The sequence below is a fragment of the Oncorhynchus kisutch genome, linkage group LG4, assembly GCF_002021735.2.
Source record: "Oncorhynchus kisutch isolate 150728-3 linkage group LG4, Okis_V2, whole genome shotgun sequence".
Lineage (NCBI taxonomy): Eukaryota > Metazoa > Chordata > Actinopteri > Salmoniformes > Salmonidae > Oncorhynchus > Oncorhynchus kisutch.
Window position 1 is genome coordinate 40,279,842 of NC_034177.2, and position 144,179 is coordinate 40,424,020.

Sequence of the window (144,179 nt, forward strand, 5' to 3'; positions counted from 1 at the left end):
AGTCTGCCAGGAGCCGCCAGTCTGCCAGGAGCCGCCAGTCAGCCAGGATTTGCCAGTGCCGCCAGTCAGCCAGGATCTGCCAGTCAGCCATGCTTTTTTGGGGATTTGGTTCATTTGCATGGCAAAGAGGGACTTTGCAATTAATTTCAATTCATCTGACCACTCTTCATAACATTGTGGAGTATATGCAAATTGCCATCATACAAACTGAGGCATCAGAAAATTAATGTTTGTGTCATCCTCAAAACTTTTGGCCACGACTGTATTATTAACTAGCTACAGTACAGGCTAACTCAAATTAACTGCTAACGTAGCTAGCTAGCTGTTAGTCAGGTGTTAGTCATTGTCTCTGATTGGGAACCATATTTAGGTAGCCTGTTTGGTGTTGGGTTTTGTGGGTGATTGTCTCCTGTGTCAGTATTTGTACCACACGGGACTGTTTCGGGTTTTCACGTTTCTTGTTTTTGTAGTTTATTCATGTATAGTTTCTTTATTAAAGAGCCATGAATTATAACCACGCTGCATTTTGGTCCGTCTATCCTTCGATGGAAGAATCCCGTGACATCGGCTGTATCTGTGACCCTCTCCCGCTTCTGAACTGCCTGACACATAGAGAGCACAGCATGATCAGAGGTGAGAGGTCACTTGGTCGGGTCAACAGGAAGTAAGGAGATACTTTACATTGAAATACAGATGTAGATGTCCCAGAGTTAATGATCCAAGGTCAGTTTTGCATTTCACGTCCTGATGATTATGATGACTGACAGTGTTCGCATGATTAAGCTTTATTTAAAAAAAAAAATCTATCTCTCTCCATCTGTCTCGTCTGCAGGTATCTTTTGATGTGAGAGGATGACAACTCCCAACCCTCGGGCCAATTGGGGGCCCAATGCTTGGGTAGGAGACAGCGCTAGAGAGTTTAGTTGCACTGCATTTCATTCATCATTATGCTGTCTTCTCTGTTCTTATCTCTTTCCCTTTCTGTCTTTTACACTATTTCTCATACCTCTCTCCCCACCTCCCCTTTCTTCCTCTGTTTTTATGATGCACACCAGATGTGCATTGAAGTACAGATTGAACTTGTTTTTATAATATAATATTACAATTATAGTATTCATAATGTATGTATTTATATCACTTGGATAATGAACTTCTTTCAGTAAAGCTTTTCACATTCTCTACTGGAATTGGTTCATATTCTTTAATGGTTGAAATCAAGTCTCTCATTTGAAATACTACACCTATCATTTTTGCTCAGATCAGTGCAAATGAATTTAATTAGATATTGAGATGAACCTGTTTTAGAGAATTTACATGGTGCATAGGAAGTGTAGTGTACTGTTTTTTTTTTATTCTGGTTCTGTATATATGAATTACAAATCAGCCTTTAACTAGTTAAATCATGTGTTCTAGTCTATCAAATAAAATACAATTTTATTGGTCACATACACATATTTGGCAGATGTTATTTCAGTTGTAGTGAAATGCTTGTGTTCCTTGCTCCAACAGTGCAGTAGTATCTAACAATTTACAGCAATACGCACACATCTAAAAGTAAAAGAATGGAATTAAGAAATCTATAAATATTAGAACGAGCAATGTCGGAGTGGCATTGACTAAAATACAGTAGAATAGAATACAGTATATACATATAAAATGAGTAAAGCAGTATGTAAACATTATTAAAGTGACTAGTGTTCCATTATTAAAGTGATCAGTGATTCCATGTCTATGTACATAGGGCAGCAGCTTCTAAGGTGCAGGGTTAAGTAACCAGGTGGAAGCTATTTAACATTCTGATTGCCATGAGACAGAAGCAGTTTTTCAGTCTCTTGGTCCAAGCTTTCATGCACCTGTACTGACCTTGCCTTCTGGATGATAGCAGGGTAAACAGGTCGTGGCTTGGGTGATTGATGACCTTGATTATCTTTTTGGCCTTCCTGTGACATCGGGTGCTGTAGGTGTCCTGGAGGGCAGGCAGTGTGCCCAACGGTGATGCGTTGGGCAGACCGCACCACCCTCTGGAGAGCCCTATGTTTGCGGGCGGTGCAGTTGCCGTACCAGGTAGTGATACAGCCCGACAGGATAATCTCAATTGTGTATCTGTAAAGATTTGTGAGGGTCTTAGGTGCCAAGCTGAATTTCTTCAGCTTCCTGAGGTTGAAGAGGAGTTTTTTGCACCTTCTTCGCCACACTGTCTGTGTGGGTGGACCATTCAAGATTGTCAGCTATGTGTACACTGAGGAATTTAAAACTTTCCACCTTCTCCACTGCGGTCCCGTTGATGTGGATAGGCCCGTGCTCCCCCTGCTTTTTCCTGAAGTCCACAATCGGCTCCTTCATTCTGTTGACGTTGAGGGAGAGTTATTTTCCTGGCACCACTCCGCCAGGGCCCTCACCTCCTCCCTGTAGGCTGTAGTGTCATTGTTTGTAATCAGGCCTAATACTGTTGTGTCATCTGCTGAGTTGCAGAGTGAGAATGTGTAACCATTGATGTCCCAGAACCAGGATTGGTATACACTGTCGAAGTGTATAATAGTAATACATACGCAGACACAGCATCATTCAAAGACTGGAGTTTAATACTCCTGCTATTGGATATGACTTAAAAATAATGTCTCACAGACATTCATAATTGAACCGCACCTTTATTTTTTCAAGGTAGTGCATTATCAGTGAATATATTCAATGTATAGGCTACAGTGTGGTGACTCATGCTTGGTAATAACTACGCTCTATGTATGTGTACAGTGGCAGAGCCCCACCTGTTTAGCTAAGAAAAACAATTTTTTTGGGGCATTAATACGTGTCACTTATCAGTTTGCAAACAATGTAAAACAAAATAATCATTGAGTTAATAAAGCCGCATACAAATATGGTCTCTTTTTTGCTTTCCTGAGTAAGGCAGCTCCAAAAGGTCGGTGTTTCAGCCTAGCTCAGTGCTTTCTGTTGTGGTGGGCGTAGGAGTTGGTAATGTTATCTAGTTGCCCTGTGATTGGCTCTGTTCTGTCACTCATGGGGACACTAGGTCACTGCAAAATCTACAGGTAGAGCTGGAAAATTAAAGCCCCTTGGGTGCTGCTATAGAGTTATATTAGAAGTGCCCTATCAAGAAGGCTCAAGGTCATTGCCAACAGATAAAATGACGTCAATTCATGTTATATGTACCATAGCTTTGATTGGACTGATCATGTCAACATCATACTTTCAAAATCTTAGCTAGCAAGCTAACAGTCATCATCATGAATCAAGTTGACAATCTACTGGCAAATCCTTGTCATATGAAGATAAATTATGATGAGAAATTATAGATAAAACGTAATGGTGCTTATCGGCCATTGGACATAAACATTAAACAAGTTGGAAATCACAAATTCAACAATGAGTGGTTTGGAAGGAATCAGTGGGTAACTGCAAGCCTTGCAAAGCAATCACTAGCCTGCAATTCAGTGGAGTGGGTGTGTGGTCCAAGTATTGGTTTAAGGGTCTCTTTTCCAAACTTAAAAGAATGAACATTCAACATTGGCCATGTTGTCAATCCAGCATGACTTCTGCCGCGTTCAAAACAACTGGAAATTCTGAACTGGGAAATCTCAGACTTCATTGAGTTCAAGACAACATGGAATTCCAAGTCGGGAACTCGGGCCTCTTTCTAGTGCTCCGACATGAAGATCACTGACGTCATGATTCAACCGTGTTTTTTTCATCGTTCCCAGTTGTCTTGAAAGCACCATAAATCCAGAGAATGCCTGACTTTGATGACAAAGTTTGATGACAAACTTTCCCCACGAAGGACCGTCGCTCCACCTTCCTGTTCAAGTGAGCACAGCACAACAAGGTGAGTCCAAAAATGTATTGTATGCTGCTGCATAAATGATGTAATATGCCAGGGAGATATCTATACTGTAGCTAAGAAAGTAATAATTAGTGTATGTTGTGTAGTAAGCTGTTAGTAGCCCATGTGCCTCACCCTAATCATTTGGTCCCTTTCCCCCTCATAATTTGTAGCCTATAGTTTTAGAGAAACTTTATTATCGAATATTGTAAGCTTTCATTGTCTGCTTATATGACCCCTTTATTTATCCTACATTTCTGACTTGATGTACAAGGAGAACACTGTTAGAACGGCCCATGTTCTAAATTCTGTCGCTGTACATTTCAAAAGTGCTGACCAAATAGTTATATTGACTACGTCCGTCTTAGCTCGTTCAATAATGTCTTAATCAAAATTACGGATTGACTCTTATCCGCTTGTCCTCCCCTTATGCCATAGTTTGTACATCTCGATTGTCAGTAGAAACCACATTCGTTTAAGCAAGTCAGCCTTATCAGCTATGTTTTTTTAAGGCAATAATTGAGGTTGAATGACGGGTATCGCTGTGTAGCAGTGGTAAGGATTCACTTCATGGTGCTGAAAAGAAAGCTCTGCTGTTGGGATAGCTTTGTGAAAGCCCTAACAGGTTGTTGGCACCGTTTGTCACCGTTATAGTGCAATTAATGTATTGTTTAGTGTTGTGTTTTGCTGGCATGCATCCCAACATTTTTTTTTTTTTTTTTTGCTCCACCAAGATTTACATGCTAAAATCTCCACTGTATGTATATATGACTTGTGTCCTTGGCACAATAAAGTTCTATTATATTCTACACAATCCGTAGGCTTCAATGATGCCATTCAGACTGTCTTGAAGTCGATACAACCTGAAACATTTCCTCTTTATTCTCTAAATATTGCCACTTTTAAAGTACCATTATGCACCACCTATCGCCGTTTATTTATTTTTTCTCTTCACTTGGCCCTAATACTCTTCCGTATTTTGCTATTAGTCAGCGTTCAGCAGGGTTTTTTGTGGCTGTTCGAACGCTTGACAAAGTTCGGTAGCCGAAGTCTACGCCCCTTCGTTGGTGATCAACCTGATCTCAGAGCATTTTCTATTATTCTGTACGTATATCTGAGACAATCCATTTAGTATAATATGTTACGTTTGGTATAGGTACATAGGACCGATGGTTACTTAAAGTGAACGTCTAGCAACCCAAACGTTGTGATTTCGACAACGACACGGACAACTTTAGCATTTTAGCTAATTAGCAACTTTTCAACTACTTGAATTGTTATTCGTAACATATATGAAAAGGGTGAAAATGAATACATATGAGACGTAAAATATCATACTAAATGAAGTGTTTCAGATTTTCATACAGAATAATATGAAATGTTCTGAGACTAGGTTGCGGTGATTGGTCAACAGTAGGGATTCCTCGATGAAGTGGCAACAGCAGACGAGATCCCGGGGGTCGTCCCCGAAATTCTTTATTTTTTCCATTTTATGCATTTCCTGCAATTCTGCATAATGACATTACTTATTATCCCTATCTTGAGGGGTTTATGGAGGGGTATTTTGAAAACACATAATAAGTGGGCAGGGCCGGTGCTATGGGTGGGCCCTAGGGGCCCTGGCCCGTCCTACTGTACCTCCTTGCCTGGCCATATAAAATATTGAATTGTTGATCAATTATTTTACCGACACGCACCCCGACAGAAAGAAGCATCAATCTCAGATAAAGTATGGGAGCAAACGAAACAGCGTCCCTCTGTCTTCATAAGTGTAGATCAGGTATCTGATGCTGTCTGCCAAACTTTTTCTGGCCAGACAGCATCAGATACATGGGCTACATTTTGTAAGACAGAGGTGCAGTGTTTTAGCAGAGGAAGAGGCAAAGAGAGAGGGCTCAATCTCACAAAATCTGTCATGAATAAGCCCAATGAGATTCTATGGCCATAATATGATTGTCGCCTGTATCCCCGCCTTTGGGACTACTACTCGCATTGCTAGAGCAGAGACATGAGCATCTCGTCATTATATACAGATTTCTGGTTTCTGCAACTTGTGAATTAGAAAGGAAAGTTGGCGGGTGCACAGTGTTCGGATGCTGGCTTCCCCTAAACTAAATGTATGTTTGGCCAAAATTATAATATTACTACTGTCTAAATAAAGTCATTCAAAATACTTTACCAGAGAGCTTGACTTTACCAGAGAGCCACAGAGGATCGTTAGTTTATTTTTTTTAAAGCCTGGGTTTCACTGTTGGTTTGTGGGTGTTTGTTTCCGTGTGTGTGTTTGTCGCCACACGGTACAGTTTCGGGTTGTAGATTTCACGTTATCGTTTATTGTTTTTGTTCGAGTATTCATTTGTCGTTATTAAAAAATATCATGGACACTTACCACACTGCATCTTGGTCCGATCCTTACTCCTCTTCAGATGAAGAGGAGATCTGCCGTTACAGAAACACCCACCAACCAAGGACCAAACAGCGTGGTAACAGGCAGCAGCAGCAGCAGGAATGGCAGCGATACTTGGAGAAATGGACTTGGGAGGAGATTTTGGACGGCAAAGGACCCTGGGAACAGCCAGGGGAATATCGCCGCCCCAAAGCAGAGCTGGAGGCAGCGAAATCAGAGAGGCGGCATTATGAGGAGCTAGCACGGCAGAGCGGTTGGAAGTCCGAGAGGCAGCCCCAAAAAATGTATTGGGGGGGAGCACACGGGCAGTGTGGAGAAGCAAGGTAGGAGACCTGCGCAAACTTCCCGTGCTTACCGGAGAGCGAGAGGGACCGGGCAGGCACCGTGTTATGCAGTAGAGTGCACAGTCTCCGCAGTGCGTGTGCATTGCCCGGTGCGGTATATTCCAGCTCCTCGTATCGGCTGGGCTAGAGTGGGCATCGAGCCAGGTGCCATGAAGCCGGCTCTACTCATCAGGTCTCCAGTGCGTCTCCTTGGGCCGGCGTGCATGGCACCAGCCTTACGCATGGTGTCCGCGGTTCACCAGCACAGCCCAGTGCGGGCTATTCCACCTCGCCGCACTGGCCTGGCTACCGGGAGCATTCAACCAGGTAAGGTTGGGCAGGCTCGGTGCTCAAGAGCTCCAGTGCACCTGCATGGTCCGGTCTACCCAGTGCCACCTCCACGCACCAGACCTCCGGTGGCAGCCCCCCACACCAGGCTGTCTCTCCGTCTCATCCCTACAGGTGCTCCTGCCTGTCCAGCGCTGCCAGAGCCTTCCTCCTGCCCAGAGCCGCTAGAGTTTCCTGTCTGTTCTGAGCCGCTAGAGTCTCCCGTCTGTCCTGAGCCGCTAGAGTCTCCCATCTGTCCTGAGCCGCCAGAGTCTCCCGTCTGTCCTGAGCCGCCAGCGTCTCCCGTCTGTCCTGAGCCGCCAGCGTCTCCCGTCTGTCCTGAGCCGCCAGCGTCTCCCGTCTGTCCTGAGCCGTCAGAGTCTCCCATCTGTCCTGAGCCCCCAGAGTCTCCCGTCTGTCCTGAGCCGCCAGAGCCACCAGTCAGAAAGGAGCCGCCAGGGCCGCCAGTCAGCCAGGAGCCTCCAGAGCCATCAGCCAGCCAGGAGCCGCCAGAGCCGCCAGCCAGCCAGGAGCTGCCAGAGCCGCCAGTCAGCCAGGAGCGTCCAGAGCCATCAGCCAGCCAGGAGCCGCCAGAGCCGCCAGCCAGCCAGGAGCCGCCAGAGCCGCCAGCCAGGAGCTGCCAGAGCCGCCAGCCAGCCAGGAGCTGCCAGAGCCGTCAGTCAGCCAGGAGCTGCCAGAGCCGCCAGCCAGGAGCTGCCAGAGCCGCCACCCAGCCAGGAGCTGCCAGAGCCGCCAGCCAGCCAGGAGCTGCCAGAGCCGCCAGCCAGCCAGGAGCTGCCAGAGCCGTCAGAGCCTTCAGTCAGCCAGGAGCTGCCAGAGCCGTCAGTCAGCCAGGCGATGCTAGAATCACACTTCACTCCGGAGCTGCTGGAGTCTCCCCCCTTGTCTGGTGCTGCCGGAGTCTCCTGCCTGTCCGGCGCTGCCGGAGTCTCCCGTCCGTCCGGCGCTGCCGTAATCTCCCGTCCATTTGGGACACATGGCTAGTGTCCCCAGTCGGAGGTCGGCAGCGAGGGTCACCGCTCATAAGAGGCTACGGGGTCGGTTGAGGAGGCGGACAAAAACGGTGGTTAAGTGGGGTCCCAAATGGACCTTTATTTCCTTTGTTTTTCCTTTATTTAGTATGGTCAGGGCGTGAGTTGAGGTGGGCAGTCTGTTTGTTTTTCTATGTTTGGTTTCTGTTTCGGCCTAGTATGGTTCTCAATCAGAGGCAGGTGTCATTAGTTGTCTCTGATTGAGAATCATACTTAGGTAGCCTGGGTTTCACTGTTGGTTTGTGGGTGTTTGTTTCCGTGTGTGTGTTTGTCGCCACGCGGTACTGTTTTGGTTTGTAGATTTCACGTTATCGTTTATTGTTTTTGTTCGAGTGTTCATTTGTCATTATTAAAAAACATCATGGACACTTACCACGCTGCATCTTGGTCCGAGCCTTACGATCTGCCGTTACACCATGTGCTTGCGCAGGTGCCTGAGAGCTAGGACCGAGCCAAGGGTAACATAATGTGTGTTGTCTCTTCGTGTGCAGGTATGTCTTTTATTTTGTCCGAATTATGTTCTGTATCATTTTACTTTTGTATGTATGGTGTGCTGTTGTGCATTTAATGTGTGCACGCAGCACCTGTTATTTCCTTTTGGCGCTCTTTTGCCTAACCTTCGGCTAGCAAGGTGCCTGAGAGCTAGGACTGCGCCAAGGGTTAACATAACCTGTGTTGTCACTTCGTGTGCAGGGCAAATAAAAAATAATTCAACTAGCAGACCTCCAGTTGTGGCAGTGTCCTAATTAAAAGTACACAACGCAGAACGAACCATGTTACATCCACACCCTTCTGTTGTTGGGGTTGTTGTGTCTTTGGCTATGCCGGATTAAGTGGTATGACATGCTATTCTATAAAATAATTTATCTGTAATTAATATTATCTGATTGAGCTAATTATGTAAATGTAATTAACTAGAGAGTCGGGGCACCACAAAATAATATTTATAGAGCTGGTATCTTCCGAATAAACTCTTAAAGACCTAGTAATATTTTACATCAATAGCAGTCAATATTATTCGTCATCTTAATTCAGTCTCATCTGAAAGTTGTAAATTCTTGGTTATCTGCACGAACCCTGGCTAACAAGTTGAATCAGCAATACAAAATTGGGTTTAATTATTTAATAAATACCTAACTAATCACACAGAATTACACATACACATAATTAATCAACTTGATTACAAATTACGTCATAAAGGAAAACGTCCCTAGCGGGCTGAACAGATATGACAGCTGGTTACACAAAAGAAAAGGGGCTGGATTTGTGTGAAAGATCGGGAAGACTGAGGGACAAAGGGCGAAGCTGTGCTATCGTAAATACAGTATGTTATGCATTCTAAATTACCGCCCATTTGGAAAAGGAAAATGCAATAAATATTTACTCTGAGCTGCGCTTCGGTAGGTTGGTGGTAGATGGAAGGCCGTGTTGCCCAACCGAGTCCATTGTCCTTTGAAGAATGTCTCTGCTGGTAAATTGGAAAACGTTGTAGTAACGTCGTTTTGTGGTAGATGGGATACTCTGTCTGTTCCTTCCTAACCCTCATTTGTATCTGCTGTTACTAACTCAACGGCTAGGAGGTATCACTTCTGTAGTGAATAAGAGTTCAAAGTTCATACCATTCGCAACCAAAGCTCACGCTGATGTTGGCTTCGTTCTGTAGTTATTATCTGAACCAATCTGACATCAGACCGTCGTCCTCACATCCTCGGAGCAGGAGGTTACATTGTTGTCAAGGCTTTATATAGAAAAGGAGAGGAGGGTGTGTTTGAAAAGTTTTATAGCCCATGTCCCTTCACAGGGGCGGGCCACTGATTGAGCAGAGCCCTACCTTATGAAAACCCAAATCTCACATTTTAGAAGCTAAAATTACATTTCATCCAATCACGAATAATTTCATATTCAAACATTTAAATTGAACAACAGTTCCATGTGAATCCGATAACTCTGATGTGTAGACTTTCCACCGTAGAGTTTGTCATTTTATCATTGATGAGAATGTCTCAGATGACAACCAAACTGACATCATATTCATTAAGTACCACCGCATATGTTTAATTGGTCGGATTACCAGAATATAGTTCATTTCCCCCCCACCTTATGATGTTCCCAGAATCTCTATGTTAACCAAAGAGGTTTGCAAATGTAACATCAGTAGGGTAGAGAGAGAAAAAAGTGGAAAAGAGGTATTTATGACTGTCATAAACCTACCCCCAGGCCAATGTCATGACAGGGTTTTCCCACACAATTTCAACACAGAATACCTGCTTTTTAACATACTTAATTCAAAAAAGAAGACGAGTAGGAGGCCAGTACGTTGCAATAAACTTTAGTTAACTATTCATAGAATATATTTATGAAAGAATACATATCAGAGCAGTCAGCATTGCACATCGGGACACACAACTGCAATGTGTTTTGACTTCTAGTCTTCCTTCTTTTGTAAATATGTTATGTTAATAGTTCACCAAAGTTCTTTTGTAAATATGTTATGTTAATAGTTCACTAAAGTTTATTGAAGCATACTGGCCGCCTACTCTTCTTCTTTCTTGGATTACCTGTCATATAGGGGCTTACCTTCCCACTGCCCTTATCTCACCTAACATACTTAATTAAACATTTTTAGAAGGAAAACTATTTCACTCATATTTCATAGAAATGTGGAAACACTGGACTTTAAAGGTCGACTTTGGGCAAAAACACAAATAACAGCTTTAAACTGTGTAATTGATCAATGCACCATCATATCAGGCTCTTAATGCTTAAATAGAAAATGTATGAATAAGATACTTGGCTACAAAGTGCCATGTCTTACTGATCTCTACAGTTACTGGCAAGCTACAGTGGCTTGCTTAGCTAACAAACTAGCTACGTCGGTCGCGGTGCGCATGACCAGAATGACACATCAATGAGCATTCGAAGGCGCAACCCATTTATATTTGAAAATTGAGAAAGAGGACTTGGATTGTTTTTCGTGTGCAAAGTGGACCGTTAAAGCACATTTCCTGCAATTCTATACATTTTGCTATTGCTTATGACGTGTTCATATGCTATCTGGGGGGCCCCGGACCAGTTATAAATATTGGAGGGGGACATGCCCCACCATCCCCCATGGCAATTTCGCCTATGGTATGCAGACACCTTTAAAGGGAGACTCAGCAAAATGATGTTGCCACAAATAGCACGACAGATATTGAGATGCAAGACTTGGCTCTCACACGGTCACACACAGTCTATGCGCAAGCGCACAGATTTGATTCATTGCTGCTAAATCGTGGGAGCCACGAGACTAAAAACAGCGGAGAAGTTTACCCTCGTGCTTCACCACTCTTAGCTGTCGCGGAAATGTACCCACTATTTTGTTTACTTTGTCCATCTATGTCATATCGCTGAGTCTACCTTTAACTCCTTTGGGGAAGTTTGTAATGGACTATGATGGCGAGTGTCAAAGATACTATAAGAAAGGATAACGTTGGGTTTTTGAGCTAGTGCTCAATTGACTCCCATTCACTCCTTCAAAGAGTGCACTCCTTGACCCAGAATGCACCACGCGGACCATTGACTCACTGGACAACATCCAACTCTGACAGCAATTTAGCAAATGGTGGGAGTAAGCAAGCATCACAATGTGGCCGTCACCCATTGTTACACAACAGCTCCCCTGTTTATTAACATTTTGCTTTCTTGAACGCAACCCTTTCATGACCCTGCTGAGGTAATAGTTGTGATAGGCTCAAAAATTTGCAGGAGGTGGTACATGAGTTCGATTGACAGATGGAGGAAAAAGAAAGGGAAATGAGTGGACTTCCTAGGATTTTGGAAAATACCTTGAGAATTAGTCATGTCCAAATGAAGTGCAAAATGAATTAAAAAGCAAGGCTAAAATCACATTTTTCCATACCAGTAATATTAGTACCGCAAAGATCCTTGGAATTTGCTGACTGAAAAGCTCAGACAAAATCAAAAAGTGATCACAAGACACATTATGTGCTAACAATAAATAAATAAATAAATTCAAGTCAGACCAGCCCCTGCCCAGACAGAAACTATAATGCTTGTAGACATGCCAGACCACTGCATTCCTCGATAGCACTTCGCCTTTCTTCTGCCACCATTCTTATTGTAGACTCTTGGTGGTCTATAGAGTGCAGGTTTATAGAATGGAATATCTTACAACGAGAGCAATGCCTCTGAAGGATTGTTGACGTTTGAAAACTTGGGTGTTACATTTGACTAAAACATTTAATAAACACACAAGCTATAAACTTTGAGAAACTCAATCATCAAAAACATAGTCCAGTTTTGATATTTAAACACAGTATCTTTATTTAAGAACGAGAGTGAAGAGCAGAGAACACATTATGGGTACACATTTGTGTACACATGCAGTTGTGTAACCCTCAATCACTTTGATTGGAAAGATAAAATAACTAACACATGCTATTTTATAATAGCATCAGTTTTTGATCCTTCCAGTTACATGTCAAAGCCAGAGCTGCCAGAGCAGATATTCTTGTGTATCCTCTGTCCTGTTTAAATACTCCAAATTCGAATGATTAATGGCAGCGGCCATTAATAATGTACATATCAAAAAATGTACCATTAACAAAATGGAGTCATTTTGGCAACACTTGCTAAATCCTCACATACATTCTAAATACAATGCAAAAGCATCATAGTATCCTTGACAATCAGCTCAAGGCACAAGCCCTCTCAAACCTTTCTATGACAATCTATTTCTCCTCCAGCACAAAAATAGCCTGGTCAAGCAGACTGACCGATGTACTCACATTTAGTTTTTTTTCAATTGTCAAGTGAAACAAAATGTGAGCTATCACACAATCAGGCTGGTTTCACCAGGCTAGTAAAAGTATCTGTGCTAAAATGATCTGTTTTCCCTCCCAGTGCCCACATTCACATCTTATGAATTTGACACACATTACACAGGTTACTATGGCTGTTAAGACACTTGATAGGACTCTGTTCTGTGTTCCGTTTGAAAGACATGTCAGTCACAGGCCTTTATGCTTTCACTAGTCAATCATGCAGGCCGACACAGAAAAATATCCCTGTAAGTTATATTATAGCCCTCACAGAAAAATATCAATGTAACTTGGAATATGTTCCCACTCAAAACATATTTGTTAAAACCATTATTGGGCTGTATTCCATATATTCTACAAATAAATATGTACAAATCTTTTGTTCTTGCGCAATACTGTGTGGTTGTAGATAAGCTAACAGTCTTTTAAATGATCCAGTTTCTAGGCCAAAGCTGCTCTTTCAAACTCACTATGTAAACTAGAAAACAGCTCGTAAGGACATGGAAATGGTGCTACTTATTACTATACAACTATAAGCAGTAGGAAACTAGAAATTAGATATCACTTTCCCAAATAAGTTATTTACTTGTTCAACAGGAGATATCTCTATGAAATGTACTTTGGCAGTGAAGAGTTAAAGTTATGAGACTCACTTAAACTAAGCAGCAATTGGGGTTTTGGCATAAAGGACAAGAGCCTTTCTAGAGCGAACACTACCTTCTATTGGCCTACCAGAGCTACTTCCCGTAGAAAGCAGTTCACCAAAGGGCTGCATTGACCAAAGAACATAGTAGACTGACGTTATGGAATCAAAATGTAGAATAAGAATAACTTTAAACAAAAGACCTCTGACTCTGAGGTTGATGTCATTCTGATGATAGAAAGCCAAACATGACCACAAGGAGTTGGCAAGATGGCAGAAACAGACTGGCACCTAGGCTAGGTCCTCTTATGATGCTGGTTCCTTTGATTGCGATGTCTTTCCTATCTGTTGACCAAGGGTGGTCCTCTATCTGTCCCCTGTGTGGAGGTGACGTAGTGAGGGGCTTTGTCGTCCGTCAGGGGGGAGACCCAGGTGTTGCCATTGGTGGGGTCACAACAGGTAGAGCTGCAGGTGGGGTTACATGTGACTGTGAGTCGGTGCAGGTACTCCGCATGGACAGGCTTGTGGCACTGTAACACCTGGATAGCTTCGTCGATCTTGAACCACTTCCGTTTCCTACCTGAAATAGGTAGCGTAGAGAGAGAGAGAGAGAGGTCAGATGAGGGCTGTATTAAAGACCCAATGCAGCCATTTTTTATCATGACATCAAAACATTTCTGGTTAATGATCAAGCACCTTACTGTGATTGAAAACAAACAAAACAGCATTATTTTTCATTTGGGGGTAGATCAGCTTTAATATTGCAGATATAGAACACTACCACCCCTCCCCTATATGGAGTAAACTAATAGACAACAACACTTAGGCTTCTACTTCCAGCTTATACATACTATACACATTTTACAGACACAGGATATTTTACAATCGTTACATTTTCCTTGTTTTTAGTCCCATCCTTCAGCTAACCTCAACCCATCCCATCCCATCTATCTCTGAAGACCATCCAGTTTTGATTTCTATTAGCCATATATTTTTCAACTGTGCATTTTCACAAAAGTTCTGAAACTATATACATTTTACATACACAGTATATTTTACAACAGTTATCTTATTTTTAATCCCACCCTTCAGCTCCACTCAACCCGTCCCATCTATCTCTGAACACCATACAGTTTTGCTTTCTATTTGCCATATATTTTTTAAATGTGCTGTGATGTTTCACAAAAGTTTGGAACCTTGGAACTCAAAATTGAACTCAGGTGCATCCTGTTTCCATCGATCATCCTTGAGACATTTCTACAACTTGATTGAAGTCCACCTGTGGTAAATTCAATCATAGGACAATATTTGGAAAGGCACACACCTGTCTATGTAAGGTCTCACAGTTGTCAGAGCGAAAAACCAAGCCATGAGGTGGAAGGAATTGTACGTAGAGCTCAGAGATAGGATTGTGTCGGGGCACAGATCTGGGGAAGGGTACAAACATTGTTTTGCAGCATTGAAGGTCCCCAAGAACACATTATTCTTGAATGGAAGAAGTTTGGAATCACCAAGACTCTTCCTAGAGTTGGCCACCCAGCCAAACTGAGCAATTGGGGGAGAAGGGCCTTGGTCAGAGAGGTGAACAAGAACCTTCCAGAAGTACAACGATCCCTGCACCACTCTACCAATCATGCCTTTCTGGTAGAGTGGCCAGATGGAAGCCACTCCCCAGTAAAAGGCACATGACAAATAGTCAAGGGGTTTGAATACTTTCCGAATGCACTGTATATAACATTCTATTGTTTGCTAGAATTTTGTATAATAACATAAATTGAAAAACTAAGTTTTGAATCCAGTGTTGTTTTGTGTATCAGTTCATGAACCATATGTCATGGAATCGGTACATCGAAAATCTCCACCAATCAGGCCTTTATGGTAGAGTGGCCAGATGGAAGCCACACTTCAGTAAAAGGCACATGGACAGCCCGCTTGGAGTTTGCCAAAAAGCACCTAAAGGACTCTCAGACCATGAGAAATAAGATTCTCTGTCCTGATGAAACCAAGATTAAACTCTTTGGCCTGAATGCCAAGAGCCACATCTGGAAGAAACCTGGCACCACCCCTACGGTGAAGCATGGTGGCAGCAGCATCATGCTGTGGGGATGTTTTTCAGCTGTGGGGATGCTTGTTCAGCTCCAGAAAGCTCAGGACCTCAGACTGGGGTGAAGGTTCACCTTCCAACAGTACAATGACCCTAAGCACACAGCCAAGACAAAGCTGGAGTGGCTTCGGGACAAGACTCTGAATATCCTTGAGGGGCCCAGCCAAAGCCCGGACTTGAACCGCATCGAACATCTCTGGAGAGGCCTGAAAATAGCTGTGCAGCGACACTCCTCATCCAACCTGACAGAACTTGAGAGGATCTGCAGAGAAGTGGAGAAACTCCCCAAATACAGGTGTGCCAAAGCATGTAGCGTCATACCCAAGAAGACTCGAGGCAGTAATCACTGCCAAAGGTGCTTCAACAAAATACTGAGTAAAGGGTATGAATCATTATGTAAATGTGATAAAATATACATTTGCAAAAATGTCTAAAACCCAATTTTTTTACATTATGGGGTACTGTGTGTAGATTGATGAGGGGGAAAAAAACTATTTAAATAATTTTAGAATAAGGCTGTAATGTAACACAATGTGGAAAAAGGTAAGGGGTCTGAAAAATTTACGAAAGCACTGTATCTGCTTCTTTTTGGACTTCCCCATACGAACATTTATTTGAAAACAGTGACTAAACCTCTGTAGTCCTTTACACATTATCCCCACCCCTAAACACCAATCAGCTCTGAAAAAAATGTACATTAATGCTGCTGAATGTTGTGAACTTTAGTAGGCTGGAACATTTCTGTCATTCATCCTGTGGTGTTTATGAAGCCATCACCTCGGCTTCCAACCAAAGCCTCTGTATAATGCGTTCCCATAAAAACCATCTGTCCGGTTAACTATCAGTTTACGTTATTTATACAGCTCTTAAAAACCACTTTCTCCTGCCGTCCAATTGCTACACATATATTATCATTCAAGTATTTTGCAAAAGGCCCTCAAGTGCCCTCTGACATTAAAATGATATACTGAGGGGGAGTAGTGTGTGTGTGTGTGTGGGGGGGGGGGGGGGGGGGGGGTACACTGACCCCTGAGGTAGCGCTAGCCCTGGAAGAGCAGGTGAGTGTAACTTGTAAGACAAGCCCACAAATGTAGAGCCTGATCGGGCACAGTCACAGGCCTTGTATAGGGCAAGAGAGGACAGAGGGATGGCCCACAGCGCAGTGACTTGAAAACAACTGTGCACATCAAAGGCTGAAAGTGGCAATTTTAGGCCCTTTATAGACCTACTGTATACATGCCTACTGTAAGATCTTATGATCCATGCACCATACATGACACAGAACATCTTGGTGTCATTATACTCCTTATATATAGTGTGCTCTAACATATGGAGTATGTCTATATTCTGAAATACAACTTTTCACATTCTTTTATTTATCATAAAGAATATTAATATGTTAAATTAATTAATTGGAAAATGTGCATATGTTCGAGCACACGGGTCATAAGATCTTACAAACTTGCCACTTTCATCACTATTTTCTCTAAAATGTTTGTGATACAAATGTAAAAAGCATGTCAAATGTAAATCCTCTCAATTAAGTTTCTATGTGAGAATTGGCAGATCAATCTGACATACCAAAAATATTTCCTGCTCCCATTGGTGTGGAATTGCCCCACTGGCTACAGCCTCCTAAACAAATTATGGTGATAATTGTTCAATAACAGTGCTGTGTAGAATGTGTCTAGTTAGTGTGGTGTTTTCTCCTGTACAATATTCACTTGACAGTCATTTGCACAGATACCACATAGTTACTGAACATGGAAATTGTCTTCATGGAAATAACACACATATACAAGCAACTTTTTAAAACACACAATTTGGCCAGTTTCATCTCATTATAATTTGATACAATTTGATTGACCTTTTATAGATATACAAACTAAGTTTCAAAACATAAGTGAACATTAAATACTGTACAGTCGTGGCCAAAAGTTTTGAATGACACAAATATTAATTTTCACAAAGTCTGCTGCCTCAGTTTGTATAATGGCAATTTGCATATACTCCAGAATGTTATGAAGAGTGATCAGATGAATTGAAATTAATTGCAAAGTCCCTATTTTCCAATGCAAATGAACTGAATCCCCCAAAAACATTTCCACTGCATTTCAGCCCTGCCACAAAAGGACCAGCTGACATCATGTCAGTGATTCTCTCCTTAACACAGGTGTGAGTGTTGACGAGGACAAGGCTGAAGATCACTCTATCATGCTGATTGAGTTCGAATAACAGACTGGAAGCTTCAAAAGGAGGGTGGTGCTTGGAATCATTGTTCTTCCTCTGTCAATCATGGTTACCTGCAAGGAAACACGTCCCATCATCATTGCTTTGCACAAAAAGGGTTTCACAGGCAAGGATATTGATGCCAGTAAGATTGCACCCAAATCAACCATATATCGGATCATCAAGAACCTCAAGGAGAGCGGTTCAATTGTTGGCTTCAGGGCGCCTAAGAAAGTCCAGCAAGCACCAGGACTGTCTCCTAATGTTGATTCAGTAGCGGGATCAGGGCACCACAAGTACAGAGCTTGCTCAGGAATGGCAGCAGGCAGGTGTGAGTGCATCTGCATGCACAGTGATGCGAAGACTTTTGGAGGATGGCCTGGTGTCAAGGGCAGCAAAGAAGCCACCTCTCTCCTGGAAAAACATCAGGGACAGATTGATATTCTGTAAAAGGTACAGGGGTAAAGTCATTTTCTCTGATGAATCCCCTTTCCGATTGTATGGGGCATCCGGAAAAAAGCTTGTCCGGAGAAGACAAGGTGAGCGCTACCATCAGTCCTGTGTCATGCAAACAGTAAAGCATCCTGAGACCACAAGGTGAGCGCTACCATCAGTCCTGTGTCATGCAAACAGTAAAGCATCCTGAGACCATTCATGTGTGGGGTTGCTTCTCAGCCAAGGGAGTGGGCTCACTCACAATTTTGCCTAATAACACAGCCATGAATAAAGAATGGCACCAACACATCCTCAGAGAGCAACTTCTCCCAACCATCCAGGAACAGTTTGGTGATGAACAAGGCCTTTTCCAGCATGATGGAGCACCTTGCCATAAGGCAAAAGTGATAACTAAGTGGCTCGGGGAACAAAACCTCGATATTTTGGGTCCATGGCCAGGAAACTCCCCAGACCTTAATCCCATTGAGAACTTGTGGTCAATCCTCAAGAGGTGGGTGGACAAACAAAAACCCAGAAATTCTGACAAACTCCAAGCATTGATCATGCAAGAATGGGCTGCCATCAGTCAGGATGTGGCCCAGAAGTTAATTGACAGCATGCCAGGGTGGATTGCAGAGGTCTTGAAAAAGAAGGGTCAACACTGCAAACTCTTTGCATCAACTTCATGTAATTGTCAATAAAAGCCTTTGAAACTTATGAAATGCTTGTAATCATACTTTAGTATTCCATAGTAACATCTGACAAAAATATCTAAAGACACTGAAGCAGCAAACTTTGTGAAAATTTATATTTGTGTCATTCTCAGATTGTTTTTGGCCATGACTGTATTGTCAAACCATTCTTCAAATGTTATTTTGAAATCCAGCTAGACGCTGACATTAGTGAAGTTCAACAGGTGTTTGACAACTATTACTGTAGACATGTACAGACATGGACATGTCCCTCTGGGCCAGTATCTTAAGTGACAACAGAGACCCTGTCAGTCTGTCGGTCTTAATTCCCCTCTCAGGGTTTACTAGTGTTCTCCTACTAACTGAACTGAGTTCAGCCTCTATATGAAGCCCTATCGTCCTAACATGAAAGTGTTAAATTTCTCTAACCTATTTTACCAATCTAAAGAATTTGTTTTTTGATACAACATGAGCACTACTGTATGCAACTCCAATTTACACACTCCAAGCAGTATTCGTGCGTTTGTCTTTTCATGATATAAATGACGTACTGGAATTGACTTTAATACACTCTCTATTAAAATATTATATGATGATGATTTTCATTAAGTACCCTGGAGGTAAACTAAAAGTCCTCAAAAAAAAGGAGATCAATCACAGACTGGGAGAGAGAAAGACCAGGGTCCAGGGTGTGAGAGAAACAGGAGGGGGGGGGGGGGGGAGAAAGAAAGACGTAGTGTTGTAGGAAGAAAAGATTGTTTGTCTAAATTTCTCAAGAAAAGTTCCCAGTTTCCCACCAATTGTGTCAGAGAGGAAATGCTTAGACGAAAGACATGCACGAAGGTGTAAAGAAATGTGGGAAAATAGTGCTCCCTAACCAGATGTCATCATACAGTAGAAGCCTACCGATGTTGACAGAATCCTCCCAGTCCTCCAAGGTCTCTGTCACAGTCAGGACATAGACGTACGTCCTGTGTTTCCTGTCCTGGTTGTGCTAAAAGACAGACAAACAGACAGACTGCTTCAAATCATAATAATACCCTTTCAGTCTTGGAAGTGTTTCTGTAATAAATCAAACTTTTTCACCGGGAAACCCATTGTTTTGCCAGAATTTCTGGCAACCCCACCCCAGCCCAAATCTAATGACACAACCTTAAAATCCATTTTTACACCAACAAATAACCTGATTCATTTATTTTTCTCTCTCTTATCAAAAATAACCTAAATACATTTACTCAATAATCTGTACTTCTGTACTCTTTTTGTCTTTTATTATGTGGCGTCCCCACTTCAGTTTCCTCAAGGGTTCACAACCCCAACTTTGAAAACCACTTATGTAAGGTTTAAGGAATTGGATTTAATAATAATGTTGTAATGAGAGCAATGTTTTGATATGTGATACATGCATCATGATGTACAGTGCTATGACATGATGATTTGTGAGGCTTACTTCGAAAACCCCCAGTAGCCTGCCAAGCTTTCCCTTTACACCAGCCTGGAGTGACACAGACATACAGATAACAACAAAGGACAGTCAGCTAGTATATAAACACCAATACATTCCCACATTATCCACAAGACAGAAACACTTTTAAAAGTTACGTTACAAGACTAGCATGTAGTGGACAGAAAGCTGTACTATACTGTTAAATTAGCTTCAGCAAGACAATTCATTTCAGAAAACCGAATCAAATTCTCCTAAATGTAAGTGTAGCATATGGGGATGTGTGAAATTCCCTCCTCAGCCTGAATTGTCCCCACTTATGCTGCCGAATAGCTAGTTTTTCGGTGGCACGACTGGGTAAGACCTTTTAGGAGATGGTCACATGTGCTTACGAGGCTGAGGTCCTGAGGTCAAGGCTCGGTATGAGCTGAAGAGGGGGGAAGTGGTATTCACTAAGCAAGCAGTGTAACGTCCTTTAAAATGGTGCCGTGACCCATAATTTTCAGTTGCGCTCAGCTCAACTGAGGAGTGAGTTTCGGGGTTGAATGTAGCGGGGGGGGGGGGGGGGGGGGTCTGTGAAACTCACTCCACAGCCTGAAGTGTCCCCATTTGCGCTGCAGCATAGCTAGCTTTTCTGTGCGAGACTGGGTAAGATGCTTCAGGAGTGTGTGTTTGCGAGGCAGATATCCTGGGTTCAAGCCTTGGTAAGAGCTGAATCAGGGGAAAGTGGTACTCACTAAGCAAAAACAAATACATTTCTTTATGATAGAGTCATTTATCACAAATTAAAACAACAAAAAAATTATCCATATATCATGATATTCACAAGCAAGAAATTAGCTCGTTTTGGTAAAGCACATATCCCATCTGGAAAAGAATACCCATGTAAGAATGCTGTTCATTGCCTACAGCTCAGCATTCAACACAATAGCCCCCTCCATGCTCATCATTAAGCTTGAGACCCTGGGTTTCAACCCCGCCCTGTGCGATTGGATCCTGGAGTTCCTGACGGGCCGCCCCCAGGTAGTGAAGGTAGGAAACAACATCTCCACTTCACTGACTCTCAACACTGGGGCCCCACAAGGGTGCGTGCTCAGACCCCTCCGGTACTCCCTGTGCACCCATGACTGCGTGGCCATGCACACCTCCAACTCAATCATAAAGTTTGTAAATGACACAACAGTAGTGGGCCTGATTAGCAACAACAACGAGCCTACAGGGAGGAGGTGACGGCACTTGGATTGTGGTGTCAGGAAAACAACCTCTCACTCAACGTCAACAAAACAAAAGGAGATGATCGTGGACTTCAGGAAACAGCAGAGGGAGCACCCCCCTATCCACGTCGACAGGACAGTAGTGGAGAAGGTGGAAGGTTAAGTTCCTCGGCATACACATCATAGACAAACTGAAATGGTCCACCCACACAGACAGTGTGATGAAGAAGGCGCAACAGCGCCTCTTCAACCTCAAGAAGATGAAGAAATTTGGCTTGTCACCTAAAACCCTCACAATCTTATACAGATTTTTACAATTTAGAGCATCCTGCCGGGCTGTATCACCACCTGGTACGGCAACTGCACCAGCCACAACCGCAAGGCTCTCCAGAGGGTGGAGAGCACAACGCATCACTGGGGCAAACTACCTGCCCCCCAGGACACCTACAGCATCCGATGTCACAGGAAGGCCAAAAAGATCAAAGGACAACAACCACCTGAGTCACTGCCTGTTCAGACTTGAAATCATTGGACACTTTAATAAATAGATCACTAGTCACTTTAATAATGCCACTTTAATAATGTTTACATATCTTGCATTACTCATCATATATGTCTATACTGTATTCTACACCATCTTTTGCATCTTGCCTATGCCGCTCGGTCATTGTTCATCAATATATTTATATGTATATATTCTTATCCCATCCCTTTACTTGCATTTGTGTGTATTAGGTAGTTGTTGTGGAATTGTTAGATTACTTGTTAGATATTACTGCACTTGAACTAGAAGCACAAGCATTTTGCCACACTCGCAAAAACATCCGCTAACCATGTGTATTTGACCAATACAATTTGATTTGATATTTTTCCCAACCAATGACGACAGGTTTGACAGTACTCTACCCTCACCCCCTGCAAAAGCCGGATGGGAACATCGACTGACTGTGGGATATTTTCATGCCGAGACGGAATTCCAGCAGATCAACGTGACTAGCCAAAGGGAACAGCGTGTCTCTGCTCCCATAGAACTCAGTCTCAGCATTGTCCATGAAGAGGATTGCATGTTAACTCTCTGTTCGTGGTTTGGCCCGTCTCAAGAGAGGATCCCCAGGACTGAAGCGCACAGCAGTTTGGTCCGGAAAATAAAAACACGTCCAAGAACACAGGCTAATGATCATAGCTATAATGTTACCCTGGATCCAGATCTGTTTGTGATATCTTGCCAACTCTATTGCTGTCATTGTCATTCATCACGCCAAACAGAGATGTAGTGGAGAGGGTAGACGCACGTAAACGACATTTACCCACCTTTTGCGGAAAGATTCATTGAAAGTATAGAGCGCTTTACTTTACTCATCGCAAACGGCGATCAGCTTTTACCCACTTAAAAAAAAAAACACTAGATCGCTGATGCCAAACGATGATACGTGAGGGATGGAGTTGGCAAGACAACACAAACAGATTGGTGACCAGGCTAATATATAGGCTAAGGTCAACAGAATGTTTGTGAAAGAAAGCAGATTCAATTAAATGGCAGATAAGAAACATTATGGAGGTGGGTGACATTTAGCCGTGGAGCAAGTTCAAAACTCATCATACCGTTCATGAGAATATCAAACGGTCAACTAAGATATAACGGATTGTGATGTAAGCATGAGAAAAAATATTAAAAGATTCTTGTGACCTGGCCTCTGACTGTTTTGGGAGCCTGACAACAACTGGCAGCATTCCAGGACTGGAGCCCATGGCTCTGGTCACATGATCCTGCAGAAGAGCCATAATTCAGGTTTAGGTTCCTGTACCCCTCCAGGGTCCCACTGGCTGGGGCTAGGTTACCAGGACCACCGGCTCATATGACACAGGCCTCTACCAGCACACTTCAGCTCTATGATGGGATAATTCCAATATGTTTTGGGGGAATTGTAAAATATTTTGTAATGTAATCAAATTAAGTAAACTGCCCATGGTTGAAATACAAAGATAATACTTGAGGGTAAAAAACAAATCCACATTTTTGACAAACATGGGCTCAACAGGGTTCAAATCAAAATGAAATCAAAATGTATTTGTCACAAGCGCCGAATAAAACAGGTGTAGACCTTACAGTGAAATGCTTACTTACAAGAAAACAATGCAGTTAAGAAAAATAAGTGTTAAGTAAAAAATACAAATAACAAATAATTAAAAAGGCAGAAGTATAACAGTAGCGAGGCTATATAAAGGGGGGTAACGGTATAGAGTCAATGTGCGGGGGCACAGGTTAGTCGAGGTAATTGAGGTTATATGTACATGTAGTTTGAGTTAAAGTGACTATGCACAGATAATAACCAGAGAGTAGCAGCAGCGTAAAATAGGAAGGATGGACAATGCAAATAGTCTGGGTAGCCATTTGATTAGCTGTTCGGGAGTCTTATGGCTTGGGGGTAGAAGATGTTAAGAAGCCTTTTGGACCTAGACTTGGCGCTCCAGTACAGCTTGCCGTGCAGTAGCAGAGAGAACAGTCTATATCTAGGGTGGCTGGAGTCCTTGAAAATTTTTAGGGCCTTCCTCTGACACCGCCTGGTATAGAGGTCCTGGATGGCAGGAAGCTTGGCCCCAGTGATGTACTGGGCCGTACGCACTACCCTCTGTAGTGCCTTGAGGTGTTTAGCCACCAAGAGGGAACACATGATAAAACTGAATTGTGTTGCAATAATCATAAGATTGAAAAAAATCTGACACTCAAGCGCAAATTAAACCTCCATTAAACTTCCATTATGTCTTTCTTTGGAGTGGATGTGTTGAACTTGACAGAAGAGTGGATGGACAATTTGAGTTATTAGCTCCCAACAGCCTGTGTTGGTGCGCAACTCATTTAACTCTATTCAGGGTCATGTCTCTCTCAGGACGAGAAGGACGTGGGTAACTGGACACTGTCTCTAAATGTCACCGCTCCATTCCTCACAGCTGTCAACACGACACCCTGGGGCAGAGCATGGCAGAACACACATGGACTCCGTGAACAAGTCCTGTCATTCTTTTCACTTAACCACTAAACCATTAGCTCAACTGGCTGTCTGTGCAGTGTATAACATGCTCAATCTAGAACGTTTAGAACCAAGGTCTCCCCTTCAACCTGAGTCTACAAGGGCTATTCATTTATCTAGGAAACTGTTCCTCTAACTTGGTGCATTACAGATAGATGATTAGGATAATAACATTTCTATGGGTGGGCTCACCTCTTCATACACCTCTCTGACTGCTGCTCCACACGGCTCCTCCTCAGGCTCCATCCCTCCTCCTGGGACAATCCACTGGTCTGGGTGCCGACTGCTGCTCACCAGCAACACCTGCAAAGGCCAAAGGGTAAAGTAAGCCAATGATACTCAAATAGGTCACATCTGTCCCACAAGCCTCTAGTTTCTGGCCAGTGGAGTTACCTAACTACACTATCTCACAGTCCAAACAAGATGCATGAGGGATAAACTGGATGCGTGGGAGTCTAAACATATTCCCCCTTACTAGCAATGACTTTGCTGATAGCTACTTTGAGAAAACATTTACTTACTATAACTGATGTGTGGTTGCCCCACCTAGCTATCTTAAGATGAATGCACTAACTGTAAATCAAATCAAATGTATTGGTCACATACACGTGTTCATCAGATGTTATTGCGGGTGTAGCAAAATGCTTGTGCTTCTAGCTCCAACAGTGCAGTAGTATCTAACAAGTAAAATTTAACAGTTTCACAACATATACCCAAAATACATGTACATCTAAGTAAGGAATGGATTAAGAATATATACACTACTGTTCAAAAGTTTGGGGTCACTTAGAAATGTCCTTGTTTTTGAAAGAAACAATTTTTGTCCATTAAAATAACATCAAATTGATCATAAATTCAGTGTAGACATTGTTAATGTTGTAAATGACTATTGTAGCTGGAAAAGGCTGATTTTTAATGGAATATCTATAGTTGAAGTCGGAAGTTTACATACACCTTTAAAATAGTTTAAAATACATTTAAACTCAGTTTTTCACAATTTCTGACACCTAATTGTCTTAGGTCAGTTAGGATCACCACTTTATTTTAAGAATGTGAAATGTCAGAATAATAATAATAATAATAATAATAATAATAGTTAATAATGATTTATTTCAGCTATTATTTCTTTCATCACATTCCCAGTGGGTCAGAAGTTAACATACACTCAATTAGTATTTGGTAGCATTGCCTTTAAATTGTTTAACTTGGGTCAAACGTTGAGTAGCCTTCCACAAGCTTCCCACAATAAGTTGGGTGAATTTCGGTCCATTCCTCCTGACAGAGCTGGTGTAACTGAGTCAGGTTTGTAGGCCTCCTTGCTCGCACACGCTTTTTCAGTTCTGCCCACAATTTTTCTATGGGATTGAGGTCGGGGCTTTGCGATGGCCATTCCAATAACTTGACTTTGTAGTCCTTAAGCCATTTTGCCACAACTTTGGAAGTATGCTTGGGGTCATTGTCCATTTGGAAGACCCATTTGCGACCAAGCTTTAACTTCCTGACTGATGTCTTGAGATGCTCCTTCAATATATCCACATCATTTTCATCACATCGACTGTGTGAAGTGCACCAGTCCCTCCTGCAGCAAAGCACCCCCACAACATGATGATTGATTGCACCAGATATTATTTAGGGGCTTCATAGCAAAGGGGGTGAATACATATGCATGCACCACTTTTCAGTTTGAATTTTTTACATTTTAAACAAGTTTTTTTTTTTTTATCTCACTTCACCAATTTGGACTATTTTGTATATATCCATTACATGAAATCTAAATGTAAAAAAATTTGAATTACAGGTTGTAATGCAACAAAATAGGAAAAACGCCAAGGAGGATGAATACTTTTGCAAGGCACTGTATATTAACCAACACACTGATCAGCAGTACAGCCTTCATCTGGGTATCTGTCCATTGAAAAATACAGTATGTCGTATAGTATATCTGACACCAGCAGAAGTACCTTCCAGGGTGAGGGGGGTCCGTGATGGGCAAAGCTGCCAGCAGAAGGACCCCCCAGCTCAGCTCTGTGCCAATCACATGCCCACCCATGCCCAGGTCTATAAACATGGCATTTAATAACAGGTGGCTGAGAGTCAGATGGCAGCAGGGTACAGGTAAGGGGATCTACCCACAGTGTCTGGATCCCACATTAATATATTTCTGGTCAAACAGATGGAAATGGGTCTTAGAAAACATCTACCAGAAAGTCTTAAAAGGAATTAGAAATACACTGACTATACAAAACATTAAGGACATCTGCTCTTTCCATGACAGACTGACCAGGTGACTGCAGGTGAAAGCTATGATCTTTTACGGATGTCACTTGTTAAATCCACTTCAATCAGTGTAGGGGAGGAGACTGGTTAAAGGATTTTTAAGCCTTGAGACAATTGAAATTGGATTGTGTATGTGTACCATTCAGAGGGTGAATGGGCGAGACAAAATATTTGAACAGGGTATGGTAGTAGGTGCCAGGCGCACCGGTTTGTGTCAAGAACTGCAACGTTTTTCAGGCTCAACAGTTTCCCCTGTGTATCAAGAAGGGTCCACCACCCAAAGGACATCCAGCCAACTTGACACAACTTTGGGAAGCATTGGAGTCAACATGGGCCAGCATCCCTGTGGAACACTTTCGAGTCCATTCTAAGACGAATTGAGGCTGTTCTGAGGGCAAAAGGCAGTGGTGCAACTCAATATTAGGAAGGTGTTCCTAATGCTTGGAATACTCAGTCTACATCAAAACAGAATAATGTTGAAGACCCCTGCCAACTAACATCAGCCCTTATATTTAGTTCTGGAGAAATTGTTCTGCCTTCTGTAAGTTTAAGAAACATTGCCTTGAAATTCCATTCACAAAAACCCCCATATTTTTTTGATATTTTCGAATCACTCAGCCTCATGAGAGAGGATAATGAAAGTTCACGGAAGTAACAAGTAAAAGGTAGGCCTATCAACTAGTTTGTTTCAGTTCAGTAAATAAAAGTAGAGTATAGTTAAGTACAGTGCAATAGAGTTCAGTACACAGTAAAGCCCACTAGAGTTGAGCACCCTCAAAACAACACAAAAAAACGAAGGAGATTTTAACAAAATTCTGTTACTGAACTTAGCATCTGCACAGTTCTTCCAATAAAAGTGTTTTGGTAAAAATGTTAAATTGTTAAAAGTAGGCCTTGTACATAGTTGTATGATTTGTTAAACTTTAATATCAATGGTTTTTGTCTCAGCGCAATTCCGTTACTGTAGAATTGCCCTTATATAGAATAACCCGCAATCTCAGAATTTCTAGGCGTTATCGGGCGACCAAAATAGAACCAGTGAACATTGGAAAGATTAAACTGTGAATTGGTAAACTTTAAGATTACAACCCAAAGGAGCACAAGGAGTGACTGTTTATAGGCTGGGATTATTGAAGTAAATACTTCATCATGCAACAGGGTGTGTAACACTACCTTTGAGAATTGGCATAGAAAGAGGAGTCTCACCCACAGTAACTATGTTTAAATACACAGCCCAAGATGTTTGTAGAAACAATGGCAGCAGCACTCCTACACCCAACTCCAAAGCATACACTCTGTCAAGAATTCACATGAACGCAGCGCAGAACACACTCTCTCTCTCTCTCTCTCTGGTGCACTCACAACCAAACAGGTTTTTGCAAAAGCACTGGATCAGCAGTTGCCTTTCTGCATGAAAACCACAACAGTTTAGCAGAGCAGCTGAATAACTCTGACCAGTGACCAGTCCTGATCCAACATACCAGTGTGAGGGCCTTGTCAAGACGTTTCAGTGGTGAGAAAAACATAAACAAACTCACATTACTGCATCTACTTATGAGCCTGGCATCCACTGATTTTGCTATGTTTCATGCTGTTCCACTTGAACAGAAACAATGGTGAGTGAAGCGTTCAGTCTGGCTTAACCAGGCTATCTACTAATGGTACACCAGCTCAACTTGGCAGAGTGATTCAATTTAATTCATTGCATAGATTTTCATCATAGCCTTCGTAAATGCAAAAAATTGTGTCTGGGACAGTTTTTTTCTCCTGATAATCAAATGCAATGCACCATTATTTAACACCAAACTGTCACTGTGTCTGTTTTTTAAAGAAGCGAAAAATCCATTCTATGGGGGAAGCTACAAATCTAATGTACCCATCTCTGAATGAAAATGACTCCTCAGATGCATGTATGACCGATATTTCTTACAGAATGGAGATCTATGCCACTGACGGGGGATTTCCTGTGTTCACACCTCTTCATTGTATTACTGTGAGTAATATACGCACTCTGTCACCCTGCCAACTTGCAAACACGTCTCAGCTAAGGTTAAGTTCAGTTAAGTTCGGGGAAGGAATCTGAGGATCCTGTTGTCTGGATCCAACAACAACTCTAACTTCCTCCTCTTGTCTAGAGCCTGTTCCCAGAACTGTTCCTGTCCACCTGGTCTGCTGGGCCATATTCATGAGGGAACAACGTAGCAAAACCTTTTGTAGGGAAGACAAAAATTTGCATTTCTCATTGGACAACATTATTCCCTCCCTGTTTCAGTCAGTTTTCTTACATTTGGTGCCTAATGAATATGACCTCTGGCCTCATCTCTGGAGAGTTTACTGGGGAAGGGAATGTAAAGCAGGCATGCAGACTGGCTGGATAGCCTACCACAGAGTGTGAGAAACACAAATCAAAGACAATATAACCTACTAGAGACGAGTACCATAGCTTACGAGAGAAAGAATGGGTGAGAGAGTGAGTCTGTGTGTAATAGAGAGAGAGAGCCTAGGTGAGAGAGTGGAGAGGTGGGAAAGTGAATCTGGGGGGGGGGGTCATTCCATGTCATTTCAGCAAGCCATGAAATCCGTCATCTCAGATTGTTGTGAAAGTTAGAAACAGATAAGGTAAGCATTCCAGAAACATTATTTTGTGAAAATATAATTCGATCTCTGATAAATTAAGCTAATTGATTGCACCCAAATTGGCCATTTAATTTATTGGATTCATATAATATTCTTTAATGATAGTACCTAACATCCGATTTGGACAAAACACTTTTTTCTAACAATGAGTAAGACAGGACATAGGGTGTGGGTGGTAATACATCCTCGTCCTTACCCTGTAAAGAGAAATGTATCACTGAAGTTGTTGGGTTTATGTCCATCCTACATCCTGGTATTACCAGGTTCTGAACACTAGATGGTGCTGTTCTTGCAATTAGGTGATTGTTTTTGAAGAATCATGACAGCAATCCATTAATTTGCAGGTGAAGACCGTCGCTAAGAGGGCACGACAACACCTTTCCCCCATCAGGAGACTGAAAAGATTTGGCATGGGTCCCCAGACCTTCAAAAAGTTATACAGCTGCACCATCGAGAGCATCCTGACAGGTTGCATCACCGCCTGGTATGGAAACTGATCGGCATCTCACCGTATTTTCTTAACTCTTTCTTGAATTGCACTGTTGGTTAAGGGCTTGTAAGTAAGTATTTCACGGTAAGGTCTACATTTGTTTGATTTGATGCACACTTTTGAGTTGATGCACACTTATTCACACAATACACACACATCCTTATAATCACAAACACATACATTATAGAGACACTGAACCACTGGACACCTCCCGTTTCACACTGTGCATTTAAATACCGTATTCCCGACATTGCTCATTCTAAAATTTCTACTACTGTACATTGTATTTTAGTTACACTGTTTAACCACACCGCCTATTTATTTAAATTATGGGTTCTTGGTATACAGTGCCTTCAGAAGGTATTTTACGACCCTTGACTTTTTCCACATTAGTGTCGCCACGATACCAGATTTTCAAAAAAAGAAACAGCACAACAAAACTTTATGCAAAATGGTGGGTGCTACAGCTTGCAAAATAAACAATTGTGACTCTAGGTGAAATCATAATGCTTTTTGTTTATAACATAAGGACTGTTTTCCTTAAGAAATTCAAATCGGCTTCCTAGCCATGGTACTTCAGAGTGTCGCGATACTCATGACAACCCTACATTAAACAGGATGAAGAAGCCACAGCGCCATACTACTTGTCAAACATACAGAACTGATACAACAGTGCCTTTGGAAAGTATTCCGTCCCCTTGACTTTTTCACATTTTGTTACGTTAGACTTATTTTAAAGTTGCTTAAATTAAAAGAAAATCCTCAGCAATCTACACACAATAACCCTGAATTTTTGCAAATGTATATAAGAAACTAAAACAGAAACACCTTATTTACATAAGTATTTGGACCCTTTGCTATGAGACTCAAAATTGAACTCCGGTGCATCCTGTTTCCATTGATCATCCTTGAGATGTTTCTACAACTTGATTGGAGTCCACCTGTGGTAAATTCAATTGATTGGACATGATTTGCAAACAAAGCAATCAGGGGAGAAGGGCCTTGGTCAGGGAGGTGACCAAGAACCCGATGGTCACTCTGAAACAGCTCTGGAGTTCCACTGTGGAGATGGGAGAAACTTCCAGAAGGACAACCATCTCTGCAGTACTCCACCAATCATTCCTTTATGGTAGAGTGGCCATATGGAAGCCACTTCTCAGTAAAAGGCACATGACAGCCCGCTTGTAGATTGCCAAAAGGCACCTAAAGGACTCTGACCATGAACAACAAGATTCTTTGGTCTGATGAAATCAACATTGAACTCTTTGGCCTGAATGCCAAGTGTCACGTCTGGAGGAAACCTGGCACCATCCCTACGGTGAAGAATGGTGTTGGCAGCATCATGCTGCTGGGATGTTTTTCAGCGGCAGGGACTGGGAGACTAGTCAGGATCGAGGCAAAGATGAATGGCGCAAAGTACAGAGAGATTCTTGATGAAAACCTACTCCAGAGCACTCAGGACCTCCGACTGGGGCGAAGGTTCAACCTTCCAAAAGAACAACGACCCTAAGTACACAGCCAAGACATGGCAGGAGTGGCTTCGGGACAAATCTCTGAATGTCCTTGAGTGGCCCAGCCAGAGCCCGATCAAACATCTCTGGAGAGACCTGAAAATAGCTGTGCAGCGTCGCTCCCCATCCAACTTGACAGAGCTTGAGAGGATCTGCAGAGAAGAAGTGGAGAAACTCCCCAAATACAGTTGTGCCAAGCTTGTAGCGTCATACCCAAGAAGACTCAAGGCAGTAATCGCTGACAAAGTTGCTTCAACAAAGTACTGAGTAAAGTCTGAATACTTATGTAAATGTAATATTTCCGTTTTTGTATTTTTTATAAATGAGCAAAAAATTATAACCTGCTTCTGCTCTGTCATTATGGGGTATTGTGTGAAGATTGAGGGGGAAAAAACAATTTAATCAATTTTAGAAGGCTGTAACGTAACAATGTTGAAAAGGTCAAGGGGTCTGAATACTTTCCAAATGCACTTGTTGTTGGTTGTGGGATTGGCGTGGTGTGTGTGTGTGTGTGTGTGTGTGTGGGGGGGGGGGGGGGGGGGGGTGACCATTTCTTTGAATTCTTCATGTATAACTCATTGGTTGGGTCCAAATTGGCTGTTAAGTACAATATTTATTAAATATATGAATCCTCTAAATAGAAAATGGGCAATTTGGGTGATCTATTAGATAATTTTCTCAGATATCAAATTCTATTTCAACAAAATGTTGCAGGAATGCTAATCTTATCTGTTTTATCAACAGAAACGACTTAAGAACAATCTGAGATGGTGGGGGTCAATCCTCATTCTTGTGATTTTTGAGATAGGGGACAGCTATTGCCCCTGCCCAGCGTTTTTATAAATTGCACCTGATAGGGTGTTTAGCACATAGTGTAACACTCACCCCTCACCCCCCTGGCTCTCACAATCACATGCAGGCCTGAGAGATGGAGTCTTGTCACCAGGCAGAGCAGTCATTATCCAAGATGCCCCCTCTCTTACCACTTTAGTCCCATGTTAAGTCCGAAACAGTGTGTGTGTGTACTGCATACAGGAGACCTTAGACTTTGTGGTGCCTCAGCATAGTTAGTAATCACATTAATACATGTGGTGACCAGTAGCGTTGTGTGGGCAAAATCACTGAAGCTAAGCCAAGCCAGTAAAATAGCCATATTACAACCTGTTGCGTCATTTGCTCTGTAACCCATTTGTTCATAAACCACTGTGATATACAATGAGGCAGTGACAACAAAAAGACAACAGTCACACAGTAGCTGAATAAATTCAACTACACATATGTTTGTTTCATCACAAAGTCGGAGAGCAACATCTGTCCGGTGAAGTCCACAAAGCAAATATTGCATGTAAAAAACAGTTATATCACCTGCAGCGTGGTCAAGCAAGTTAATGTTTTGACAGTTTACTAAACAACTACTGATTTAGAACCATGGCATTACCCCAAGTCAGCACAAAGACAACAGGAGATCTGCCTCCGCTATTCCAGCACCATTTCAACTTAAACATTTAAACATCATCAAATCAACAAGGCTATAAATGCTTAGTTTAATATACTGAAAACCAACTTAAAGATACCAACAAATATTTAGTCCAATCAGTGTTGCTAAATATCATGTCCCTTGGCATCCATGAATACACGCCACTGGTGGTGACTGTTGTGTATTGGGGTTGTGCCGCATAGCATCATGGGTGTTGTATATTGTAGACAGAACTCGTTCTAGATCAGTGGTCACCAAACTTTTCTGAGTCAAGATCACTTTGAGTCAAAATGCAAGAAATGCCGAGATCAGCCACTCTGATTTTTTTTTGAACATGACTTAAAAAACATAAGCTTATTCAACATTAACTTATTAAAAACAGTACTGTAGCAATGGAGGTTTGTGCAGTAGGCTATAGGCCCAATACATTAACACCACATATTGGATTTGCTTGAATTGCCCTGCCAATGCATTGTTGTTCGGACCATTTAAAAATATATATATTCAGCTGCATTGCTGGTTGTATCGGGAGTGGTAGGAAGAATGAGCATTTTATGGCTTATAAAGGTGTTGACAGTGCTGAGTAAAAACATGAACTCACTCATGAAAACAGCAGCTCTTTGCTGTATTTGTTGACAGTCTCTCTAGACATGGTTTTAAATCTTTTGAAATCTCAACTTTGCTTTAGCTTTTTTTCACGCCTTCTAGGTTACTGCAGATACGGTATTCTGAGGCATCCGATTGGCCAGCGCTGGGCCTATAGTGCACTTTACTTGCTCTCCGGGCCCCCGGAAAGGAAGAGTTTGTACCTTCATACACATGAAATGGTTCAAAATGGGAACACTTCGCCTACCTGGCACGCAGGGCAGCTGAAATCAGGGTACCTACCTCCAACAGCGCGAGACTAATACATTAAAATAGGAACGCAAGGCTTTATCGTTGTTTTTTTTACAGAAATGTTTGGCAATCGACAAGGAATGCGATCGACCGGTGGGTGACTACTGTTCTAGATAAATGGTTGGACTAATTCCTGTCCGCCTTATGTATAATCATTAGTGAATTGTTATATAGACGTGGTCATGAAGTCCACGTGACCTAACAAAAGATGGGCGATGAATAAGTCTGAATCTACAGTGACTATTTTGTTCTTAAAAATGTGTCATTATGAAATGGTCACCTAAAGTCGTCAGGGCGTTGTGTCATGGTCCCCTGGAGGTTTTGTCCAGTTCCCTGTTGGTCCCGGGGGATGCCCCCGAGGACGTTTTTAGGACTTTCTTGGTCCCCTGAACATTCTTGGGATGTTGTCTTGGACCCCTGGAGGTTTTTGTCTATTGCCCGGTTTGTCCCGGGGACGTCCCCTGATGGTCACAAAGAACTATAATACAACGTCCCAAGACCGTTCAGTGGGAATGTAAAGGGAAATAAACAAAGGTTCCCCAGAGAATGTTCCCTTGGGACCATCATGCAACATTCTTAGAACGTTTTCAGTATGTCAGTGGGATAATGTCACACCAAAACCCTCAAGGGAGAAAATGGATAACGTTGCCGAATGTCCTCAAGATGTCCCATGTTTGCTGAGTAGGCTAATGTTAGCACAATGTATTGCTAAAAGAGGCAAGTGTGCATAGTTGAGCTAGCTAAGAGAACGTGAGTTAGCATCATAATGGATGGTAGAAAAGGATTTAAGACGGACATCGGAGCGGGAAAACAACTTGAGAATCACGTGGCTGTGGAAAATGGTTGAAGACAATATTGAAGTGAGTGACAATCAGGACTCTATTGACAAACGGAAAATGTCTGGAATTGTTATAAACAAACAGTTTGGTGAAAGTATTGAGCAGTGGAGATCATATACACAGTGGTTTGAATATTTAGTTCTTGCAAATTACATTGATGAGGATAAAAAAAATGTGTGTTATGGACCAAAGTAGGCTTGGGCGATATACCATTTATACGGGGTTATTTCAAATTGACGGTCTGATTTTCAATACCCAGCTGGGGCTGCAGGGTTGCGTGCTACGCCACTGCGTATAACTGGAAGCTAAGTATAACTAGTAATGCTGTAAAGAGGGCTTCGAACTCGACCAAAACAATGGAATTGTCTTGAAAATGTGTGGGGGGGGGGGGGGGGGGAGGGCCGTGAAGGAAAGATCCCAGGTCTCCTCATTGCCCCGCAGCAAAATTAGTCTACATTCAGGCTATTGTTTGTATGTGTATTTCATACTATTTTGAGGTAAAAATCAGAGTATAACGATTGTATGGATGTCAACCCCAACACACGTTCATGTCATCGTTAACAATAAACTGCATTACAGTTACAAATGACTGACTACCATCAATGACTTCTCTATGCCTGCTATGTTAACCAGCTTATACGAACTTGAGTTAGCATTTAGCAGTCACTTCTTCTAAACTTGAAAAGGGACAACTTCCACATGTTATGCAGTGAAAACAGCCAACTATATCAAAATCGGACTTAAGTAAGCACATTGTGGGCCTGTTACAATACATAAATCATGACTGATTTGACAAATATCGCCTTTGTTAGACCAGATTTGTTGAATGTGCGCCAATCTAGACAATGGGATGTCTGAGTTTCATTAACTCCTTTACTGCATAGACCCAGTCGGTATTAGATAGAATGTCGCGGCCCCACCCGCCGGTTGGGAAAACAACATGTGGTTACCTACAGTGTAGGTTACCCCACAAATACTTGGCTTTTTAAACGCAGTTTTATTTTTGTCTGCAAAACTACATTGAAGCAAATTAGAACATGTCTAAAGATTACTTTTCAACATTGCTTGCTTCCGAGTGTTCTCACTACTTAAGAAAACATAATATTGTAGGGCTTCCCTCATGCCTCTTTTCATGCTAGCTACCAGCCACCCGGACACATTGAATGCTGTTGAGCAAGAGAAAACAGAGGTGAGTGATAGACAAGGAAGTCAAACTGAATATAGCTGCTGCTAGCTCCTAAGCAACTTTGCAGTATTTTGTTTTGTTGTGTGCTATTTCTTACATTATTAGCCCAGAATGTTTTTTGTGTTATTACATACAGCTGGAAAGATCTTTTGGATATCAGAGCAGTGGTAACTCACCAACATTACAACCAGAAATACAACTTTCCGGAATTGGATCCTTTGTTCCTACCCCCCAAGGCAATTAAAAAAGTATCCCAGAGGCTGCTCCAAGATGCCGCCAGTGGAAAGTGCTATTCGGAGTGAACTTCTAATCCAACTTAGGAGGCGTGCACCCCATCCACTGCTTCCGAGTATATTACCTGCTAATGTTCAGTCCCTGGACAATAAAGTAGCTCAGGGCGAGGATCTCCATCCACAGAGACATCAGGGACTGTAACACCATGTTTCACACAATCATGGCTCTCCACATAACCAGCTGGGTACTCTGTACATTGTGCATTCCAGAATAAAGAACTCTCCAGGAAGAAGAAAGGCAGAGGTGTATGTTTCATGATTAACTACTCATGGTGTGATTGTGATAACTTACAGGAACTCAAGTCATTTTGTTCACCCGACCTAGAACACCTCACAATCAAATGCTGACCGTATTACCCCCCAAGACAATTATCTTCGGTTACACTCACAGCTGTGTATATCCCCCCTCAAGCCGATACCACGACGGCCCACAAGGAACTACACTAGACATTGTGCAAACTGGAAACCACATATCCTAAGGTTACATTTATTGTAGCTAGGGATTTTAACAAAGCAAATTGGAGGAAAACTCTATCGAAGTTCTATCAACACATTGCTTGTTGTACTCGCACTTCAAAAACTCTCAACCATTGTTACTCTCCCTCTGGGATGGCTACAAGGCTACCCTCCCAATGGCTACCCTCCCCTGCCCTCCCTTTGGCCAATCAGAACACAACTCCATTCTGCTCCGCCCTTCCTATAGGCAGAAACTCAAATAGGAAGTACCCATGCTAAGGTCTATTCAATGCTGGTCTGACCAATCAGAATCCATGCTTCAAGATTATTTTTATCAGGCGGACTGGGATATGTTCAAGGTTGCCTGGGAGAATAACAATGACATATAGATGGAGACTCAGTTCATCAGGAAGTGTATAGGGGGTGTTGTTCGCACTGTGATTATTAAAACCTACCCAGATCAAAAACCGTGGATAGTTGGCAGCATTCGTGCAAAACCATGGCAAGGTAACTGGGAATATGGTTGAATACAAACAGTGTAGTTATTCCCTCCGTTATGCAATCAAACAGGCAAAACGTCAGTATAGAGACAAAGTGGAGTCGCAATTCAACAGCTCACACACGAGACGTATGTGGCAAGGTCTACAGACAATCAAGGATTACAAAGGGAATATCGACGTCTTTCTCCTGGACAAGTTAAACACCTACTTCGCCCAATTTGGGGATAACAACGGCCCGCTCTCAAGAACTGTGGTCTCTCGTTCTCGGTTGCCGACGTTAGTAAGACATTTACGCGTGTTAACCCTTGCAAGGCTGCTGGCCCAGACAGCAGCCCTAGCCGCGTCCTCAGAGCATGCGCAGACCAACTGTTTACAGACACTCCAGCCCAGTCTGCTGTCCCCACTTGCTTCAAGATGTTCACCATTGTTCCTGTACCCACGAAAGCAAAGGTAACTGACCTAAATGACTATCGCCCCGTAGCACTCACTTCTGTCATCATGAAGTGCTTTGAAAGGCTAGTGAAGGATCATATCACCTCCAACTTACCTGACACCCTAGACCCAATTCAATTTGCATACCGCCCCAATAGATACAGAGATGATGCAATCGCCATCACACTGCACACTGCCCTATCCCATCTGGACAAGAGGAATACCTATGTAAGAATGCTGTTCATTGACTATAGCTCAGCCTTCAACATCATACTACCCTCCAAGCTCATCATTAAGCTCAGTGCCCTGGTTCTGAACCCCACCCTGTGTAACTGGGTCCTGGACTTCCTGAATGGCTGCAGCCAGGTGGTGAAGGTAGGAAACAACACCTCCACTATGCTGATCCTCAACACAGGGGCCCCACAAGGGTGCCTGCTCAGCCCCCACATGTACTCCCTGTTCACCCATGACTGCGTGGCCACGCACGCCTCCAACTCAATCATCAAGTTTTCAGACGACACAAAAGTGGTAGGCCTGATTGCCAACATTGACAAGACAGCCTACAGGAAGGAGGTGAGGGCCCTGGTGGAGCGGTGCCAGCAATATAAATTCAGAGGGATCTCGCCACTATCCACATCGATGGGACAGCAGTGGAGAAGGTGAAAAACGTCATGTTCCTCGGCGTACACATCACTGACAATCTGAAATTGTCCACCCACACAGAAAGTGTGGTGAAGGCGGAGCAACAGCGCCTCTTCAACCTCAGGAGGCTGAAGAAATTTGGCTTGGCCTCGAAGACCCTCAAACTTTTACAGATGCACCATTGAGAGCATCTGTCGGGCTGTATCATCACCTGGTACGGTAACTCCATTGCCCGCAACCACAGGGCTTTACAGAGGGTGGTGCGGTCTGCGCAACGCATCCCCGGGGGCACACCTACAGCACCCGATGTCACAGGCCAAAAAGATCATCGAGGACAGCCACGGCCTGTTCACTCCGCTATCATCCAGAAGGTGAAGTCAGTACAGGTGCATCAAAGCTGGGACCGAGAGACAGAACAACAGCTTCTATCTCAAGGACATCAGACTGTTATATAGCCATCACTAGCCAGCTCCCACCCGGTTACTCAACTCTTAGAGGCTGCTGCCCTATGTACGTAGACATGGAACACTAGTCACGTTGATAATGTTAAACACCGTTTTACTCATTTCATATATACTGTATTCTACTGTATTTTAGTCAATGCCACTCCGACATTGCTCGTACTAATATTTATATATTTCTTAATTCCTTTATTTAACTTTTCGATGTGTGAATTGTTGTGAAGGTAAATACTACTGCACTGTTGGAGCTAGGAACACAATAATTTCGCTACACATGCAATAACATCTGCTAAATATGTGTATGTGACCAATAAAAGGTTATTTGATTTTGATAGCTAGGTTTCCATCCAATTTGTGACAGATTTTCATGCGAATATTCAAACATTTGCATAAAGCAATATACACATTTTCCCACCAGAGATGTTTCCATCAAACTGAATTTTTGCTGATAAAAGGCTGTGCATGACAACATGGTGCACATAAAAAAAACTTTTGCAGTTAAATTTCCAATTACCGATGAAAAAAGACAGGTTAAATGGGATTCATTTTGATTGCATTTTCTAATCTGATGTTTTTTTCACGAGCCAGGTAATTCATCTGCATGAAATGGATGGAAACGTGATTATAGGTCCAAAAAGGTGGTAAACTATATGTCCAAATACAGTAGCCTAATTCTCACTCTGCATCCAATTGGGGGTAGTTGTTTTTGTAAATATTTGTTTATTAAAACTATGGCCCGAGAAAACACGGATTATCCATGTCAATGAAACTTTGATGTTGAAAAAACTATAAAACGTAAGCGGCATCAAAACATGCATTATTCCTCTCTCTGTATCACTGGAAATTACATGACTGCGATGACATACGGACCAGTGTTGTTATGGCCACTTTCTGGCTGAGTCAGAGAGAGACTGCTAGGATGTACATGAGCTCTCATAAGCATATCCTTTTATAGGTCAGATGTTTGTGCATTTATAGCTGATTCCCATTAAGCTGGACTTCCATGAATCAATAATTGCCTTTCTTACTGCCTGCATTTCTTCCTTTCTCTCTCTTGCGCACACACACACTGTTTATCAACAGACCTAACACACCCACCCACCCTGTAAAGTTCCCTCCCATGACATCCCATGATTAATGCCACGTACGAATTTGTCAGAGGTAGACAAAATATATTTACATGGAAAGTTTACTGAAGGTTTTCGTTATCCGAAAGATAATAAAGAACGTGGTAAAATAGGCAAATATGTTGTGATGCGTCAGTCATGTGAATATCTATACAATGTTAATGGTCGGAAAACTAAACACCTAGACCATCCATACCTCGTCCTCTTTTTCATTCTTGAAACATAAACATGCCGCTCTTCTCTTGAAACCTTCGCCATCATAAATCCTCGTCTGGTTGGGTTTAAACTTCATCATATATTCACAACCTTCGTGCTCCAAGGATATCCGAAAGGTGGAGTGCATAAGGATCCAACCAGATCAAGTCAAGTGCCTACTTGGTCAAGAGAGGAGCAAGAAACTACGCACAGAATCTCAAAATAAACCTTCAGGCAATCAAACTTCAACGTCGTTCATCTATTCATTCACAGCAATTAAGCACCCCATATCCCCGGTGTGTTGATGTTTCTGCATAACATCCTGTCTAGTTGCCGCTGTCAAACGGCATGTTCCCTACGCCAACTAGCACCATCTGTGGTCCGTGAGCACCGCATCTTGCTGACCTCACTACAACGCAGCGACCACATATCAGCGCCAGCCCCTGCGACGTTACATGCCACGATTAGACGTTCAATAACTTGCCGTTTCCCAAACTGAAACAGACATGAAACGCCCTCGGTTGTCATAATCCTAGCCTACTCAATCTAATTTCAAGTTGTTTACGGTGCTACTCTTACCTGCAAGTATACTATTTAAAACTTTACATTCTGGCATAAGTGAAAGCCAAGTCCCCATTTCGAGGTCCATAAGAAAACATCACCATTTATTTGAGTTAAAGATGCAAGTAGGCTACTGCACTCAATGCAATGTTCGACACCAATACATTTACCTTGTAGCCAGCTGTCAAACCTGCACCATTGTACCTAAAAATTATATCGATCTTCACCTTACTATGCTGTCCTATAATGGTGAATCAAGAAACTGAAGCACCTGGCCATCATGTTTTGGATGATGGTATATGTGAGCGAATTCATCTCTTTGTATCACCAGGTGGTGCCTGACTTTCACACCATCAATTGAAGGATAGACTAACTAAAAATCTAGGATCAGAGTGAAGATTAAGACTGTCTGGAAATAAGCAAGTGTTCCTATTTTTTCTCTACTCATCTGAGGGCAGTCATTGTTCACTGTTTAATCTGACCCGTTGAGTTCAATGTATTCAATGACAGAATTGAGGATATGCCAAAAATCCTAACCTATTGTCCTTACTTCAAAAACAAAGGCTTACAATATTTTCTTATTAATCAACAGATTTTATTTACAGAAAAAAAGAATACCGGTGGACTGTTTTCATACCATTCAGAGAGCAGGTAACCATTTTCCCCCTCAAAAGAAATAATTAATATACATGGAACTGAAAAGACTTTTCAAACCAAAAACAAATATTGACAAATATTGTTCAGTGATCTCCCCATTCCCTTACCCTCTACCTCCCCACAACCCCTTCAAACACAATTCCCCTCAGCACACACTACCGAACTGACAACTCCAATGTGTGCCCCCCCCCTCCCCCTATTATTTTCTGAAATAAATGCCATGGGGAGGAAGTCAACCGTTGTGTCTTATAACATTAGATTGTGACAAACAGGAAGAAAAAGAGCCATGTAGCCAGAAGTAGTAGAGACATGGTTTGATACGTTCCATTGATTCCATTCCAATGATACTGTGCTCCTATAGCTCCTCCCACCAGCCTCCACGGTAGTAGGCTGATGTCAGGAAAACATTCAAATAAGATAAGACATGAGAATAAAATATATCCCTAAGACTATAGAAAATTATGGAATTCCTGTCCCCGCCATCCCTACCGCTCTCCCACACAAAGGTTCCAAGCCTACTTTAGGGTCTCTACATCGACAGCGGTTGCAACAGTTAAACGTGATGATGGTAGGCTCAGATTTATTGTTTAGTCATTATATTGTTACTTGTATTTAAATGTTCAAGTCAGAGATGTGGTTTAGCAGGAGCTAGGTTGTTGTTTTGCAAGTAGGCCTTCTATAGAGGAATGAGTCCACCTATAGTCTGTCTCAAAGGGTGTGTCTACCTGGGACTAATCAGCTGCTTTCAATAAACAACCAGCATCACGAGCGACAACAAAGTTAAAAGAAAAGTAAAAAGTTAGGCAATCTTGGACAATAAATCTTACCCTCCCCCACGAAAACAGACATGGGATAGACACTTATTTCTTTATATTTTTTTTGTACGAAGCTCATTAAAGCGGATGTTGCTGGTTTCCTCCAAAATGAATGGAAAAAGAACCAGGTGGTGAGTCAGATCTGCCGATGCATCTGAACAGTCGTGAATTATGACAAAGACGACAAGTCAGGCTTTTCAATTTCTCTTATGAGCATTTATATCAAATTCACTGGTCTTTTTTTCACTTTTTATTTTATTTTATTACATCCCCCCCTCCAATATGGTGTCCTTTAAATGCACATGAATTAGGTAGAAGAAGAGGTCTTGGCAGAAGATGAGGAATGTGTGTTCACACTGACTTCCCGCTTGGTTTCTCTCCGCTTTTTTCACCTTTTCTACACTTCTATGTTGTTCTGAGCGTAAAGCCTGGTCCATGTCCGAGCTGCAACACAAAATAAGGGAGAGAGATGAGCTCAGAAAGCAAGTGTAGTGAGTCAGTTATTTATTGTTTTTTGCTAGAATCCTTGAGGCTTCAAGTTGTAACTTCATCACATTTGTACTTGCTTTGCAGGATAGGCCACAGGGTAAAAAAGCTACAATATACAAATTAAATGTTTATTTCAAAAGAAGTCATGAGTTCATAAGGTGTAGCATCTAAAGTTACCAGTAAGATAGAGCATCAGCACCAATATTAATCAGTGTTGGATTGGCTGAACGGTAGGCTGCATTGAGAAACTGAGCTACTGTGTCAAATTTGAACAAGGTTTTGTTCACTGGGCACCAAACACACAAGAACATGGACTGAAACAGGGAGAAACGACCTGGACTTGTCTAAAAAGAAAAGTTCATTTTCCCTTTCTGTTGTGTGCCATAACGAACATGACTGAGGCAAGTGGGTGTGGTGAGTGAGTAGAAGTGCATTTGAGGAGTTCACCGCTCAGAGCCGGGCTTCATCAAGACTCACCTGTCTCTATGGCTTGAGCTTCATTGGATTTCCACTGCTCCGCAACGTCATTCGCTAGAGGATCATCAGGGTTAGGAGCGCTTAGTAATGCCTGGATTGATAGCAGGACTGTGCGGATCTGTAAGGCTGGAGACCATTTATCTGTGGAAGGAGATTTTATAAGAAAACAAAAAAGTACAAATGAGGGGGAGAAAGTGAGTGATAAAGGGAGGAGAAAAAGGGGAGAAAGAAGTTTGAGCCATGTATCCATTTTGAGCGATGGGGGCATGTCGCAGCAATGGGATATGCGGCTTGAGTGAGAGGTCAAAAGTTGAATCTGAGAAGCCCTTGATCTTTTGGGCGAGATTAAAAAGGAAAATCCCTCATAGCACTCGCAGGCCAAACATGATTCTACTGCAGTGGGGATATGGCAGGAAACAATTCCCAGGCCTGTCCCACTAACGAGCCTGAACTCACTGATGTGTATGACAGAGAAGCTGCAGCGGTGTGACAGACAGTTAAAGACGTCTCATCTCCCCTGTATCCGTTAGGACTGAGCGATAAGGCCGAAATATCATATCACAATATTTTTCTAAATGTTTCCGCTATTTGATGTTTTTGAATAATACAAGTTAAAATTTTGCTTTGTCAGTAGTGCATGACCCTAGAGTGGCAACACATTCATTTCGAAATTGCTTAGAATGTGTCTTTCTCCATTCTGCACTCATTTGAGATCCTTTCCACACTGCCACGTAAGGGCTGCACAATTTGGGCAAAAAATAATGTTATTTTTAACCAAATACTGCAATTGTAGTTTAACTTTGAAATGATGGAAATAGAATAGTTATTATAATTTTATCCACCTCATTTTTTTAACACTTAAAATACGCACGCCAATAGCGGAAACTATGGACAACTTCCTCAGTGCTCCTGCATTATCATAATTCATATGCAACCGCCACAAGAAATTAGCTGATACATCGTGACAAAATACACCATATTACGGTCATGCTAATGTGACCTCACAAATGGTCTTGTGTTAACACTTGATTAATAGGCAGCGTGCAGAAGGATGTGTTGATCAGTGGATTGACAGGTGTAGGACTGTAGAACAATAAACAAACTTTCCTCTAGTGTGGATGCTTTTATAGTTATGTAGCATATAGTATTTCATTATAGTTACCTTTAGTTATTGGCTTGGTGGATGGCCCGGGCCTTAACTCTTGGCACAACACAACTAACGTTATCATCACAACAGAAATAGCCTACTAGTAAGTCTAGCTAACGTTAGCGAACTTAAATGAAATATAAAAACAACACATACTTATTTACTTGACATTTATACTCTAAAATTGACTCTTTCAAATAATTTACTCTGGCAGCTTCTGTAGGGAAGTAAAGTGGAACCCGAATCCCTCACTTCCTGTTGTTTGACTGTGCCCATAGCAACATTCGAAAATGAGGTAGATAGTATATAATAGCGGGCACTTTGAATACAGTGCTGTTTGACATGATAAAGATTGAAAAACCCAGGGCGGCGTTATTGTGATAGGGTAGGAACTCATTGGTCAGTGTTTCCTAGGGGACCCTATAATCTTTGGCTACATTAACGTTTTCTATTAGCTACTTCATGAAGCTAACACTCATGCTTAGCCTATTCCTCTTTTATTTAGAAGATACTTTTGCACCCCCCCCCCCCCCCCCAGGCTGTATTAGCTAGATGGCCCCAACTCAGTACATTTATTAGCTAGCCAGCTGACTAGCTATAAACATTAGCTGCTAAAAACGATTTGTTAGCCACAACTTGCTAAGAAAATACACACTAGCTGTTTGCAGACAGTAAGATACACAAACTAAGTGTAATTATATAACCCTTGTGTATTTATACTAAGAAGCAAAGCAGAAAAGCTGCATCATTGTCATCAACATGTCGCATGGTCTGCATTGACCATGCAGACTGAATACAAGTGGGTGAGCAACTACTGCCACCCTTCTGCGCTGCTTGAGTGGCAGGAGGCGGGGCTTGATCTGTGTGGAAAGCGGCATGGAGAGAGCAAGACAATGTGTAACTGCAGCCCGGGTCATTCCTGCATGAGTCTATTCCTGAGATTTTTCGCACCCGCCTCCCAGAGTCCTCCTTACTAGCTAGCAGGGTTGACACCGGTAGACAGCGTCCTTTGCTTCCGCCTGCCGAACACCTGCTCTCACCGTTGTTAACAGAACTGTGGGAAAACAGTGTCCGACAGGCGACCGCGAAGGACACTATAAACCATTCGCCAGCACAGCAGGCTGGGGCGATGCAGTATGCTAGCGACACCAGGTGCTAGCTAGTTAGCACACGGTGTAGCCCCCACCTGCTATGCTGGCGGTAGGCCTGCTGTGTACCGGCCTAGCTTGCTAAACTAGCACAGTTTCCTTTGCTCTCGCCTGCCGAACACCTGCCCTTGCGTTGTTAACAGAATTACGGGAAAACACTGCCCGACAGGCGGGTACGAAGGACACTGTCTACCGGTGTACAGCTAGCTAGATACCGTTTTCGCCCCCCACACACCTGTGGGGTTTATTGGCTGCTGGCACCAATGTTATTGTGCATTAACGTCACATACTGTACTGGGGCACCCCTACCTCCTGCCTGTCCTAGCTTAAATATGTTACAAAGATGGGTTCCTGCATGCAGGAATGCCCCGAATTGCAGGCTGCAATTGCACGCTTCGGGAGAGCGGAGAGAGACGACTTAAGCAGCGAGAAAACTATAAAAACAGACGCTACCCACGGCAGAGTAGCATATCACATTCAACAAACCAAACATTGAAATACTGTTATAGAAGGAAAAGTAAAAACCAAAACCGATGCGTGCATCAATACCGGATTTGGTCAAATACTGTATACTGCCCAGCCCTAGCTATCTGTTATCAGTCAGATGATGATATGATTAACTGGATTGTACATAAATACTTTTGATGATAAAACAGGTCAAATATATTTTTGATATTTCCAGAAAAAGGTAGATGTCTCTAAATGTCAGACCTAGAATCAGATAATCCCTTCCTAACACTAACATATTACATGCTGACCACACCAATCGCGTCGAATAAATAAAATGTAAACATGCGTTATTCAATTATTGTGCCAACAAGCATCTGCGTTGCCAAGCGCTAAAATAGAAGTCAGTTCTATTTGTGACGCTGAACGCGGTGCAAGTCCTGCCTCCCATCTCCTCATTGGTTAATAGAAGCAGATACCCATGTGAGTGATTGAAAGATTAACTGAGTTTGGTCGGTTGTTGTGGTAACTATGAAAGTTAGACGCCAATCGCCACAAAGTCCAAAGAAGAAAAAGCCTGGAAGGAGGAGAGATGACAAGAAACGATTCGGATGACCGTTTTGTGTGTGGATTAATTGTCAGAGTACATTTCAGGTAACATAACAGCTCAACGTTTCTAAGGTCTTCGAAAGCCAAGTTAACAAACAGATTACAGACCATTTCGAATCCCACCGTACCTTCTCCGCTATGCAATCTGGTTTCAGAGCTGGTCATGGGTGCACCTCAGCCAAGCTCAAGGTCCTAAACGACATCATAACCGCCATCGATAAGAGACATTACTGTGCAACCGTATTCATCGACCTGGCCAAGGCTTTTGACTCTGTCAATCACTACATTCTTATTGGCAGACTCGACAGCCTTGGTTTCACAAATGATTGCCACGCCTGGTTTACCAACTACTTCTCAGACAGAGTTCAGTGTGTCAAATCGGAGGGCCTGTTGTCTGGACCTCTGGCTGTCTCTATGGGGGTGCCACAGGTTTCAATCCTCGGGCCGACTCTCTTCTCTGGAAACATCAATGATGTTGCTCTTGCTGCTGGTGATTCTCTGGTACACCTCTACGCAGACGACACCATTCTGTATACTTCTGGCCCCTCTTTAGACACTTAACTAACCTCCAGACGAGCTTCAATGCCATACAACACTCCTTCCATGGCCTCCAACTGCTCTAAAACGCAGGGGAAACTAAATGCATGCTATTCAACCGATCACTGCCCGCACCTGCTCGCCAGTCCAGCATCACTACTCTGGACGGATGACAACTACAAATACCTAGGTGTCTGGTTAGACTGTAAACTCTCCTTCTAGACTCACATTAAGCATCTCCAATCCAAAATTAAATCTAGAATCGGCCTCCTATATTGCAACAAAGCATCCTTCACTCATGCTGCCAAACATACCCTCGTAAAACTGACCATCCTACCGATCCTCGACTTCAGTGATGTCATCTATAAAATAGCCTCCAACACTCTACTCAACAAACTGGATGTAATCAGTGCCAAACCCACTGGCTACAGGTTATCTACAAGTCTCTGCTAGGTAAAGCCCCGCCTTATCTCAGCTCACTGGTCATCATAGCAGCACCCACTTGTAGCACGCGCTCCAGCAGGTATATCTCACTGGTCACCACCAAAGCCAATTCCTCCTTTGGTCGTCTTTCCTTCCAGTTCTCTGCTGCCAATGACTGGAACGAACTGCAAAAATCTCTGAAGCTGGAGACTCACATCTCCCTCACTAGCTTTAAGCACCAGCTGTCAGAGCAGCTCACAGATCACTGCACATAGCCCATCAACCTACCTATTTCATCTCCATACAGAATTTTTTTTCTTTTTTTTTCTGCACATCTACCATTCCAGTGTTAAATTGCTATATTGTAATTACTTCGCCACCATGGCCTATTTATTGCCTTAACTCCCTTATCTTACCTCATTTGCACTTTTTGTTTTACTGTATTATTGACTATGTTTTGTTTATTCCATGTGTAACTCTGTTGTTGTATGTGTCGAACTGCTTTGCTTTATCTTGGCCAAGTCTCAGTTGCAAATGAGAACTTGTTCTCAACTTGCCTACCTGGTTAAATAAAGGTGAAATAAAAACTTTAAAAACGTTTATATCCCAGGACAAAATAGCTAGCAACAGCAAGTTAGCTAAATAGGTCAAATTAGCTAGTAACTGCAAACTTGTTAACTAAATTACCATAAATGCTTAATGCTTTCGACCTGTCCCCAAAGTAATATAATCGGTTCAGAGTTGTTTTGATTTTTCAGCCTGTGTGTCGTGATCGCGTTTGGTGTGGGGGGACAAAATCAATTTGCGCACGGCCGGTTTGGGTACAGTGTTAGGGGGATGAAAGGAATCTGTGTCCTTGCATCAGCTGCACCTGCTACCACATTTTAAAAAATGCTTTCAGGACATAATTTGCCATGTTTTTGCTAACAACCTCAGTCTAAATATTATGTGTTCAAGAAGCCATGTTGCATTGACAAATTAACAGTTTTTTCAAAACCTGCCACTTATTTTTTTGCAAGGAGCGTGTGTGCGCCTACGTTGAACAATGTAGGAACAATGTAGGAGCACACAAAGACATTTTTATTTGTAGTAATGGTGCAAGCATGACTGTCATTTATGACTGTCATAAATGTGCCCAGTGTATTCTCAGTGGCACTAAGGGGCCAGTGAAGTAATCATTGGAACAACTATCTTGGCGATTTTTTTTTCTAGGCGCACAGGCGCTCCTAAATAAAAAAGTCCAGGTCGCACAGCAAAATATTTAGGTGCATATGCAAGTAACGCAGCCCACTTGATTAACTTAACCTGAACAGAAACAACAGTGAAACAGCAAAATCAGTTTGGATGTCAGGCTACCATGTCGGTGTAAAATGACGCAAGTCAAGCGCCCCTTACCTTTCAATATGTCTAGACATATTCTTCCCAGTTTGTCTACGTTGGGGTGGTATATTTTGGTCATAAAGCGTACTTTTGGAGCTGCCATGGGGTATTCCTCGGGAAGAAAGAGTTCGAGTTTAAACGTGCCGCCTTCAAAGGGCGAGTCCTGGGGCCCGGCGATGACCACATGGAAGTAGCGGGCGTTGCCTTCGTCAGGCTCCGCCTTGATGCCTGGGACAGGCTCCGCCATCAAGCGCTGAGTCTCCTGACAAACGACAGACATACAAACAGAGTTAGGCCTAGATGCAAATCTTGTGGTGATAACCATTGTTCAGCAGGCACATTCGTACGTTTGTTCCACTGCTTACTCATCCCTTACAATACTAAGAAAATCAACCAGAAAATTCTAATTTCAGTGTTAGGACTGATCAATCTTTCAAAGACATTGCCTACAACCCAAAACATCTAACCTATCCTGGCCCACGCCTCCTACTAGGCAGCTAGCAGTGTGTCACTACGCTTAGTGGCTTTATAATTGGCTGCAATACAGTCTAAAGCAGAATATCAGGCAGCTAAGTCGACAAAATGTTATTTTCCGATGCAAAACTTTCCAAAATGTTTTCCTAATGAATAGAACCCAGGTGGTCACTCTGACTTTCCCCATCAATGTAGAGGCGTCACCAGGTGGAACCCCCTTATGTATTTAAAAAAATATATATATAATAAATGTAATCTTCAGTGGTTGATTGAAGAGTACATCTTGTAGGCTGACTAGCTCAGAGCATGGAGGCAACTGCCCCCAGGCTCAGGGCTGTGACCAGGGCATAAAATGTACCTTTTGGTCCACCAGCCAATGTGGCAGGTAGATTTAAAATTGACCAGCACCTCAGATTTTTTAACCACCAAAATATTTTGGGGCGCAAAGATTACAACAACAAAACATAAAAAAAGATGTGCATGCTATGTAATGTTTTGAAAACAATGTGTATTACTAGTAAGAAGTAACTAACATGGTATATTGAATAATACATTTTTTGTGACCCGAGTCTTTTAACCAAAATGTCACAGATGAGACAAAAATGTTCACCTGCCCTTTTAAGGCTGGGAGGTTACCGTGGTAGCGCGACTGGAGTCATGTTTCTACCTGTGAGATTGAGTCTTACTAGTAGAAGCGTTGTCTTCTCTTCCCTAGCATTTGAAACTCAAAAACAGAAAAACAACCTAGTTTATGAACAAAAAGTAAATAGCTAAGAAACAAAGTCTCACATCAGTAGACTTTCGTTTCAAGTAAATTAGAGCTAATTTTATACCAGTGCACAGCTCTTTAATAAGTGCGCACAGACACCAGCCAGGCAGTGTTTCAGCGCAAGGTGGGATAGGCTATATAGCATTCGTAGTTAGTGCGATTAATTTACCAGCTATGAAACAAAAACGGCGGAACTACTTTGAAAACTTCTACTGCAGCATTTATTTTACTGTAAACGTGATCATACTTGACTATTTTTACAAAACAAATGTGAGTGAAATGCTCATACTGTGGTGCCCCTACCCACGCCAACGTGGCTGGTGAAATAAACATTTTACACGCCAATGACAAAATCGACAGGTGGTGGGTGTTCATTTTAGGCCCTGGCTCAACATGACTGAGCAGCATAAGCAATCTGATACGGCCTTATGGTAATGCAAGAGGCAGGGGGACACCTGTGACAGGTGCAGCAACAAAGATGGACTCTTACAGGACTAGGCCTCTTCACTAGCCTACTAATTTTCCTATAGTAGCCTAAAATAGTGCATTTGGGAAATATTCAGACCCTTGACATATTCCACATTTTGTTACTTTACAGCCTTGTTTAAAAAATTCAACAAATATTTTTTCCCCCTCATCCATCTACAAACAATACCCCCAAATGACAAAGCAAAAAACATTTAGAAAGTCTTGCAAATGTAGAAAAATAAAACACCTTGTTTACATATGTATTCAGACCATTTTCTATGAGACTTGAAATTGAGCTCACGTGCATCCTGTTTCCATTGATCATCCTTGAGATGTTTCTACAACTTGATTTACCACCTGTTGTATATTCAATTCATGTTACATGATTTGGAAAGGCACACACCTGTCTATATAAGGTCCCACAGTTGTCAGTGCATGTCAGAGCAAAAACCTGGGGAAGGGTACCAAATAATGTCTACAGCAGTGAAGGTCCCCAAGAACAGTGGCCTCCATCATTCTTAAAAATAGAAGTTTGAAACTACAAAGACTCTCCCTAGAGCTGTCTGCCTGGCCAAACTGAGCAATCGGGGGAGAAGGGGCATGGTCAGGGAGGTGACCAAGAACCCGATGGTCACTCTGATATGGCTCCAGAATTCTTCTGTGGAGATGGGAGAAACTTCCAGAAGGACAACCATCTCTGCAGCACTTCTCAGTAAAAGGCACATGACAGCCCGCTTGTAGATTGCCAAAAGGCACCTAAAGGACTCTGACCATGAACAACAAGATTCTTTGGTCTGATGAAACCAAGATTGAACTCTTTGGCCTGAATGCCAAGTGTTATGTCTGGAGGAAACCTGGCACCATCCCTACAGGGAAGCATGGTGGTGGCAGCATCATGCTGTGGGGATGTTTTTCAGCAGCAGGGACTGGGAGACTAGTCAGGATCAAGGGAAAGATGAACGGAGCAAAGTACAGAAAGATCCTTGAGCACTCTGGAGCAGGTTCCAAGGACTAGTGCGAAGGTTCACCTTCCAACAGGACAACGACCCTAAGCACACAGCCAAGACAATGCAGGAGTGGCTTCGGGACAAGTCTCTGAATGTCCTTGAGTGGTCCAGCCAGAGCCCGGACTTGAACCCGATCAAAAATCTCCGGAGAGACCTCAAAATAGCTGTGCAGCAACACTCCCCATCTAACCTGACAGAGCTTGAGAGGATCTGCAGAGAACCTCCCCAAATACAGGTGTGCCAAGCTTGTAGCGTCATACCCAAGAAGACTCAAGGCTGCGATCGCTGCGTCAAAGTACTGAGTAAAGGGTCTGAATACTTATGTAAATATGATATTTCCATTAGCAGAAATCTCTACAAAACTGTTTTTGCTTTGTCATTATGGTGTGTTGTGTGTAGATTGAGGCCAATGTGTTCCTGGGGACCTTCAATGCTGCAGACATTTTTTTTGTACCCTTCCCCAGATCTGTGCCTTGACACAATCCTGTCTCAGAGCTCTACGGCTAATTCCTTCACCCTAATATTAGCTAACTAGCCTGCTACTGTAGGCCACTTTGTAGGCTAACTCAAGTTGGTAGCTAGCTAACTTTACACTGTATAGCTAAGTTAATCAAATATAATCAGCTAGCTAAAAGGAAGCTATCTTGATGTAATCATTGTACATTTAAAACAGTCTCCAAATGCATTAGATAACAGCCATGGAAGAGGATGAAATTGCAGCTCCAGCTGTCAGTAAAGGGAGCGTATAGGCTACTGGATAGCCTAGGCAAGGGTTTCTCAAACCCGGCCCTGGGGCACGTTTTGGTTTTTGCCTCAGCACTACACAGCTGATTCAAATTGACAAGGTACAAATCTGTCGTTCTGCCCCTGAACAGGCAGTTAACCCATTGTTCCCAGGCCGTCATTGAAAATAAGAATATGTTCTTAACTGACTAGCCTGGTTAAATAAAGGTTAAAAAAAAAAAAAAAAAAAAAAAAAATAACCAACTCATCCTCAAGCTTTGATTATTTGAATCAGCTGTGTAGTGCTAGGGCAAATACCAAAATGTGAACCCAGGGGGTTCCCAGGACCGAGTATGGGAAACCAAAGGTTAGCTACTGGATAGGGCAGGTAACTTTGTGGGAGGACATTATGAAAATATTCTCTAGTTCCAGTCCCTAGAGGGGAAAACTTTGAGGACAGATATTAGCAACATAATATAACCGTGCTGTATAATGAAGCCTGTTTCTCTGTGATGTTTTCTTTCCTCCGATATGAAAAGCTGTGAAAGCCTGTTTGCAGATGAAGAGAGGTCCTAATGAATATCCCAAGAAAGCTTGGGTATATCCTATATGCCATGGGTTATATGTGTAGGTCTACCTATGTTAGCAAACATTGTATACAAAAATACAGTTAAACATCACACAATGTCAATTGGAGCATGCCAACCCTGCTGGAGGTCCTCTGAATGTGTAGGGTTCTGTTTCAGCCCAGCAATAACACATCTGATTCAACTTATCAAATCTAATGAGTTGATAATCAAGTGTGCTATTGCTGGGCTGGAATAGAAGTCTGCTCACCCAGTAGATAGGGATCAGTGGAGCAAGGTTGGCCACCACTGGTATGGAGTTTTTGTTCACCTGAAATGATGCTTCAGTAATAATAGTGTACTTGTTACTACTCAATGTTCTTTAGTTTTTTAGACTACATACGAGTTAACTTATTTGTTCATTTTTAAGTGATGAAGTGTTGATTCTTTGATGTGTTTAAACTGTTTTAATTGTTAAACTACTATTCAAATTAAACTAGTGTCAATGATGATCACAATCCTGCAATAAAGAGGGTAAGGGGTTCTGTCTCTAATGTGCATGTGTTGTATTCTCAAAAATGAACATTTCCTTGATGTCTAGTTGTAAGATCTCCAATCGGTTTAATTTCATTTTCACACTCTCATTGTATCAACTACAGTACCAGTCAAAAGTTGACACCTACTCATTCAAGGTTTTTTCTTTATTTTTTAAAACTATTTTCTACATTGTAGAATAACAATGAAGACATCAAAACTATGAAACAACACATATGGAATCATGTAGCAACCAAGTGTTAAATAAAAAATTAAAATTATATTTGAGATTCTTCAGTAGCCACCCTTTGCCTTGATGACAGCTTTGCACACCCTTGGCATTCTTCTCAACCAGGTAGTCTACTGGAATGCATTTCAATTAACAGGTGTACCTTGTTAAAAGTTCATTTGTAGAATTTCTTTCGTTCTTAATGCATTTGAGTCAATCAGTTGTGTTGTGACAAGGTAGGGGTGGTATACAGAACATAGCCCTATTTGGTAAAAGCCAAAGTCCATATTATTGCAAGAACAGCTTAAATAAGCAAAGAGAAACGACAGTCCATCATTACTTTAAGACATGAAGGTCAGTCAATCCGAAAAATTACAAGAACTTGGAAAGTTTCTTCAAGTACAGTCGCAACAACCATCAAGCGCTATGATGAAACTGTCTCTCATGAGGACCGCCACAGGAAAGGAAGACCCAGAGTTACCACTGCTGCAGAGGATACCTTCATTAGAATAACTGTACCTCAGATTTCAGCCCAAATAAAAGGAACAGACGCATCTCAACATCAACTGTTCAGAAGAGAGTGCAAAACAAACGGTACTAAAAGGACACCAATAAGAAGAGATACTTGCTTGGACCAAGAAACACAAGCAATGGACAAATAGACCGGTGGAAATCTGTCTGAGGAATACAAAATTGATATTTTTGGTTCAATCCATCATGTCTTTGTGAGACGCAGAGTAGGTGAAGGAATGATCTCTGCATGTGTGTTTACTACCACGAAGCATGGAGGAGGTGATGTGATGGTGCTTTGCTAGTGACACTGTATGTGATTTATTTAGAATTCAAGGCACACTTAACCAGCATGGCTACCACAGCGATTCGCCTTCCCATGTGGTTTGCGCTTAGTGGGACTATCATTTGTTTTCAACAGGACAATGATCCAAAACACACCTCCAGGCGGTGTAAGGGCTATTTGACCAAGAAGGAGAGTGATGGAGTGCTGCATCAGATGACCTGGCCTCCACAATCACCCGACCTCAACCCAACAGATGGTTTGGGATGAGTTGGACCGCAGAGTGAAGGAAAAGCAGTCAACAAGTGCTCAGCATGTGGGAACTCCTTCAAGCTGGTTGAGAGAGTCAAGGCGACGGGTGGCTATATATTATTTATTTATATATATATATATATATATATATATAAAAACACTATTTTGGTTACGACATGATTCCATGTGTTATTTCATAGTTTTGATGTCTTCACTATTGCTGTACAATGTAGAAAATACAATACCCTCAACCTCTCCCATCCATTTCTGATGCCCATCCAGTTTGATTTTTATTTGCCATATATTTTTAACTGTGCTGTTTCACAAAAGTTCTCTACTTACATTTTACAGACACAAATGTAAAATATACTATCTTGTTGTTAGTCCCACCCTTCAGTTTCATTCAACCCCTCCCATCTATCTCTTAACACCATCCATATTGGATTTATATTTGCCATATATTGTGTTGTGCTGTGATGAGTCACAAAAGTTCTGAAACTTTCTATTCTCATTTTCTATAGATTGTAAATTAAATAAATAGTCTTGCTAAAAGTATTATATTATTGATCGATTGACTACGACTTTTCAAATCACCCAGTATTGCTATCTGCAGCGTTAGCTCCGGGTAAATGTTGCAATTCAGCCATTCCTGGACCTGTGACCAAAAACAAGCTACATATGGACAGTACCTAAACAAATGATCTAATAATTCAGTCTCTTCACAGCAAAACCTGCAGAACTGGGAAGGTTGTATCCCCCATATATAACATTCAATTGGTTGCAAGAATTTTGTAAAATCATTTCAATTGAAAAATTCAAAGTTTTGAATCTGGCATCGTTTTGCTTATCAGTTCATAAACCATGTGCCATGGGATCGGTACATCGAAAAACTCTTGCCAACTATTTTGCAATCTATATGGCACAGCTGTCAATGTTTTGGTCCTTAAAATAAAGTGGTTTATTTTTATATTCATCACAATTTTCTTTAACCAATTTTGGTCTTCAATGCAGGGCCGACAGACAAGTTCCTTTATTTTCTCCCCCTCCCACAGAAACAGGGTTTATGTGAAACGTTACATACACAGCTGGAAAATATGGACACGGACGTGAGTGCGCACTGAGGAAGAGGCGCCACGGACAGACAGAGCTGAAATTTCACTACTTGACATGTATAATGAAATCCTGGTTGAGACTGAACAAATGAACAACGAAACAGCACAGCAAGTAAGTGAAAGTAATAGGTTTTGATTATGTTTTATTGGTAATGGGGACATACGTAAATGCCAACAAAATAACTTTTTGGTCAGTGTGGTGTGCGTGTGTGTAACCTTTACTTCACTAGGCAAATCAGTTAAGAACAAATTCTTATTTACAATTACGTCCAAACCCGTTGTGCATCGCCCTATAGGACTTCCAATCACGGTCGGATGTGACAGAACCTGGATTCGAACCAAGGACTGTAGTGACGCCTCTTGCACTGAGATGCATTGCCTTAGACTGCTGCGTCCGTGTGTGTGTGTTAACTATTTAACTGTACTATAACGCTTACAAAAGGACACAAATGTTAAATATCGGTTATCTGTATAATTTTTGGGGCAAGGAAAATATCAGATATCGGACAAAAATGTCATATTAGTGCGTCCCTAGTTACCATACATATAACTTTAACCCATTTTATAAGAGATTCTCCAAAATTTTTATATTCCAGGCATTTATATAGAAACTCCAGTCGTACTTTATCAAAGGACTTTTCAAAGTCAGCTATGAATAGGCCTGGTTTCCCAGTTTTTCATAATGTTCTATTGTTTCCAGTACTTGCCTTATATCTCCAATGTATCGTCCATGTAAAAAAAACTGTCTGATTAGGATTAATAATGTCCGACAATGCCATGTTTAATTCTATGCGCTAAGCATTTTGCTAGTATTTTTGTATCACAACAGTGTAAGAGGCCTCCAATTTTGTAAATGGACTGGATCTTTATATTTAGCACTTGGATCCTGTTTCAGTTATAATGAAATCAGATGGTGGAGATGGAGGAGACAAACAAAAACATATGCCTTAAGTACTTTACTTACTATTTAAAAATATTGTTTGGTGAATCATGGGTGACTCATTTGTAACAAGATTCAGTTAATTATTTTTCGTAGCATTTCCATGATTAAAAAATAATTGCATTTTATCTCCATATTCCATCCCGTTCGCTTTATTTTGATAATATATTACTCTTGATCTTTTTGAATACGTTCCTCCATTTCTGTTTCCTCTAACTTATTCTGAGCCTCTATGGTACCGTTTTAATTTCTATCCATCTGTACTGTTAGTCCCTCCATTTCCTTTAGACCTCATACAGTGGCTTGTGAAAGTATTCACCCCCCTTGGCATTTTTCCTATTTTGTTGCCTTACAACCTGGAATTAAAATTGCTTTTTTTTGTGGATTTGTATCATTTGATTTACACGACATGCCTACCACTTTGAAGATGCAAAATATATTTTATTGTGTAACAAACAAGAAATAAGACAAAAAAACAGAAAACTTGAGTGCATAACTATTCACCCCTCCAAAGTCAATACTTTGTAGAGCCACCTTTTGCAGCAATTACAGCTGCAAGTCTCTTGGGGTATGTCTCTATAAGCTTGGCACATGCAGCCACTGGGATTTTTGTCCATTCTTCAAGGCAAAACTGCTCCAGCTCCTTCAAGTCGGATGGGTTCCGCTGGTGTACAGCAATCTTTAAGTCATACCACAGATTCTCAATTGAATTGAGGTCTGGGCTTTGACTAGGCCATTCCAAGACATTTAAATGTTTCCCCTTAAACTGCATGAGTGTTGCTTTAGCAGTATGCTACGGGTCATTGTTCTGCTGGAAGGTGAATCTCCATCAGTCTCAAATCTCCAGAAGACTGAAACAGGTTTCCTTCAATAAATTCCCTGCATTTAGTGCCATCCATCATTCCTTCAATTCTGACCAGTTTGCCTGTTCCTGCCGATGAAAATCATCTCCACAGCCTTATGCCGTCACCCCCATGCTTCACTGTGGGGATGGTGTTCTCGGAGTGATGAGAGGTTTTGGGGTTTGTGCCAGACATAGCATTTTCCTTGATGGCCAAAAAGCTCAATTTTAGTATCATCTGACCAGAGTACCTTCCATGTTTGGGGAGTCTCCCACATGCCTTTTGGCGAACACCAAATGTGTTTGCATATTTTTTTCTTTAAGCAATGACTTTTTTTTCTGGCCACTCTGTACAGCTTAAAGTGGTCCTATGGACAGATTCTCCAATCTCCGCTGTGGAGCTTTGCAGCTCCTTCAGGGTTATCTTTGGTCTCTTTGTTGCCTCTCTGGTTAATGCCCTCCTTGCCTGGTATGAGAGTTTTGGTGGGTGGCCCGCTCTTGGCAGGTTTGTTGTGGTGCCATATTCTTTCCATTTTTTAATAATGAATTTAATGGTGATCAGTGGGATGTTCAAAGTTTCTGATATTTTTTTTATAACCCAACCCTGATCTGTACTTCTCCACGACTTTGTCCCTGACTTGTTTGGAGACGACCTTTGTCTTCATGGTGCCGCTTGCTTACTGGTGTTACAGACTCTGGGGCCTTTTGGAACAGGTGTATATATATACACACATTGAGATCATGTGACACTTAGATTGCACACAGGAGGACTTTAATTAGGTGACTTCTAAAAGGTAATTGGTAGCAACAGATCTTATTTAGGGGCTTCATAGCAAAAGGGTGAATACATATGTATTCACCTCTTCAGTTTTCATTTCACTTGACCAATTTTGACTATTTTATGAATGCCCATCACATGAAATCCAAATAAAAATCTATTTAAATTACAGGATGTAATGCAACAAAATGGTTAAAACGCCAAGGGAATGAATACTTTTGCAAGGCACTGTAGCTGGCACCCCGTTGTTTCTGCAGACATCTTTGAATCTTAATATGGAGCAGATATTTAAGAGGTTTTGCAGAACCTTATCACATAAATCCTTGAGGGAGATTTTAATGTAATTCCATTACCACTAAATTAGTTTTTGTAATTTCTTCCGTGGACATTTTTTAAAAGTAGTTATTGTGCATGGAGTTGTATGGTTTGTTAAACTTTGAAATCAATGTTTTTTGTTTGGCATAGATTTTAAGGTAAGAAAAAATTAATCAAAGTGTAATTCTATTACAGTGCTATTGCCCTAAAGCTACAGATACCTTTGAGAGAAAGACAACTAAGAGGAACAAAAAGAGAGTGGACTATCATCAACCACTGTACATGCTGCTGTTTTTTCTTTTTCCTGAATGCACCTCCGAGCGAGATTCCTGAAATGTTTCAGATAACCCACAGACAAAAACACAGTCCAAACACAGACAAGAGAGGCTCCCGGACCAGTCGCACACTCACAGGGGCTCAAGCTCACTGAGAACAGTTCCCAGAACTTCTCAGCCCTCCCGTCTTTTCCAACCAATATTACGTGTTCCCTCTCTTGCTCAACCCCTCTCACCACCTGTGTGAATTCCCCTCTCTCTATTAGCATAATTGCATTTATTCAATGACGACTACCAACGACATAGGACATGAACTTGGGAATATGAAGCACAGCATTTCCTATGTGGGGCACAATGTTTTTGGAGGTACACGAGATTAGAAATTTGAAACAAATTGTAGGAGAGAGGCCAACTAGTAACAAACTGTTTTATAGTTTAAATATACTAGCTACAAGACATTCTGGAATCCACAACCATAGCCTAGACTGTTTCAGCACAGAGAGCCATCAACTTGACAGGGGGATAATGAAAACAAGGCGCTGTGGTCCACAGGCTGAGCAGATGCTGGGCAGAGACAGTCATGACTTCATTGATCTGTGAATGAGTGAAGACACTCAACCCATGCAAACAAACTGCCTAGACTGGAAGGAGAGACCGGAGAACTAGGCTAGTGAGTGAGAACAAAACAATAATTCTAAACACACAAAGTGATAGTACAATAGCTTAAGTTCACTGTATATAACTAATAAAATGATGTTCACCTCTGCACCAATCTTACAACTCTCTCTTGACCTGATCTTTATGCTACACTAGATTTAGGAGTGACAATTGCTGTGTGACAATTTCTCCAAGTGCACTGGGAACATGCTGGAAGTAAGGAACCTCTAGTATACTGGTGCATCTAGGCCTAATCAATTACTCATGTGTATGTCAAATTAAATTGACTATTGATGTCCCCCTTCTCAGGTCAGCAAAGCTAGCTAAACTAAAATATTTGCTGCGTCTTGGCCTTTAGCACTGACAGCTGTGGTGTGACATGATGAGCTAGCATTCTTTCTTATCAGATATTTCGTAATGATATACTGTCTAATGTCTATATACACCACATATTCATATTCTGGATTCTGACACATGCTCACTATAATATATCTACTCTGGATTGTTCATTTGACCAGTTCAGTCATTTCTTGATTTGTTGTTCTGATTATTTGTGTAATGGTATTGTATTTGCAAGACATTCTACTGCAGTGTTGGAGCTAGCTAGTGGGTAAATCTATACAAATTCAATTACTTTTTAGGGTTTCCACCCACTCTGCCCAGAGTAAGTGAAAACACGCTTTGGTGATGAAATTGATAAAAATACATTATATGTAGACAAATATGCTTATTCTGTATTGTTCAGTGCGGTCTTTAACATTTCATTACCAGTATATCCAAAAAGTTGAATTTCGTAACCTAATACATCCAAAATAAGCACAGAGCACTGTTTTGACAGAGTGGTGCAGCTTTCTCGCCGTAACCTGGGGATTTTACATGTTGTGGTGGTCGTTTTCAAAATCTTTACCACGTCACAAAAAGCTAAATTAGCACGACACAAGCTGAATTAAACGCAAATGCATTAATATGAAAAGTGTATATTAAAATATGAAAATACTACATGTCGTGTCTCAAAATCGATATCTATCTCACCTCTATATTGTTTAATGTCCTGCAGATTCGAGAAGATGAGTTCAACTGGAAAGTGAACCTGCCAGGTAGCCTTCATTCTGGCACAGAATCAAGCCTAGTTGACACACTGCTGTGCAATTGTACTTATTTTAGACCACTTTCTCTCTCTGGCCTCCACTGATTTAGTCACCCTAATTTTGGCCATCGTACAAGGGTAAAAACATTTGAACAGATTATGAGTGAGACATGGGGGTTGGATGAGTTGGTTTTCTTCAAGGAATATCTACACTTTTTGACAACAACCCTTTTGATTTGAACGAAACCTCCCACACATATTTGCCCATTGTAGAAGCTCAGAAAGGGACTTTTTGGACGAAAATAAGAGCTTGCTGTCAAAAAGTGACTGAATTCCAATGAACGTACCCTACCTACATAGCTAAGAATTGCACCTGCAATAACACCTGCAAAACTGTCTGTGTACGAGACCAATACACTTTTATTCGAAGTGATGACTGGTAAGGGGAATCGTACCGTCCATTTCAATTAAGATCATAAAACTGAGATCCCGCTAATGCCCTGGCCTCTGCCTATAACATCACTTACGGTAGCTAACTATCTTAGCAACAGAGGCCTAACAGGAAATATGTCACACAATGGTAACGTTCTAAATGCTAACTCAATAGCCTGCTAAATTTATCCTTTAATACTTAAGCACTATCTTTATACTCATGAGCAATTTAGCCCAAAATAAAGATTGCAACCGTTTATATTGTGGCACAGTTAAGGGAGTAGGCTGTCTGACTGTGCATTCATTGCAACACACATGTACGGCTATCTATAGAGTTTGCTCGCTATATAGTGTTAGCTAGCTATTTGGAAAGGGCGGAATGGGTGACTGGCTGGCTAACGTTTAAGATAACTAACTAGCAAGCTAACGTTATATTGATTGCTAACTCTCTCAGACTCTGGTCAGTATGCTACATTCACTGTGTTTAGTGTATTAACGAATAAACAATCACAAAAAATACATTTCTTTGCCATCTTTTACAGGCGTGGGTGTATTTTTAACCCACCTTTATTCCGTTTATTAGGAACAGGGTCGAAACGGAAGTAATTTCGCAGCTGCGGCAAATGCAAGCTAAATAAATTACGAACAGTGCGGAGCATTTTAGGATTAGCTAGCTAGGACATAATGAATCTGTCATAGACAACAACAATAGTCTGTGTAATTCGTAAAGCAATGAATAGTTAGTTACCTTAATGATCCTACGGGGCAGTCCTGACATCTTGTCTTTAATGAGGGGTTTAGCTGTGACTCTTCTCTTTCGTTTGCATTGACAGCGAAAGGCGCGCACACACCTCTTCCGGTGTTCTGCTCATTTTGCGTCATGAGACCATCCTGAAAGTGTAACGTAAATAAATGTAGCTAGTTTGGAAAATGTACTTTTATTATGGTTAATGGGTATGATACGTGACAGTGATTGATTTGACATATCCCAATCTCAAAGTCAGTGATGTTTGTGTAAACATCTGTGATTAATTTCGTTTCATGTTAGTCTTACTGTTGCTGTGAAATAGACATAGGTAGGCTTTGGATCCATCACACAGGCACACTGTCCCTTGATCAATTTCAAAATGTTAATAATTTCTTGGTAAGGGGGCAATCGAAAGGGCTAAATGATTTCATTTAAATTTTCTAAATGTCTGGCCTACATGGGTTTCACAATTATTTTGTACATCTATTTCTGAGAGACCTATGCTATGACCAATGCATTGTGCATGTGGTGCTCTATAATTTACAACCAATCAATCAATCAAATATATTTATAAAGCCCTTTTTACATCAGCCGATGTCACAAAGTGCTATACAGAAACCCAGCCTAAAACCCCAAACAGCAAGCAATGCAGATGTTGAAGGACTTGCTTTTGTTGCTTTTAAGGATTATAAACAGAACACAGTGAACTAGCTGTCCTGTTCCCTCATGAGACTAAACAAACCTGTGTATTTCCTCCCCTCAATGATAAACTACCAGACCAGATCAGGATGCAGGGATCACCATTGTATAATGGGACCCGTGGAGCTCCACCTCTTGGAGCTCCACGAGTCCCATTGAAAAGGCTGACTAGGGAGAAGGCTGACTAGAGAGAAGGTGACCAGCTGACTACAGGCATGCACACTCTGTACCAGCACATGAGAACAGGTAGGACCCACACTCTATAGAGATGTATTTCTCTGCCGTAAGCTGTCAGTTCAATTACAGGCTGAAGATGTAGAGCTGAGAATTACATGTGTTCCAATAGAGAAATTATTAGATTTTGTGAGAAGGCTTGTGAGAGGTAAGAGCTATGGGATTGTTGCTGTTGAAATCTGTAAGAATCATAACTAAATCTGACCTCATTCAAAGTTGAATTGTTATGATATTATTTTGATTGCCATATTTTAAAATGAGTGATTCCTCACGAAACCAGGACAAAATAATACCATTATTTTGGGGATTGTTATGAAAATTAAACCATAGAATAGTCCTTTGGATGAAGGATTGTTGACATATATTTGACATTTATATCTAAAAGCATAATTGAGAAAATATTTATCAAAGTTGCCATATTTATGACATTTTGGCCTTACTCAGGCCTCCTGTAAGACTCCATAATGTTTCATCTGTAGGTGCTACAAAGCAAAAATATGTGTGTCATATGAAGCTTTACCGCTTGCTTTGTCATATTGATTTCAATAATTGTACCTTTAGATGGAAATGTCAAATATTTGTCAACGATCCTTCAAACGAATATTTGGATTACATTTAGTGAGAATTGGTATTGGTATTTTTCTGTCCTGGTTTTGTGAGCTAAGTGTTTCCATATCGTTAAATAGAAGAACAAAGTTTGACTTCTGGATTTTGAGTTTTACATTATGGCAGTTGATAAAAAATGGCCTCTTTTGCCAACTCACTGTTCTGTTCTCTCAGCATAGCTTTCAAATAGTTTAACACGTTGAAACTCACAGCTTTCATAACAGTGCTTAGGAATTAACATTACAAGCAACAATGGTAGACATATGAAAATAACCATGTTAAAAATCTCTGGTTATAAGCCTGTAATTACTGATGTTAATGTACAGTATATTTTATTTACTAGGTGCCGGTTTTCTGCTCATTTACTGTTAGAGCAGCTCTACATCATATGATTGGAATCTCTGGTATTTTGGGAGATTTTGTCATTTAAAGTAAAACATTTGATAAAAATGAAGGAAACTCATTTAAAATATATATTTATTCTGTGTTCCTACTTGAGTGAGATAGGCTTACTGTTTATATTCTTATACTCAGTTAGTTAATGCTAATTGCATGTTTTAGAGCAGGCATTCCTGGGGCGGCAGGTAGCCTAGTGGTTAGAGCATTGGTCCAGTAACCGAAAGGTTGCTGGATTGAATCGCTGAGCTGATAAGGTACAAATCTGTTGTTCTGCCCTTGAACAAGGCAGTTAACCCACTGTTCGCCTGAGTAGCCTCGTTTCACTACCAAAAATCTAATTTAACAGCGAAATAACGAAATAACAACACAATGTCAAATACAGATAGCCTAGTCAAGTAGTTAACATTCAATCACATTAACCGTTACGCTCTCATGGGAATTCCACTAACGGTATGTAGCCAAACATAGCTGATGGCACAAAAGCCATGACAGGGAGACATAGTGGAGTGGTAACGAGTGTGCAATCAGTTGCTCCCGACGCCACTTGGGTACACTGCAGCATCCACTGAGAGGTTCTTGCTCCCAAGGGAATGCCTGACAGCTTGAAAGACGTTTTGGACACTACCTTGAAAATGGTTAACTTTGTTTAAGCAAGGCCCCTGAACTTTCATGTATTTTCTGCACTATGCAAAGATATGGGCAGCGACCATGTAACGTCTTTACAACATACAGAAGTGCGCTGGTTATCAAGGGGCAAAGTATTGACACGTTTTTTTTAATTGAGAGACGAGCTTAAAGTTTTCTTTACTGACCATAATTTTCATTTGGCTGACCCCTTGCATGATGATTTCTCACATGGCTGGCATATCTGGGTGATGTTTTTTCTCGCTTGAATGATCTGAATTTAGGATTACAAGGACTATATTCAATGTGCGGGGCAAAATTGAGGCTATGATTAAGAAGTTGGAGCTCTTCTCTGTCTGCATTAACAAGGACAACACACAGGGCATTCCATCACTGTCTGATTTTTTTGTGTGTAAATGAACTCAATCTTACCGACAATGTCGAATGTGATATAGCGAAGCAATTACGCAGGTACTTTCCCCGAAACGGATGACAGAAACAACTGGATTCGTTATCCCTTTCATGCCCTGCCTCCAGTCCACTTACCGATAGCTGAATAAGAGAGCCTCATCGAAATTGCAAGAAGCAGTTCTGTGAAAATTAAATTAAAATTAAAATTAAAATTTAATCTGGCCACTGCCAGATTCTGATTCTGGGCTCTGCGCTCAGAGTATCCTGCCTTGGCAAATCGGCTGTTAAGACACTGATGCTCTTTGCAACCACATACCTATGTGAGAGTGGATTCTCGGCCCTCGCTAGCATGAAAACTAAATACAGGCACAGACTGTGTGGAAAATAATTTAAGACTGAGACTCTCTCCAATGCAACCCAACATTGCAGAGTTATGTGCATCCTTTCAAGCACACCCTTCTAACCTGTGGTGAGTCATTCACAATTTTCGATGAACAAATAAGGTTTTATATGTAAGATGGTTAAATAAAGAGCAAAATTATTGATTATTAGTATATTATTATTTGTGTCCTGGTCCTATAAGAGCTCTTTGTCACTTCCCACGAGCCGTGTTCAGAAAAAAACTCACACTCATTCTTATGTCTAATAAATGTATGGTATAGTGTGTGTGTCTGGCACGCTTATAAGATGGCAAAAAAACCAAATTTGAGAGTGCGCTGACCCTAGTGCTAGAGGGGGTATGCAGCTGGAGGTTGAATGTTTGTAGGGGTACGGGACTATAAAACGTTTGGGAACCACTATTTTAGAGGATGCCAAAGGATCCATAAAACAGGCTTAATTCATGAGTGAAGCCATAACTTATTCAAGCTGGGATGGGAACTCCCCACCCTTTCAACCTTGCACTATGAATTTACCAGAGCTCTATCAACAAGTTAGAAAGAACACAAAAAGAGAACATCAATTAATTATAGCAAGCTGGTGAAATACCTGCTTAGGACCTGAAATGACAACTCACTTCAAGATTTCAACAGTGCGTTTTATAACAGTCTAATCAGGATTTTTAAAAATATATACATGATATATCATATATAAATTATGTTTAACATAATGATAAAGTATTGATGCTTGTTGTCCTAAAACAATCTCATTCCCCAAATTGACCCCCAACCTATCCCTCCCATGGTCACACTGTGATCTTTCGTCGACCAATTGTCCACCATCTCGAAGGGCTTTATAGAACAAAAAAAAATCCCTTCCCTGCCCCCCTTCCAAATGTTCCATTGTCCGGGCACACAGGAACAGATGAACCAGGGTCTAATCTAGTAATTTTTCTCAGTGCACAGAGAGAACAGACAATACCAGCTGAATTAGAGGGGCTGTTGCTTCCGCAGGGCATCTGATTTGAGGAGCGGGATCTGTCCTGACAGGGCTCAACCAGACATCCTAACCCACTCATATAGTATTTCAGCCAACCCATCACACAATGACACATTGCACAATCTTAGCCCATAACACACAGGTGGCTTGCATTGGCCCATATTCGATTCGTCCTGGTAACCTTAACTTTTTTAACATTGAAAAAATGAAACGAAAAATGTTTACGTTGTACAGGTGTGAAATGCTGTGCAGTAAGGAAACTTTTTTGCCCAAAATCCTACAACCCTTAGAAAATCTATCTTTTCAAATGAACAAAATTTTCTTCAAAACAACCTACAACAGTTATATTTATACCCTGGCAGTTTTATTCTGTGTTTGCTTCAGACAACTTTTGTCAATGTAGCTTTGTTTCTTTTTTTATAAAAAAAAACAAAAACACAAATAAACAAAGCTACATTGTTACAATGACAAAAGTTGTCTGAAGCAAACACAGACTAGAACAGCCAGGGTATAAATATAACTGTTGTAGGTTGTTTTTGAAGAAAGTGAGATATTTTTACACTGTTGTTTATCTCTCCTAGTTGAGGTGGCACCATGTAGCAATCCCTGGCGCATGGCCTGTCTACTGTGCATTTTCAACTTCCTGGGGTCGGTCACACCCCTCCATGTGGCTCCCGTGATGACTGGCCTCCGCTCCGCCTTTTCAGCCACGCGGACCAATAGCATCCTGGGAGGCACTCAGAATGCTGTGACCTTCAACAAGCTCCTAGTCAACACAGGGAGTGATTTCAACCCAGACACGGGCCACTTCCGCTGCAGAATCCCTGGAGCCTATTACTTGTCCTTCACGTTGGGGAAATATCCCAAGAAGATGTTGTCTGTCATACTGGTGAAGAATGGGCAGGAGGTGCAGGCTATAGCCTATGACGATTACAAAAAGAAAGGGAGGAAGGTCCAGAGTCAAAGTGTTATGATCAGCCTGAGGGCCATGGACACAGTGTGGCTGATGCTGCAGGACAGTCCTCAGTATGCTCTATACAGCAATGCTGGACCTTACATCACCTTCACCGGTTACCTGGTGTACCCCGACATCTCCACCACTGGCTATCTCAACAACTACCTATCCCTGTCAGGGCAGCCCTACCCCAACTCCAACTGTCCCCCTCCTGGAGACCACATGTACGGCTGGAGCGGTAGTGCTGAGGCCCCTGTGGAGCCTCGCTCTGCCTTCTCCATGGCCAGGACATCCCCGGTCCTGGGGGAGAATGGTGGTGGGCACCAGGAGAAGGAGCCTCTGACCTTTGATGTGGAGTACGTCAACATTGGAGGGCACTTTAACAAGACGTCGGGCCGCTTCACCTGCCGCTACCCTGGTGCCTACTACTTTGCCTTCACTGTGGGGAAGCACCCGCGCAGGGCAGTGTCAGTCAAGCTGATGACAGGCCAAGGCGAGGTGCAGGCGATGGTGTTTGACGAGGATACGTCCAGGAGGAGGGAGATGCAGAGCCAGAGTTTGCTGCTGTCGCTCCATAGGGGGGACAACGTGTGGCTCTACAGCCAGCAGGACGAGTGCTACGCCGTCTACAGCAACCAGGGACGCTACACCACCTTCTCAGGCTTCCTGGTCTACCCAGACGTTGAGCCCACCACCACCACCAGCCAGGACCTGGACAGAACTCACTTCTGAGGGCACTGAGTTCTTCAAAACACACTGGACCCTCCTAGAAAATGTACATGGTGCTATGGTTACAAAATCGAATTTGTGAAAGTGTGAATGTCAGTGCTAAGTTGCACTATGCTTCATAGGCTTAGTTTAGAACCGCTGTAGTCAGCTTCTGGGTGTTGATGGAACAACAACAGTAGCAACCTCTAAAGAATGGGGCAGAGATGTACATATATTATACACATCTTATACACAGATACACATTTGTTGGCCATTTATTGATTTCATAGTATTATATCATTCCACAAGATGGGGCTGGGAGTTCATTCTTTGGATATAACGACAAGCTTATGACATTATTACACATAATCATGTCATGTTTCTCTTTATTACCAAATTATCTGTGGATAAGTGGGTGATTTTCTGTTTTGTTTTTGGCTGCGTTTAAACCAAAGTTATGGGTTATATGTTAGTATATGATGCTGGATCATTAGGATTCTTTGGATACCTCATGTTTTTTTTCTCTCATTCACCAAAAACGATGGGTTACAATAAGTAGAGCTTTCCTAGGTAATCTTTATATATACAGACTTGCTTAGGGACATAATTATTTATCCTTACTGAGCAGATGTGTTTGCAAAGACTCAGAAAACCATTTAATCATTTAACTTGTGTAGTGATTGCATTGAGTAGACTACTATGTAAATACTGCATAGTTTGCCTGAATGACTGTATGGACTTAGATAACCTGAATGTGATGTAGTTATGAATGTTTGATCTATTCTGAATGCATAGTGAAAGAATATTCATTAAAGGAGAAGTTTACCCAAAATCCAGAAACTTCCAAGTGTATTCCATACATTGAAACTAGTTCAGTGGAGTTTGCCCTCTCCCCCTCTCTCTCCCTGTAGGTCAACTGACTTGTGACATTGATGGATGCAGGCCTCGCTATGCTCTGTTGCCAGTTAATTCATGATTCAGAAATCTGCGAAATGTTGAACAAATGCATTGTTTTATTGAAGGCGTATGGCCGAATCAGCTATTTGTTCTGAGTCAGGATATGTGTACTTTTCCACCTAAAACATTTGCGATTATTTTACATAATTATTTCATGTAGCCGACTGCCACAGCGCATTTGCGCTCTTGGGGGAATCCCTGCTAAGTAGAAATGGCACTGTATGCCCTTCTTGACAGGTGCCCATGGTGTCCTCAAACCGAGCCTGAGTATTCGGATGAAGAATTGAGGCAAATTGAGCTTCAGATGGCCGCTGCTGCTTTACATGCTGACCAGACCGGACACGTCGCGTGCTCGAGTGTTGCAAAATGAATTTAGAAATCCATGTTATTCAATTATTGCACCCACACTGCTCGCACGCGCCAACAAGCGTCTGCGTTGCCAAGGGCTAAAATAGAAGTCATTCCTATTTCTGACGCAGATTGCGCTGCAAGTCCTGCCTCTCCCATCTCCTCATTGGTTTATAGAAGCAGGTACCCACGTGCCATCTCCTAATTGGTAATACCCACGTGGGTGATTGAAAGACAAACTGTTTTGCCGGTCGTCGTGGTAATACTATGAAAGTTTAGATGCCAATCACCATATAAGTTCAAAGATGAAAAAGCCTGAAAGGAGGAGAGATGACTAGAAATGATTCGGTTGACCGTTTTATGTGTGGATTAATTGTCGGAGTAGAGGACATTGTGATTTCAGGTAAAATAACAACTCAATGTTTAAATCCCAGGACAAATTAGCTAGCAACAGGAAGCAAGCTAAATAGGACAAATTAGCTTGCAAGTGCAAGATAACTAGCTAAATTGCCATACATGTTTAATGCTTTTCGACCTGTCCCCAAATTAATGTAATTGGTTCAGAGTTTGTTTTGATATTTTAACATGCATGTCATGATCGCGTTTGGTGTGGGGGGACAAAATACATTTATGCACGATGGCACACGCGTGCAGCCGGTTTGGGTTCCGTGATAGCCATCGAAGCCGCAGCAGTAGCTGGACCACAGCCCTAACCATCCTCAGGATCATCACAGACTGACTGGAGGTGTAATTGTGGCAATTGCGCTCCAATGCTGCGAAGGAGGAATGTTTGTGCTGCGGATCATTTGATTATGTAACTACAATTCTTATAGATATTGCTGCCCAGATTAACACTGGTGTCCTTGAAACATTTATCCGTATTCCAAAAACAAATTGGAGACGCACCACTGTTCCAGCTGGGACAAATGGACAGTTGTCTAATGAGTAAGTAGCTAAACTTTACTTTAATGAATGATTGCTTCTCTTAAACCTTTATTAATGGGGATATTAGTGGGTTTTATGTTTTGACATTAGCTCAAAACCCTATATAGCCTATGTTTATATATCACAGTGTTTTTTGTATATTCTATTCTGCAATATAAGGTGACACAATGTCTATTGTCCACCGCCCCGTCATAAATACATAGAGCACATATGCCATCCTGTAGAGTACCTAGGCCTGTACCTCATGTCTACATTATATGGTGCAATGGTAATAACGCAATAAGAACACCTTGAACTTCAAGAATCAGGATGGCAACAGAGCAGAGCAGGCCTCTATCCAGCAACGGCACGTGACCGTTTTTGCAGCTATTTCAGTACAGCACTACGTTTGTTTATCCCATTTGTAGCTCTGTGTTGTTGTTTTTGTCGCACCTCTTTGCTTTATCTTGGCCAGGTCACAGTTGTAAATGAGAACTTAAATAAAGGTGAAATAAAATAAAAAATAAAAGGGAGAGAGAGGAGAGAGAGGGCAAACCCCACTGATCTATTTTCAATGTATGGAATCACTTGGGAGTTTTAGGATTTGGGTAGACTTCTCCTTTAAGGAGCAGTTCCATGATTCAAAGGTCATCCATGGGATCCAAAAAGTCATGGCTGAAACTGATCAATGTGTGATTTAAACTTCTCTTGTATAAGAAATAAAAAATGTACAGTTATGTTATTCAATATTTTTATTATTCTACCTCCCACACAGTACATTGAGCAGAAAACACCATATTAAAGGCCAACTTGCAAGATTCTCAGAAACGTTACATTTTAACCCAGTGTCAGTGAGTCACATATGTGTTATTTTGGAGAGTATCATTGCTGATCCTAAGTAGTTGACTTCATATGCAGTTTGTTCAATTTGAGCAGGCACTCCTTGAAGGCTCATAGACTTTAGCAAAGCAGTTTCTAACTTTGCTTGACATACAGCAAACACCTAATGCTTGTTCTGAATTCAGCTAGCAGTACTTACTTTGTCCTCTTCATCCCAGGTGTGGACATAAGGCTGCAACAAGGAGGCTCGGGAAAAAAAAAACATAACAAATGCTATATATTTGGAGTAGAGGTCTTACTGGATCCCAAAATTGAGATCTGAACCAAATTGGATCCATTAAATTCCAGAAATTATCTGGTCATTTGGTAATTAAAAAAATATATACACAGTATCAGTAAGAAGTTTGGACACACCTACTCATTCCAGGATTTTCCATTTTTTTTTTCTTTAAAAAAAAACTATTTTCTACATTGTATAATAATAGTGAAGACATCAAAACTATGAAATAACACATATGGAATCCTGTAGTAATCAGAAAAGTGTTAAATAAATGAAAATATATTTTAGACAAAACACACCTCCAGGCTGGCTATTTGACCAAGACGGAGAGTGATGGAGTGCTACATCAGATGACCTGGCCTCCACAATCACCCGACCTCAACCCAAATGAGATGGTTTGGGATGAGTTGGACCGCAGAGTGAAGGAAAAGCAGTCAACAAGTGCTCAGCATATGTGGGAACTCCTTCAAAACTGTTGGAAAAGCATTCCAGATGAAGCTGTTTGAGAGAATGCCAAGAGTGTGCGATGCTGTCATCAATGCAAAGGGTGGCTACTTTGAAGAATCTGAAATATAAAATATATTTTGATTTGTTTAACACTTTTTTGATTACTACATGATTCCATATATGTTATTTCATAGTTTTGTGTCTTCACTATATTCACTTCGCCATTTTACGGGATCCTAACCAATTGTGCTGTTTTGTGTGTTTTAATGCATTGTTTATAACTTATTTTCTACATAATGTTGATGCTACCATCTCTTATGACCGAAAAGAGCTTCTAGATATCAGAACAGCGATTACTCACCTCGAACTGGCCAAAGATTTTTTCTTTAATGAGTCTGACGCGAAGGATATAATGTTTCTCCCAGACAAGGCCCAAATCCCATCTGCATGAAGAAAAGAGCGAGTCGGGAGTTTCAAGTTCCTTGGTGTCCACATGACAAACAAACTGTCATGGTCCCAAAACACGAGGGCACAACCTCGTTTCCCACTCAGGAGACTGAAAAGATTCGGTATGGGTCCCCAGATCCTCAAAAAGTTCTATAGCTGCACCCTCGAGAGCATGCACCCCCTGGTTGCATCACCACCTGGTATGGCAACTGCTCTGCTTCCGACCGTAAGGAAAGGGAAAGGGGGTTGTCTAGTCAGTTGTCCACCTGAATGCATTCAATTGAAGTGTCTTCCGCATTTAACCCTTCATGCAGATGGGATTTGGGCCTTGTCTGGGAGAAACATTATATCCTTTGCGTGTCAGAAGAAGGCCCCAAAAAATAGTCAAAGACTCCAGTCACCCAAGTCATAGATTGTTCTCTCTGCTACTATACGGCATGTGGTACCAGAGCGCCAATGCTCCTTAACAGTTTCTACCCACAAGCCATAAGACTGCTGAACAATTAATCAAATGGCCACCTAGACTATTTGCATTGACACCCCACACCGCCCTTTTTTACACTGCTGCCACTCACCGTTTATTATCTATGCATAGTCACTTTACCCCTACCAACATGTACAAATTCCCTCAACTAACATGTATCACCGCACATTGACTCGTCACGGTACCCCCTGTATATAGCCTCATTATTGTTATTTTATTGTGTTACTTTTTATTTATTTATTTAGTATTTTAAAAATAACTTAACTCTATTTTCTTAAAACTGCGTTGTTGGTTTAGGGCTTGTAAGTAAGAATTTCACAGTAAGGTCGACCACTAGTTGTATTCAGCGCATGTGACAAATAAAATTGGATTTGATTCATAACCTGTTTGTTCATGTGCCTTGCGACCGTAATCTACTGTATAGGTCTAATGGCAGGGACAATAAGAAGCCACAGTGGCAGAATAAATTCCACCACACCTTTGTTTCATCACAAAAACGGAGGCCAACCTATGTCCGGTGAAGTACACAAAACATACTGCATGTAACAAACAGTTACATGGCCTTCAGCATGATCAAGCAAGTTAATGTTTCTGACATTTTTTGGACCACTAAACAACTTTTGATCTAGAACCACAGAGTTACCGCAAGTTGCAATGAAAACAGAAGCTGCCTCCACTATTCCAGCACCATTTCAACTTCAACATTTCAACATAATCAAATACCCTATGCTTAATACAGTGACAAAGAAAGATAAAAGATACCAAAAACTATTTAGTCCAATAAGCCAAATATGATGTGGTTGTCGATGTTTCTGATGTCTGTGAATGTATGTCTGTGCGTGCGTGAGCATTCGCGCAAGTAGAAAAACATGTTGACTCTCCCTACTTGTAGAGAAACGTCAATGCCATTCTCCTCTCGTTCACGTTGAATAAATCGTTATCGCTGTATTTTTTGTTGTCTTAGGCTACCTGGCTAAAATGCTTGCTCGTTAGCCTAACTTCCTTCCATGGGCAATATTAGCTAGTTAACATTAGCCTTCTACATCTAGCTACATATTAAACTTTCATCCTCTCAGGCCAGGGGCAATGTATGAATTAATGGTAGGATCAGAATCGCCGTTATAATAATTGGCCAGTACAGAGAATTAAGGAAACCACAAGTCCAAATCCCTATCTCCATCCGTGGCTAATTTAAGAAATGGGCTATTTTAGCTAGCTACCTAGCCACTGGAGGTCAACAACACAACTAGATGCAACAATTTAAGTGGTTTCTGTCAATTAAGTATGCTTTCGATGTGATTTGATAGGAGTGACGCCAAATTCCCTTGACACTTTTTTTGGTGCTCGCTCAGTTTAGCCCAAAGCTGATTGGCTATGATTTTATACTTTTTTTATCAAGGGAGGCTAAATACTCGCTGGCTTCCCTTGCATTCAATGCTACATTACAGGTGGGAACAATATCATACTCTTTTGGACCAGACAGCATCAGATAGATGGACTACATATACAGAGACAGAGGGACGCTGTTTCTGCGAGATACGTTCAGCCTCTTGCAAATTGAAGGAGAGACACAGAGAGACAAAAGGTGTTTTATTTTTTGGGGGATTAATTAATCCCCACCAGGGTAGGGCAGCACCATACAACATTCCAATGTTATAGTCTTGTGAATCTCTCAGGCATATTTTTTTATTGATTCTCATTCATATTATTATTTATTATTATTATTTAAACGTTTTGCTCTACAAAAGACACATACGCTTAAAGTACACACACTAGTGAGAATTTTTGGGGAGAAAAATAGTCATTTGTTTTTACTTTCCGTGGATTCTCAAATGACCTCCCACAGATCCAGCTTCCACAACTGGAAGGCATTACGTCATTGGCCATAACCCCACTCCTCCTGTAGGTTAGGTTACCTGGACACAGAGTTGACTACCGTTATCTGTAATCCAGTAGCATTGCTTTGAAGAATGTCACAGTACCTACAAACTGAAAAATGACACCTATTGTAGATGCAAGACACCAAAACCTACTTTAAACAAAAATAATAATTCCAACAAAGTCCAGAATGCTGGTGAAGGAGTTGGACATTTTGAAAGTTTTTTTTTACCAAAGAGAGCTTCGCAAATGCAGGAATGGTGGATGTGTCATGTTTTGTCATATTATGTCTTGTTCCTGTTCTTTCTCTTCACTCTGTCTCCCTCTGCTGGTCGTATTAGGCTACCTTCTCTTTCTCTCCTCCTCCAGCTGTTCCTCATCTCCTCTAACTACCTCGTTCACCCTTTTCCCACCTGTTCCCTTTTTCCCTCTGATTAGGTCTCTATTTCTCTCTCTGTTCCTGCTTCTTTCCTTGTCAGATTCTCGTTTGAGTTTCTCATGCCAGAACCAAAATATCGTCTTGTTTGCTTCACCCTTGTCCCATCCTGTTGGAATCTGCCTGTTCTTCTGATGCTACGTGTGATCAGGTACCTCTGTCCGCTACGACCCGCGCCTACCCAGAGAGACCAGCAGTCTGTCGCCGCAACCCAGCTATTCTCCTCTGCTGCTAAGAAGGGGACTCTTTAGTAAATATCAGAAGGACTTTCTGTTTCATTTGTCGCCCTCTCTGAGGGTTGTCTATTTTGCCATTTTCTACATCTGAAGAGGATCTATGTCTTCCCTGTGTTTTTACATTAAAGGACTCTGTTTTTGTTAAATCGCTTTTGGGTCCTCACTCAAGTGCACAACAGGATGGCAACATGCATGAAACATACAAAAAGCGGTACCATCCATTTATCCTCACCAACAGGTAACATTACCCAGCTAGACCTACTATTTTTGGGAATGGGGTCACTCATCATTCATTCAACACTAGTCAAATGACCGCATAGCAAAGCCTGTTATCATGGTTTACAGTAGTTGAATTGTTTATATTTGATGTTGAACTGTTTTACATACACTGAACAAAAATGTAAATGCAACATTCAACAATTTCAACATTTTTACTGAGTTAGAGTTCATTTAAGGAAATCAGTCAATTGAATACATTCACCCTAATCTATGGATTTCACATGACTGGGAATACAGATATGCATCTGTTGGTCACAGAAACTTTTTTTAAAGAAGGTAGGGGTGTGGATCAGAAAACCAGTCAGTATCGGGTGTGACCACCATGTCTCATGCTGTGTGACTTGTAGGGTTGATCAGGCTGTTGATTGAGGCCTGTGGAATGTTGTTCCACTCTTCTTCAATGGCTGTGCGAAGTTTGGATATTGGCGGGAACTGGAACGATCTGTCGTCCAGAGCGTCCCAAATATGCTCAATGGGTGACATTGTCTGGTGAGTATGCAGGCCAAGGAAGAATTTGGAAATTTTCAGCTTCCAGGAATTGTGTACACATCCTTGCGACATGGGGTTGTGCATTATGATGCTGAAACATGAGGTGATGGCATGACAATGGGCCTCAGGATCTCGCCACAGAAACTCTGTGCATTCAAATGGCCATCGATAAAATGCAATTGTGTTCGTTGCCTGTAGCTTATACCTGCCCATACCATAACCCCACCACCACCATGGAGCACTCTGTTTACAACGTTGATATCAGCAAACCACTCGCCCACACGACGCCATACATGCTTTCTGCCATCTGGTGAGGACGACGAGCATACAGATGAGCTTCCCTGAGACGGTTTCTGACCATTTGTGTTGAAGTTCTTCAGTTGTGCAAACCCACAGTTTCATTGTATGTCCAGGTGGCTGCTCTCAGACGATTCCACAGGTAAAGAAGCCAGATGTGGAGGTCCTGGGTTGGCATGGTTACACGTGGTCTGTGGTTGTGAGGCCGGTTGGACGTACTGCCAAATTCCCTAAAACGACGTTGGAGGCGGCTTATGGTAAAGAAATGAACATTCAACTATCTGGCAACAGCTCTGGTGGACATTACTGCAGTCAGCATGCCAATTGCACGCTCCCTCAAATCTTGAGACGTCTGTGGCATTGTGTTGTGTGACAAAACTGCACATTTTAGAATGGCCTTTTATTGTCCATGCACGTGGTTCTTGGCAAAGGAGAAATACTCACTAACAAGGATGTAAGCAAATTTGTTCACAAAGTTTGAAAGAAATACGTTTTTTGTGCCTATGGAACATTTCTGGGATCTTTTATTTCAGCTTATGAAACATGGGACCAACACTTTACATGTTGCGTTTATACACTGCTCAAAAAAATAAAGGGAACACTAAAATAACACATCCTAGATCTGAATGAATGAAATATTCTTATTAAATACTTTTTTCTTTACATAGTTGAATGTGCTGACAACAAAATCACACAAAAATTATCAATGGAAATCAAATTTATCAACCCATGGAGGTCTGGATTTGGAGTCACACTCAAAATTAAAGTGGAAAACCACACTAAAGGCTGATCCAACTTTGATGTAATGTCCTTAAAACAAGTCCAAATGAGGCTCAGTAGTGTGTGTGGCCTCCACGTGCCTGTATGACCTCCCTACAACGCCTGGGCATGCTCCTGATGAGGTGGCGGATGGTCTCCTGAGGGATCTCCTCCCAGACCTGGACTAAAGCATCCGCCAAGTCCTGGACAGTCTGTGGTGCAAAGTGACGTTGGTGGATGGAGCGAGACATGATGTCCCAGATGTGTTCAATTGGATTCAGGTCTGGGGAACGGGTGGGCCAATCCATAGCATCAATGCCTTCCTCTTGCAGGAACTGCTGACACACTCCAGCCACATGAGGTCTAGCATTGCCTTGCATTAGGAGGAACCCAGGGCCAACCGCACCAGCATATGGTCTCACAAGGGGTCTGAGGATCTCATCTCGGTACATAATGGCAGTCAGGCTACCTCTGGCGAGCACATGGAGGGCTGTGCGGCCCCGCAAAGAAATGCCACCCCACACAATGACTGACCCACCGCCAAACCGGTCATGCTGGAGGATGTCGCAGGCAGCAGAACGTTCTCCACGGCGTCTCCATACTCTGTCACATCTGTCACATGTGCTCAGTGTGAACCTGCTTTCATCTGTGAAGAGCACAGGGCGCCAGTGGCGAATTTGCCAATCTTGGTGTTCTCTGGCAAATGCGAAATGTCCTGCACGGTGTTGTGCTGTAAGCACAACCCCCACCTGTGGACGTCGGGCCCTCATACCACCCTCATAGAGTCTGTTTCTGACCGTTTGAGCAGACACATGCACATTTGTGGCCTGCTGGAGGTCATTTTGCAGGGCTCTGGCAGTGCTCCTCCTGCTCCTCCTTGCACAAAGGCGGAGGTAGCGGTCCTGCTGCTGGGTTGTTGCCCTCCTACGGCCTCCTCCACGTCTCCTGATGTACTGGCCTGTCTCCTGGTAGCGCATCCATGCTCTGGACACTACGCTGACAGACACAGCAAACCTTCTTGCCACAGCTCGCATTGATGTGCCATCCTGGATGAGCTGCACTACCTGAGCCACCTGTGTGGGTTATAGACTCCGTCTCGTGCTACCACTAGAGTGAAATCACCGCCAGCATTCAAAAGTGACCAAAACATCAGCCAGGAAGCATAGGAACTGAGAAGTGGTCTGTGGTCACCACCTGCAGAACCACTCCTTTATTGGGGGTGTCTTGCTAATTGCCTATAATTTCCACCTGTTGTCTATTGCATTTGCACAACAGCATGTTAAATGTATTGTCAATCAGTGTTGCTTCCTAATTGGACAGTTTGATTTCACAGAAGTGTGATTGACTTGGAGTTACATTGTGTTGTTTAAGTGTTCCCTTTATTTTTTTGAGCAGGGTATTTTTGTTCAGTATATTTATAAACCACAAGAGAGATCATATGTCAAACTGATCCAGTCCAAACTCCTGTGCCTGGGTCCAAACAATATCATGACTACAAGTGTATTAGTCAGAAGATGATTTGCCAATACTAGGGGTGTTATCAGATTACTTTCTACAAAATCTGGCAAACTTGACAATATAAGTCCATTATTCCGTTGGGAGATCTTTTCTTTAAATAATGTATCCAAGTTTCTTTGGTCTGCAACGGGGGGTCACATTCAAGTAGCCCATCACGAAGGCTCACAGAACACCTGAGCAAAGCCTACACAATATCAATTTCCAACATCTGAAAGCAGTGTCATGTCTTATTGCATCGCAGTCATAAATTCTGAAATGGTTCGATGTTCAGCTTTCGAAATGGTTGCAGCTTCTGAAATGGTAGGCGTCAGGTTGAAATGTTTGTCCTCTCCTCTCCCCCATTCATCCATCCATCGATGCAGCCTCTATGTATCATTCACTGTACGTCCCAGATCTCACAGAGGAGGGGGGTGAACTTGTGGTCGCTCATGCGCCAAGAGGTAAGCATCTCGGCGTGGTGGTGATTGAGGGTTCGCAGTTCGGTCAGCCGTCCCAGGAGACGGGCAAAGTGCTGGGGCTCCAGCGGGTGCTGCATTGCACAGAACCTCCTGAGCAACTCCAGCATAGGCTCCTGCAGCCTCTCCACTGCCTGCTGGTCTTTCAGGTATGGCCGGTCTGCAGAGGATAATAAATTAAAGGGGAAGTTCCGTATTTTACAACCTAATGACAGATGGCTTTTCACCCTGAAAGTAGTCTATAAGCAGAGAGAAACTGTATTCCATGGTTCAGTTTACAAACTTCAGATAACTTTAGTCACCACTAGCTAAAAATGATTAATAGAGGCATGCGGCACATCAACTTTAAGCAACATCAAAGCAAATAATTGAGTTTATTTCAGTTGATTTGACCATTACATTTTTACTTGTGATACATGCCCAGCAGTCAGCTCACCTGGTGACAGGATGGTAATGGCGGTGAGAAGGGCGTGTTCTTCCGGCATCATCTGGAGTTCCCCGATGCTTTTGTAGAAGTTGAACATGGGTGTAATGAACGCCTCTGATATTCCTGGAAAAGATGTGGAGATGCGTGTTCAATGCACAACCATTGGATGGCAGTATTTTCCATAGATGGCAGTATAGTTCATATATCACTGAGGGGAATGGGTTAAAACGGGTACAAAGGTGTAAGCATAGATGATGTACTGATACTTACTATAATTCCCATACAGTCCCACTATAATGAACCAAAAGATGTGATATAAGATTTGAGGTAACATACTATTGGCCACCTTTTGCAGATTTAAATTTAAAAAATACGCAGAGCAGAACTACCCCCACCTCCACCAAAACAATTCACCCCCTCCAGTCATATACATCAGAGCCATACGCTTTCAGAAATGCCAGGAGCGCACAAAGAGGGTGAGAGGTGGACAATAGGGCTCTTGATGTTTAGATAAAGAACAATAGCCTCTTTAGACACCACATCTCTATTTTCCCCTCAGACTGGCCTTTAGCTTGAATATCTCTCCACCAATCCATTCACTCTGGAGAGGTGCCAAGAGACAGAGTGACGCAGTTTATGGAGGATAAATCATTGGCATAGCTCTAACTGATCCAGTCTAGCATCAGAAGGCATCCCTCTTTTACTCCCCTACCACACTGCCTGGCACAATGCCCATACGAGCTCACAACGGAATGAACCCCAACCTGGCGGGCAGTGGTCAGTTTACGTGGTTAATCCACACCTGGCCAGGGATCAACAGATCCGTACACTGCTAGTCTGCAGTGTGTGTGTGTGTGTGTGTGTGGTGGAGGAGAGGGCTGGAGGCCCTCACAAGGTGATGAGTCAGAGAGGAAGTGTACATGTTCATACAACCACAGATTGTGGTAAAAAAATACAACTTCATGATAATAGTGATGATAACCACCATTTAGTTCTAGGAACAGTAGTATACTTGTTGATGTATATTTGAGTATTGTCATAGTATTTTCCCTTAAATGCTCCAGATTCTCAGTATGAACATACCACTCTTGCGTATCCTGTCCTCCAGCACCTCTGTGTGTCCATGGGGTAGCTTCCTGGTAAACACCTGTGCTGAGCGCAGGAACATGGCCTCCACTGCCGAGCCCTTTAACAGAGCTATCTGATCCTCATGGTCCAGGGCAGAGAAACCTGTCAGGGCCGTATCCACGCACGCACACAAGCATGCAAACACAGTCAGGAGAGGCTATTGCAAGGAGGAAGGGAAGGAAGGATGGACCTCCCCTACGGTTTGTGAGAAATAAAAAATTATGAAACAGAAAAAATCCTGCTAGTAAATAAAACTAGGCTAAATAAAGTCACTCAGTAGAAGCCTCAACAGAAAGACATTAGTTAAGGAAGACTTTTCTTTCCATTTCAATGCAGTGTAACAGAGGTGGTTTGGTGAACTATGCTTCTGTGATGAGTAACCTTGCCTGAGACCTGAAGACTTGTGTTAGCTTCCTGAGTTAATGCCTAGACCTTTGCTCAGTGGACGAACACAGTCTTGTGTCACTGTAATGACCCGTATCAGTACCCGCTCTGACTTATGATATTAAGTCAAACAAGTTAATTGTTGTTATCATGTTGCTATTGTGCTGGAAATGTTTTATGTTTGTGCTTTTCTAATAACTAATTTCTGTGTTCAATTCACGTGCTTTTCTAATAACCGTTTTCTGTGTTCTGCGAATCCTCACTATCAGTAGCTGCAGTTTGGCAGAATGCCCAGACAGTACGCCCTTTGTTTTGAGAACAAAATATCTCAGTTTCAAGGTCTCAGCTTAGAGAGAAGAGGCCTCGTGAGGTACTGGTCTGTTACATGTTATGAACCAGTATTAGTCGGTCACATGAATTAGACTATTAGTATGGAGTACAAAAGGCCAGAGGTTGACTGATAATTAATAGGAGTATCCTATATTCTAGTTCTTTCAAGAGAAAAGGTTGGAATGACCATTATCATAGAAGTCCAGACCTGGAATGTTTTTGGTAAACTCTACCAGCACTTGAACATGACTGGTGGCCATCTCTGTCAAAAGGAGGAAGTTCTCATCTGCATTGAAATGCTCCTGTAGCTGGAGAAACAAGGGGACACAAAAGACAATTACAGAATGTGTGTGAAATTTTATGACACTGCTGGCTGATAAGGAGAGTTGTGCAATTGCATCTAAGTTATGAGGGAGAGAACAGTCTGACTTCTACTGGGATAGAGAGCATGTGGTATAAGTCATTGCTGGAGTCTTACTTGGAAATCATCTACTCTGGGATATGTTACAAGGGTCTCTTATGGTGTCTTCCATGAACTGCGAATAAGTCTGAGTTGTAAAGCATATACGATGGCTTGCTGAAAGACAAATCATTTGCTGGAATTGTAGGAGATATCACATACCAGTTTTTTGGCCATGTCTTGAGGGATCCGATGCTTCTGGTAAGCTCCTACGATGAAGCTCAAAATAGCCTGCTGCTCTTGACTGAGCTCAATCTTCTCCTGAAAGAAAACCATTAGCAATCAGTTTTTAATCTATTCTGTATGACACTAAGGCTATTTATTAGTCATACTTTTAAAGTGGCAGTCTTAGCTGTGTGTAATACAATCTGTTGGTGGCAACAGGGCTTTAGAAATGTTGATATATTCATAGTTAATTTGAACACTGGGCTGGGCTGTCATTATCATGCTATTCCCATATCCAGTAATCAGTATAGGGCATTTCAAATCAAATTGTATTTGTCGCCCGTTGTATTCGGCGCATGTGTAGACTTTACCGTGAAATGCTTGCCTATGAGCCCATCCCAATTATGCAGAGTTACAAAATAAAAAACAATAGTAACACAATAGTAATACAAGAGGAATAAACAACACAATAATTAAGTATATACAGGGAGTACCAGTACCAGATCAATGTGGAGCTATATACAGAGAGTATCAGTACCAGATCAATGAGGAGCTATACGCAGGAAGTACCAGTACCAGATCAATGTGGAGCTATATACAGGGAGTACCAGTACCAGCTCAATGTGCAGGGGTAAGAGGTATTTGAGGTAGATACAGAGTAGCAGCAGCATATGATGAGTGTGAAATTGTCTGTGAATGTGTGTGCATGTGTCGGTATGTGTGTGTGTTATGTGTGTGTGAATGTGTGTGGGTTTTGTGTGAGAGTGTCAGTGTAGTGTGTGAGTGAGTGTGTATATAGTGCATTTATATAGTCTTGTGAGTGTGCAAGATAGGGTCAAATCCAATCAAATGTTATTGGTCACATACACATATTTAGCAGATGTCATTGCAGGTGTAGCAAAATGGTTATGTTCCAAGCTCCAACAGTGCAGTAGTATCGAACAATTCCCAACAATACACACAAATCTAAAAGTAAAAGAATGGAATTAAGAAATCTATCAATATTAGGACGAGCAATCTCAGAGTGGCTTTGACTAAAATACAGTAGAATACAGTACATACATATTAAATGAGTAAAGCGGTATGTAAACATTATTAAAGTGACTAGTGTTCCATTATTAAATTGACCAGTGATTCTTTGTCTATGTACATAAGGCAGCAGTCTCTAATGTGCAAGGTTGAGTAACCGGGTGGTAGCCGGCTAGTGATGGCTATTTAACGGATGGCCTTGAGATACTAGCTGTTTTTCAGCCTCTCGTTCCCAGCATTGATGCACCTGTACTGATCTCGCCTTCTGGATGATAGCGGGTTGAACAGGCCATGGCTTGGATGGTCGATGTCCTTGATGATGTGTTTGGCCTTTCTGTGACATCGGGTGCTTTAGGTATCCTGGAGTGCAGGCAGTGTGGTTTTGGCATACCCACCACCCTCTGGAGAACCCTGTGGTTGCGGGCGGTGCAGTTGCCATACCAGGCGGTGATACAGCCCGACAGGATGCTCTCAATTGTGCATCTCTAAAAGTTTGTGAGGGTTTTAGGAGCCAAATTTCTTCAGCCTCCTGATTGAAGAGGAGCTGTTGTGCCTTCTTCACCACATTGTCTGTGGGTGGACCATTTCTGAAGATTTTCACCTTCTCAACGCGGTCCTGTCGATGTGGTAGGGGCATGCTCCCTCTGCTGTCTCCTGAAGTCCAAGATCAGCTCCTTTGTTTTGTTGACGTTGAGGGAGAGATTATTTTCCTGGTACCACTCCACCAGGGCCCTCACCTCCTCCCTGTAGGCTGTAGTGTCATTGTTGGTAATCAGGCCGACCACCGTCGTTTCGCACGAAAACTTGATTTAGTTGGAGGCGTGTGTGGCCACGCAGTCGTGGGTGAACAGGGAGTACAGGAGGGGACTAAGCAAGTTACCTTTGCTTTCTTGGGTACAGGAACAATGGTGGACATCTTGAAGCAAGTGGGGACAAGAGACTGTGTCCGCGACGTGGCTGACGTTGGTGTCCACGACGTGGCTGGTTTTCCCTTTATAATCCATGATTGTCTGTAGACCCTGCCACATACGTCTTGACCGAGCCGTTGAATTGCGACTCCAATTTGTCTCTGTACTGATGTTTTGCCTGTTTGATTGCCTTACGGAGGGAGTAACTACACTGTTTGTATTCAACCATATTACCAGTCACCATGTGGTTAAATGCGATGGTTCGCGCTTTCAGTTTTGCGTGAATGCTGCCATCTATCCATGGTTTTTGGTTTGGGTAGGTTTTAATAGTCACAGTGGGAACAACATCCTCTATACACTTCCTGATGAACTCAGTCACCATGTCAATGCAGATAGTCTGTAAAAATTAATTAACTATTTAGCTGTCTTATGGCTATTAAGTAGTCGTATGGCTTGGGGGTAGAAACTGTCTCAAAGCCTGTTTGTTGGAGATCCGATGCTCCAGTACCATTTGCCGGACGGAAGCAGAGTGAACAGTCTATGGCTGGGGTGGCTGAGGTCTTGCAATTTTTGGGCATTCCTCTGACACCTCCTGATGTAGAGGTCCTGGACAGCAGGGAGCTTGGCCCCAGTGATGTACTGGGCCGTCCGCAAAACCCTCTGTAGCGCTTTGAGGTATAATTTTTTGAGGATCAGAGAGCCCATGCCAAATATTTTCAGCCCCCTGATGGGGAATAGGTGCTGTCATGCCCTCTTCAAGAGGACAATATGGACAAGGTTAAGTCCTTAGTGATGTGGATGGCAAGGAACTTGAAGCTCTCGACCCGCTTCACTAAAGCCCCGTCAATGTGGATGGGGGCGTGCTCTCCCCTCTTTTTCCTGTAGTCTATGATCAGTTCATTGGTCTTACTGATGTTGAGGGAGAGGGTCTTGTCCAGGCACCACACTATCAAGTCTCTGATCTTCTCCCTGTAGGTTTTCTAATCGATGACATGATCAGGCCTACCAACGAGTCGTGTGTGGCCACGCAATCATGGGTGAACAGGGAGTACAGGAGGGGACTAAGCACGCACCCCTGAGGGGCCCCCGTGTTGAAGGTCAGCATGGCAGAGGTATTGTTGCCTACCCTTACCACCTGGGCCGGCCGGTCAGGAAGTCCAGGATCCAGTTACAGAGGGATGTGTTCAGTCCCAGGGTCACAAGCTTGGTGATGAGCTTGGAGGGGACTATGATTTTTAACGCTGAGCTGTAGTCTATGAACAGCATTCTCACATAGTTATTTCCCCTCTTGGCCAGGTGCGAGAGGGCAGTGTGACGTGCGATTGAGAATGCGTCATCTGTGAATCTATTGGGGCGGTACGAATTGGAGTGGGTCCAGGGTGTCTGGGATGATGGTGTAGATTTGTCTCATGACCAGAATTTCAAAGCACTTACAATTGACAGATGTGAGTGCTACAGGGCGATAGTTATTTAGGCAGGTGTCATGACTCTCCTGTGAGGATCCGAATGCATCAGATCAGCTTGGCAATGGACGACAGTAACCAGACCCTCTCTCACCCACAGAGGGGGAAGGAGGGAGCTGGTGGGGGGTTGACAGCTCACACCCTGTTGTAAATTAAAGGAGATCCAGAGAACATCCCTCTCCAAATTAACACAGAAATGTTCCTTTGTCTCCAGAGACTTTTCCCGCCAAAACTCTAACACGTTCCAAAGCGAATACTAGAAAAACATTCCTAACAGAGAACGTGGGGAATGGTCAGTGGTGATCTAAATAATAATAATGTCATATGGGTTGTTATTTTGTGATGTTGTAATTGTTTCTATAAAGGATATACTGTAATTTGAAAAGTATATACACTATCCAACCTTAATGTTGTATTTAAACAATGATGAACATATTTTTGTTAAGTTAGGAATGTGCTTTTAGGATCCATAAGAGAATTTGTCTCTTTTAACCTTTGCACAGTAAGTAGTCACGCCCCGAGTGAGGTAAGAGAGTGTGTCAACCTGACGGAACCACCCATTTCGACTAGAGTGCATAAAATTATTGGTAAAGAAATGAACTTTTAGACCAGAACATCGTCAGGCTGCAGCTGTGTGTGTAAAGTGGTTTGAACCCTGAATACCAACACGAGATGGAGAAGAAAACTCCCCTCTCAGACAATCACTGGTACGGCTGTTTAGCTGTCCTAGGAAAGTATCTAGAAAAGCACATTTAAGTGGGACTATTCTACTACTCTTCAAACCAACGTATTCTGCTACTCTCATCACCCCACTGGTACCATCGACACAGCCTATCTTCCACGGAGCATCTTCCAGAGTGAACAACAGTAGAAGCCGATAGGGAGGCCACCTTTTGGACAATCAGAGCCTTATAGGCGTACCGCTGGAAGGCCCAACACCCTTCCTAAGGAGGGCTGGTTCCGACAGAGATCCACTGCGAACGAAGGCCTTTAAACGTAAATACATTAATGATTTCTGACTCCAAATGGGCAGCCGTTTGTGTGCAAAGTATATGATTACTGTGAGAGTAGTTTCCTAATGTGTATCAACGATAAATGTATCTTTCTCTCTCCATGTCATTGTGTAAGAAGCAGCCATATGTTGTGTCAGTCTGCTAAGGACCTTTTCCCAATGTATTAAGTGTGTATATTTATCCTGTGTTACAATTTAGTTAGCTAGTAAATAAATAATTAAACCAATTTGTGTTGTACTGAATCAGAAGTAAGGCTGTTTTTTTTCAGATGCAAGAGGTTATGACTTCAGAATGTTGATATGATAAGAGGTTGTGATTAATGTGTTGACTGTTTTATGGATGTAATAGTTAATTGTTACATGATTCATTTAATCAGGTAACAATTAAACATAGTTAGTTGATAAGATAAATAAGTCATCAGATTAATGAAAGTAAAGTCACAACACAGGTTATCTTAGAGTTCTCGAGAATATAGACCATCAAACAAAAGCTACTTTTCTAACTTTTTAAATTTAATTGTTTTTTTTTTACAAAGGAAGGTCATTCAGGAAATGGTTAGTTTGTCTTAGTCTATAAACATCTAACACCATTTTGTAGTAAATCATTTTCTAATAAATAGTGTTCTGTATTTATATTCCTTCATTGGTAATCACTGACACTCAAATTTTGAAGCACAAAAAAACATTCTAAAGAGCAAAAAGGGGAGCTTTTACCTTTGACAGTTTGGTGGTGGAGGTGACCTGCTTGCTGTCTCCGTTGTCTCCACCCTCTGTCTCGTCCCAAGTGGACTCTCCTGGTGAGGCCTTGGTGTTTTTCCTCAGCCTTTTAGACTTACACTGGATCTCTGTCAGCAGACCTGTGGGCATTGATGAAGGGTTCAAACACAATGTGTTGAAGGAGAATTTCACCCCTACTTGTTCAATAGTGATTCTCTTTGTGAAAGCACCGTAGCCAGCCAGAAAAGGCCTGATGCCCAATGATACAGCAGGGCGTTTGATATTTTAAATTGGCTTTATAGTGTAACTATGGGTTTGAGAAAGTTATTGAGCAAGTTTTGAACATTAATTCTCACCTAAGGTAAGAGGTTAGCTCAGATGTAGAGTTCAGATAATTAGGGAACTCTTTTAGACATTATAACAAATTGAGAAATCCCCAGTAATATTGTAAATTATAAACCAGGTGGTTTGAGCCCTGAACGCTGATTGGCTGAAAGCCATGTTAGTGACGCGCAGGTTTACTCCTAACCCGCAGTCCCTGTGGATATGGGTTTAAGGTCATTAAATATTGTGTGGATGAAGGACGGGTGGGTGGCGTAAAGAGAAATAAAGAGAAAGCAAAACCTTTAAAAATAGAAAAATGTATAATTCTTGTGTTGTAGGCTATATTGAGGTTTTTCTTTCATTATTTGAGGCTATTTGGCATTAGTGCATAAGCCTAAGCTTTAGGGCCTAACTGTACACATGCCAAATTATTCTACCCACCAATCACCAAATTATTTTGGGAACAGGCAGAAAAACTTAACATCAATGCACGGAGGCAAAAATGACAATGTCGGAGTTTAATTCAATAAGAGATAAGCTGCGAAAGGACAGTTTAAAATAAAGAGAAAGGAGAACCAGAAAAGTAATGGTTTGGTGAAGTGGTAAAAGAGGATGATAGCAGTGCTGCTATATTATGTGTGTTGATTGTGAGGCGCTATACAAATTTGACAGTCAGAAGAATTAAGCAGTTCTTGCTGTAAAACGATACACCAAATGTATGCCAAATTTTGACTCGTGAACAGGAGTGGAGAAATATGATTAATTTCTTTCAGCATCTTGAGAGAATGTGAATGCGCAGTTAGCACCTCTACAGACGGTATCTATCTTTATCAGCATCATAAAAGCTGATAGTATTTCAACCACATAATATATGCATCCATGCCGAACTGAAATCTTATCAGAAACATGTTGGGTCGTTTTCACAGCTTTATATTTCCTTACAACCGGTCAAACTGATGTCATCTGCACATTTTACACAGAAAATCTTTCTTTTTAGTTATTGCATTTTCTCCCGGGCTCCTAAACATATTTTCTCCCGGGCTCCTAAACATATTTTCTCCCGGGCTCCTAAACATATTTTCTCCCGGGCTCCTAAACATATTTTCTCCCGGGCTCCTAAACATATTTTCTCCCGGGCTCCTAAACATATTTTCTCCCGGGCTCCTAAACATATTTTCTCCCGGGCTCCTAAACATATTTTCTCCCGGGCTCCTAAACATATTTTCTCCCGGGCTCCTAAACATATTTTCTCAGCGAAAGCAGATGGGAGAGAAATTTACCGATGTCAAATAAATTGAAGCATTCATTCTAGTGATTTTACATTATTCTGGTGAACAAGGGTTTATTTAGTCTTCATGGGCAACATCTAATGACAGAAGAGAAGCTGCATGTATCTAATTATAGACAAGTTGCCTACCAAAGCAGAAGCATATCTAAATCAGGCCCAAAAATCGTGCACCCCCTATCAAAACATTGTTCTGCCGTCTTTGACTGTAGCCCATAGCACATTTTCTATATTTGCGGTTCAGGGTCGGGTGCAAACCTCAGATTTCCATTTTTTCACATATAGTCGGACGGTTGTGGATGGCTTATTAGCAATTGTGCGCAGGTGTGGGTGAACAAACAGCTGACTCCCCCGCACCACAAACAAAACAAAAAATGTTACATTGGTAAACAGTTTGTGGTACTGTATACAGTATGTCCAATATACCACGGCTAAGGACTGTATCCAGGCACTCTGCATTGTACGGTACATAAGAGCAGCCCTTAGCCATGGTATATTGGCCATATACCACACCCGCTCATGCCTTATTCCTTAATTATACAACTCCTGTATTTTATGCAACGAGTATGTTAATGCAGCGAGTGTGTTAATGGTGAACTCCGTCCTCCTGCTCCCCTTGCCTGATACTCCAAATACACCCACCAATTGGGTCTCCTTAGTGGTAGGATTAGGATAGAGGGAACGACACAAAGATTTCATCATGACCATGTCTTTTTGATCAAGATTTACACCTTAATTTCCCCATTCTTCTTTTGTTTCTGCAAAAATGCCTTATCTTCCAGTTGACTCTCTCTCTCTGCCTCTCCCTCCCTTGAATAGCAACAATGGTGAGACCTTTCTGCTGTGAGCGGTATGACACAACTGTCCCTCAGTGAAATTCAAAGCAGTCGTGTCAGAATCCAAAATGAGAGTTCTCTGCTATGATCTGAGAATGTGCATTGAAAGAACATTATGTTGATATCATACAGTCTGAATAGATAGTCAGGCTCACAGCTAGACACATGTCAATCTGAATCATATACTGAGAGTGAGTGACTGTTTAACAATGTAATTTATATGGATACCTGAAAAGTAAATGGATACATGAGTGGTAAAATGCAATACTATTGAAGATATGCCCTGCAATTTGTTATATTGGGAAATAACAGGTGCACTTCTTCTTAAAGGTCCTCTGAGATCTGCCAGTGCTTCAGTTGAATTAAAAGAAAGCGGTTGAATATAAATTCTTGTACGGGCAGGTACTATGGTACCATGTATCATGCGTTATTAAAACCTGCAGTGTAGTCCCTCAAGCAATAAATGCACATAGTAGTAAATCAAAGAGCTGGTGTTATCACCAAATTCATTTCCTGTCATTGGCAAGATAATCTGTTGCACATAAGAAATAGCAATATGCTTAGCGATGCAATAGCAGATCTATGCATCTGCACCTACATGGATTCTGGAGTAAAGGCCATCAAGAGTGAAGAAACATGGGGGTTCCTTCAAATGTCATGACCACCTTTCTTGTTGAATCTTTCAGTAATGATGCTTTATGGTTTCCCTTGATTCTTGGTCCCTTTCCTTATCAATAATACAAGTACCTCACAGACTGTACCATCAAGTGTGACATAATAGGTGCAGTATCCCATGATGATAAATGGAGAGATGCCAACAGCTGTTGGCGTGAGTGCTGATATACTCACATTCTGCCAGCATGCCCATCTCCTTGCACTTCCGGAGACGACACTCCTGGCACTTCCTGCGCATGTACATGTCCATCTCACAGGTCCCTTTACTCTTGCACTTGTACACGGCGTTCTTTGTGATGCTCCGTCTGAAGAAGCCTAAAGGCAGTAATCAGAACAATTACCCAGTGACCTCAGTCTTTGGTCATATGATGAAATACTAGTGGTATTGTGTACTGTAAAGCAAATAACACCACTACAGTTGCAGGATCTTAATTTGATCACTCTTTTGTTGCCGAAAATTTGGAGATGAGCTTTGTGATTTAATTAAATTCACTGAAAACCCACACAAACACAGTTATATTTACTGAATTGCACTTTACATGTAGCCTACTTTTGCCCAACTATATAGCCTAACCACCGATCAAGCAGCATTATGGATTAATGTTCAAATCCTGTCGCTGGATTATTTTCCTGTAAAATATAGGTTGAATTAGGATCTGTATGTGGTAGAGGTGGACCGTGCCTTGGATCTCCCATCAATAAAACCGCTAATGGAGTGATGGCATTGGTTTGTGGCTGATCTATGCCCTTGGTCTTGACCTATTCCCAATGGGTGCTTCAAACCATTAACATTAACCCCTTTCAAAAGGGCCACACAGTGTACAGTCCAGCTATGTCCTCCGTAAGGCAACCAAACAGGCAATTCAACTGCTCAGACACGAGGCGTATGTGGCAGTGACTACAGACAATCATGGATTATAAAGGGAAAACCAGCCACGTCGTGGACACCGATGCATTCGCCCGCTCCAAGGAAAACACAGTGCTCCAGGCCATCATGCCATCAGACTTCAGAGTCTTGGTGGTTCCAAACTTCTTCCGCTTAAGAATGATGGAGGCCAATGTGTTCTTGGGGACCTTCAATGATGCAGACAAGTTTTGTTAGCCTTCCCCAGATATGTGCCTCGACACTATCCTGTCTCGGAGCTCTACGGACAATTCCTTCGACCTCATGGCTTGGTTTTTGGTCTGACATGCACTGCCAATTGTGGGACATTATATAGACAGGTTTGTGCTTTTCCAAATTATGTCTAATCAATTGAATTTACCACAGATGGACTCCAATCAAGTTGTAGAAACATATCAAGGATGACCAATGGAAACAGGATGCACCTGAGCTCAATTTCGAGTCTCAGAGCAAAGGGTCTGAATAGTTATGTCAAAGTATTTATGAGTTATTTTGTGGAGATTGATGAGAAAAATGTCTAATTGTATCCATTTTAGCATAAGGCTGTAACGTAACAAAATGTGCAAAAAGTGAAGGGGTCTGAATACTTTCCGAAAGCACTGTATATATTTATATTGCGTAGTCTGACATTGCTCATTCTAATATTTCTTTATTTCTTAATCATTTTATACATTTTTGGGATTTGCGTGTATTGTTTTGTATTGTTAGGTATTACTGCACTGTTGTAGCTAGAAACATCAGCATTCTTCTACACCCGCAGTAACATCTGCAACATATGTATACAGCCCAATAACATTTTATTTTATTTTTACACTCATTACCAGTGTGAGAAAGATCCTTATTGGACTGGTTCCATACAGTGGGCACACACTCGATAGCTTGGAACAGGTAATTAGACATTCAAGTGCAAGGAGATGAGTACAACGACACACATTAACATTGCTTAGCTCCTGGTTCCCTACGCCATTATAGAGTGGAACGCGTAGAGGGAGTTATATCCGGAGGGTGAACTGACTAGAGACAACCGAACCTCAGATACGAGGCAGAAGAGCCCAGTGACCCCAACCATAACATCCATTCACCTGAGGATTGACAAGAAATAGAGCAGAAATGCTATCATTTAGAAGGTGAGGGAGGTGTTGTTGTGATTCTTCATGTTGGGTGTCACTGAGCTCGTCATTTTTACATGGACACGTTCAGTAAAGTCATGCTGCTTACTCCTGACACTGAGTCCAGAGACAGTTCATTCATTCATCCTCGTCATGACGAAATATCATACTGATCACCTTCTGGATGTTTGTCATACCAGTGGGCTACTCTGTAGACATCATATTACATTCTAGAATATCCCAACTATATTCAGATTACGATACTGTTCTAGCAATAGCTACAGAGCAAAACCAGAAGTGATCAACACAGGCTTTTAGAAGAAGTGAGCCCATCCATAGTGTGGTTTCTCAAGTGTTGAATGTAGAAGTTGCTCTTATTTGGATCTATGTTGTAGAAGACGGTGAAGACCTGTAGTCTGTAACACTTCAATGTCTACAGCTATGATAAAGATGTAGCACACTTAACCACTGCAATTACCTTTACACCCCTCACAGGTGAGAGCGTTATAGTGGTACCCAGATGCCTTGTCCCCACACACCACACACAGCTCCTCCCCTTTGACCCTGCCTGCGTGGGAAGTGTGCCTGGTCCTCTTGCACACCGCAGGCACTATGGCGGATGCCTCTTCCATTTCAACATCGTAGCTTCCCTCCAGGGGTTCTTTCCTCAGTTCATACATCTCTGTGGGTGAGTACCACTCCTCAACGCTGTATTGGGGGTAGTAATTCTGATTGGAGTAGTATGGAGGGGAGGCCATGGTGGGCTCCACCGAGGGGTATTGCATGCTGGGATAGTTGGTGAAGGATAAGACCTCTTGGTCCTGGAGCAGAGGGCTCCCTTGATCTGCCAGAATATCTGAGAGGAGAAAAGAAAGACGCATAGATTAATTTATCGTATCACTGATTAGAAGTGTTGGCTAAAGTTTCTTTAGCCAACTAAAAAGTCAGCTTGGCTTCAGCATGGTTCAGAAAATCCACAATAGCTACACATTTCACAAGCCAATAACTCCTGTGCTCTCCCAAGGATAGTGTAGTACGACTGTCAAAATCACTTTCCAGCTGTTACAGTAGTATTAGATAGTGACTTAATCTGAGTATTTAAACATTAACATAACAGGGAATAGTAACCTACATAAACCCAGGCATAAATAACCTCACACTTTTACAGAACACACTGTCACAGCAGATTGACGGGACGGCTTGAGTTTTCCAGCTATCCTCCAAAGAGATAATAGTACTTATCTTATTTATGTTTTACATATATTGATATTTCACAATGCTTTATCATCAGTGTCATACATTATAATAATGATATTTATATTATGTGGACATGAACCCTTGAAGGTCAGCTAGCATTGGAACCATTTCATATCACTTTTATTCATTCAAATACATTAAGGTAAAAGGAAATACTGGAACACAATAAAAGCTGCTGGAATGTAGCCGTACAGTTCTATAGGGTTGAGTTTATCCACACTCATTTTATAATACACATAATCCAAGCTGACACAATAAGATCGACAGGCATGAGATTCTGACCTGAAGATTTGTTCTAATCTAGACCATGGCCATCTCAGGGTGACCCAGCACACCCAGGTCTCTCTCTCTTTCTCTGACCACCTGAAAAGTAATCCCCCTCTACTCTTACCTTTTACTTCTTCTACCTCAGCATACCTCCCTCTATTATCTTTGTCAATGGAACTTCTCCAGAAGAATTCGGTACAGGAGTCCTAGAACAGAACACCTTGGTGCTTGTTTGAGGTCTGAATTAGGAGTGCCAAATGGGAGCAAAGGTTGCCATGGCTACTTATTAACCTGACAGACATTTCTGCCCATCATTACAGGTAGTTGGTTCCGTAATGTGTAAAGTCACTTTGACATCTGGCTTGTGTGACTGGCTGCTACTGCCTGAGGTGTAATGTGTGTCAGAGCTGGCCACTGGATCGCCTGATCCCAGATCTGCATGTTCCAACTCTCCTAACAATCATTGCCATGCCATATGTACAGTGTTGACCCGCCTTGCCCATGGCAGGTTATGCTAATCTTTTACTTAATAAAGTTGCATACAAATATGGTCTCTTTTTTCCATTCTTGAGAAAGGCAGCTCCAAAATGCAGGTGTTTTAGCCTAGCTTAGTGCTTTCTGTGGTGGTGATGGGGCAGCCAGTGGAAAATACAGAGTTTAGTATTTGTACTCTAGTTGTCACCGTGATTGGCTCAGAGTTCTATCACTCATGTGGACACTGCGTCACCGCAAAATCTACAGGGAGAGCTCGAAAATGCAAGCCTCTTGGTTGCTGCCATAGATATACATTAGAAGTGCCCATCCAAGAAGGCTCAAGTTAATTGGCCACAGATAAAATGACATTAAATCATGTTATATCTACCGTAGCTTTGATTGGACTGATCATGTCAACATCATTCTTTCAAAAGCTTAGCTTGCAAGATAGACAAGCAGTCATCATCATGAATCAAGTTGACAATCGACTGGCAAATCCTTTTCAATCCTTGTCATATCAACAGAAATGATAGATAAAACAGATCGGTGCTCATCGGCCATTGGACATAAACATTATACAACAGTTGGAAATCACAAATTCAACAATGAGTTGTTTGGAAGGAATCAGTGGCTAACTGCAAGCGTTGCAAAGCAATCACTAGCCTGCTGTTCAGTGGAGTGGCTGTATGGTCCCAAGTCTAAGACTAAGGGTCTCTTTTCCAAGCTTAAAAGGATAAACATTCACATGCAACACCATCAGCCATTAAATGAATACATTGGCCATGCTGTCAATCCAGCATGGCTTCTGCCACGTTTAAAACAACTGGAAACTCGGAACTGGCAAATCTCAGACGTCAGTGTGTTCAAGACAACTCTTACTGAGAAAATACGTTTTGAACTGTCATCCAACTCAGAATTCCAAGTCGGGAACTCTGGCCTCTTTCTAAATCAAATCAAATCAAATGTTATTTGTCACATACACATGGTTAGCAGATGTTAATGCGAGTGTAGCGAAATACTTGTGCTTCTAGTTCCGACAATGCAGTAATAACCAACAAATAATCTAACTAACAATTCCAAAACTACTGTCTTATACACAGTGTAAGGGGATAAAGAATATGTACATAAGAATGAGTGATGGTACAGAGCAGCATAGGCAAGATACAGTAGATGGTATCGAGTACAGTATATACATATGAGATGAGTATGTAAACAAAGTGGCATAGTTAAAGTGGCTAGTGATACATGTATTATATAAGGATGCAGTCGATGATATAGAGTACAGTATATACGTATGCATATGAGATGAATAATGTAGGGTAAGTAACATTATATAAGGTAGCATTGTTTAAAGTGGCTAGTGATATATTTACATCATTTCCCATCAATTCCCATTATTAAAGTGGCTGGAGTTGAGTTAGTGTCAGTGTCAGTGTGTTGGCAGCAGCCACTCAATGTTAGTGGTGGCTGTTTAACAGTCTGATGGCCTTGAGATAGAAGCTGTTTTTCAGTCTCTCGGTCCCAGCTTTGATGCACCTGTACTGACCTCGCCTTCTGGATGATAGCGGGGTGAACAGGCAGTGGCTCGGGTGGTTGATGTCCTTGATGATCTTTATGGCCTTCCTGTAACATCGGGTGGTGTAGGTGTCCTGGAGGGCAGGTAGTTTGCCCCCGGTGATGCGTTGTGCAGACCTCACTACCCTCTGGAGAGCCTTACGGTTAAGGGCGGAGCAGTTGCCGTACCAGGCTGTGATACAGCCCGCCAGGATGCTCTCGATTGTGCATCTGTAGAAGTTTGTGAGTGCTTTTGGTGACAAGCCGAATTTCTTCAGCCTCCTGAGGTTGAAGAGGCACTGCTGCGCCTTCTTCACGATGCTGTCTGTGTGAGTGGACCAATTCAGTTTGTCTGTGATGTGTATGCCGAGGAACTTAAAACTTGCTACCCTCTCCACTACTGTTCCATCGATGTGGATAGGGGGGTGTTCCCTCTGCTGTTTCCTGAAGTCCACAATCATCTCCTTAGTTTTGTTGACGTTGAGTGTGAGGTTATTTTCCTGACACCACACTCCGAGGGCCCTCACCTCCTCCTTGTAGGCCGTCTCGTCGTTGTTGGTAATCAAGCCTACCACTGTTGTGTCGTCCGCAAACTTGATGATTGAGTTGGAGGCGTGCGTGGCCACGCAGTCGTGGGTGAACAGGGAGTACAGGAGAGGGCTCAGAACGCACCCTTGTGGGGCCCCAGTGTTGAGGATCAGCGGGGAGGAGATGTTGTTACCTACCCTCACCACCTGGGGGCGGCCCGTCAGGAAGTCCAGTACCCAGTTGCACAGGGCGGGGTCGAGACCCAGGGTCTCGAGCTTGATGACGAGCTTGGAGGGTACTATGGTGTTGAATGCCGAGCTGTAGTCGATGAACAGCATTCTCACATAGGTATTCCTCTTGTCCAGATGGGTTAGGGCAGTGTGCAGTGTGGTTGAGATTGTCGCCTCGCTTCGCGTTCCTAGGAAACTATGCAGTTTTTTTTTTTTTTTTATGTGTTATTTCTTACATTAGTACCCCAGGTCATCTTAGGTTTCATTACATACAGTCGAGAAGAACTACTGAATATAAGATCAGCGTCAACTCACCATCAGTACGACCAAGAATATGTTTTTCGCGACGCGGATCCTGTGTTCTGCCTTACAAACAGGACAACGGAGTGGATCCCATGCAGCGACCCAAAAAAACGACTCCGAAAAAGAGGGAAACGAGGCGGTCTTCTGGTCAGACTCCAGAGACGGGCACACCGTGCACCACTCCCTAGCATTCTACTTGCCAATGTCCAGTCTCTTGACAACAAGGTTAATGAAATCCGAGCAAGGGTAGCATTCCAGAGGGACATCAGAGACTGTAACGTTCTTTGCTTCACGGAAACATGTCTCACTGGAGAGACGCTATCCGAGGCGGTGCAGCCAACGGGTTTCTCCACGCATCGCGCCGACAGAAACAAACATCTTTCTGGTAAGAAGAGGGGCGGGGGCGTATGCCTTATGGCTAACGAGACATGGTGTGATGAAAGAAACATACAGGAACTCAAATCCTTCTGTTCACCTGATTTAGAATTCCTCACAATCAAATGTAGACCGCATTATCTACCAAGAGAATTCTCTTCGATTATAATCACAGCCGTATATATCCCCCCCAAGCAGACACATTGATGGCTCTGAACGAACTTTATTTAACTCTTTGCAAACTGGAAACCATTTATCCGGAGGCTGCATTCATTGTAGCTGGGGATTTTAACAAGGCTAATCAGAAAACAAGACTCCCTAAATTTTATCAGCATATCGATTGCGCAACCAGGGGTGGAAAGCCCTTGGATCATTGTTACTCTAACTTCGCATACAGCGACGCATATAAGGCCCTGCCCCGCCCCCCTTTCGGAAAAGCTGACCACGACTCCATTTTGTTGATCCCTGCCTACAGACAGAAACTAAAACAAGAGGCTCCCACGCTGAGGTCTGTCCAACGCTGGTCCGACCAAGCTGACTCCACACTCCAAGACTGCTTCCATCACGTGGACTGGGATATGTTTCGTATTGCGTCAGATAACAATATTGACGAATACGCTGATTCGGTGTGTGAGTTCATTAGAACGTGCGTTGAAGATGTCGTTCCCATAGCAACGATTAAAACATTCCCTAACCAGAAACCGTGGATTGATGGCAGCATCCGCGTGAAACTGAAAGCGCGAACCACTGCTTTTAATCAGGGCAAGGTGTCTGGTAACATGACCGAATACAAACAGTGCAGCTATTCCCTCCGCAAGGCTATCAAACAAGCTAAGCGTCAGTACAGAGACAAAGTAGAATCTCAATTCAATGGCTCAGACACAAGAGGCATGTTGCAGGGTCTACAGTCAATCACGGACTACAGGAAGAAATCCAGCCCAGTCACGGACCAGGATGTCATGCTCCCAGGCAGACTAAATAACTTTTTTTCCCGCTTTGAGGACAATACAGTGCCACTGACACGGCCTGCAACGAAAACATGCGGTCTCTCCTTCACTGCAGCCGAGGTGAGTAAGACATTTAAACGTGTTATCCCTCGCAAGGCTGCAGATCTAGAGCTCCAACCTGAAGATCACTGAAGTCAGGATTCAACCTGGTTTCTTTCTGAGTTCCCAAATGTCTAGAAAGCACCAAGAATCCAGAGAAAGACAGACTTTGATGACTAAATTTGCAGACGAAGGACCTCCACACCACCTTCCTGTTCAAGTGAGCACAGCACAACAAGGTGAGTCCAAAAATGTATTGTATGCTGCTGCAAAAATGATGTTATACGCCAGGGAGATATGTATACTGTAGCTAAGAAAGTAATACTAAGTGTATATCGTGTAGTAATAGCCCATGTGTCTCGCCCTAATAATTTGGTCCCTTTCCTCCTCATAACTTAGCCTACTGTTCTGACTTGGTGGTGCACATGTAGCCTATAGCCTGGTTTAGAGAAATGTCATCATTGAATATTGTATGAGCTCTCATTGTCTGCTTATAGGCCCCCTTTATTTATCCTTTGTACATCTCAATTGTCAGTAGAAACTACATTTGTTTAAGCAAGTCAGCCATATCAGCTATATTTTTAAAAAAGGCAGTAAATGAGGCTGAATGAACTGTTTCGCTGCCAGATGAGGCTCTGGTGACAGCCAGGTGTAGCGGTGGTAAGGATTCACTCCATGGTGCTGAAAAGAAAGCTCTGCTGTTGGGACAGCTTTATGTAGGGCCTAACAGTTTGTGGGCACCATTTGCCACCGTTATAGTGCAATTCATGTATTGTTTAGTGTTGTGTTGTGTAGTGGCTTTGCTGGCATGCATAAAAAAAGAAGCCTTTGCCCCACCAAGGGGGCAGAAATCGCCATTGCATGTGCATATACTGTTACAGTTGAAGTCGGAAGTTTACATACACTTAGGTTGGAGTCATTAAAACTCGTTTTTCAACCACTACACAAATTTCTTGTTAACAAATTATAGTTTTGGCAAGTCGGTTAGGACATCTACTTCATGCATCACACAAGTATTTTTCCAACAATTGTTTACAGACAGATTATTTCACTTATAATTCACTGTATCACAATTCCAGTCGGTCAGAAGTTTACATACACTAAGTTGACTGTGCCTTTAAACAGCTTGGAAAATTCCAGAAAATGATGTCATGGCTTTATAAGCTTCTGATAGGATAATTGACATCATTTGAGTCAATTGGAGGTGGTTTTTTAAAATTGTACCTTTATTTAACTAGGCAAGTCAGTTAAGAACAAATTCTTATTTTCAATGATGGCCTAGGAACAGTGGGTTAACTGCCTGTTCAGGAGCAGAATGACAGACTTGTATCTCGTCAGCTCATGGATATGAACTTGCAAACTTTCGGTTACTAGTCCTATGCTCTCACCACTAGCTTTAATTGAGTACCCTGCATGTGTGATTTAATGAAAGTTTGAGTTTTATCGCGTTTTATTTGAATTTGGCGCTATGCATTTCCCGAGGCTGTTGGCCACTTGAGACGCTAGCGTCTCCCCTATCCATAAGAGGTTTTAAGAACAAATTCTTATTTTCAATGATGGCCTAGGAACAGTGGGTTACCTGCCTGTGCAGGAGCAGAATGACAGACTTGTACCTTGTCAACTCGGGGATATGAACTTTCGGTTACTAGTCCAACGCTCTCACCACTAGGCTACCCTGCCGCCCTGTACCTGTGGATGTATTTCAAGACCTACCTTCAAACTCAGTGCCTCTTAGCTTGACATCATGGGAAAGTCAAAAGAAATCAGCCGAGACCTCGGAAAGAAATATTTAGACCTCCACAAGTCTGGTTCATCCTTGGGAGCAATTTCCAAATGTCCGAAGGTACCATGTTCATCTGTACAAACAACAGTACACAAGTACAAACACAATGGGACCACGCAGCCGTCATACCACTCAGGAAGGAGACGCATTCTGTCTCTTAGAGATTAATGTACTTTGATGCGAAAAGTGCAAATCAATCCCAGAACAACAGCAAAGGACCATGTGAAGATGCTGGAGGAAACAGGTACAAAAGTATCCATATCCACAGTAAAACGAGTCCTATATCGACATAACCTGAAAGGCCGATCAGCAAGGAAGCAGTGGCTTCCACTGCTCCAAAACCGCCATAAAAAAGCCAGACTACAGTTTGCAACTGCACATGGGGACAAAGATGGTACTTTTCAGAGAAATGTCCTCTGATCTGATGAAACAAAAATAGAACTGTTTGGCCATAATGCCCATTGTTATGTTTGGAGGAAAAAGGGGGAGGCTTGCAAGCCAAAGAACACCATCCCAACCGTGAAGCACAGGGATGGCAGCATCATGTTGTGGGGGTGTTTTGCTGCAGGAGGGACTGCTGCACATTCCAAAATAGATGGCATCATGAGGGTGGAAAATTATGCAGATATATTGAAGCAACATCTCAAGACATCAGTCAGGAAGTTAAAGCTTGGTTGCAAATGGGTCTTCCAAATGGACAATGACCACAAGCATACTTCTGAAGTTGTAGCAAAATGGCTTAAGGACAACAAAGTCAAGGTATTGGAGTGGCCATCACAAAGCTCTAACCTCAATCCTATAGAAAATTTGTGGGCAGAACTGAAAAAGCGTGTGCGAGCAAGGAGGCCTACAAACCTGACTCAGTTACACCAGCTCTGTCAGGAGGAATGGGCCAAAATTCACTCAACTTATTGTGGGAAGCTTGTGGAAGGCTACCCAAAACGTTTGACTCAAGTTAAACAATTCAATGGAAATGCAACCACATTCTAATTGATTGTATATACACTTCTGACCCACTGGGAATGTGATGAAAGAAATAAAAGCTGAAATCAATAATTTCTCTCTACTATTATTCTGACATTTCACATTCTTAAAATAAAGTGGTGATCCTAACTGACCAAAAACAGGACATTTTTATGAGGATTAAATGTCAGGAATTGTGAAAAACTGAGTTGAAATGTATTTGGCTAAGGTGTATGTAAACGTCTGACTTCAACTGTATATAATACACTGCATATTATGTATTTCTTGACGAAAATAGTAGGAGGAGTTAGATGAAGCACATACAGTACTGATCTGGGTCCAGGCTCGTCACTGGAGGTTGCTTACCAAAGAAGTGTGAGTTCTCGGACAATGGGAATCCATCGTTGTGTGGGATCTGTAGTGGTCCCACCACATTTACTTCGGGGCCCACCCACTCATTCATTCACAAATCTGGATGGACCTCAGCTCAGAATAAAGATGATGGAAGTAAATTATTTCCAGTCCAATCCTGTAAGAAACGAAGATACACCTAGACATAACGTTAGTGTGAGTTTAACATTTTGTTAAGCAGCTTTGTCAGACAGTAGCTTACCTGTTAAATACCTCACAGACAACTCTTTAGCCCTTGCAAAAGTTTGCGGACCCCTTGGATTTCTTCACATTTTATTGTTTTACAAAGTGGGATTAACCAATTATAGTCCAAGCCCTGCCGGATATGTACAGAATAAAAATATTCCAAACATGCATCTTGTATGCAACAAGGCACTAAAGTAATACTGCAAAAAAAACAAATGTGTACACTTTTTGGATTAAATGCAAAGCCTTGTGTTTGTGACAAATCTAACACAACACTTCAATGAGTAACTGACTCCTTATTTTCAAGCATGGCGGTGACGGCATCCTGGTATGTGTATGCTTGACATCAGCAAATACAGGCAGAGTTTTTATTTTATAAAAATAAATGGATGGAGCAAAACACAGGCAAAATCCTAGAGGAAAATCTGCTTCAGTCTGCTTTACATGAGAGACTGGGAGAGGAATTCACCTTTCAGCAGGACAATAACCTACAACACAAATCTACACTGGAGTTGCTTATCAAGTAGATAGTGAATGTTCCTGAGTGGCCAAGCTACAGATTAAATCTGTTTAAATCTGCCAAGGTACAGATAAAATACATTTTATGCAACGGGTGGGTCTAATCCTGAATTCTGATTGGTTAAAACCGCATTCCATCCGATGTCTATTGCACAAGTTTCCCATCGGCTAAATCTATGATGTTAAAATGTCTATTTACTCTGTTCCATCTGACTGCGCAATCTACTGTCTCATCAGCCCAGCCAGGCTATTTATAAACTTGATCTCCACATTTTATTGTGTTACTGCCTGAATTTAATTTGGATGAAATTGAGATTTTACGTCACTCGCCTACACAAAATACCACATAATGTCAGACAGGAATGATGTTTTTAGAGAATTTTTACAAATGAATAAATAATGTAAGTATTCAAACCCCTTTGTTAAGTTAAAGAGTAAACATTTGCTTAACAAGTCACATAGTGACTTGAATTGACTCACTCTATGTGCAATAATAGTGTTTAACCTGATTTTTAATGACTACCTCATCTATGTACCCCACACATACAATTATCTCAAAGGTCCCTCAGTTGAGCAGCGAATTTCAACCTGCTACAGTATTTATACCCCTTGACTAATTCAACAATTTGTTGTGTTACAGCCTGAATTCAAAATTGATTGCAAAAATGTTTTCCTCACCCAGCCATTTTCAAGTCTTGTCATATATTTTTAAGCTGCAACTACTGTAGGCCACTCAGGAACATTCAACTATCATCTTGGTAAGCAACTCCAGTGTATATATTGCCTTGTGTTTTAGGTTATTGTCCTGCTGAAAGGTGAATTAGTCTCCCAGTGTCTGTTGGAAAGCAGACTGAACCAGGTTTTCCTTGAGGATTTTGCCTGTGCTTAGCTCTATTCCATTTATTTTTATCCTAAAAAAACTCCCTAGTCCTTGCCAATGACAAGCATACCCATAATATGACACAGCCACCACCATGCTTGAAAATATGAAGAGTGGATTTTCCTGAAACATATCATTTTTTGGCTCCAGAGTGGCGCAGAGGTCTAAGGCACTGCCTCTCGGTGCTTGAGGCGTCACTACAGACCCCCTGATTCGAATCCAGGCTGTATCACAACCGGTTGTGATTGGGAGTCCCATAGGGCGGCGCCCAGCATCGTCTGGATTTGGCCCAGCATCGTCCGTCATTGTAAATAAGAATTTGTTCTGAACTGACTTGCCTGGTTAAATAATTAATAAAATAAAAATGATATTCAAGACATAAAGTTAATCTCTTTGCCACATTTCTACTGTTTTACTTTATTGACTTATTGCGAACAGGATGCTTTTGTTTTGGAATATTTTTATTTTGTACAGTCCTTCTTTTCACGTTGTCATTTAGGTTAGTATTGTGGAGTAACTACAATGTTGTTGATCCAGCCTCAGTTTTCTCCTATTACAGCTATTAAGCTCTGTAACTGTTTTAAAGTCACCTTTGGCCTTTGGTGAAATCCCTGAGCATTTTCCTTCTACTCCTGCAACTGAGTTAGGAAGGACTCCTGTATCTTTGTAGTGACTGAGTGTATTGATGCACCATCCAAAGTGTAATTAATAACCTCACCATACTCAAAGGGATATTCAATGTCTGCCTTTTTTTATTATTAACCATCTACCAATAGGTAACATTCTTTGCAAGGCATTTGAAAACCTCCCTGGTCTTTGTGGTTGAATCTGTGTTCGATATTCACTGCTCGACTGAGGGACTTTACATATAATTGTGTGTGGAGTGCAAAATCATGTTAAACCAGGGTCTCCAACAGGTTAATCGCAAGCTACCAGTAGCCCACCTATGATTAGCTCCCCAAACAATTCTGAAAGTACATGCAATTTTCACATGTTCCACTGCAAATTGTCATTAACAAATCTCACAAGTATTAGACATTGCAAGCTCCCAGCTACTATCTAATCAATGCAACGCTGACATTATCCCACCCCCGGTTAGCCACTATTGGCTTAAAATGCCAAACCTAACACAATAGCTGCCAATTCATTTCCAGCAATATTTCCCCTGTATGTCTGTGTGGTGCGCATGTATTTCTTTCACTTATTTCTGTGTGTAGCCAGCTGATGTGATAACCATCTTGTGGATTGACAGACAGTAATTTCCCCAAAACCTTCTCAGTTTAATGTTTACTGTAAAGTTGGAATACCTGGCAGAAGTATATCATCAGGAAGTATATCATTTTGATCTATTACTTGGTATTTGCTAACTTTGCCATGAAATGAGCAACAGCATTACAGAACCATCACTAGACTGACACATTAGACAACACATTCCTCACCTGCTAAATTCACAATTAAAGGGGAATTACACAAAAAACTCCTAATATTGATGTTTATCTTCCAGACCTAAAAATAAATACTCAGATGTGATTTAAGTATTGACATGGACTCAGACTTCTTGTCTTGTGTTATGTGATGTTTCCCTTATTGCTGTAACCATAACCACAATGTATCCAACACAACAATTCCAAAACAATTATTTTGACGAGTATACCCTTTAAGTTATATTCTGTATTAAATGAGGTCTGTTCCTGTGCAGTACATTCATAATTAAAGAGATCCTTGAGAGTTGCTAGTCTATTCCTCTGTTATCACAGTAAAATGAACACAGTGATTTCCCCAAACTTTTCTATGGTCTCCCTGAATATGTTACTGACTAACAGCACCCATGGTGACGTTAACTGACACCATCATGCAGTGAGCAGAGAGGAGGTAAATCACCATGTGAACCACTGCTTTTATAAATCACACCTGACATAGCTTTAATTAATTAGCCAGGGCTAATTTCCCCAGAGATGAAACAACAGCCCACATGAAGACCCCAACAAGGGCCTCCAGGCCAGTTTGTCAGCCCACACAAAGAATAAACCTGTCCCTCTCTATCATTCGCTCTTACCGTATTCTTTCCTGTTGATTTCCCCAGTGTAAGTCCAGTCTAGTCCCAGCCTTCACCCTATCTCTCTGATCTCCACATTGTAAAGTACAGCACCATCAATATTTGCTCATGAGCATCTAGCTGCTCCTGGCTGTCTGGGGTTGCAGGGAGAGTATGTGTGACTGGCTGGGGTCATGGAGAAAGGGGACAGTGGTTATTAATTAAGCTGTCCATTCCTCTCCATGAACGCACTTCCCCTCTTCCCCCTCCTCCCACCTCCTCCCATCCCCCCAAAATCCTCCTCATTCAGCAAAGCAATCTGGCAGCCATGTGTACTCCCTAACACTGAGAAAACCAGACCAGAACCCCCCCCCCCCCCCCGCCCCCCCACCCCCCAAAAAAGCACACACACACACATGCACACATGCACACACACGCTAACACACATTAGTCACAGGCAACTTGGTCTTGGATAAGGCACAAGTGATCAAGCAGAGAGCCAACCCATTGGGCAAAAACTAGTCAAATCATTTCAACCAAAGAAATCTATGAGATGACCTTGAATCAACGTGGATAACTGATTGGATTTGCAAAAATGAATCAACTTAAGGGCAATTTGTATTTTTTTCACCCAACTTTGAACCTAAATCCAATGACATGGTGATATTTTTTGTTGATTTCATGTTAAATTCACATTAGTCGAAAACTTAACCAAATAGGAATCAAAACTAGATGTTGAAGTGAAGTCTGTGCCCAGTCGGGAAGGCATTCATTAGATGGATCATGTTTTTCATAAATCATAACTAACACAAATATTATATGATGCTGTGTTTACAAGTGAAAGTTTAATCTACACCTCAGTACAATGTCTATAGGTAGCCATAATGGAATTGCTCTCCTGGCTAGGCCACCTAATTGTCAGGTGTACATGTAGTATGGCAGCAAGAGCACTCTAAATTTTGATGGATTGCAAAGAGAACAGCTAAAGTAGGAAAATATAACAGTATCGGGAAATAGCTATTGTAGTACTGAAGAAAACTAAGATTTATTTTGCAGGTTAGCAGTCTCTATTCTGATAAGGGATCCTCTTCATAAGACATTGTTCTCAGAAGGGTGTCTTGCTTTGTGGCCTGGTTTAAATTTGTTTAGCCAATGTGTTACAGTAAGAAGCCATTCACCTCATTGCTTGACCATTCACAACTGGATGTAGTAGGAGGAAATCTTTGATGAGAATAAAGCTGGGAATAGGCCCCAGTGTTTCTATAAGCTTCTATATATCCAAAAACAAGTGTTTAATCATTGATGGGTCTGTTGCTCCATCCAAAGAGGCCCTTCTGAGTCAACAGAACAGACAGTCAATCTGAAATAAACAGGACCTTTGCCATTGGCTGCTGTCTGCTTGTGGACTAAGTAGCTGCTGTGTGTCCGAGGGCTTTGGGGTGGACTGGGTTGTGGTGGCCTCATGAGAAGGACACGTAGTAGGACTGAGAACCTTGTAACATGTACAGTAGGCGACTGTATTTTCTTCACTATTTTAAGAAATTGTATTGCTTTCTAGTGGTATTTTTGGTATGGTTACCACTTATCGGTAAGGGTACAATTTCAGTTGATTTATTGTGGTGGACATGTTGTAGTGTGGTCACAATCAATAAACACTAACAGAATAAATGGTGCTACATTTTCTTACGTGTGTCACAGCACAGCACAGACAAGGGTTCAGCGGCTCGCTTCATATATGGCCCTCAAAAAACGCAAATGACATTTACTTTTTAGCCGTGTACGATAGCCTTTCCCCTCTTACTCAGTGATCACTATTGTCTTTTCACCTTTTTAGCTCACATTTGGTTATTGATTGTGAATAGAAAAGCTGACTGTTTACAGTTTTGAACCACCTCCAACTTGTAAAGGGAGAGGAGGAGATAAGTTGATCAAACACTGGGCTGCAACTGGGCAGCAAAGAGCTGCTCGTCTTCTCTAACAAGCTCTCAAAGACTGTCACAAAAATTATATAAACCAATAGCAAGGTCCATAACCTTGAACCCTTCCCAGGCCTGTCTGTGAGAACAACTCATTAACATACAATGGCAGATGCGAAGAATATACAGTAGCAAGCTGGTCTTTAAGGACCAAATTGTAATTACACAATAATTTACCTCCTCTGGAAATCACTACAACTGGCCTTACAGTAAACATATAAAGGTAATAGGCCCTCTTAAAAAGTACATGCTTTCATTCATTATTTTCAATGGATTATATTCACCCTGAGTTACCTCTTGAGCATGATGGTTCCACTTATGGTAACCAATTTTAAATCAGGAATTACGATAAACATAGTATTTGCCTGCACAAATGACTGTAAATTAGTGTCCCATGAATTTGCTAGCTTTCTGGTGGATCTAAGTGTTTAGGAACAGAACAGATAAGGTGAAGGATGTTTACTGAGAGATGATGGGAAGCAGAGCGGTCTGTGTAGTTGTTACAATGATTCGGAAAGCTAATTGGAGTAAACACACAGCTTAGTGTTGATTGTAGAACAGCCATTTTGTCTCAAACTAGTGGCAGATAAAGACAGTCAAACGGTATTAATATTGTTTTTATCCACGTGTTCAATTACTCATGGCTAATGATGTTTACCTTCCATCCATACATGGAATTTACTGTAAGGCCATGTGGTTTTATGGGCAGTTTGAGGTCTATAAAAAGTTTGAGTGTATATAATCAGTTCACACAAGCCTGACTGCAGCCCCCCCCCCTGCTTACAAGAGGACAAATTGGGGGTTTCAAACTGTAAGATTTATTTTGAGCAAGAGCAATTGACATATTGCACTTGATGGTGGATTTACCTCAAAGAACTTTGAAATGAACAATCAATGGTGGAATAAAGAACAACTCGGTTCACATTACTCAGCAATCCATAGTTAAGACTTGTTCAGTGTGTTTATTTTTTTAAACAAAGTTCTCAATACAGAATAGACAATATTCAAGTTAAACGCTGGACAATCTGAAAATAGTCAAGTGCATTTATCAAACAATGGAATGACAAATAATTATATACTATACAAAAAAACTGAAAAATCACTGTCCCATAAGTCCTATAAATAGCAGTAATAATTTGACATTATATACATAATTTAAAAAAAGTTGTCAATCAACCCCTTATTCAGACAATATAAAAAGGAGTAAATGAACATGAATATCAAATAGATCAATAGTAGATGATTACATGATGATATGTGACTTCAACCCACTTGGAGAATATGTGCACAGTTTTACATTCCACAGTATATTTGTCCTACTGAGAGCTTACAGCTCCATAAATACACACAGCAATGCTGAAACTAGTGTATTAAAGGGAAACAGTGGGACCAGGGCCTGGTAAGGCAGGGACAGCAGGCTGAGAGCTGTGGTAGAGTATTGTCACTAAACAGTAGCAAATTGTTACAAGCAACAACAAAAAAGGCCTATACTTTTAAAACTGTGGTCTACTTCAATAATGCAAACCAGTCACATTCATGATATGCACGTCCCCTTAGTTGCGTAGCTGACACAAAACAAAACTATTCACATTCAATTAAAGGTAAGCCATACTCCAGTATGTTTCATCTGCCCATACTGTGCAAAGAACATTGGTCAGCAGTTGTAGATAATAGCTAGTTTGACGTTATTGTCGGCTACGTCATCACGCTAGCGTACTTTATTATTAGCAACGTTAGCTAGCTCATCTAGCTAGCTAAAATCTCATTGGTTGGATAATTGTTCCGACTTCAGAACTTGAACACAATCGTGTTGTATTTACAACTTCACAAATGGGAAATGAGACTCCAAGGAGCATTTGAAGGCAGCATTATACCAACGTTGCATACATTTACATTGCTGAATAAATATACAGTACCAGTCAAAGTTAGGACACACCTACACCTTCAAGGGTTTTCCTTTATTTGTATTATTTTCTACATTGTAAATAAATCCCTGACAGTGTCACCAGCAAGGCACCCCCACACCACCACACCTCCTCCATGCTTCACGGTGGGAACCACATATGAGGAGATCATCCGTTCACCTACTCTGCGTCTCACAAAGCATTTATTAGGGCTGCAATCTGAGGTGCAGTTAACTCTAATGAACTTATCCTCTGCAGCAGAGGTAACTCTGGGTCTTCCTTTCCTGTGGCGATCCTCATGAGAGCCATTTTCATCATAACGCTTGATGGTTTTTGCGATTGCAGATAAAGAAACTTTCAAAGTTAACGAAAATTCCAGATTGACTGACCATCATTTCTTAAAATAGTGATGGACTGTCGTTTTCTTTGCTTATTTGAGCTGTTCTTACCATAATATGGACTTGGTCTTTTACCAAATAGGGCTATCTTCTGTATACCACCTCTACCTTGTCACAACACAACTGATTGGCTCAAAAACATGAAGAAGATAAGAAATGTACTTTTAACAAGGCACACCTGGTCATTTAAATGCATTCCAGGTGACTACCTCATGAAGCTGGTTGATAGAATACCAAGATTGTGGAAAGCTGTCATCAAGGCAAAGGGTGACTAGTTTGAAGAATCTCAAATAAAGAATCTAAATGTTTTGGTTACTACATGATTCAATATGTGTTATTTCATAGTTTTGATGTCTTCACTATTATTCTACAAAGTAGAAAATTGTAAAAATGAAGAAAATCCCTTGAATGAGTAGGTGTGTCCAAACTTGACTGGTACTGTACAGTATATATATTTATTTTTATATTATACAAATTGTAATGTCCCTTCATCTGTGAGTTCCTACCAGAAAAATGTGTCTAATTTCTTTCTCAATTGACACCACTTACTCAGCCTCAGACGCAACACCTGGTTAGTGAAATGTGACTTCATCAGGGACCACACGATAATGTAAAGATGTCTCAGTACGAGGTAAAACCATCAAATGGACAAAATGACCAAACAACAACAAAAAGCAAGTTTGTGGTAATTGACCAATTGCTGCTGAAACTTATTTTGTAACTTCTCAGAAGAATGACCACTGATAGTTCTGCCGCTCTGTGTGAATTTGACCCTTCTTCCTTTACTGGATGTTGACGTGAAGGCAAAGTCCTCTCAAATGACCCCCTTTCCAAGAGTCAATTATTTTTGAACAGCGCCCTAAGTATGTCACTATACCCTTCATTCACTTGATGTCGACGTGAAGGGGAAGTCCTGCAGTGCTTCTCAAGTGACACCCTATTCCCTGTAGTAGTAGTGCACTATATATCGAATAGGGAGGGGGTCATTAGAGATAATTTTGTGTCTCGGTTTTCTACCCTTTTCCAGAAGTGGGCATTTGCACACGCCACATGGATATTAAAGCATAGGATTGGTGAAAGGCTTGGCTGGAGGGAGTTTCCACCATTGTTGAAGCCATGTGAGAAAGTGTGCAAGTGCACGCTTCAGGATAAAGGTGAAGAACAAGGACAGCCAATGTCCCTGATACTTAGGGCACATCACTGATACTGCTCCTGGTAGTTCCCATTACCATGGTGGGAGTTCCCATCATCCTCATCCTGCTGCATGGTGACTCCTCTCTTCTTCTTCCAGCTCGATGGGTTCTCTGTGGTTCCATAGCTCTTCTTGGGTGCCATGGCAATCTCACTGTTGAGCTCCGTCTCTTCGGCCAGCTCATCTTCGTCGATGATGCCAGTCTTATCGTCGCTGGTGCTCTCCGGGTCGGCCCAGTCCTGCTTGTCGCCCGAGGCAAAGATAGCATAGAAGATGACCCCCGTGTAGTGCACCATGGAGGCAATCACAAACACGTGTTGCCACTCCAGACGGGTCTACAGAGGGAGAAAGACTTGAGTCAGTGACCAAACTGTCACACTTGTCTGATATAACGTTTGATTTCATTGACAATGTTATAAAACCAGTATCTCATTGTGTCATTCACCAGTCGTGTCAGTCGTGTCCTATACGGTATTCATATTAGGAAGTCCCTCGGGGGGAGTTTTGTCTGACATCTAAGGGACTTCCTAATATTGATGCCGTAGTCTTATCCTGGCTCATTTTGCTAATCTCATTGACAGCTGTTAGAATTTGTCTGTAATGTTGAATGCTACAATACCTTGTGTTTAGTCAGTGCTCCAACGATAAGGGGGCACACCATTCCAGACAGTGTACCAACGCCATTGGAGATGCCCATTAGGATACTGGCATAGCGAGGGGCAATGTCCAAGTGGTTTACGTTGAACCCTGGGGATACAGTAACAAGTACAGTCCATCAGAGTAAATTGTTTATGCCACTATCAAATTATCTTTGGGTAATTAAAAAGAACTACATGAAATCCCATCATGTATTATTTATTATTAGATATTGAATACCATACACTACTCATGCTGTCTCTTAGAAATGTTTTTGGGATCATCGATTTGGATGAATAAATAACCATTTAGCCAAACAGTAATGTATATGACTACATTTTATTAATGTATTATTATATACACTACCATTCAAAAGTTTGGGGTCACTTATAAATGTCCTTGTTTTTGAAAGAAAAGCAAAACATTTTGTCCATTAAAATAACATCAAATTGATCAGAAATACAGTGTAGACATTGTTAATGTTGTAAATGACTATTGTAGCTGGAAAAAACTGACTTTTTATGGAATATCTACAGAGGCTCATCATCAGCAACTATCACTCCTGTTTTCCAATGGCACGTTGTGTTAGCTAATCCAAGTTTATAATTTTAAAAGGCTAATTGATCATTAGAAAACCATTTTGCAATTATTTTAGCACAGCTGTAAACTGTTGTCCTGGTTAAATAAGCAATAAAACTGGCCTTCTTTAGACTAATTGAGTGTCTGGAGCATCAGATAGCTTCCAACACTCTACTCAGCAAACTGGATGCAGTCTATCACAGTGTCATCCGTTTTGTTACCAAATCACCTTATACCACTCACCACTGCGACCTGTATTCTCTAGTCGGCTGGCCCTCGCTACATATTTGTCGCCAGACCCACTGGCTCCAGGTCATCTATAAGTCTATGCTAGGTAAAGTGCCGCCTTATCTCAATTCACTGGTCACGATAACAACACCCACCCGTAGCACACGTTCCAGCAGGTATATCTCACGGATCATCCCCAAAGCCAACACCTAATTTGGCCGCCTTTCCTTCCAGTTCTCTGCTGCCAGTGACTGGAACGAATTGCAAAAATCGCTGAAGTTGGAGACTTTTATTTCCTTCACCAACTTTAAACATCAACTATCTGAGCAGCTAACCGATCACTGCAGCTGTACATAGTCCATCTGTAAATAGCCACCCAATCTACCTACCTCATCCCCATACTGTTTTTATTTCATTTACTTTTCTGCTCTTTTGCACACCAGTATCTCTACTTGCACATCATCATCTGCTAATTTATCAGTCCAGTGTTAATCTTCTAAATTGTAATTAATCGCTCCTATGGCCTATTTATTGCCTACCTCCTCATGCCTTTTGCACACACTGTATATAGACTTTCCTTTTTCTACTGTGTCAATGACTTTGTGTTATTGGCTTGTTTATTGTTTACTCCATGTGTAACTCTGTGTTGTTGTCTGTGTCACACTGCTTTGCTTTATCTTGGCCAGGTCGCAGCTGCAAATGAGAACTTGTTCTCAACTAGCCTACCTGGTTAAATAAAGGTGAAATATATATATATTTTTTTAAATCAGCATTTGTGTGTTCGATTATATGATCAAAATGGCCAGAAACAAAGAAGGCTATTCCATGGGAGAAATTGCCAAGAAACTGAAGATCTCGTACAATGCTGTGTATTACTCCCTTCACATAACAGCACAAACTGTCTCTAACCAGAATAGAAAGAGGAGTGGGAGGCCCCAGAGCACCACTGTGCAAGAGGACAAGTACATTAGAGTGTCTAGTTTGAGAAACAGATGCCTCACAAGTCCTCAACTGGTCCTCAATAGTACCCTCAAAACACCAGTCTCAACGTCAACAGGAAGAGGCGACTCTGGGATGCTGGCCTTCTAGGCAGAGTTGCAAAGAAAAAGCCATATCTCAGATTGGACAATAAAAAAAAAAGATTAAGATGGTCAAAAGAACACAGACAATGGAAAGAGGAAGATTGGGAAAAGTGTAATGGACAGACACATCTAAGTTTGAGGTGTTCAGATCACGAGGAAGAACATTTGTGAGACGGAGAAAGAATAAAAAGATGCTGGAGGAGTACTTGACACCATCTGTCAAGCATGGGGGAGGCAATGTGAAGGTCTGGGGGTGCTTTGGGTTGGTAAAGTGGGAAATTTGTACAGGGTAAAAGGGATCTTGAAGAAGGAAGGCTATCACTCCATTTTGCAACGCCATGCCATACCCTGTGGACTCTGCTTAATTGGAGCCAATTTCCTCCTACAACAGGACAATGACCCAAAGCACAGCTCCAAATTATGCTGGTATTCTGGTATTCTCTCTATAATGGAGTGGCCAGCACAGTCACCTGATCTCAACCCTATTGAGCTGTTGTGGGAGCAGCTTGACCGTATGGTACGTAAGAAGTGCCCATCAACATACCGGCGCCGATAGAGATGGCCGCCTCGCTTCGCGTTCCTAGGAAACTATGCAGTTTTTTTTTACGTGTTATTTCTTACATTAGTATCCCAGGTCATCTTAGATTTCATTACATACAGTCGAGAAGAACTACTGAATATAAGAGCAGCGTCAACTCACCATCAGTACGACCAAGAATATGACTTTCGCGAAGCGGATCCTGTGTTCTGCCTTTCACCCAGGACAACGGAATGGATCCCAGCCGGCCAAAAAAACAACTTCGTAAAAGAGGGAAACGTAGCGGTCTTCTGGTCAGACGGGCTCATCGTGCACCACTCCCCAGTATACTTCTCGCCAATGTCCAGTCTCTTGACAACAAGGTTGATGAAATCCGAGCAAGGGTAGCATTCCAGAGGGACATCAGAGACTGTAACGTTCTTTGCTTCACGGAAACATGGCTCACTGGAGAGACGCTATCGGAGTCGGTGCAGCCAGCTGGTTTCTCCATGCATTGCGCCGACAGAAACAAACATCTTTCTGGTAAGAAGAGGGGCGGGGGTGTATGCCTTATGGCTAACGAGACGTGGTGTGGTCACAAAAGCATACAGGAACTCAAGTCCTTCTGTTCACCTGATTTAGAATTCTCACAATCAAATGTAGACCGCATTATCTACCAAGGGAATTCTCTTCGATTATAATCACAGCCGTATATATTCCCCCCCAAGCAGACACATTGATGCCTCTGAACTGACTTTATTTGACTCTTTGCAAACTGGAATCCATACATCCTGAGGCTGCATTCATTGTAGCTGGGGATTTTAACAAGGCTAATCTGAAAACAAGACTCCCTAAATTGTATCAGCATATCGATTGCGCAACCAGGGCTGGCAAAACCTTGGATCACTGCTATTCTTCCGCGACTCATATAAGGCCCTGCCCCGTACTCCTTTTGGAAAAGCTGACCACGACTCCATTTTGTTGATCCCTGCCTACAGACAGAAACTAAAACAAGAAGCTCCCACGCTGAGGTCTGTCCAACGCTGGTCCGACCAATCTGATTCCACACTCCAAGACTGCTTCCATCACGTGGACTGGGATATGTTTCGTATTGCGTCAGACAACAACATTGACGAATACGCTGATTCGGTGTGTGAGTTCATTAGAACTTGCGTTGAAGATGTCGTTCCCATAGCAACGATTAAAACATTCCCAAACCAGAAACCGTGGATTGATGGCAGCATTCGCGTGAAACTGAAAGCGCGAACCACTGCTTTTAATCAGGGCAAGGCGACCAGAAATATGACCGAATACAAACAGTGTAGCTATTCCCTCCGCAAGGCAATCAAACAAGCTAAGTGTCAGTATAGAGACAAAGTAGAATCTCAATTCAACGGCTCAGACACAAGAGGTATGTGGCAGGGTCTACAGTCAATCACGGATTACAAAATGAAAACCAGCCCCGCCACGGACCAGGATGTCTTGCTCCCAGGCAGACTAAATAACTTTTTTGCCCGCTTTGAGGACAATACAGTGCCACTGACACGGCCTGCAACCAAAACATGCGGCCTCTCCTTCACTGCAGCCGAGGTGAGTAAAACATTTAAACGTGTTAACCCTCGCAAGGCTGCAGGCCCAGACGGCATCCCCAGCCGCGCCCTCAGAGCATGCGCAGACCAGCTGGCTGGTGTGTTTACGGATATATTCAATCAATCCCTATCCCAGTCTGCTGTTCCCACATGCTTCAAGAGGGCCACCATTGTTCCTGTTCCCAAGAAAGCTAAGGTAACTGAGCTAAACGACTACCGCCTCGTAGCACTCACTTCCGTCATCATGAAGTGCTTTGAGAGACTAGTCAAGGACCATATCACCTCCACCCTACCTGACACCCTAGACCCACTCCAATTTGCTTTCCGCCCAAATAGGTCCACAGACGATGCAATCTCAACCACACTGCACACTGCCCTAACCCATCTGGACAAGAGGAATACCTATGTGAGAATGCTGTTCATCGACTACAGCTCGGCATTTAACACCATAGTACCCTCCAAGCTCGTCATTAAGCTCGAGACCCTGGGTCTCGACCCCGCCCTGTGTAACTGGGTACTGGACTTCCTGACGGGCCGCCCCCAGGTGGTGAGGGTAGGCAACAACATCTCCACCCCGCTGATCCTCAACACTGGGGCCCCACAAGGGTGCGTTCTGAGCCCTCTCCTGTACTCCCTGTTCACCCACGACTGCGTGGCCACGCACGCCTCCAACTCAATCATCAAGTTTGCGGACGACACAACAGTGGTAGGCTTGATTACCAACAACGATGAGACGGCCTACAGGGAGGAGGTGAGGGCCCTCGGAGTGTGGTGTCAGGAAAATAACCTCACACTCAACGTCAACAAAACTAAGGAGATGATTGTGGACTTCAGGAAACAGCAGAGGGAACACCCCCCTATCCACATCGATGGAACAGTAGTGGAGAGGGTAGCAAGTTTTAAGTTCCTCGGCATACACATCACAGACAAACTGAATTGGTCCACCCACACAGACAGCATCGTGAAGAAGGCGCAGCAGCGCCTCTTCAACCTCAGGAGGCTGAAGAAATTCGGCTTGTCACCAAAAGCACTCACAAACTTCTACAGATGCACAATCGAGAGCATCCTGGCGGGCTGTATCACCGCCTGGTACGGCAACTGCTCCGCCCACAACCGTAAGGCTCTCCAGAGGGTAGTGAGGTCTGCACAACGCATCACCGGGGGCAAACTACCTGCCCTCCAGGACACCTACACCATCCGATGTTACAGGAAGGCCATAAAGATCATCAAGGACAACAACCACCCGAGTAACTGCCTGTTCACCCCACTATCATCCAGAAGGCGAGGTCAGTACAGGTGCATCAAAGCTGGGACCGAGAGACTGATAAACAGCTTCTATCTCAAGGCCATCAGACTGTTAAACAGCCACCACTAACATTGAGTGGCTGCTGCCAACACACTGACTCAACTCCAGCCACTTTAATAATGGGAATTGATGGGAAATTATGTAAAATATATCACTAGCCACTTTAAACAATGCTACCTAATATAATGTTTACATACCCTACATTATTCATCTCATATGTATACGTATATACTGTACTCTATATCATCTACTGCATCTTTATGTAATACATGTATCACTAGCCACTTTAACTATGCCACTTTGTTTACATACTCATCTCATATGTATATACTGTACTCGATACCATCTACTGCATCTTGAGATTTGATTTCAAGCCAATCCAACTTGGAGGAAGTGCTTCAGGAAGCATGGGGTGAAATATTTTCAGATTACCTCAACAAATTGACAACTAGAACGCCAAAGGTCTGCAAGGCTGTAATTGCTGCAAATGGAGGATTCTTTGACGAAAGCAAAGTTTGAAGGACACAATTATTATTAAATTGAAAATCATTATTTGTAACATTGTCAATGTCTTGACTATATTTCCTATTTATTTTGCAACTCATTTCATGTATGTTTTCATGGAAAACAAGGACATTTCTAAGTGACCCCAAACTTTTGAACGCTAGTGTAGATTATTATTACTATCCCTGCATTGTTCAGAAAGAGCTCTCAAGGTAATCATTTCACTGTACTGTTTTACACCTGTTGTATTCTGTGCACGTGGGGAATAAACTTTGAAACATGAACTGAGGTTTATCAAACATAGTTCAGCAGCAGTAAGAGAGTGATACACCTCCAGACTCAACATTTATTCTTGGATTCTCAACTGTACAACAGAGGCACACAAATAATTATGTCTGTAACCTCACTTGACTAAATAAGGTTTTTAAACATTATAAATACATCTAAAGTGATGCTGAACTGAAGCTTTTATACCTGAGATGGCAAAGCCACTGAAGCCCACAGCCAACACCAGGAAGGAGATGGCAACACCACGTGTGTGACTGAAACCCACCACCAGCAGCAGAGTGGCTTCCATACCAAAACCTGCAGGGGTCACAGGGCACACAAAGATCGAAGGCTACCTTACCAAATCCTGATTTGTATGCAATGCTTTACTAGCTTCATCAACCCTGATACAGTATAATACCCAGGAAACAGTGAACATTCCTACAACATTAGGTAACGTTCCAAGGGAGTCTTAATTTGTTTTCAGTTAACGTTACAAATTAACCTACAAATGTTTTCAAAATGTCCTGGAATTGAATATTAGTAGAAGGACATGAACATTAGTAGAAGGACATGCCATAATGGTTATAAGAAAGTATAGAGTCAAATATACAAATATACATGTGCGTCCTTTCAGTTGCCGGAGAGGAAGAGATTTCACCATGCCAATAGTGACTTTGAAACAGCTACAGAGTTTAATGGGTGTGATAGGAGAAAACTGAGGATGGATCAACAACATTGCAGTTACTCCACAATACTAACCTATTTGACAGAGTGAAAAGAAGGAAACCTGTACAGAATAAAAAAATATAAAAACATGCATTCTGTTTGCAATAAGGCACTAAAGAGATACTGAAAAACAAATTGGAGTTAAGTACAGGCAAAATCATAGAGGACAACCTGGTTCAGTCAGCTTTCCACCAGACACTGTACCTTTCAGTAGGACAATAACCTAAAACACAAGCCAAAATCTACCCTGGAGTTGCTTACCAAGAATACAGTAAATGTTCCTGAGTGGCCGAGTTGCAGTTTTGACTTAAATCTACTTGAAAATCTATGGCAAGTCCTGAAAATGTTGTCTAGCAATGATAGACGACCAATTTGACAGAGCTTGAAGAATTTTGAAAATAATAATGGACAAATGTTGCACAATCAAGGTGTGTAATAGCTCTTAAAAGACCAATCCAGAAAGACTCATAGCTGTAATCACTGCCAAAGGTGCTTCTACAAAGTAATGACTCAGGGGTGTGAATACTTATGTAAATGAGATGTTTCTGTATTTCCTCTGCAATAAATTTGAAACAATTTCTAAAAACATGTTTTTACTTTGTTATTATGGGGTATAGTGCATAGATGTAATTTAATCAATTCTGAATTCACAACAAAATGTGGAATAAGTCAAGAGGAATGAATACTTTCTGAAGGCACTGTAGGTACAATGTAAGGGAAATTAATTCCTTCTGTCCTGGGTACTATACCTCCGCAGTTCATGATTTTCCGGACATTTGTAGTTGACATGATTTTACGACTGCGTAGGAAGTCAGCCAACTGGCCACCGATTGGCACTACGATGGTCATCACCATGTGAGGAACAGCAGACAGGAGCCCCACCTTTGAGGAGGAACAAGACAACACCCAGAAATGATGGTAAGAGCATGATGCTAGATGATGAGTTGATTATTTTAATCTGCTAGGGCAAAAAACAAAATGTGAACCCCTTGGAGTTCACAGGACAGAGTTTGGGAAAAGTTGCTCTAGACCAGTGTTTCCCAAACCTGTCCTCGAGTAGCCCCCAGAGTACCCTCCTATTTAATGTATTCCAGAACTAGCCCAGCTGATTTAACTAATGAGGAGCTTGATGATTAGGTGACCTTTTGAATCAGCTGTGCTAGTTCTGGACCACATCAAATGCGTGGACAGGCTAGAGGTTTGGGAAACAGTGCTCTAGATTGTACTGTAGATACATGTGTTATGCAGTTCATTTTGACATTTACTTTTCAGTATTATGTCAAACATTTCTCTAACATACTGTACTTTCTCTGATGAAAGAATCTCAAAGTTGAAAATAAATGATGATCCACTTGATTCTTATGATAATAAGAGTGTTGTTCCATTTACTATGGATAACAAATTGCAAAGAGATGTGTTAGATCTACACCACACAGAGAAGACCCACCTTGCCGATAGAGAAGCCGAACACCTCCTCGAAATAGGCCGGCTGGCTGATCAGGAGCAGATAGAAGGTCCAGCTACGGCAGAAGTTAGCCACGATGATGGCATAGACAGGCATGGAGGTGAAGAAACGGAGCCATGGAGTCTTGAATTTCTGTGGTGGGCCGGAAATAGGGGATCTGATCTCACTGACAATCTCAGGGCTCAATTTCAGGGGTCAACCTGGGTTATGTATTGGGTTATGTTTCATTTTCAAGCGTGCCATCGATTTGAGGGGTCAACAGCACTCAAATAGGAAGCCTACTGTTGTTAACCTGGCTTAAGTTTCTTGTCAATCTTGATTATATCTTACACGTGTGTCACAAAAGTTCTATAAGTACTCACAAGAGCATGATATTTGAAATAACATAAATCTTTATTATACAACGATAATGTATCTGACAGCAGCCAGAGTGAGTAGCAGCATACCTCAGTGGCGCTCAATATTTTGACCCCCTCGCCAATGGTGGTCTCTATGTAGATCCTCTCCTCATTGCTTATAGTGGGGTGGGCGGCTGGGCTCCCATAAGCAAGCAGGAGCCAGAAGATGTACCATATGATCCCAAATACACCTGAATGTACAGAAATAAACAACACAGGTCATCAGCAATGCTCTTATTGTTATATAACAAAATAGTCTGTTTTTACTAGACTTCCAGATTACGGTTCATATTGTAACTATGAAGCACTTAGGGACAGATTCCTGGTCACGGATTAAGCATAGTCCTGCACTAAAAAACAAGCTCCATCGGGAATCTGCATTGAAAATGTTTTTTAGTCAAGGACTAGGCTTAATCTGTGTCCGAGAAACCGCCCCTAAGGGCTTTGTTATAGATCATAGAGATGGAAAGACGGCACACCTCATTCATTGGATCATCTCTCCCGCTTACTAGGAATGAATTCCATGATCCCTCCTGAACCCATAGGAAGTCTCCCCCAGTTGTCTACTTTAAAATTATGAAAGCCTTCAATGATGCTGCCCATGCTAAACAGGCTTTGTAGCAAGTGCACCCTCTATCCATCTCAATGTACATGTAAGTGATATGGCAGCCTAGTAATAACTGGGCATTGACCAATTCTAGACCAAAAACTAAAAAAGATGCTTCATTAGAACCCTTGACTTTTTCCACACTTTGTTACATTACAGCCTTATTCTAAAATTGATTAAATAATTTGACATTTTAAATTTTCTCAGCAATCTACACACAATACCACATAATGACAAAACAAAAACAGGTTTAGAGATTTTTGCAAATGTATAAAAAATAAAAAAGGAAATATTTAGTGTTATGATCCTTTGCTATGATACTCGAAATTGAGGTCAGGTGTATCCTGTTTCCATTGATCATCCTTGAGATGTTTCTACAACTGAATTGGAGTCCACCTGTGGTAAATTCAATAGATTGGAAATGATTTGTAAAGGCACACACCTGTCTATAGAAGGTCCCACAGTTGACAGTGCATTTTAGAGCAAAAACCAAGCCATGAGGTCGAGGGAATTGTCCGTAGAGCTTCAAGACAGAATTGTGTAGAGGCACAGTTCTGGGGAAGGGTACCAAAAACAATCTGCAGCATTGAAGGTCCCCAAGAACACAGTGACCTCCATCATTCTTAAATGGAAGAAATGTGGAACCACCAAGACTCTTCCTAGAGCTTTCCGCCCGGCCAAACTGAACAATCGGGGGAGGAAGGCCTTGATCAGGGAGGTGACCAAGAACCCGACGGTCACTCTTACACAGCTCTAGAGTTCCTCTGTGGAGATGGAAGAACCTTCCAGAAGGACAAACATCCCTGCAGTACTCCACCAAATCAGGCCTTTATGGTTGAGTGGCCAGACGGAAGCCACTCCTCAGTAAAAGGCGCATGACAGCCCGCTGGAGTTTGCCAAAAGTCACCTAAAGACTCTCGGACCATGAGAAACAAGATTCTCTGGTCTGATGAAACCAAGATTGAACTCTTTGGCCTGAATGCCAAGCGTCACATCTGGAGGAAACCTGGCACCATCCCTACGGTGAAGCAAGATGGTGGCAGCATCATGCTGTGGAGATGTTTTTCAGCGGCAGGGACTGGGAGACTAGCCAGGAACGATGCAAAGATGAATGAAGCAAAGTACAGAGAACCTTGATGAAAACCTGCTCTAGAGTACTCAGGACCTTAGACTGCGGCGAAGGTTCACCTTCCAACAGGACAACGACCTTTAACACACAGCCAAGACAACGGAGGAGAGGCTTCGGGACAAGTCTCTGAATGTCCTTGAGTGGCCCAGCCAGAGCCCTAACTTAAACCCGATCGAACATCTCTGGAGAGAACTGAAAATAGCTGTGCAGAAACACTCCCCATCCAACCTGATAGAGCTTGAGAGGATCTGCAGAGAAGAATGGGAGAAACTCCGCAAATACAGATGTGCCAAATTTGTAGCGTTATACCAAAGAAGACTCGAGGCTGTAATCACTGCAAGTTGCCTCAAAAAAGTGCTGAGTAAAGGATCTGAATACTTATGGAAATGTGATATTTCAGTTTTTAGCGGGGGAATAAATTAGCAAAAATGTCTAAAAACCTGTTTTTGCTTTGTCATTATGGTGTGTTGTGTGTAGATGAGGATTTTAAAAAGCTTATTTTAGAATAAGGCTGTAATGTAACAAAATGTGGAAAAGTCAAAGGGTCTGAATACTTTCCGAAGGCACTGTAATTAGGTAGGAATCCCAGACAGGAAAACTTTAATTTCAGTTAATTAATCATGTGATTAGATCACAAGAGAGCTAAGGAAATGATACTGAAACGCAGCAGGCACAAAGTGTCTTATGAGATTGTGTGAATATCTTAATCAAACAATAATTAAAATGAATTTGATAAAACAGTCGAAGCAAAGAAATTAGAGAACAATCTAAGACTGGTGTAGTACTAATGACATAATGACCGTGGTGCTTTGCATGTCACACTGGTGACAACTAGTGTACTGCGTGGAATGTTGCTCAAATTGGAATCACCCACCTACTGTACTTTATCATAGTTGGGCCAGGTCTTGTGAAAGCTGTTCTGAAGTCATATAAGTAATTAAGTTGAGAATGAATATACATTTAGAAACTCATGACACTTTTCCCCCCTATCGCTAGTTAGATCATAGACATCTCCCTGTTTTACAAAGATCACTATCTTTGGTCATTTCCGCCATCTAGAGTATCTGAACATCATTGCATGCATTTCAATGATTTTCCCAACCAAATCTCAATATGCAAACCATACCTATATAATGCACATGGGTTCAATTTAGCAATTTAATATTGATTTAAAAAAAATCTTACCATAGATATAGAAGACTGAGGGCCATCCAACGAACTGAACCAGTACTCCTGCTAAAGGCATGGCAATCACAGCACCTGCATATGAACCTGGAGATAAAGAAAATGGAAAACATGAACATGCCAATGTCGTAGTTCTCTTTGGTCAGCATCTAAATGAAACCCCAATAAAATGACTAAGTAGTGATGCCCTGGTATCAAAACTAGCTTTGACTGAAAAAAGCTTTGACTATTACATGATCATTACTCCGCAGCACCTCAGCAACTCTTCTTCATCACTAGAAAAGGACTACTAGAAAAAAGTATGACTTGGCACAAAAACATGAATAATCTCAGTTAGTGTAAATGTCATGCAACAGCAACCCTATTGGATTCATCAAATTTGGACTTATTGGCACCATCCTTGGGAGAGGATGTTTTAATGTATATTTTATTATCTGATGGCCTTATAAACACTCTCCATTTGAATAGGCCAGGGAGCAAGCTCCTTCAGAGTGAGCAGGTGAAGTGTGTGAGGGCAATCTTTCATTCAGAAGTGATGTCAAAAGGGTTTGGAAGCACCGGTTGTCATGGCTCCAGTTTATTATGAAAGATGGCTGTTTTAATGCATTTTCAGGGGAAAACAACAGCAGACTTCTGCAAAACGAAACCACCTCTGTAACACATGATTTTAAGGGGTCCTTATTACAGTGTAATTACATATGTAAGTATTGTAATTAATTGTAATAATTCCTAGTTACACTGTGCTAACAACATGTACCTGCAGTCTGTAATTACAGAGATGTAAACTAAGGCTTGTTACCATGCTTATTACAAATGTTCAGGTTTCCGATAACATCTGAACACACCATTTTTCACCTGAACAAACCACATTATAAATATTAGCCAATTTAAAACCAACCACCTCATTGACAACATAAGCTATAAAGGGCTCTGGAGTATGATGCCCAGGCCCAGGTCCTGCTTTCTTTTGAAATGCATGGAAGCTTATGAGCACTATGCCAAAAACAGGGTTTTATATAAATAAATAAATAAATAAATTGTTTAAATTGTTAAATCGTTTAACAGTGAATTTGACATGTAAAGCAATGGTAGCTAAGGAGGGTGGGGCTTGACAAAGGATGAATTACTTTATCGAGCATCAATCAAACATTTTTACCACATTAATAAGCAGTTACGGCAAAAATGTAGGGATAGTCATTCAGTGCTTGCCAAATTGTAACCTATTAAGCTTGGTTAAATAATGGTTTAGAAATGCAATTAAAATGGTCATAAGACAACCCCTTATTTCATCATGTAACCTGGCAAGGGTTTCACAGTTGAAGAACATTCTCACTTCGGATGCATTGGGGAACTTATTTATTTATCCCAGGAATTAAGGCATCTTCATTAAGGCACTACAGAGGGTAGTGCGTACGGCCCAGTACATCACTAGGGCCAAGCTTCCTATCATCCAGGACCTATACACTAGGCTTTGTTAGAGGAAAGCCCCAAAAATGGTCAAAGACTCACCCAAGTCATAGACTGTTTTCTCTGCTTCCGCACGGCAAACGGTACCGGAGCCTAGGACCAAAAGGCTCCTTAAAAGCTTCTACCCCCAAGCCATAAGACTGCTGAACAATTAACCAAATGGCCAACGGATTATTTACATTAACGCCCCCCTACTACTAGTGCTACTCACTGTTTTATGCATAGTCACTTCAGCCCTACCTACATGTTCAAATTACCTCGACTAACCTGTACCCCCACGCATTGACTCTGTACTGGTACCCCCTGTATATAGCCTCGTTATTGTTATTTTATTGAGTTTCTTTTCAGAATTTTTTACTTTAGTTTATTTGGTAAATATTTTTTTAACTCTTTCTTGATCTGTACTGTTGGTTAAGGGCTTGTAAGTAAGTAAGCATTTCACGGTAAGGTCTACACATGTAATATTCGGTGCATGTGACAAATAAAGTTTGATTTGTGATCACGTCAATATCTGCCCACTGCACTTGAAGTAACAACAACCTCTAACGTGCCCACAATTTGTGTTGACTCTGACTCATAGTGACAGTGGTACTGAGATTGAGAAGAAAATTGTGAGCAAAATACAGACATAAGAGATTGGTTGTATAGGAGAGGTTGTATAGGAGACAAAAGGTTATATAGGAGACAAACAAGTCCACATAGGAGATAGAAGGTCGGTTTTCCATGCAATTTGTTTTTCTTTTTGGATACAGAAATTGAGCTGGACAATTTAGCATAGGTAGTTAGCTAGCTAGCTAGCTAGCATTCTACCTATGCTAAATCATCCTGCAGAATACCAAAAACTAGCTAGCTAATGTTAGCTTGCTAACTTAATTAACATCCACAGACTTTCCATGCCTTGACAGCTAACTTTATCTAGCTAGCTACTTACAGATGGCAAATAGCTAGCTAGCTGTGTGTTACGGTTTTCTTCGGGTGAAAGAGAGTCGGACCAAAATGCAGCATGGTTAATACGATACATCTTTAATGAAGATGAAACACGATAATACAAAAACAAGAAACGGGACGTGAAAACCTATACTGCCTATCTGGTGACAATAAACACAGAGACAGGAACAATCACCCACGAAACACTCAAAGAATATGGCTGCCTAAATATGGTTCCCAATCAGAGACAACGATAATCACCTGCCTCTAATTGAGAACCAATTCAGACAACCATAGACTATGCTAGAAAACCCACCTAAGCCACAATTCCAAAACCTACGAAAAACCCCAACACATAAACACACCACAAAATAAACCCATGTCACACCCTGGCCTAACCAAATAAAGAAAGAAAACACAAAATACTAAGACCAGGGCGTGACACTGTGCTCGATCATGGTCTTATCTTCCCCGAACCTCGTTCTCAGGGTATCCATTACCAAGGTTATTAAATGAGACACACCCAGCATGTTAATGTTAGCTTGTGTCAACACACCTATGAATAGTTCCTTTTTAAAGTAAACACTAGCTAGCTTATTCGTTTTGGCAAACACCATAAGTATTATGCTAGCAGGATAACACAACAACTAGCTGGGTAGCTAGGCCTAGCTATAGGCTTAAACCCTAAAAAACTTCTAATAATGTTAGCAGAGCTATTGGAGGAAGTTTTCTGTACTGTCTCTAATGATAGTTAGCTAGTAGGCTAATTGTCTTAGCTATATTCCCATATACAGTAGCTACATTCTGTTTCTCTATGACACCTTTCCCATTGGGTCTCAGACTCCAGGATTGGAAAACACAGAAACAGAAGAAAAAACAGACTTTGTCGATTTCCATTGTTACTTGTAATGTTAAAAAGGAGAGAAAAAGACAATCCCATTCTCTCTGAATTAGCTAGCTTGCTAGGTTGCTCAACATACTATACGCTGCAGATTTCAGTCACCACCACAAAAAAAGATGTATGTTATTGAGTAGGCCTATATCTTTGTTTATTCTAGTTAATCAAATTATGAATCCAACAATAAAAAGCTGTAATATTTTGTAGTCTTTTTACATGTTACAATAAAGTTGACTAAATTAGAAGCTCATCTTTTGGTTGTTTTGACTTGGTAATGAGTAGTAAGTACATATATGGTATATGGTTGACCTATATCTGATCTGTTTTTGTCAACTCAACCAAATTAACGGAGATTATACACTTTTGGGGGGGAAACTGCTAGCAATAATATTGTGTTGACAGGTAAGTTATTAGAGCCTATTGAGCCTCCAACCTTTCTAATCTTGGACACCCAGCGCATCTGTCTATGAGAGATTGCCACGTTGTGACAGTTGTTACTAAATTGGATGCAGCTGAGAAGAAATGAAACACAATATTTGTGAATTTAGTGGAAACTTGCCCATTTGTAACAAGCAAGGCAACAAGCATTTGTTGTTACAGATCTATCATTACTGACTGCAAATGCCACCAGTTACATGTTGTTATTACAGTGTAACTATGAGTTATCACAATTAACTACAATACTTGTTACAGTGTAATTACACATGTAGTTACATTGTAATAAGGACCCCATAAAATGAAGCGTTACTACAACCTATCCCATCCCCATTTGACCACAATGCTAAACATCTCTGGACAGAGAACAATGAGACATATATTCAATGGCTCGATTAGGGTTGATTGTGGTTATGGGTATAACAGAAAGGCAGGCAGGTTATTTTTGAATATCCATTCGATTGAATAAATTAAATTCGATTTTTGCACGTTCACCTGAAGTTCATCATAATTTATTTAATCTGTAGCCTAACAAACTGCATGGTTACCCGAGTCGTAGTGGGAGGACCACACACCATATAGCATATTATTGATATCTTTGCAAGGGGGAAGATGGTGGAGGCCCATATTATCAATATTTGCGCATCACCATTTCACACATCATTTATTTTACAGAACAAAAAGATCTCACCATGTCGAACAAACAAATGATCTGTCGGTGTTTATAAAATTGTGCCTTAAAATCTTGTTTCCATTACAGCTCACGTGTTTGTTTGTTTATACGGTATGACTTCCCTCAAATAAAAACTGGATGGAAACGTGGTTAGTGTTAATTTCACTTACCACAGAATGAGGTGGTGGCCAGACGACTTCTCTCTAGGGGAGGAGCCCATTTGGCCCACATCCCATGGCATGCTGGGTAGGTAACACCCTGTATAGGAAGCATTACAGGGCATCCTTATTCTGAATGGTCAAATAATCAAACTGAGTAAAGAGATACAGATATATACAGTACCAGTCAAACGTTCTGAATGGTGTGTCCATCTTTTGACTGGTACTGTATACGTGTCCCTGTACTGTATATGAGCTTTGTCAAATGTATCAGTCATTATGATGACTAACGTTGCCACCTTCAATTTGGCTACATTTAGTAGATTTGGTTTAAATTTGGCAATGAAAGTGTTCAAATCCAGCAACACTGAAGACGACGCACCTCCACCAAGCCTTGTAGGATGCGGACTAACATGACACAGCCGTAGTGCCTCCTGGCTGCTGACGGGATGAACATATTCAGTATGGACGTGAGGAAAATGGCCGCCCCAAACACTCTGGGGAAACATTACATTATAGTGTAACTAGGTTATAGACAACAATGGTGAGCAAAAATTACTACAAAGGGTAGCATTTTCCAATGTTTGCATACAGGATCTTGTAGGATCTTAGTTTGAGCCAGCTTGCTACAGCAGGGAAATAATCATTCAGCAACAGGAAATTTACATTTTTGTAGGGGTTGATAACTTTTTCAAAAGGGAAAGTCAAGTCTGACAAAGTGGAAACTTCAGAAACCAAAGTACAAAGTACAAATTTTAGATTTCCTGCATTGCAGAAAAGTTATCCTGCATCAGGGTGATAAAATTAAGATCCTACATCTGTACCCTCCCCTATGCACTTATTTGGACAGTGAAGCTAAAACTTCAGCATTTTGTATTTGAGATCAAATGTTTTATAGGAGGCGACAGTTACAAAGGCAAAACGCAGTAACTATGCCAACAGTCAACACCAGCCATATGCAGGACCTGCAGAAGGAGCTACATGAGCTAATGCAGAAATTTCTCAGCCACCACCATCCACTCTACAGAGTCCCACAAAAACCCAGGACCAAGCCAACAGCTGAATCAGAACGCACCAACCAGCCAACCCAACCAACCAACTAATGCACCAACCCAGCTGAGCCCCTCCATCTCACAACCTGTAATTACTCCCATCATTCCTGCCATCCTCTACAGACCTGACGAGAAACCAGATAATATATTAATTATGGAAAGTTTATACTAGAATAAACTTTTCCCAAATAAAAAGGTGGCAAAATTATTGCGCCTCACAACAGATAGAGCTATGAGGCTCTTGACTGTGGCTCAGCTTGGCTCCCCCAGCCCTATCATCATTAACACAGGGACTAATGACCTGCCTGACCAACAGGAGAGGGTGGCCAAATCACTAAGGGGAGTGATTGAGAGGGCCTCCACCATCTCCCCCTTGCGAAGATTGTAATATCTACAGTAGACTGCTCCAGAGAAATGTCCACCCTGCCACCATCCAGAGGGTAAATGCCAGCATCTCTCGGGACTGTATGCTATGGCCCAACGTACACCTGGCCCACCATCCCACCCTCAGCTTGGTCTTTCTTTCTGACAATGTACACCTGTACAAAGAGACAGTCCCCACCTTCGCCAGGATGTTAAAGGATGTTGCTTTGGGTGGCCAGTTCAACTCACCCCACAGGAGCAGTAGACCAGCCACCAACTCCCTGAGACAAATCAGTTGCTCCTTTAGACCTGCATCCGTTGGCGCCTCACAGAGGCTGGAGAACAGCCAGCAACACTGCCCCCCCCACCCACCCTCCATCGCTTTTCTTGCTCAGGAACTGCATGCAGATACACTTAGCTATGCACAAGCCGTACGCAGTCAAAGAGGCCCCATGCAGAGTTTGGAAGATCACAGGCCACACTACCCTCCACACACCCCTCTTTAATTCCCCCTACAACCTCCCTCCCATGCTACCAGACCAGGCCCGCCTCAGCACAGCTCAATCAGACTCAACAAATAGCTGCAGATGACCCTATGCTTGTTAACTGTTATGGGAATAAGCTGAACATCCCCTCAGAATTTAAATATTGTAAGGGGCTTGGGCTAATGTACTGTACCTTAGTGTGTGATGTATGATAAAACAAATGTTTACACAATTGACATTTGTGTACAAGACTCGTGTCCTGACAACTCTCGGAAACATGGTTAAATGGTTTGTCTCTGATAAATACATTTAAGTAAATTATTATATTGTATTTAGATGTGACAGATTACAGAAAGGGGGAGGAGTGTCCATATATGTAAAATCTCATTTCATGGCATCCCAACCTTAAAATAGTTCTGTTGCTAGAATTTGATCTCCTGGTTGTACAATGGTTCTCCCTTTAAAAGTTGGGTTTGGTGGGCTATGAGAGAGGTGACATGCCTCGCAAACATCCATTAATACTGTACATTTAAAGTCCCTAAACTCGGCAAGAGTCTATTGTCCTGCTGATAGCCCATCATGGGTGGATGCCTTCTAGCCCATCAAGGACATGTTGTTTGCAGAGTCCACAAACAGGAGGTGGAGTTCCAGAGCTTACAGATGTGCGTGGCATGGATTGTGACTCCATCTCGTTCCTCGCCCTCTTCAACGCATCATTCTCCACCTGACTCTCCGCCAATGCCGCCTGACTCTCCGCCAATGACGAGTGACTCTCCGCCAATGCCGAGTGAGTCTCCGCCAATGACGCCTGACTCTCCACCAATGATGAGTGACTTTCCACCAATACCACCTGGCTCTGGACCAATGCATCAGCTGATTAATTTAACAATCACGGATAAAGCGATTTAATTAAGGGTTTCAGTTAGGAAAATATGGCGCTGTACAACGGGACCGGTCGGGAGTAGTGTAGGCCTAAGCTATTAAGGGACTGCAAGTGAAGAGCATAAAAATCCTAACATTTCCAAATAAAATCTGATTGATTTATCAAGACCATTCCCCATGCTCTGTGATTCAGTGATATTTATTCCTTATTGTCCTGCTGATAGTTGAAAAAACCATCAGAATTTTGAAATTGTATTTTTATCATTATTTTATTAATGAAAGCATAAATACTGTACAGTAACAAAAGCATAAATACTTTACAGTATATGCTTGATCTGACATTTTGCAGTTGCATGAGGTTTGTAGTTAGAAATGTAAAACTTAAGAGTATTGATTTTCTCACACCTACAGTAGCTGAGCTATTAGACCAGGCTTACTTGACAGTAAGAAGTAAATGCGTATCTATGGATGGTGTTAAATCAGACTTCCTGTATATTACAAAAGGTGTTCCACAGGGGTCGATTTTGGATCCTGTACTTTTTACTGTTTAGATTAGCCATGCTGGCTAAGTGTGCCTTGAATTCTAAATAAATCACAGACAGTGTCACCAGCAAAGCACCCCTACACCATAACACCTCCTCCTCCATGCTTCATGGTGGGAAATACACATGAGGAGATCATCCGTTCACCCACACCACATCTCACAAAGACACAGTGGTTGGATCCAAAAATCTCTAATTTGAACTCCAGACCAAAGGACAAATTTCCACTGATCTAATGTCCATTGCTCATGTTTCTTGGCCCAAGCAAGTTTCTTATTATTATTGGTGTCCTTTAGTAGTGGTTTCTTTGCAGCAATTCGACCATGAAGGCCTGATTCACAAGGTCTCCTCTGAACAGTTGGTGTTGAGATGTGTCTGTTACTTGAACTCTGTAAAGAATTTATTTGGGCTGCAATTTCTGAGGCTGGTAACTCTAATGAACTTATCCTCTGCAGCAGAGGTAGTAACTCTGGGTCTTCCATTCCATGGACCTCATGAGAGCCAGTTTCATCATAGCTCTTAATGGTTTTTGCGACTGCACTTGAAGATGCTTTCAAAGTTTTTGAAATGTCCATATTGACTGACCTTCATGTCTTGAAGTAATGATGGACTGTCATTTCTCTTTTCTTATTTGAGCTGTTATTGCCATAATATGGACTTGGTCTTTTGCCAAATAAGGCTATCTTCTGTATACACCCCTACCTAGTCACAACACAACTGATTGGCTCAAATGCATGAAGGAAAGACATTCCACAAATGAACTTTTAAGAAGGCACATATGTTAATTGAAATGCATTCCAGGTGACTACCTCATGAAGCTGGTTGAGAGAATTCCAAGAGTGTGCAAAGCTGTCATCATGGCAAAATGTGGCTCTTTGAAGAATCTCAAATATAACATATTTTTAGATTTGTTTAAAACTTGTTTGGTTACTACATGATTCCATATGTGTTATTTCATAGTTTTGATGTCTTAACTATTATTCTACAATGTAGAAAATAGTAAAAAATAAAGAAAAACCCTTGAATGAGTAGGAGTTCTAAATCTTTTGATCGGTGGTGTATATGATTGAAATGACATTGGTGGTATTCAAGAGAATGCTGTGTCTCAACCTGTAGGATCTAAGCTACAACATATGCAAATGTATTTTAAAAAATTATGCAAAATTAATATAAATTAGATAATTTATATTAAAGTAAGAAAAAGGTCATTTTAAAAGGAACAAAAACTACATCCTGAAATTATTAAATTGTTTGACAACCCTGTTTGTAAGCTTTACATTTATATCAAACTCAACCGTTGATCTTTTCCAGCGATGAAGACATGGATGTTTTGGTAGTGTGGGGTATGGGGTATGCAAAATGTGTCACGTTCTGACCTTTATTTCCTTTGTTTTGTTTTGTCATTATTTAGTATGGTCAGGGCGTGAGTTGGGGTGGGCAGTCTGTTTGTTTTTCTATGATTTTGGGAGATTTCTATGTTTCGGGCTCGTATGGTTCTCAATCAGAGGCAGGTGTCATTAGTTGTCTCTGATTGAGAATCATACTTAGGTAGCCTGGGTTTCACTGTTTGTTTGTGGGTGATTGTCTATGTTAGTTGCTTGTGTCAACACAGTTCTTATGATAGTGTCACGGTCGTTCTATTAAATGATGCATTCACACCACACCACGCTGCGCTTTGGTCCGCTTCTTACAACGATCGTGACCAAATGGGTAAACATTGAATGCCTTTCTCCTGAATGTTTTGGCATTCAGGTTAAAAGGTGACTTTCTGACCACTTCTACCATGGGAAAACATGTATGGAAAGTTGTTTAAAACAAAAGTGATGCTGTCAAAAAGTGAATGAATTGAAATGCATTTACCCGTGACACCTTTAAATGGGGGGACTAGATACATAGTGCATTCATTTCTAAACAGTAAAACATATGTATAAAAATACCCCAAAATAAAAGGCGACATTCTGTACTGTCGCTTCATATAACACATTTGATCTCAAATCCAAAATGCTGGAGATATAGAGACAAATAAAACGTTTTTGCTTCACTGTCCAAATAAACACGCAGGAGAGTGTATGATACAGTAACAGCTACATATAGAATTATAAAATCTTAATGAACACTTGACATACAACAACCAGGTCAACAACAACCCACCACAATTACTGTCATGGCCTGTACTGCTGTAGATCTAAAGGTTAAAACCAGTCACAGGTAAAAGAAAGTGAGCACCCAAGACTATCTTCTAATTGACTCAACACCAATCATCAATGTCCCTGAAATAGTCAGTCCCTCCCAGGTCTCCCCTAGCCTCGACTCCAGATGTTCTAGATTTAGGGGAATATGGTGTGATCTCTGGCATTGCAAGAATGGGTCTCCTTCTGACAGCTCAAAATGACCAATCCAACATAACAATATGACAGTTCTAATACATCTGCCTTTGAGGGACAGACAGAGATCCCATACGATTCTGCTTCATCCCCATTGCTTTCTTCCTTTCTTCCACCCCTCCTTTTTCCAAAACAAAGTGTAAGTGACACTCGTAATATTCCAGTGGCTGGCGTCTCAGGGAGAAATCAGATGCAGGATCTTTCATTATTTACTCCATCAGCGGCGTGTTCTCTTTTCCTGTGAAGATTTTATTACAGGACTACTATCAGCCCCATCAGAGCTGCACGCTCACCACACACGCACCACACACACACACCGGACGGCATTAACCCTTACCTAACACACACAAACACTGCATGCCTTTTTCACTTAGGTACCTGAAACCTTTCAGTTATAGCTCTAACGCCACACACTGACTACCAATGCCAAATATCCCGTCTTTCAGTTCTAATCCTCACCACACACATTGACTGACTGCATATTTCAGACACCCAATGTGTATGTTCCTGCACTTATTATTATTATTTTTTTTACAATTGCTAGGACCCATTTCTCAATACTTAGGTCACTTTTTCAAAACTCTTCACACAGTGAGCATAACATCAGTCTATGTTGGCTAAACTGTGGATCATTTTTCATTGCTTTGGAACAAAATGCATTCAATGACTACATCTTTCAATGAACTCTCTTCTCACTCAGACACAACCACCACCAAAACACTATATACCTACAGGCCAATTTGCACATGTTTACATACTCTTTTCAAAACTGTTCAACTTAAATTCAAAACCTAAAATAACACAAAATTGAATAAGACATAAATTTGCTACATTTCTATAGTAATACCGTATTGAAATATATTCCAAATCTAAAAAATGAAATACTATCAAAACAATTTGACCATCCACAGCTGATTCCCGTTGTAGCTGAACACCTACACAGGTGTTAGTCTTTCAATTACAATACCATCTATACAAAAGGGGACATCTTAGGAATAATGCTGTACTGTAATGTAAACATGGACCCAGCCAGAGATAGAGAAGTGGCCGACAGAGGAAGAAGAGTGGCTGGGAGAGGGAGAGGAGTACGTACGCGTGGTGAAAGAAGACTGAGAGGAAGATCAAGAGCTGTAGTCTCAGATGAGATTAGGGCTACTATAATTGATCATGTAATAAATCATGGTCTATCAATGAGAGAGGCTGGTCTAAGAGTGCAGCCAAATCTGCAACGCTCAACAGTGGCATCTATTCTGAGAAATGTCCGGCAAAACAACAGGTAAGATGTGCATTCTACAAGGACGTCTGACTGAACTGCACATTACAGAAGTCAATTGAGCAAAGCCTCCAAATCTACTTGTGTGTAATTGTAATTGTTTTTGTATTTCTGCTTAGGACCCAACGGTTACCTTCTACAGGCGGGAGAGGTAGGATTTTCACTGCTGTGCAGGAAACTGCAATCGCTGATATGGTCATCAGAAACAACGGCATAAAACTCACAGAGATTCGGGACGAGTGTTAGCAGACAATGTAAGCATAACAAATATTTCTAGAGTCCTGAAACAACATCAAGCAGTTGTACACTGTCCCCTTTAAGAGGAACTCTGAACGAGTCAAGCAACTCAGGAACCAATAAGTCCAGGTAAGATGACTATAAAATACAGAACTGGTTTTGAACAAAACCAAACAGGGCAGAGGCACACAATGGCATGTTTTAAAGTAAATGTAAACTTCCGTAATAGCCTAACTCTTATGTTGCCTTGTGGATTTATTTTAGAGAGTCATGGAGATTGAAGCCATGCAAACACCCCACATACAGTATTCATCTTTGTGAATGAGGCTGGTTTCAACTTGGCCAAAACACGGCGGCGAGGAAGGAATGTGATTAGAAAAAGAGCCACAGTGGATGTCCTGAGCCAGAGGGGTGCCAACATCACAATGTGTACAGCAATATCCTCTGTTACACAAACCACTAATTGGGCCATACAACACCGAACGTCTCATTTCATTCTTGGGTGACCTCTATGGAAGGGTTGTGCCAGGTGAGGAAAGGGTTGCAGCGAGGCGAAATCGGCCAACGTTTGTAATTGTATGGGACAATGTGGCATTTCACCACTCCCGTGCAGTCACAGAGTGGTTTGCATTCCATCCCAGGATGATGTCACTTTTCCTCCTTCCTTACTCTCTATTCCTCAACCCCATAGAGGAATTATTTTCCTCATAGAGGTGGAAGGTTTATGACCACCATCCACATGATCAAATGTCTCTCCGGGACGCAATGAATGCTGGATGCCTGGACATATCTGCAGAAGATTGCCAGGGATGGACCAGGCATGCCAAAATATTCTTTCCTCTGTGTATTTCCCAAGATGACATAAGATGTGACGTGGATGAGAACCTGTGGCCAAATGCATAAGACAGAGTTGACTAGTATTGCTACTGTATCTGTATTGGTAGATGGTGTATATACAAATTATTGTATTTTGGAATCCCTCAATGCCATAAAATGACATAAAACATATTGAAACGTATTGCATCATGTCTGATATATTCCTGTAACATAAACTGCAGTAAATTCTAAACAGTATGTTTAGATGTGTCATTCTTGTTTTGTAAAGAAAACATTGTGTAATGCTACCTGTTGTTCGTGTTGTTTAGGTCATTATTTTATGATTGACAATGTGTGCTTGTTGGGTGACAACCTTTGCTAGTGTTATGGAAGAAAGAGTTGATTTGAGACATGTATGAAGTGTTTTGGTAGTGCTAGGGTATTTTGAACGTATTTTGAACGTGAAATGAACTGCTGTGCCAAGCTGAAAGTTAGTTAGGAGAACTGTGTGAAGAGTTTTGAAAAAGTGACCTAAGTATCGAGAAATGGGTCCTAGCGATGGTAAAAAAAAAACTTAACAGAGGTATGCATTCCAAACCTCCATTATCAATAGTCAATGATCTTGAGCCACCCCAGTCACTTATTTAACACTCTCTAGTCCACCCACAAACCAGTTCTATTAAAATACCTTCTATTTCTTGAATTTCCTGAGTTTTTCAGTATAGTAAACAGTGCCCATATTGGGACAGCCCCAGGGTCACAAGGAGTGAGAGTGTTAGCAGTGGGAAGGTCTCACCTGTTGGCGGCCAGCTTGTTAGAGATGAAGCCTCCAGGGATCTGTGTGACGATGTAACCCCAGAAGAAGGAGCCATGGATCAGTCCCACAGTCTCTGGGTCCCAGTTGAATTGAGCTGGCTGGTGAAGAGGGATAATATAGGGTATTTAACTGGTTATGAGTTATTTCACATAAGAAGCATTTGTGTATGTGTCCGGGGTTATTATGTTGTTAGAGTTTGAAAATAGAACCAGAGGACTGTTTGGGGGATGCTGCTGTCCTTCAGAACAACACTTTAACATTTCCATTCAAATATCAGCTGTTGAATAGCAATGGCACTATAATACAACATAATACAACATTCAAGGGTGTGTTCACCTGATCCCCTGTATCAGGGATGGATGATTGATGTAGATAATTAAGAGGAATAAACTCAAGATTTAGATATGCAATCTTTTTAGTATTTTGACTGAAGCCTATAGGCCTACATTGATGACTGCTGGCTAACAGGTGATGATAGATGAATCACTGATGATTCAAGTGTTAGCCTATACATGCCCATTTACTAGGCATACTATGGAATTATATTATATTTTAAAAAACGTTTTCAAAATTCAATCACTGTGGGCATTGATATCACTCTGTGGTGATGTCACTAAACTCGTCTTTCCACAATAGTGCCCTCTCAGTACTGTTTTCGTGTTGAAAATGTTTGATGTTGTTTTCTCAAGTTAAACTACATATTTGTTCAATCTATATTCCATATAATCTTACAACAATTGCTGTCGTTACATAATTTCATTCCCTTGCCGTTATTGCAACATTGTAGACAATTCTGTTTCATTTTCATACCATAGGCCCATTTATTTAGGTTTGATATGGATGCAGTGTTCGGGACTCACGAACAACGCTACACTCATGAGGAAAGAGTTACTTTATTTTGCTCAATAAATGTTTTCTTAGTTTAGAGTCTGTGTTTCCCATATCATTCTGTTTTGTTTCCGGACTTTTCGGTGACAATGCTATCGGTGCGCACCTGAGCGTTCACAAGTTTATTTCTGGCCTTCCTGCATTTGGTCAAGCCACTGAAGGCGCACGCGCATTATTCTCAAATCAAAACAAGTTGTATTGGTCACATACACATATTTAAACAGATGTTATTGTGGGTGTAGTGAAATGCTTGTGTTCCTAGCTCCAACAGTGCAGTAGTATCTAACAATTCACAACAATACACACAAATCTAAAAGTAAAATATTATAGTTAAGAAATATATAAATATTAGGACGAGCAATGTCGGAGTGGCTTTGACTAGAATCTAGTAGAATACAGTATATACATATGAAATAAATAAAACAGTATGTAAAAATTAAAGTGACCAGTGTTCCATTATTAAAGTGAACAGTGATTCCATGTCTATGTACATAGGGCAGCAGCCTCTAAGGTGCAGGGTTGAGTAACCATGTGGTAGCCGGCTAGTAACAGTGACTAAGTTCAGGCCAAGGTACTGGGTGGAGGCCTGCTAGTGATATTTTTTTACTGTTTATCTACCGGTAATATGGTTCCTGCATGAACATGAAAGTTTATATTTTGACCAGATAACCATGTAGGATTTTGGTGAAATTGCGTTGCCATTTTAAGTTGTGTGCTGCAGAGGCTTCATGCCGCCATCAGGGGCCATAGGGGCATGTACCCCTTCAGATTTGCCCTGTAAAGAAATATAATAATATAAATAAAAATACAATATACTATTTATATACTGTATATATTTTTTTCTGTAATACTCCTAGCCACTTACAGTGGCGATTTTAGCATGTACATCTTGGTGGGATGCAAAGCCACTACACGACAAAACACTAAACAATACACACATTGTATTGTAACGGTGACCAGGGGCACAACTTTCACACATTCTTAAATTTCATTTTTGTTCCCCACAGTTTTATCATTGGAATGTGATACAAAACGAGGCATTGGTGTCGCAGAAGCCTCCGAGCGTTCGGGTAGGCTGTTTGGAGTGTTTATCTAACTGGATAAAAAATACATATATAATAAAAATAAGTTATGCCTCCTGACGGTGACAAATGGTGCCCACAAACTGTTGGGGCCCACATAAAGCTGTCCCAATAGCAGAGCTTTCTTTTCAGCACCATGGAGTGAATCCTTACCACCACTACACCTGGCTGTCACCAGAGCCTTGTCTGGCTGTGAAACAGTTCATTCAGTCTCATTTACTACCTTTTAAAAAAACATAGCTGATATGGCTGACTTGCATAAACAAATGTGGTTTCTACTGACAATTGAGATGTACAAACTATGGCATAAGGGGGGACGAACGATAAGAGGCAATCCGTAATTTCGACTAACACATTAATGAGCGAGCAATGAAGTAGTCAATATGACTATATACACTGCTCAAAAAAATAAAGGGAACACTTAAACAACACAATGTAACTCCAAGTCAATCACACTTCTGTGAAATCAAACTGTCCACTTCAGAAGCAACACTGATTGACAATAAATGTCACATGCTGTTGTGCAAATGGAATAGACAACAGGTAGAAATGATAGGCAATTAGCAAGACACCCCCAATAAAGGAGTGGTTCTTGCAGGTGATAACCACAGACCACTTCTCAGTTCCTATACTTCCTGGCTGATGTTTTGGTCACTTTTGAATGCTGGCGGTGTTTTCACTCTAGTGGTAGCATGAGACGGAGTCTACAACCCACACAGGTGGCTCAGGTAGTGCAGCTCATCCAGGATGGGACATCAATGCGAGCTGTAGTAAGAAGGTTTGCTGTGTCTGTCAGCGTAGTGTCCAGAGCATGGAGGCGCTACCAGGAGACAGGCCAGTACATCAGGAGACGTGGAGGAGGCCGTAGGAGGGCAACAACCCAGCAGCAGGACTGCTACCTCCGCCTTTGTGCAAGGAGGAGCAGGAGGAGCACTGCCAGAGCCCTGCAAAATGACCTCCAGCAGGCCACAAATGTGCATGTGTCTGCTCAAACGGTCAGAAACAGACTCCATGAGGGTGGTATGAGGGCCCGGCGTCCACAGGTGGGTGTTGTGCTTACAGCCCAACACCATGCAGGACATTTCGCATTTGCCAGAGAACACCAAGATTGGCAAATTCGCCACTGGCGCCCTGTGCTCTTCACAGATGAAAGCAGGTTCACACTGAGCACATGTGACGTGACAGTCTGGAGATGCCATGGAGAACGTTCTGCTGCCTGCAACATCCTCCAGCATGACCGGTTTGGCGGTGGGTCAGTCATGGTGTGGGGTGGCATTTCTTTGGGGGGCCACACAGCCCTCCATGTGCTCGCCAGAGGTAGCCTGACTGCCATTAGGTACCGAGATGAGATCCTCAGACCCCTTGTGAGACCATATGCTAGTGCGGTTGGCCCTGGGTTCCTCCTAATGCAAGACAATGCTAGACCTCATGTGGCTGGAGTGTGTCAGCAGTTCCTGCAAGAGGAAGGCGTTGATGCTATGGACTTGCCCGCCCGTTCCCCAGACCTGAATCCAATTGAGCACATCTGGGACATCATGTCTCGCTCCATCCACCAACGCCACGTTGCACCACAGACTGCCCAGGAGTTGGTGGATGTTTTAGTCCAGGTCTGGGAGGAGATCTCTCAGGAGACCATCCGCCACCTCATCAGGAGCATGCCCAGGCATTGTAGGGAGGTCATACAGGCACGTGGAGGCCACACACACTATTGAGCCTCATTTTGACTTGTTTGAAGGACATTACATCAAGTTGGATCAGCCTGTAGTGTGGTTTTCCACTTTAATTTTGAGTGTGACTCCAAATCCAGACCTCCATGGGTTAATAAATTTGATTTCCATTGATAATTTTTCTGTGATTTTGTTGTCAGCTCATTCAACTAAGTATGTAAAGAAAAAAGTATTTAATAAGAATATTTCATTCATTCAGATCTAGGATGTGTTATTTAAGTGTTCCCTTTATTTTTTTGAGCAGTGTATATAAGGTGGGGCAAAAAAGTATTTAGTCAGCCACCAATTGTGCAAGTTCTCCCACTTAAAAATATGAGAGAGGCCTGTAATTTTCAACATAGGTACACCTTAACTATGACAGACAAAATGAGAAAAAAATCCAGAAAATCACATTGTAGGATTTTTTATGAATTTATTTGCAAATGATGATGGAAAATAGGTATGCATGGAAAATTATGATGGAAAATAAGTATGCATGGAAAATTATGATGGAAAATAAGTATGCATGGAAAATTATGATGGAAAATACGTTGCAAACTTTCATTCATAGGCAAGGTCATGATGGGTATAGGGAAATCATGTTGTAGCCAAAACATTTCGATGTTACACTGAGCTGGGTGAATGGAATATGAATGACAGTCATCGAATATGCTGTAATAGAATAAGGCCATGCTCATAAAAAAAAAAAGAGTTCTCCCTCATCTTAGACAGCACCGACCGCCACTGCTGGGCATGCATATTTCTCTCCCTGTACGACACGTGCACCTTCAGATTAAGATTGTTTTCTCGCATTGATGGGACAGGCTGAACAATTTAATATTTAAACTATTCTACTTTGAGGATGTCTGATTTGGCTGAAGCTTACTTTGTTTTTGTCTGTGGAAAATGAAATGTGGACAACAATTTGTCATAATTCAAATGACCAAAGCAGGTACCAGGTCTCAGCTCCGTCTGGCTCTCATTTGGATCATAGGTGCCGACCGACTCAATTTGACCCCTGCTTCTACCTGCCTACCTCCTGCTGCTTCATTGCCCTAACGACTGCTACAAAGTTTTACACACTCCATAATGCACACCTCAATCTATGGAGTCTTGTTTATGTCAGTGAGATATTTCTTTCTCTCTCACCTGGAGTACAGGTGTCCCATTAATGTAGACCGTGTTGTTGTTGACCATCTCCACGATGGCCACCCCCAGGTTGCAGCGGATGCCAAAGGAGATGCAGAAACCCAGTCCACTGAGGATGGCAATGATGTAGCGCTTGGGCAGGCCGCAGCACCCGCAATCAAACAGAGGGGCACTGTGGCGAGGGGTCACCTGTTCTGCGTCCTCTGTCAGCTCCATCTGGTCCTCCTCGTCCGCATTGGTGCCATCGATTTTCCTGTAACACAAAACATGCAAGTTGAGACAGATACCCAGCAAACAGTCAATTTTCCTACAATGTTCAACAGGAGGACATTGGTAAGTGTTTAATTGGTGACGTTGTTATACTACACTACATAGTCCTAATACTCTTAGAAAAAAAGGTTCCAAAAGGTTTCTTCGGCTGTCCCCATAGGAGAACCCTTTTGGTTCCAGGGAGAAGCCTTTTTGTTTTCAGAACCCTTTTGGGTTCCACGTAGAACCTTCTGTGGAAAAAGTTCTACATGGAACCCAAAAAGCTTCTACTTTGAACCAAAAATAGTTATTCAAAGGGTTATCCTATGGGGACAGCTGAGGAAAACTCTTATGTTCTAGATAGCACCTTTTTTTCGAAGAGTGTACAACAAATAAGTATTGTGTATACAAAAAATGATGTATACCTAATTCCCTTGAATGACACTTCATGTTAAATAGTTAAACAGTCTTTAAAAGACACAAAGACCATTCCTGATCTTACCCTTTCTGTCTTCAATACTGTTATTATATATTTTTTTAAACTGAGGAAGGAATTGCTTTCATCTGGCCGCCTCAGATCTCTACCTGAGTTCCTCTCTCTGGGCAGATATGATAATGGTGTTCAAGGGGTCTGTATTTTATCATGGATTTGGTCTCTCTTGCACCTACTGTACATCCATTGTTAGTGAATGGCATGTCCTAACTATATATACTATATGATTTCAATCCATCGAATACGGACAGCTATAGTGATTCACAGGGGAATAAGGTCAGTATTCGAAGCGTCCTAACATTCATCACAAATGGATTGAATGTAAACAATATAAGTATTTTTGTGTTACATTGGTGTGTGGAGTTTGCAGAGCGCCACCCTCAGTGGGGTCGGGAAACACCCTGATGCATCTCGTTTTCAGCGGAAATGGAAAGAGAGCCTGTGACATGACTTCCACTTTTGGATGTTAACAAGGCAACACTCCACCTTAACTCCTCCTCCACATTTACTTGATTGGTTGAACAGTTTTTTTTCTCTCCAGGACCAGAAAGAAAGAAAGAAACAGGGCTCAGATGTCTGCTGCATTAGGTTAGCAAAGCACAAATTCAATGGTTGACAGTGTAATAGATATCCTCAGCACTCCTCCAGGCAGCTAACAGACAGAGTGTTTGATAGACAGGTGGGCAAACAGTAGAGATTCTTGCAAACTTCTATCCATAAAACAACCTGAAAAAAAATCATTTTTTGGTGTAATTATATTTAAAATAATGGTTCTTTGCAGAACCTTACGAAAGGGTTATAGCAGCATGTGTTCCATTTAGACCTTGTCAAAAAGGGTTTTGCATAGCACCAAAAGGGAATCCGCTACTGTTACAAGCCAAATAACCCTAAATTGGCACTATTGTAGACTGAGTCAGTCATTTTTAAATTTGCACCATACTCAGGTTCCTTAACTAATGCACATGTTATTTGCTGCAGAACAGGCAAAGTGCACATAAAGAGAACTGAAGTGTCAAAGCATTAGCTGAAGCAAAACAAAACAGCCACACATACAATACAAACATATCCCTTTATTAGTCCCTTGATGTCAATGATGCTGGGCTCCATTCCTTTTTCCTAGGCACTCTTCAGAGGTCTATAGTATGTACACTTCATTCACTCCTTCATTCATTCACAAGTCTTTCATGTGCAAGAAAACCTTTATGATGTCTTGCTTGAAAGGCCCATATTCGTAAAAAAACAAAAGAGTATTTTATCCCATGATCTATTAGCAAGCAGAATCTTACTCATCCCTGTCTCCCACAGACTGTCACCACTGTCTTTCCCAACCCCCTAAGCCCCCATCCTTCCACTCCAACTCAGCCCTGTCTCCCTATCCACTGATCCCCCATTGAAATTCCACTGTACCCTCAGATGAACCATCAAACAGGCAAAGCGTCAATACAGGACTAAGATTGAATCCTACAACACCGGCACTGAAGCTTGTCGGGAGTGACAGGGCTTGCAAACCATAATAGTTGACAAAGGGAAACCCAGCCGCGAGCTGCCCAGTGACACAAGATGAGCTACATTTATTTTATGCTCGCTTCGAGGCAAGCAACACTGAAGCATGCATGAGAGTACCAGCTGTTCCGGAAAACTGTGTGATCACGCTCTCCGTAGCCTTGTGTGAGTAAAACGTTTAAACAGGTCAACATTCACAAGGCCGATGGACCAGATGGATAACCAGAACGTGTACTCAGAGGATTCACGGACCAACTGGCAAGTGTCTTCACTGACATTTTCAATATCTCCCTGACCGAGTCTGTAATACCTACATGTTTCAAGCAGACCACCATAGTCCCTGTGCCCAAGAAAGCAAAGGTAACCTGCCCAAATGACTACCTCCCCGTAGCACTCACATCGGTAGCCATGATGTGCTTTGAAAGGCTGGTCATGGTTCACATCAACACCATCATCCAGGAAACACTAGACCCACTACAATTCGCATACCGCTCCAACATATCCACAGATGACGCAATCTCAATTGCACTCCACACTGCCCATTCCCACCTGGACAAAAGGAACACCTATGTGAGAATGCTGTTCATTGACTACAGCTCAGCGTTCAATACCATAGAGCCCACAAAGTTCATCACTAAGCAAAGGACACTGGGACTAAACAACTCCCTCTGCAACTGGGTCCTGGACTTCATGACGGGCCGCCCCCGGGTGGTAAGGGTAGGCAACAATACATCTGCCACGCTGATCCTCAAAACTGGGGCCCCTCAGGGGTGCATGCTTAGTCCCCTCCTGTAGTCCATGTTCACCCATGACTGCGTGGCCAAGCATGACTCCAACGTCAACAGTGGTAGGCCAGATCACCAACAATGATGAGACAGGACATAGGGAGGAGGTCAGAGACCTGGCAGTGTGGTGCCAGGACAACAACATCTCGCTCAACATAAGCAAGACAAAGGAGCTGATTGTGGACTACAAGAAAAGAATGGCCGAACACACCCTCATTCACATCGAGAGTTTCAATTACATTGGTGTCCACATCACCAACAAGCTGTCATGGCCCAAACACAGCAAGACAGTTGTGAAGAGGGCACGGCGACACCTTTTCTCCCTCGGCATCCAACCGTAAGGCGCTACAGAGTGTAGTGCGTACGGCCCAGTACATCACTGGGGTCATGCTTCCTGCCATCCAGGACCTGTATACTAGGCGGTGTCAGAGGAAGGCCCAAGAAATTGTCAAAAGACTCCAGTCAAACAAGTCATGGACTGTTCTCTTTGCCACCTCCAACTC

The 144,179-nt window shown here is 41.9% G+C and overlaps 5 protein-coding genes across 9 annotated transcripts in view; 1 reads left to right on the forward strand and 4 right to left on the reverse strand.

Moving 5' to 3' along the window:
* Positions 1–12,244: 12,244 nt before the first annotated feature.
* Positions 12,245–40,390, reverse strand: LOC109889521 (diphosphoinositol polyphosphate phosphohydrolase 3-beta-like). Its single transcript, XM_020480996.2, has 5 exons — positions 39,979–40,390; positions 24,750–24,860; positions 20,321–20,365; positions 19,777–19,864; positions 12,245–13,990 (listed from the first exon to the last, which is right to left on the reverse strand). Exons 1-5 carry the CDS (start codon positions 40,123–40,125, stop codon positions 13,752–13,754), a joined length of 630 nt encoding a protein of 209 aa, XP_020336585.1. The 5' UTR covers positions 40,126–40,390; the 3' UTR covers positions 12,245–13,751.
* A 721-nt stretch (positions 40,391–41,111) lies between these two features.
* Positions 41,112–61,809, reverse strand: ube2na (ubiquitin-conjugating enzyme E2Na). The gene is made up of 4 exons (XM_020480997.2): positions 61,668–61,809; positions 48,683–48,929; positions 42,977–43,117; positions 41,112–42,454 (listed from the first exon to the last, which is right to left on the reverse strand). The coding sequence occupies exons 1-4, from the start codon at positions 61,695–61,697 to the stop codon at positions 42,408–42,410; spliced, it is 465 nt and encodes a 154-aa protein (XP_020336586.1). The 5' UTR covers positions 61,698–61,809; the 3' UTR covers positions 41,112–42,407.
* A 4,812-nt stretch (positions 61,810–66,621) lies between these two features.
* Positions 66,622–70,645, forward strand: c1qtnf13 (C1q and TNF related 13). Its single transcript, XM_020480047.2, has one exon. The coding sequence runs from the start codon at positions 66,631–66,633 to the stop codon at positions 67,702–67,704; it is 1,074 nt and encodes a 357-aa protein (XP_020335636.1). The 5' UTR covers positions 66,622–66,630; the 3' UTR covers positions 67,705–70,645.
* Positions 70,646–78,100: 7,455 nt separating this feature from the next.
* Positions 78,101–104,897, reverse strand: LOC109889523 (bile acid receptor). Of its 4 annotated transcripts, none has more exons than XM_020481001.2 (10): positions 104,743–104,897; positions 101,057–101,240; positions 92,389–92,766; positions 90,072–90,212; positions 86,775–86,917; positions 81,646–81,741; positions 81,232–81,331; positions 80,265–80,411; positions 79,191–79,304; positions 78,101–78,914 (listed from the first exon to the last, which is right to left on the reverse strand). In XM_020481001.2, the coding sequence occupies exons 2-10, from the start codon at positions 101,151–101,153 to the stop codon at positions 78,676–78,678; spliced, it is 1,455 nt and encodes a 484-aa protein (XP_020336590.1). In that variant the 5' UTR covers positions 101,154–101,240; positions 104,743–104,897; the 3' UTR covers positions 78,101–78,675. The 4 variants fall into 4 exon arrangements, with proteins under 4 accessions (XP_020336590.1, XP_020336587.1, XP_031678796.1 ...); XM_020480998.2 differs by having other exon boundaries at positions 81,646–81,744; positions 104,743–104,896; XM_031822936.1 differs by lacking the exon at positions 104,743–104,897 and having other exon boundaries at positions 81,646–81,744; positions 101,057–101,659.
* Positions 104,898–109,477: 4,580 nt separating this feature from the next.
* LOC109888691 (vesicular glutamate transporter 3-like) overlaps positions 109,478–144,179 on the reverse strand; it is a 37,499-nt gene continuing 2,797 nt past the window's right edge. Inside the window, exons 2-12 of one of the 2 annotated variants that reach the window (XM_020479859.2) lie at positions 140,647–140,899; positions 135,801–135,919; positions 127,353–127,467; positions 126,983–127,070; positions 122,413–122,499; positions 119,540–119,682; positions 119,076–119,225; positions 118,378–118,510; positions 117,107–117,217; positions 110,811–110,938; positions 109,478–110,526 (exon numbers count right to left, since the gene is read on the reverse strand). In XM_020479859.2, the coding sequence (XP_020335448.1) occupies positions 110,197–110,526; positions 110,811–110,938; positions 117,107–117,217; positions 118,378–118,510; positions 119,076–119,225; positions 119,540–119,682; positions 122,413–122,499; positions 126,983–127,070; positions 127,353–127,467; positions 135,801–135,919; positions 140,647–140,899 (1,657 nt within the window). In that variant the 3' untranslated portion in view covers positions 109,478–110,196. The remainder of the gene's footprint in view (positions 110,527–110,810; positions 110,939–117,106; positions 117,218–118,377; positions 118,511–119,075; positions 119,226–119,539; positions 119,683–122,412; positions 122,500–126,982; positions 127,071–127,352; positions 127,468–135,800; positions 135,920–140,646; positions 140,900–144,179) is intronic. The other variant, XM_031822066.1, reaches the window with a different exon arrangement.

Excerpts from the sequence above, each read along its gene's own strand:
- LOC109889523 (XM_020480998.2), bottom strand. The coding sequence starts at position 101,153 with ATGAATGAGTGGGTGGGCCCCGAAGTAAATGTGGTGGGACCACTACAG. Across the intron at positions 81,332-81,645 it reads AAGACATGGCCAAAAAACTG|CTACAGGAGCATTTCAATGC; the intron begins GTATGTGATATC and ends TTGTTTCTCCAG. Across the intron at positions 79,305-80,264 it reads GGACAGGATACGCAAGAGTG|GAATATCAGAGGCGTTCATT; the intron begins GTATGTTCATAC and ends CATCTTTTCCAG.
- ube2na (XM_020480997.2), bottom strand. The coding sequence starts at position 61,697 with ATGTCAGGACTGCCCCGTAGGATCATTAAG. Across the intron at positions 48,930-61,667 it reads TGCCCCGTAGGATCATTAAG|GAGACTCAGCGCTTGATGGC; the intron begins GTAACTAACTAT and ends GTCGTTTGTCAG. Across the intron at positions 43,118-48,682 it reads ATGTCTAGACATATTGAAAG|ATAAATGGTCTCCAGCCTTA; the intron begins GTAAGGGGCGCT and ends CTCCTTCCACAG.
- LOC109889521 (XM_020480996.2), bottom strand. The coding sequence starts at position 40,125 with ATGCACTCCACCTTTCGGATATCCTTGGAGCACGAAGGTTGTGAATAT. Across the intron at positions 20,366-24,749 it reads TCAGAGAGGTGTATGAAGAG|GCTGGTGTAAAGGGAAAGCT; the intron begins GTGAGCCCACCC and ends GTGTCACTCCAG. Across the intron at positions 19,865-20,320 it reads GGCTACTGGGGGTTTTCGAA|CACAACCAGGACAGGAAACA; the intron begins GTAAGCCTCACA and ends TCTGTCTTTTAG.
- c1qtnf13 (XM_020480047.2), top strand. The coding sequence starts at position 66,631 with ATGGCCTGTCTACTGTGCATTTTCAACTTCCTGGGGTCGGTCACACCC.